The 121,896-nt window shown below is 38.7% G+C and overlaps 1 protein-coding gene and 1 long non-coding RNA gene across 6 annotated transcripts; one reads left to right on the top strand and one right to left on the bottom strand.

Moving 5' to 3' along the window:
- Window positions 1–4,809: 4,809 nt before the first annotated feature.
- On the bottom strand, window positions 4,810–56,365 carry HIF1A (hypoxia inducible factor 1 subunit alpha). Of its 4 annotated transcripts, none has more exons than XM_024231306.3 (15): window positions 55,889–56,365; window positions 31,216–31,406; window positions 30,145–30,290; window positions 29,976–30,060; window positions 24,965–25,077; window positions 24,116–24,318; window positions 20,508–20,614; window positions 18,753–18,900; window positions 15,925–16,145; window positions 14,668–14,954; window positions 12,409–12,531; window positions 11,848–12,281; window positions 8,217–8,325; window positions 7,235–7,361; window positions 4,810–6,134 (listed from the first exon to the last, which is right to left on the bottom strand). In XM_024231306.3, the coding sequence occupies exons 1-15, from the start codon at window positions 55,921–55,923 to the stop codon at window positions 5,983–5,985; spliced, it is 2,481 nt and encodes an 826-aa protein (XP_024087074.3). In that variant the 5' UTR covers window positions 55,924–56,365; the 3' UTR covers window positions 4,810–5,982.
- Window positions 31,406–43,663, top strand: LOC134760084 (uncharacterized). 2 transcript variants are annotated; one of them, XR_010136984.1, is made up of 2 exons: window positions 31,406–37,861; window positions 42,465–43,663. It is a non-coding gene; the product is annotated as an uncharacterized LOC134760084 (long non-coding RNA). The 2 variants fall into 2 exon arrangements; XR_010136983.1 differs by having other exon boundaries at window positions 40,722–43,663.
- Window positions 56,366–121,896: the final 65,531 nt, after the last annotated feature.

The raw sequence follows: 121,896 nt of genomic DNA, 5'->3' as shown, positions 1-121,896 counted from the left end.
GTTCTGTTCCCCACTTTGTTCCTTTGATCATAATTCTTCTCTAGTCTCTGACACACCTGAAATCCTCTCCACCTTGGATCATGTGTGAGTTGTCTTTGCGCATGCAGAGTGGAAGGTTTTAGGACAGATCAAAGATGAGTCAGATGGGAACCATGCTCTGAAGAAACTAAGAGTTTAGTACGAGGGATAAGACATGCAAAAATTATAAGGTTAAAAAAAAGAGAAGTGAGAAAGCTAAAGAGGAAGCGATAAGGAAATTCACAGGAGTGACAAATATTTGCAGTTGGGAAAACTCTAAGTAAGAGGCAAAGGCTGATGCAAAGTACCTCCCAGGCTGTATTGGCTCCTTTCTAATTTTCCGTATTTGTAGCTCACTTTCTTTAGGTTTTTGCTTTAATATTCTACCAGCAGATTAGGGAGTCAGGCAATAGTTTATGACTTCTGTCCAGCTTGTTTCTGTACCCCTATGAAAGATTTTGTCATAGCAGTTGTATGTAGAACTGTTTTTAAAAATCCATTTCAAAGAGCAAATAATATTATCCATATTTGGAAAGGATCTCTACATAAAATAGGGTTTTTAATGTTAATATTTCAAAGATCTTTAAAATTAGATTTTACATCACAGAATCCTAATCTACTTGTCTGGCTTTACACCGTGTTTCTCTACTTTGTAAAAAGCATGACCCTTTGTGATAAATATTACAGCCCCACCAGCTTGCTCTCTTCTATGGAAAATTGTCCATCTATAATGATTATGCATCCGCAGGACCAAAAGAATTATGGCACTCTCATTAAAGGGCACCTCCCTAATTAGACACAAACACACACACCTATGATGAGTGAGGCTACAGATCAGTTTTTATTAGTAAAAAAGTATCTCAAACACCTCAACTACTTTTGAAAAGTGTACCTTTGCTTTCTATGAAATTCTATTTGAGGAAACCACAAACAATGAATTTTCCTGAAGGAAACAAATGAAAATAAAATGTAAAATGTAGTGAGCTGTGGATATGCAGAGGCGAAGTTATTTATTCTAAACAATACCTGGCTTTGTACTTTACAATATATTGTGCAATCTGAACATACCAATTATTACAGAGATTAAGGCTCCAAGCTTTTTCCGTACTCTGTACACTCATCTCCCTTCTGTCCAACTAGATTATCTTCTCCCAAAGGATTCTCAATAGTTGGCATACAATAAAATCAAAAAAATAAAAAGGCCAAAAAACCACCCCCCACAAAACCACCAAAATAAAAACGGCACCAAGTGGGATAGCTAAAGTTTCGAGATCCTTAACTAGGCATATCTCAACGTGCTTTATTTAAAATAAACGAACTCTTTGAGTGCCTTAAGAGGAATATATTTAAATAAACATAGGACTCCTCTATTTTTGATTAGATTAGATGTCTAATTTTTTTAAAAAAAGTATTATATAACTAACCACTATCCAATCTGTTAGTACTCAACTTTTTCTATTCTACAAAGAAAAAGCTTCATACCCCAAAGCATTTGCTTGGGAATTTCGGGAGACAGCTCTTCTGCAATACATCAAGTCCCATTCGCCCACGCCCCCCCATCTAAAAAACAAAGTTTGGGGAAGCACTAGGCTTCCGATTTTGACAAGCCCCAGAAGACAAAGCCCAGGGCTCACCCCCCGCGCCTGGCGCCGCCCGTTCGCAGGCCAGGAGCGGCCAGGGCCTCCCGCATGCGCTCCCACACGTACGCGGAGCGGGCAGCAGCCACCCCACCGCGCACACGCAAGCCGCCTTGCGCGGCTGGAGCCCTGGAGCCCACGGCCGGGGCCGCGGGCGGGGTCCGGGACTGCGGTGCTGCGCCCGAGCACGTACTGAGGCGTGGCCTGCCGCGCGCCGGGCGGGGCTCGGGAAGTTTCTCGGGTTGGCTTGGGTTTCGCATCCTCATCATGTAGCGCCAGCCGCACCAGGTACAGAAGGGTGCTGGGTCCCTTCTGCATGCTTGGTATTCTCCCCGCGGGGCTCTGACCGCTGCCGCTCTCAGGCACCTGTCTTTCCTCTCCGTCCCAGAATGGAGCCAAGACAAGGGAATAAACGAAATTCAATAGTACACGGAGATCGGGTGTCTGGGCAGCGTCTTGGAAAAACTATCCACTACAGGTAAGAATAAAAATTATGTCCAAACCTCTGAAAGGTGTGAACACATCAAAACTCCAGAAGGCGTTCATAGGAAAGTTTATGGTAAAGTATAACTTTTATCCTACAGGGAGACTATTTAGTATCGAATTCCACTAATTTCACTATTTCTCTGTAAAATGATCTGGGACAACAGGTTCACCTCTATTTAAAGGAACGAAATATGAGCAAAGTGGTTAGTGGAAAACTTAAAAAAAAAAAAGTAAAAGTTTTTCTTTACATTTTTGTTGGTTCCGGCTAGCAACACGTTTGCAAAGGTTTTATTTAACCAAATCTTAATGTTGAAAAAAAGAAAAAAGAGGATTCTTTACTCTGCAACTTGTTTTAGGTATTGCTACGTAAAAATTTTGAACTTTTAGATTAAGTTTCTACAAAGCGAGTAATTTTAAGTTCATCTTTTCTGTACAGAGGTTTCTAGGAGGAAAATAAGATTTGGAATGATAATCGTGAGGTTATAAAAACTTAAACATATTATGCCATTAAGTCAAAACAGCTCTGGGAAAAAATACCATACATTGATACAGTCTTTTATAGTTTGTGCTTTCCCATTCACTACCTCGTTAATGTGAGTTAATGTCTCCATAACTGGAGATCTCGATCTCTAGTTCAAATTCAGAACCCACTAAATAGCACTTGAAAACACTTTTATTCATTTCTGTTTATGCCCTGCCACTCCTCTTAGGACATTCCCTCAATGTGTTATGTGATCTCATTACCTTCAAGTGACATTGGACCCTCATTTTCCACACCTCCATTGCCGCCTTCTGTTTGCTATTTAAACAAACAGTTAACAATGGAGAAAAGGGTATGTTCAACTGGATTGGCTAGCACTGCAGGGTGGTTAGCTCCATTGACTTTGGAGTCACTGATGGCCACCTCAAAAGCTGAGCCTTAGATCCCTTCAAGACTATATATTGTATAGATATACTCCTCCCTTATCTGGTACTGCTATGAATGAACCATATATAGCATTTAGATCTCAAATGAAGATTTACCCAAGCTCTAAAAGTAATAGATGGCAGATCAAAAATGTAAGCTTAAGTCTCCTGATTCTAAAGTCAAACTTAGAACAAACTTGGTTTGTTTTTAATGATACTGCATTAAAAAAATTAAAATAGCTTTATTTTTTCTCCTGTATTTTTATGGAATAGCTACATTTCTTTTATACTCAGAACATACATTCTCATTTTTCTGGGTTATAAGTATAAAATAAATACAGCTGTTTCATAAAATAAGGAGGGGAGAGGAATATTAAGGAGAGAACAACTATTCTAGAATTATAGTTGCCAGGGTTGGGTTATAAGCCTTGGACAAAACCATTATGAAGAAATTTGTGACGGTGCATAAAATTGGGAAGGGCTGGTTCTACTATTCCGTAGCTTAAAGCACTCCAAGTAGCTTGTTTTCTCAGTGACTTGAGCAGTGGGTAAATACTTGCTTCCTTCCAGCTGTACTGTCCTTTAACGTGGCTTTCCCTTCTCAATGCTTTCAGAAGTCATTTTCCTGAACTCCTGGTCATTACATAATCTGCTGATTTACAAATAGTTTTCAACTGATTTACAAATAGTTTTCAACTGAAGCTAATTTGCTACATAAGAATAATGTTTTGTTTTGTGACCTGTGAATACTAAGCAACCACTTTATTCTAAAATACCACTTCTAGTATACTACTATCTGTAACTAAATGTTGAAGCACTTTGGGTCACAGTGTTTGTGCTTAAGTATACCTGTGCCCCCCTCCCAAATTTTGCACTGAATCTTAGTATTGTTAACTTTTGTTCCAAAATTTTCATGTAATTGTAATCACTGTCCTCCATTGTAAGATAAAAACAGCTCCCTAAGAGATCTGTGGCTCAGTTCCTTTTGTTCAGTATATATACCTCAGGGTACAGGACCTAAGGCTCTGGCACTTCCTACATAATCTGTTTATAAAAATAATTTTCTGTACCTGTAGGTGCAGGGATTCATAGTGATTTTTCGGTTTAAAAAAATATCTTTCTACACTGTCTGATTTTTAAAAATGAGATTTTCAGTATAAAAGAAATACAGCTATTTTGTAAAAGAAAAATACAGGAGAAAAAGAATAAAGCTACTTTGTTTTAAAATGCAGTATCATTAAAACAAAAGCAAACCAAATTCGTTCTAAGTTTGACTTTAGAGTCAGGAAACTTAAGCTTACATTTTTGGTCTGCCATCTATTACTTTTAAAGCTTGGGCAAATTATTCATTTGAAGTCTAAATTTATTAATCTGTTAATGGGAATAGATTAGAAATCTTCAGAGAAACTCTAGCCTTTGTAACATTATGTGACTATAATGCTGAGAACTGCTTCACTCATCCCATGCATATTTTAAAAATACTAACATTTTGTGTTTGAGCATTTTAATAGGCTCAGAAACTTAAAAATCATGTTTCTTTTCTAACAACATACTCTTTTCAATGGGATATTATGGTTGTTATTATTTAACATGACATTTAGGGACTCAACATACATTAAGGTGATGGCAATAAGATAAATGTAGAAATAACCAGTACCACGTAATTTTTGTAAGTGCTTAAATTGTTGGTAAACAATTTTATGAGTTGGAGGTGTTGAAGCAAATATTATTAATATTTGAACATAAAAGCTGATCAAAGGGGCCTGGTCCACAGAAGATGTTTATTTGATGTAACAAAACAATACAGTTAGTGTTAGATCCAACCACAAAGAGCAAAAGGAATGAAAAATTTGTACAATGTACATAGAAAAAACAAGATATTTACTGTGACAACTATATATTCCTAAAATAATGCTTCTAAAATTACTCAATTATTGAAATCTACATGAAAAAAAAGGATGTTAATAGCGACAAAGTGCATAAAATCAAACATTGTATTTTGAGCAAATTAACATACTAGGCAATTTTGCTAAGAATGCATGATTTTTTTTTTCTTGTTTACAGTCTGCTCAAAATATCTTTATACCAACAGGGTAGGCAGAACATTTAGGTTTAATATCAGTTACACAATATTAGCATAAACTTCCACAACTACATAGGGTATTGTTTTCTTTTGAGCTGGCAAAGTGACTATAGAAACATCAGATGATTTCTCTGAATTGAGAATTTTATCCAAATAAATGCCACATACCTTCTAGATATATGCATATCTTTCTATATTATGTAAATAGCTTTACCCATTTAAATAATAAACCATACAGCATTTAAGAATCATTATTATATGATTAACAATGTCATGTTCCAGGTTTAACAATTTCATAGGCCAAAAAAAATTCTTCTTAAAAACTAGTTTTATAAACGCAGAATATATTCCATGAGTAACTGCTGGTATTTTTTAAGAAAATATATTGTGCAATTGTGGCTACCACGTACTGCTGGCAAAGCATTATTATTTATGTAAAATGTGAAAAAAAAGGTGTAAAAATTTTTCAACTGCTTATGATCATGATGAAAGGTTACTGCCTTCTTACAAAAATTATATTGGCATCTTCTTAAAAATAATTCGAAAAAGGGATAAACTCCCTAGCCAAAAATAAATAAATAAAAAGGTGCATTTTTTAAAATGATACTACTGCAATGCAATGGTTTAAATACTAAAAAACTGAGAAAATGAGCTGTCTGTGATCCAGCATTAAAGAACATACTAAAAAAGAGCATTAATGTAAATTAAGTAGAAAGGGGATCAAAATTGAACTAACCAAGTTTGTGCAGTATTGTAGCCAGGCTTCTAAAATTAGATGTAGAAAATATAAATAGACTGCTTTAGGTAATGAGCCACCAGTGTCCAAAAAAAGGAATGAAATTATGAAAAAGCTCAGTTAACTTGATCCAAAGCTCTGAGTAATTCTTCACCCTGCAGTAGGTTTCTGCTGCCTTGTATAGGAGCATTAACTTCACAATCATAACTGGTCAGCTGTGGTAATCCACTTTCATCCATTGATTGCCCCAGCAGTCTACATGCTAAATCTGAAAAACAAAAGAGATACCTAAGTATACATTCATCTAGTCAATGAATATTTATTAAACACTCAAAATGTGTTAGGTATCACAGAAAATAAAGCAAACTTCTGGAAGGGTTTTTAGTTTACCTGGCAAAACCACAACTATGTAAAAAGTAAGTATAATCCAGTGATACTGTTGCTGTATCAGAAATGTTTACAGGATACAATAAAGGCACAAAGAAATAACAATTTGGAAAAAGGCATAAATATGGTGGGCATCGAGGCTGATGCCTGTAATCCTAGCACAGGCAGGAGGATCACTTGAGGCCAGGAGTTTGAAAGCAGCCTGGGCAACATAGTGAGACCCCATCTCTACAAAAAGCAGCCGGGTGTGGTGAGGCATGTTTGTAGTGCGAGCTACTCAGGAGGCTGAGGTAGGATGACTGCTTGAGCTTGAGCACAGGAGTTTGAGACTGCAGTGAGCTATGATCATGCCACTGCACTCCAGGCCTGGGCAACAGAGCGAGACCCTGTCTCAAAAAAAGAAAAGAAGTAGTCATAAAAATTCACAAATTTCAGCTTTTATCAATATTGACAGCACATGGACATAGATAAATCAAAGAAAATTACTAAAAATGAAAAGCTCCACCTTGAAATGTTAATCTCTGTATTAAGACCATTACATGAAATACAACTTTACTTTTTTTTTTTTTTTTTGGGGCAGAGTCTCACCCTTGTCGCCCAGGCTGGAGTGCAGTGGTGCCATCTTGGCTCACTGCAACCTCTGCCTCCCGGGTTCAAGCAATTCTCATGCCTCAGCCTCCCAAGTAGCTGGGATTACAGGCGCCTGCCACCACGCCCAGCTGATTTTTGTATTTTTAGTAGAGACGGGGTTTCACCACGGTGGCCAGGCTGGTCTCCAACTCCTGACCTCAGATGATCCAGCTGCCTCGGGCCTCCCAAAGTGCTGGGATTACAGGTGTGAGCCAGCGCGCCCAGCCACAACTTTACTTTTTAATCTTGCTAAGGAACCAAAGTCATTCTCACTTAGATTAAAGCTCCTAAATAAAAATGTTTCATGTATTTTGTCTTTGTGATGTTCAAGGTCAAAAAGAATAAACTAACCAGAGGGTATTAAAATAATTGTCTTTTGCTCCATTCCATTCTGTTCACTAGATTTGCATCCTTTTACACGTTTCCAAGAAAGTGATGTAGTAGCTGCATGATCCTCTGGCTGCTGTAATAATGTTCCCTATAAACAGTAAAGTTATTTCAAGTTTAGTTTGTTGAATTTTTTTTTTAAACAACCAAAAACCTTTAAATCAGTGTAAATTTAATAACATTATAGGCAGTTTCTTAAATACTACCCTAAATTATTTTGAATTCTTTCTTATTTGTCATCCATTATGACCATTCTGTCTATAAATACTTTCCAGTTAATTTAGTTTGAAAATATCAGAATGTATTATACCACCATTGACTTACCCCAAAACATAGCAGTTCTTTTTAAAATTTGAGATGGATTCTCACTCTTCACCCAGGCTGGAGTGCAGTGGTCTGATCTCAGCTCATCGCAACCTCCACCTCCCGGGTTCAAGCTATTCTCCTGCCTCAGCCTCCAGAGTGGCTGGGATTATAGTCGTGCACCACCACGCCTGGCTAATTTTTGTATTTTTAGTAGAGACAGGGTTTCACCAAGTTGGCCAGGCTGGTCTCGAACTCCTGACCTCAAGTGATCCTCACCTTGGCCTCCCAAAGTGCTGGGATTACAGGCGTGAGGCACTGTGCCTGGCCAATAGCAGTTCTTTTAATAACGCAAAGTAACTTAAAGGGAAGAGAATGAGATTGGTGGTGATATTCAGGGCGGAGTAAGGGGAGAACTTCACTTTTTAACTCAAAATACACTGGAATTGTTTGGAATTTTTATACCAAGAATGTATTTATTAAACATTTGTATTTTTAAAAACCAGTGTATACAGAGTAAAAAAACCCAACGTATAACTTCTGAAAATATAACTTTACTATTTGGAAGAAACGTGGAAACACACACACACACACGAAATAGCACATTAGCTAGAAAAGCAAAACCTACTACTCTCATACTTACAATTCCTACTGCTTGAAAAAGTGAACCATCATGTTCCATTTTTCGCTTTCTCTGAGCATTCTGCAAAGCTAGTATCTTTGGATTTAGTTCTTCCTCAGGAACTGTAGTTCTGAAAAGAAAAAAATTCTACATGAAAATATAGCTGTTTTTTTTAAATATCCAGTGAGCTCTTTTAAAGAAAATACATAATTCCTTAGTTCTCCAATATTAAGGAATACAATATACATAAGATAACTTTCCTGATCACTAAAGTTTATCACCGTAAAAGTAAAAGCTTAATTTTTTTTTTTTTTTTTGGTGAAACAGGGTCTCACTCTGTCAGCCAGGCTGGAGTGCAAAGACACGATCTCTGCTTACTGCAACCAAGCCCTGCCTCCGGAATCAAGTGATCCTCCCACACCTCAGCCTCTCAAGTAGCTGGGATTATGGCTAATTTATATATATATATATATATTTGTAGAGACGGGATTTCACCATGTTCCTCAGGCTGGTCTCAAACTCCTGAGCGCAAGTGATCTGCCCACCTTGGCCTCCCAAAGTGCTGGGATTACAGGCGTGAGCACCTGGCCTTCAAAGCTTAATTTAACAGAAAATTTTCTACAGTATGCGTATCCCTATTTTATAAAATAGAGCTGAACACAATTAAATTGACACTATTGTAGAGTCAAAACAGTTAAATATTGTCCTTTTATTCCACCTAATATAACAATGCAGTGATATTGTTGGGACTATTGAAATACAAGATCAATCTCACATTTGTATAGCATTTTCAGTTTATAAAACATTTCAAGTTCATTAGTTCATTTGAACCTTACTTAAGTTCCCAAGATAGGTAAGGCAGGCATATCATACCCATTTTATAAATTAGAACCCCGAGGCCTATTGGGTAACTTTCTCAAAGTCCTACTGCTCACTAGTTGCGATATGGAAGTACACTCTAGGTCTCTAGATCCCTACCTCCCCTCCCCTGCTCTTCCCACTATGCTATTTTTCACTCAGTATTGATCTGGTTATCAAACATGAACTATGTATATCTAAAATTAATATTAAATTGTGAAGAACTGTTTTAATGAGTAAAGTACATCAGCTTTGTTATATTATTTTGACTTTTCAAGACACCCCACAAACCAAATGCATAATCATAATGGCTCCTTGCTGTTCCAGATAGTTGAGAATGCCAAATAGGTAAGTGATCTTATTTTGCAGTTTTCTTTGGTTTTTAAAAAATTTCTATAAAACTTCTATTATATAGACAGGGAAGTTTAAAAATTCTTATATAGATATATTGTCTTTATGAAATGTAACTCAGTCTATTATGTAAATATCATTGTAGTAGTAGTAGTACTTGGTAGTTACGTTTTTAATGGTTTATCTTAATTTTTGAAATTCCTTTCATAAAAATTTTCAGTGTACACTACATTGGAACTTATGTTTAAAAACAGTTGCTAGCTGGGCACAGTGGCTCACAACTGTCATCCCAGCACTTTGGGAGGCTGAGGCAGGCGGATCACCTGAGGTCGGGAGTTTGAGACCAGCCTGATCAACCTGGAGAAACACTGTCTCTACTAAAAATACAAAATTAGCTGGGCATGGTGGTGCATGCCTGTAATCCCAGCTACTCGGGAGGCTGAGGCATGAGATTTGCTTGAACCAGTGAGGCGGCAGTTGCGGTGAGCCGAGATCCGAGATGGCGCCATTGCACTCCAGCCTGGGCAACAAGAGCAAAACTCCGTCTCAAAAAAAAAAAAAAAAAAAATTGCTAAAGTGACCTGATGTGTTGTTACACTTTGGCTTTGAGAAGTACAAGAGAACAGTTGTTCAGAAAACTGGATATCCCATCCTCTGTAGCTGACAGTAAACTGTAACTTACAAGTGATTGTCATTTTCATTACTGTATTCATGCATCTGTCAGTCCAACAACCATTTTTTTTTGAAACCGAGTTTCACTCTTCTCGCCCAGGCTGGAGTGTGTAATGGCACAATCTCGGCTCACTGCAGCCTCCACCTCCAGGGTTCAAGCAATTCTCCTGCCTCAACCTCCCAAGTAGCTGGGATTACAGGCACGTGCCACCATGCCCAGCTAATTTTTGCATTTTTAGTAGACAGGGTTTCACCACGTTGGCCAGGCTGGTCTGGAACTCTTGGCCTCAGGTGATCCACCCGCTTCAGCCTCCCAAAGTGCTGAGATTACGGGCATGAGCCACTGCGCCCTGCCTCAACAACCATTTATTGAGGAAGTACTACACATTAGATCATGAGCTAAGTATTAGTATCACTAAAATGCCCAAGACACTATGATTGCCCTCATGGAGCTCAGAGTCAAAAGTGAGTTAGTGACACAGTAAATAAAGTAACATAAAGTACTTCTGAGTTCATCTAAAGCCCCAATGTCTTTTCCAAGCTTAGGGAAAAGACCTCTCCCAGCACTCTAGGTCAAGGTGGGAATGCTAGGCAGGGAAAAAAGCTATGTGTTCTGGCTACGACAGTGGTTCTTTCCTATTGCTACTGATATCTGGCTTAGTCTAGACATAGTAGAGAAGGAATCATTTCCCTCTTCCACATACTTATTAGATAAAACTTAATTTCTTCTAGCTATAGCCTCAAACTTAAACTATGTGAAATCCCCTTACGAATTATATACAGAAAGTATAACTTAAAAATTGGGTCATGTCCATGTTTGTTTGAACTAGCTCCATAGAAGTAATAATTCATGCTTAGATTCCTGGTGTACAGTTTGAAAACCTATGTGGCCTGCAATATATATATATATATAGCTAATGTTCTACAAATACGTAATGAAAAATAAAAGCAACTTTAATACAAGTTAACTATAAAAAAATTTTAAAAGAGGGGCCTGTAAATATCTATATTGAATGCTGAAGATGGAAGGCTCAATTTGGAATGTGCAATTGGAAATAACCCTTAAATTGGAAGGACTTTTCTTCAGATAAGCTTAAAAAACAGGTCTAAGAAATGGAAGCATCTAAGTAGCGAGGGTAGTTAACTAGTCTGATTTAAACAACTGTAAGAACTTTAAACAAGTTCTGTAAACACATTTACAGTACTGAGCTGGATTTTATTTTAAAGGTGTTGGAAGAACCTCCTACATTTAGATAGGTAATTTTAGAATTTATAATTATTTTAGGAAAAATAGGAGCGGGCGTGGTGGCTCACACCTGTAATCCCAGCTCTTTCGGAGGCCGAGGCAGGCGGATCACCTGAAGTCGGGAGTTTGAGACCAGCCTGACCAACGTGGAGAAACCCTGTCTCTATGAAAAATACCAAAAAATTAGCCGGGCGTGGTGGTGCATGCCTGTAATCCCAGCTACTCGGGAGGCTGAGGCAGGGGAATCTCATGCACCCAGGAGGCGGAGGTTGCCATGAGCTGAGATTGTGCCATGCCATTGCACTCCAGCCTGGGGGACAGAGCGAGACTCTGTCTCAAAAAAAACAAAGAAAGAAAAAGAAAAAATATATGAGGTTAATTTAGAAAGTTTTTTGAGTTCTCAAGAATTTGCCTTAGGGCATATATATCAGAAAGTTTGCTATAAGTTTAAAAATCATGTACTATCACATACATTTATCTCAAAAATAATAAAAGAACTATAACTTGAATGTTACACATAAATACCTTTGACTCAAAGCGACAGATAACACGTTAGGGCTTCTTGGATGAGATTTTTCTGTCTGTTCTATGACTCCTTTTCCTGCTCTGTTTGGTGAGGCTGTCCGACTTTGAGTATCTCTATATGGTGATGATGTGGCACTAGTAGTTTCTTTATGTATGTGGGTAGGAGATGGAGATGCAATCAGTATTTTAATGTCTTCCATACAGTCTTTTGTCACTGTTTTTAATTCATCAGTGGTGGCAGTGGTAGTGGTGGCATTAGCAGTAGGTTCTTGTATTTGAGTCTGCTGGAATACTGTAACTGTGCTTTGAGGACTTGCGCTTTCAGGGCTTGCGGAACTGCTTTCTAATGGTGACAACTGATCGAAGGAACGTAACTGGAAGTCATCATCCATTGGGATATAGGGAGCTAACATCTCCAAGTCTAAATCTGTGTCCTTTAAAACAGCAAATACATGAGTTTTTACAATGCCCACACCTTATAAATAAAAAACAAGTGAAACTCAAAGTCATTTCAGACTAAAAATTAATGAAATTTAATATAAAACAAATAAGTTAATATACCTGAGTAGAAAATGGGTTCTTTGCTTCTGTGTCTTCAGCAAAAAGTTTTTCTACCAATTCCAACTTGAATTCATTGACCATATCACTATCCACATAAAAACAATATTCACTGGGACTATTAGGCTGTAAAAAGAAATATGTTTACTATTTCCTGAAGAAGCCTCCATATACTTTGCTAGTTGTCAGAATTTTCAAACTAGATCTCAGAAAAACCAGAAAACACACAACCAAGTCCATCGTGTTTATCAAATTTTATTTAACTAGGTCGGGCTCAGTGGCTCACGCCTGTAATCCCAGCACTTTGGGAAGCCAAGGTGGGGGGATCATGAGGTCAAGAGATCAAGACCATCCTGGCCAACATGGTGAAACCTTGTCTCTACTAAAAATACAAAAATTAGCTAGGCATGGTGGCATACGCCTGTAATCCCAGCTACTCAGGAGGCTGAGGCAGGAGAATCACTTGAACCTGGGAGGCAGAGGTTGCAGTGAGCCAAGATTGTGCCACTGTACTCCAGCCTGGCGACAGAGTGAGACTCCATCTCAAAAACAAAACAAAACAAAACAAAACAAATTTAGTGAAAACAGTGACATTTTGAAGCTTATACTGGTAACTAATTTTGCCAATATACATATTTCTGACTATGTAATATAACATCATTTACAAAATTGAGATGAAAAGAAACACCTTATTCTAAAGAATAAAACCTATTTGGTAGTTCACATTCCACAATGGTACCTAATTGACCAATTAACTAGATGCTACATTCACTGGAATTTACCTTTGAACTGAGAAGGCACACTCCTGTGTTGACTGAGCTACCTAAAAATCTCACAGTTACTGTCGGGGGTGGGAGTAGAAACTTAAGTTATTTTACCTGCATATACCTGAACGAATGTACATTATTACTATTTTAAGAATTCTGGGCAAGAATTTTAACCAAAAACTATAGCTGTGTATTCTAAACAAGAAATTTTGCTTTCCTCCTTCTAACGTTTTTGTTAGATTTACTTTTGTTAGATAAAAACCGAGATGAATCAAACATTTTTTTTTTGTGCTGGGTAAATTAAGCAACCACAGCATAGGATATATATTCATTCAACACAAGGCTATGAGATATCAAATCTCCTACTCTTAGCTTGTCAGTTTTATTCAACAAATACCTAATGTAGAATTATTTACCACTTATTAAAGCTTATTTATGCCTCATTTATCAAGTTATAATGTTCAGATCTAAGTTGCCCTACTCCTGAGCATATTTTTAGATGCAGGAAGCCCTAAAATGGAATCATTCTAGATTTAGAAACAGAGCCCTGTGTGATATCTCTAAGTCTTGGCCAGCCTAGCCTTTAAAGATTATTTTTGTGTTTATAGGACAATTAATATCAAGACAGATCCAGAATAAAAAAGACCAGTTACTAAGTATTTATTTTATGTAACACTTGTTATTTTCATATTATACTTACCCAAAATTTCAAAATACTGATGGAAATTAGACTAAATTGGGCAAAGAATTTATAAGGTCCTTTCCCATTTAAACCCTGGTAAGTCTATTGCTACCAGACAGTTCTCCAACTCAAAGGGGTAATGGGCCAGGCATGGTAGCTCACGCCTGTAATCCTAGTACTTTGGGAGGCCAAGGCAGGAGGATCGCTTGAGCCCAGGAGTTTAAAACCAGCCTGAGCAACATAGTGAGAACCCCGACTCCACAAAAAAAAAAAAAAAAAGGTTAAAAAATTAGCCAGGCATGGTGGTGCAGGCCTGTAGTCCCAGCTACTTGGGAGGCTGAGGTGGGAGAATCATTTGAGCCTGGGAGGTTGAGGCTGTGATTGCACCACTGCACTCCAGCCTGGGTGATAGTGAGACTTTCTCAAAACAAAACAAAACACAATAAAACAAACTAAAAGGGGTAACAGGTATAGGCTGTAGCTACCTTGAGCACACTTAGTACTATTCTCTTTAAATGTCCAAATTCAAGATGTTTTTGTCCTACTGATATAAATAATAGAGAAACAATGTACGTTTCAACTTTTGGTTTATATTAAGCTAGTTTCTTCCCATGTTCCTATCTTTGAGCCTAAAACATGTGCTCAGGTCTAGGTTAGGCAGTAGCTCTTGCGATAATTTTAAAGTGCTAAAATTCAAACACACACACAAATGTAATTTGTGGTTCAAATGAGTGTTTGAATCAAACTTATAAATACATTCTTGAATGTTAAAATCTGAAAGTTGTCCCTTTCTGATTATATCATGACACCTACCTCAGGTGAACTTTGTCTAGTGCTTCCATCAGAAGGACTAGGTGGCTGATCCTGAATCTGGGGCATGGTAAAAGAAAGTTCCAGTGACTCTGGATTTGGTTCTAATTTTAATGCAACTTCTTGATTGAGTGCAGGGTCAGCACTACTTCGAAGTGGCTTTGGTGTTTCAGCGGTGGGTAATGGAGACATTGCCAAATTTATATTCTGTAATTTTTCGTTGGGTGAGGGGAGCATTACATCATTATATAATGGTACTTCCTCAAGTTGCTGGTCATCAGTTTCTGTGTCTGTGGGGAAAAAATATGAGTCAATCTAAAGTATAGAAGGATTTTTTTTTTTTAACCCAAGACATAGTCTTGCTCTGTTGCCCAGGCTGGAGTGCAATGGCGCAATGTCGGCTCACTGCAACCTCTGCCTCCCAGGTTCAAGCAATTCTCCTGCCTCAGCCTCCCAAGTAGCTGGGATTACAGGCGCACACCACCACGCCCAGCTAATTTTTGTATTTTTGGTAGAGACAGGGTTTCACCATGGTGGCCAGGCTGGTCTCGAACTCCTAACCTCAAGTGATCCACCCGCCTCGGCCTCCCAAAGTGCTGGGATTACAGGCGTGAGCCACTGCGCCCGGCCACAAGGATTTTCACTATAAAAAATTTATGTTCTTTTTCACAAAAGGTTTGTCTAATTCAAACAACAAAATGTCACCAAATTTTCCTTCATCAGAAAGTTTACATACAATAGTATAGTATAACCATAAGTCTGAGTTATCTTTACAATCCACTATTGATACCTCCTCTTAATCTCTATGGCATAAAAGACAAAAGGCAATACCAACCTTTTTATACATTAAAATGTTCTCTACTTTAAAACTGCAGTTTTCATCTTCAATGCTTGATGTTATAGTATGACTACTTTTTTATCCTTTAATGCAACAATGCCTACTTCCATATAACTCTGCTAAACTGCGGAGAAAATCTGACAGCAGGATACAGAAATAGAGTAGCCAGGAAAAATTTATGTGGGAAGAAGAAATACCTTAAGGACACTTTGAAGCACAATTTCCAACAGTATAAAAAAGCAAGAATGGTAAGAAATTACGGGGGCAAAAATATTTAAGCAAATACATTTAAGAAAACTATAAAAATATTATTAGCTTATAATGTCCAATGATTACCAACAAAAACCATAAAGTAATGTTTAGTTGAAATGGGGCTTGTAGCAACTGACACAATTTAGGGGATTAACAAAATAACTACTCACCATTGCTGCCAAAATCTAAAGATATGATTGTGTCTCCAGCGGCTGGGGCCAGCAAAGTTAAAGCATCAGGTTCCTTCTTAAGTTTGTCAAAGAGGCTACTTGTGTCTTCTGATTCAACTTTGGTGAATAGCTGAGTCATTTTCATATCTGAAGATTCAACCGGTTTAAGGACACATTCTGTTTGTTGAAGGGAGAAAATCAAGTCGTGCTGAATAATACCACTGTCAAAACAAGAGAAATTGGTAATTCACAAATGAGCACTTGATACAGTGAGGGGAAGGGGGACTGTGAAATGGTCTCTTAAAAAATTCTGCTTTATGGACAGGAACATTTTAAGATTTCTTGAGATGCATGATCACTCATGTGTACTATGTCACATTTAGGGTTTTAAAATGCTAATACAAAATAAAGACCCAATAAAATTCACAGTATGCAGCCATAAAAAAGAATGAAATCATGTCCTTTGCAGCAACATGGATGCATCCAGAGACCATTATCCTAAGTGAGATAACCCAGGAACAGAAAACCAAATGCTGCATGTTCTCACTTGTAAGTGGGAGCTAAACACTGGGTTACTTGTGGACATAAAGATGGCATCAATAGACACTGAGGACTACTAGGGGAGAGGCGCAAGGGTTGAACAACTGTTGGGTATTATGCTCACTACCTGGGTGACAGGATCAATTGTACCCCAAACCTCAGCATCACATGATATACCCATGTAACAAACCTATGCATGTATCCCCTGAATCAAAAATAAAAGTTGAAGTTAAAAAAAAAAATCCCCAGTACAAGATAATTTGACTAATTTCAGTTAAGAATTTCAGATATCTAGGCTGGGCGCGGTGGCTCATGCCTGTAATCCCAGCACTTTGGGAGGCTGAGGCGGGTGGATCGCTTGAGCCTGGGAGTTCAAGAGCCTGGCCAACATGGCAAAACCCTGTCTCTACTAAAAATACAAAAAATTAGCCCGGTGTGGTGGTGCACACCTGTAGTCCCAGCTACTTGGGAGGCTGAGGCACAAGAATCGCTTGAGCTCGGGAGGTGGAGTGAGCCAAGATCACGCCACTGCACTCCAGCCTGGGTGACAGAGTGAGACTCCGTCTCAAAAAAAAAAAAAAGAAAAAAAGAATTTCAGATATCCTTTGAGAAGAGTGGTGATGACAAGGCAATTTGTAGTCAAGTACATGAAGGACACCAACAAATCTTCAGAATTGTTGTGCTGACACACATTATGAAATTGGCACAAAAGAACTCTTTGGCATCAATATATGAGGCATGATCTAAGGATAGTCCTAAAGATACACAGATAAATGATCAAGATCTTTCTAAGAGAGGGGCCATATTTTCTTTGGTGGTAAGAACATAAGGTGATACCACCTACAGGATACGGCTGAAGAGGGATGATGAGCAATAGTTTATCTTCATGTTTGGCTTAAATGTAAATTACTCCTTTAATTAACATATTAAATGTTCACTATCTGAAATGAACTGAGAATGCAAAGATTAAAATAGCCAACCCTTGACCTTAAGAAATTTATAACCCATTGTGAAAGTAGATATGTAAACAATTAAAATACACTGTGATAACTGCTAAAATAGAGAAGGCTTGCTTCACTGAGAAGCTAACAAGCTGATACTTGGGATCAAGTGGCATTTGCTAGGCAGATTGGGGTGTGAGGAAGAGAAAGACATTCCAAGTGGAGGATTCTTACATAATGGTAAAGTCACAAAAGAACTCTGTGGCACTAATATTAAAACATTAAAGGATGGTGTCAGAAGTGGCAAAAATAAAAACTGGCCAAAGTCTTCCTAAGAGGGGTGACCCTAGATTTTAAAGGGAAGGCTAAATCTCTAATGCGTGAGTATGATGGTAAACAAGGAGGCTGTACACCTAGGCAAGTGTTTATTTTGGAAATGATAAAAAGATCGCTAAAATTCTAAGGAAAATAAGATGATGACATATCCACACTAGAAAGCTTAGCCTGGTAGTAATGGGCAAGATGGACTAGAATGTGGTAATAATGTGGACAGGTAGACTAGATGGGGCAGGAGTCTAGTAAAATAGATCAAATGAAAAATTAAATTTTGATGTACATAATATTCACAAGCCAAAGAGCTAAGTGAAGAGTTCATGAATATGCAAGAGCCATGTATTACATCATATAACTTATTAATCTCACAGAATTTCTTTTTTTTTTAAATTATACTTTAAGTTCTAGGGTACATGTGTACAACGTGCAGGTTTGTTACATATGTATACATGTGCCATGTTGGTGTGCTACATCCATTAACTCATCATTTACATTAGGTATATCTCCTAATGCTATCCCTCCCCCATCCCTAATCTCATAGAATTTCATTTAATTTTCATTATAACCTTCTGAAGGATTATCTACATAGATGAAATTCAGAAAAATGAAGACACTTCCCCAAGGTCAGGGAGCTAATGAGTGGTAGAGCTATGATACAAACCTAGGCCAGTATTCTTCCTACAAAAAGAACACAGCCGTCTTGAGATAGTATATGCCGATATCTGTATAACTAGACCAAACCAATCAATGGATCTGGTATTTTTTTCATGGTCATTTTAAAAATAGGAGTGAAGGTATGGGGATAGACAACTACTGACAGTATTTAGTGGCATCACTGTGGAATAGCTGGACTGGAAACCTAGGTCAGAGTATAGAAAATAATAATTTGATGGCGATGTAAAAGAATTAAAATTTAGTTAATATTTATTATCTTATCTTCCTATAAATGAACAGAGTATCCAAAAAGAATTACTATTTGTTCCCCAAAAATGTTTATTTCTCAAACCTACTTACCTCACAACATAATTCACACATACAATGCACTGTGGTTGAGAATTCTTGGTGTTATATATGACAGTTGCTTGAGTTTCAACCCAGACATATCCACCTCTTTTGGCAAGCATCCTGTACTGTCCTGTGGTAACTTGTCCTTTAGTAAACACTAGGGGGAGAAAAGAAAAAGAATCATGCAGAGAAAATATTTTAACTTTGAATTTTCAATTAAATGAACAGATGCTGAATGTTCATTGTTTTGGAAAACAAATGTTTATTTAGTGGAATCAGTTGTAACTGCTTACATTCTGACAGTGTGTCCCAGAATAGCTGAAAATATACCCATTTCCTTTTTCAAAGCCCCTAAATAAAACTCCTTTGCTGCCAATGAGCTAAGTGAAGAGTTCATGAATATACAATCTGCAGTAACTAAAATTCCTTTAATGACTTAGGTTGGTGTCATTAGAGAATAATCAATAGCCTTTTTCAAGAAAATGGTGCCGCAATAACTACCTTAAATTCTGACTACGGTTTCCAGAGAACCAAAGATGCTTTAAAAAGCTGTATGTAGCATATTTAAATATAAATTGATACCACACTGTAAGTCTTTTGGCAATTTAGGCAATTTAAATTAAATATTGATTTGGGAGAAAGTACTAAATAAATCCTAATGATGGTATTATTTTGAGGATTGGGGTGTCCTGACTGCAGACTTGGATTTACTCTTGAGTTCAAGGCTGATCAATCACACAAACTCAGTGATATTCAGGTGTCCTCAAGCACAGTGGGAAGTCATGCATAGGTACAGATTAAACAGATGAGATAGTCCAAAGTTTAACTTATCTTGGGGATCTTAACATTCATTTGAGTAAAATTCAGAATCAAATCTTATGTCAAAGGTACTTGTTTTGGGTGACTATAGTAAAAAATAATTTAATTGTACATTTTAAAGAAACTAAAAGAGGCTGGGTGCCAAGGCAGTTGGATACAGTTCGAGACCAGCCTGGCCAACATGGCGAAACCCCGTCTATACTAAAAATACAAGTTAGCCAGGCATGGTGGTACACGCCTATAATCCCAGCTACTTGGGAGGATGAGGCATGAGAATCTCTTGAACCCAGAAGGCGGGGGTTGCAGTGAGCTGAGATTGCTCCACTGCACTCCAGCCTGGGCGAGAGTGAGATCCTGTCTCAAAAGAAAAAAATAAATAAAATAAAATAAAATAAAAATAACCAAGAGTATAACTGGATTGTTTGTCACACAAGATAATGCTTGAGGTGACAGGTACTCCATTTATCCTTACGCATTGCATGCCTATATCAAAATATCTCATGTAACCCATAAATATAAACACCTAACTATGCACTTATAAGCATTTTTTAAAATGGTACTTATTACCAAATGTGATGTTCACCACCTTCACATTCATTGATTGCACAAATATTTTCTGAGTGCCTTTTACATACCAACCACTGTTCTGAGTATTTATGTGAATTCTGAAAATTATGCTATTCAATACTCTATAATATTTGGATTTTCAAAAGTCTTTGTGTTTAAAATGCCAGGAAGTTTTGTCTATGATTAAATGATTCTATTTTTACTGATATTTGTTGCAACACATACAAAACACAAAATGGTCAAGATCTCTACTGAATAGGCCTGTCAACATATTTAGTCTAGAACTTTTAACCAGAGAATTAGATGGGTAGCCAAACTGTACAGAGGTTGCAACAGTTAAGTAATTAGAATATCTCTGAGTTCTTCCATTGTACTTACTGTCATGATGAGTTTTGGTCAGATGATCAGAGTCCAAAGCATGATAATATTCATAAATTGAGCGGCCTAAAAGTTCTTCTGGCTCATATCCCATCAATTCGGTAATTCTGTTAGTAAAAAATACAAGATTTAAGAAAAAAAAGGGAGACACTGATAAAAATTTTCCTCCTCCTGAGTTAACTGATAGGCATTAATCTTATGGACAAGTGAATTTTCAAAAATAAAGAGCATCCTCCTTTGCTTAGAATAAATTTAAACCTCACCTTTGGCAACTACAGTTATTAAATCCAACACCACACATTTCTTTAAGTCCTCTAGGTTCGTCCTGTTATTTAACTCTTTTATCGTGTTCACCCAAACTTGTTACCTATTCTTTTTTTTTGAGACAGAGTTTCCCTCGTGTTGCTCAGGCTGGAGAGCACAATGAGGTGTGATCTCGGCTCACCGCAACCTCCACCTCCTGGGTTCAAGCGATTCCCCTGCCTCAGCCTCCCAAGTAGCTGGGATTACAGGCATGTGCCACCATGCCCAGCTAATTTTGTATTTTTAGTAGGGATGGGGTTTCTCCTTGTTGGTCAGGCTGGTCTTGAACTCCTGACCTCAGGTGATCCACCCGCCTCGGCCTCCCAAAGTACTGGGATTACAGGCATGAGCCAACGTGCCCAGCCTACTTGTTACCTATTCTTATTACATCTCATTATACATACTTTTGGTAACAAGGCAGGGTATTAATAAACAGATAAGAAATACTACTAAACTACATGGTAAAAGTTATAAAGGTAGTCACTGACACTTATTTTAAAATATAGATAAAATCTATAACATTTTTTCATAAAGCCAAATTCTTTATGTAGTAACTTTTAAGCCCCTAGGCAACACCTCACTTTAAGAGATCAATAGCCATTACACAATTCTAATATCATCAACCAAAGAGCATCTACACTAAATGGGAACTAAAGGAATTACGTTGGTTTTAGAAGATGCTCTTGTACTTAGTTTAGTTTTTGGCATTACATGAAATTATGGGAGTAATTTCAGATAAAACAATATTTCAAATGAAAATAGATTGGAAAACAATCCAATTACCCTATCTAGCTCTCTGGCAGAGAGTAGACCTTTATTTAAGACAGAGACTAGATCTTATTCTCTGTAAGCAGTATGAAATGGCAACAATGACATGAGAAAGAGAAAGCTATCTTCTTAGTACCATGCTGAACAGAAATACTCTCTTCTCAAGTCTTTCTAGGAGCAAAACATGAGTTAAGCTTTTAGATTCTCAGCCTTTAGATTTCAGAGGACTTTCCTACCGAGGTGCAAGCAAACCTTATATAACATGCTGTGTGTCAAAAAAAAAACCCCACCTAACTACAGGAAGGACATAGGCAAGATATCCTATAAAGGTATAAAAGTAACATTGCCTGTGTTCTCACACTTAAAGGCAAGACCTTCCATAGTTTATTACAAAATAAATACATAAATGAAAAGCTGATTTGCCAAAAACCAAACCAAACTCAACTCAAACCCTCAATTCTTTACAAAGGGACATCTCTAAACACAGCAACACCAGGTGGCAGCACTATAAAGGAAAACATGTTTTTAAACAAAATCAGTCATATTTCTTGAAATTATGCTTTAAAAATAATTTTAATTGGTCTTATATTTTTCTGTTTAAATAAAATCCCCATGGAATTAAAAACTTTTTCACTATTCAAATCTTAATATGCCTATGTGTGCCTGGCATTATTCTAGGCATGAAAATGCAAAGACAAAACTCAACACGTGGCTAATCTTCCAGTAGATGTACTGTACTACTTTGGAAATAATGTGACAAATGCAGTGATGAGAATCTATTCCATGGAATCCTATCATGCAAAGGAATGGTAGAATGAGGAACAGCCTCTTATAGGAGACTTATGACTAGAGACAAAGGAAAGGCAAAACCGCTTTCAGGAAAAAGGTATGGTATAAGCAAAAGATTTTTAAAAATGCTTAACATGGTGCAGGTAACAAAGATTCTATAATATGATTAGTGGAGACAGATATGAGATGATGCTGAGGAAGTAGGTAGGGGGATCAGATTAATGAAGGTATTGTTTATATTGTCATAGGAAGCTCTGATTTAATCTAATGTCAATCAGTGCTTCTCAATCTGAAGTATGTCTATCACTAGAAGATACCAAGAAGTCAAAAATATAAACTGTATATGCTTTCCTCTAAGAAGGTCAGTTTTACACATATTGGAGCAAGAAAAGTGAAGTTAATTTAACTTTAGAGAATTACATAGGTTATATTCTGTACCAAAAGGGTCGGGGTGTCCAGAAAATATGACCAAAAAGTGTTTTTTATGGACTAGGAAACCCATGATCTAAAGCAGTATACTACTCATTTATTTTGAGGCAGGAACTGTTCATCTTCATTTCTACTTTAGTGCCATGAACATAGTAGATGCTCAAATAAAGTGTTGAATAATTTTAAATGATTATTACTCAGTATAGTAAATAGCAGCTATTTGTGGAATATTTTGGAGTTTAGGAGCTTGATATGTTAGATTTTCTTAAAATTGAGCAAAATTTTTTCCATAGCTTGGTTCTCAGGGGTTATAGATGCGAGAAGTTCCTGGAAAGAGCTCTAAACCAGAAAATAACAGTCTGCTGGTCAAACTCAAAACTGTCTTGGTTGATATATGAGCTGGCTGTCTTTACTGTTACCTCCCGTCATGATCATTTTGCTAATTTTCTGCTATAACTAGAGGGGAATGTCACTCCCTTTCTCATTTTTGCTCCACTACCTTCCTTTCTCCCTGGCCTCCTCTCTACTTTGTTACCTTAAGTTTTCAAAAAAATAAAAAATGATTCCTCAAAATAGGATGGAAATCTCTGTTCCATCATATATTTACATGAATACTAGTAGTAAACACCTTAAAATAATTCTTAGCTTTTCTATATTCATTTTCTTAAAGTTGACACCAGTAGTGAAGCATTCACTATGTGCACTAGGCACTCAACAGACTCCTTTAATCCTTACAACATCCTTCTGAGGTATGTTTTTTTTTTTTTTCTTTTTTTGAGATGGAGTCTCACTCCGTCTCCCAGGCCGGAGTGCAGTGGTGCAATCTTGGTTCACTGCTACCTCCGCCTCCTGGATTCAAGCAGTTCTCCTACCTCAGCCTCCCAAGTAGCTGGGATTACGGATACGTGCCCCCATACCCAGCTGATTTTTGTATTTTTAGTAGAGATGGGGTTTTACCATGTTGGCCAGGCTGGTTTCAAACTCCTGACCTCAGGTGTTGGTGTGATCTCAGCTCACCACAACATCCACCTCCCAGGTTCAAGCGATTCTCCCGCCTCAGCCTCCTGAGTAGTGCCTGCCACCACGCCCCGCTAATTTTTGTATTTTTTAGTAGAGACGGGGTTTCACCACATTGGCCAGGCTGGTCTCGATCTCCTGACCTCAGATGATCCACCCTCTCCGCCTCAGCCTTCCAAAGTGCTGGGATTACAGGTGTGAGCCACCATGCATGGCCAACACTGAATCTTTGCTATGGTGAATATTCAATAATGCTGTAGACTAATTAAAAATTTCAAATTCACATTTTAGATCTAATTTACCTTTCATCACAATAAGAAAATTTCATATCCAGGCTGTGTCGACTGAGGAAAGTCTTGCTATCTAAAGGAATTTCAATATTTGATGGGTGAGGAATGGGTTCACAAATCAGCACCAAGCAGGTCATAGGTGGTTTCTTATACCCACACTGAGGTTGGTTACTGTTGGTATCATATACGTGAATATGGCCTGTGCAGTGCAATACCTGTGTATGAAGAAGAAAACAAAGCAGTTAAAAAAAAAATATTTACAATGCTAGGAAAAAAAAAAAGCAGAGATAAGTAGTTGAGTCTGACATGGCCAGTAAGCTTTGATAAAATTTACTGTCACCAGTGGATTAATCACGTTTTTGAAAATCAGTGAACATTTTTCCTATGATACCACCCATGACCTACTTCCTGCCCAGGGCGTATATATTACTCTTTAAAAAACTCCCCTCGTATAAAGTCTAGGCTGCTTTTTCATTCATCTCATCATCATGGCTGTTTGATAGTTATTTCTTGCACTGATGACTATGTTTCAACATTGAACAAAGATACAAAACCATGATTAATAGAAAATTAAGCCCTATCAGGATTCAAATATTGTGTGGCTGGCAAAGCCAACTGATTAAGTAAGCCTGGTACACCAGTGCCACAATTCACATAATTTAAGTTTGTGCCTCAAATTGGCAAATTACTACACGGTTCTGGATTTTGGGGATCACATGCAAATCAGTTGAAGATATAAATGTTACATAACCAAACACCATGGAACTGTAAACCTTCCCTCACAATTCTAAAGTTATCTTAATACTGCAGTATCTATATATAAATAAAGTGTATCATCAATCACAAATAATTTTCACTTACCTTCCATGTTGCAGACTTTATGTTCATAGTTCTTCCTCGGCTAGTTAGGGTACACTTCATTCTGAGAAAAAAGCTTCGCTGTGTGTTCTGTTCTTTACCCTTTTTCACAGGGCCTAATGAAAGCATGAAATAAAGTTTTAAAGCAACTAAATATACAAATTTGTTACAATAAAAGTAGCAAAGTGCCCATCACCTAGATCAACTGAATACCCCTTCAATTAAGTCTCAGCATGAACACAGTAATTCATTCCCCTTTTACTCACTCCAGCACACCCAAGAGATCTGACACACACACTACTCAGTAGCTGTGATTCCCTGAGTTGGCTGAAAGATAATCCGTACTTGGGATAACAGTTAATCATTCACGCCAGTAAGCTTAGTCAAACTACACAGAAATATAAAAATGGTATGAGTTTGCTCTTTAACTGTGCTATCGGTACACAAGAATCTCTAAAGAAAGAACTTCAGCAAACTCTTCGTATCCTTTCCTGAATGTGTTAGCTCAATTTCTAATAAGCACTCTATGTCTTTATAGAACCTTTTTAAAATAGCAACTTTCTTTTTAATAACAAGTAACATTTTTACATATCTTATTTTTTTCCCCTTAATTTATCTAGTAAAGCAGGCAGAAAATTATTTCTACTTTGTTACTATGAGAAAACAACAACAACAGATCAAATGACTTATCAAAAGTTACAGAAATAGGCAGGGCACGGTGGCTCATGCCTGTAATCCCAGCACTTTGGGAGGCTGAGGCAAGAGGATCACTTGAGGTCAGGAGTTCGAGACCAGCCTGGCCAACATGGTGAAACGCTGTCTCTACTAAAAATACAAAAATTAGCTGGGTGTGATAGTGGGTGCCTGTAATCCCAGCTACTTGGGAGACTGAGGCAGGGGAATCACTCGAACCCGGGAGGCAGAGGTTGCAGTGAGCTGAGACTGTGCCACTGCATTCCATCCTGGGCTATAGAGCGAGAATCCATCTCAAAAAAAAAAAGCTACAAAGTCAGAATTAAGTAAAGTCTATTCACTCCTATTTCAAACCTTCTGTAACTAAAAATGAGATTATATTTAGGTGACTAAGGAAAGAGCATCTTGCTGGGCGCAGTGGCTCATGCCTCATGCCTGTAATCCCAGCACTTGGGGAGGCTGAGGCAGGAAGATCACTTGAGGACAGAAGTTTGAGACCATGCTGGCCATGATGGCAAAACCCCATCTCTACTAAAAATATAAATATTAGCTAGGTGTGGTGGCACATGCCTATAATCCCAGCTACTTGGGAGGTTGAGACGTGAGAATCACTTGAACCCAGGAGGCAGAGGTTGCAGTGAACTGAGATTCTGCCACTGCACTCCAGCCTAGGTGACAAAGTGAGACACTGTCTCAAAAAAAAATTTAAAAAAAAATAAGGAACTAGCCTCTTGATTTCTTATCTTCATTGGTCAGTGTGCTTCAGAACACATATAAAAATATTTATTATTCAGAACCTGGACTAGATATTGCAGGCAATACAAAGATGAGTAAGACACGCCACCTTTCCTGAAGAAGTTAAAAATGTAGTAGATATAGTAAGGTCAACAAAAACACAATGTAGAGTTGGTACTTGAGACTTACAAAAATGCTTTAAAGAAGGATAGGGAGAGCTTAGAAGATAATTTCTAGTCAAGGGAAATCAAGAAGTCCGGCTTAGAAAAAGAAACATTAGAATGTCAGTAAGTAGAGATGGGTTAGAAGGGTACCTTGGAAGAGAATGAAAAGCACAGAGGTAGGAAAAATAGGACATGTTTGAAAAACAGCATATAGTAGTTTGTCCACAATGTAAAGTACACGTAGAAGAGTAGTAAGGCAAAGCTAGAAGGGAAGGTTAGGGCTGTACTATGGAGGGCTGTGGATGTCCACATGGAGTCCTGCCTAAATATTCAACAAGGGGCTTTAAAAAAGCACAATCAGTAACTTAAGGAAAATTAACTTAGCAGCAATATATATGTTAGAATTAGGTGACTGTAATGAGAGGGCTGAGCTAGTAGCAGTAGTATGAGGGAAAAGAATGGTGACAAAAGACAAATGAAGAGGTAGAATCTTAATAGACTTGAAAACTGATGGAAATAAGACAGGAGAGAAATCAAATCTGGAAACTGTAATGCTAGTATATTGAAAGAACACTGTTAAGTAGAAAAGAAATGAGAGTAAGTTTAAATGTAGGCATGGTTAGCTAGAAATGCTGGACTCTTGAGGAACAAGATGAATTCCAGCCTATACTCTATGAATAATGGAACTAGGAAAGATGGGCAGTCCTGGTGCTGATGCATGCCATTTGGGTTTACTTAGATAAGAAGTGAATTTGCCCTCCCTGTAAGGATTCAAGAGTATATTTTTAAAAGACGCCACGAGAGCAAAGGAGGGGGAAGGCGGGGGAGTGCGGGAGGGAGGGAGGGAGGGAGAGAGGGAGAGAGAGGGAGAGAGAGAGAATGTGTGTGTGTCGTGTGTGTGTAGGTGGTGATGGTTGTGGTAGTGGCAGTAAAGATCCACATGCAAAATCCTTTGGATATGTTCAGTCCTTCATAATCTAAGCTTGAATTATACTGACCTTTGAAAGGAACCCAAGGCCTTTGAATGGGGACCTGCAGATTAATTTAAAAATCAAGGTAACTGAAAAGTACTAGTGTTTTCCTAATGAGGAAAAAAAACCAAACAAAAAACAAACAAAAAAACAAACCATTAAAAAAACCTAAATTTTAAACTCTCTAAAAATAAGTCATATTTTGTATAATTTATAAATTCGAAAGCATTTTTCTAGAATTTATATGGAAAATAGGACTATTTGTATAAACACATCACTGGCTCTCAGTGTATCACTAAAATGTGATGCTTTGCAATAGTCCCTGATTTCTAAAAGAGAAAAATCTGCATTTTAGTTTCCCAATGGAACATCAATAATTCATTAACCACATTAGGAATGATTTCAAAATGTTTGTGTGCTTTAAAAAAGAACATTTGGTTCGAAACATACATTTAAACTATATTAAGACTATCTGATTTAGAATAATGCATTAACATCATTACCAAATCAGAACAAGACTTCCTAATATCCATCCATTTATAGTCTAGCCCCAGGGAAGCACTGAGCAGTCAATATAAACCTCAACTCTGCACATTAGAACTCATATATTAAACTCATTGACAACCCACTTAGGTCCTTGCTCACAGCGTATTTACTCCTCCTTTATACAGAATTCTAAAAAGTATGCATTTGTTTTCCAAATTAACAGTAAAAACACAACATGAAATTTAAAAACAGGAGTCAGGTCCTGCTGACAGTGTGAAACAAGACAGAATGTGAGAATTCAAGAATATGAAAAGCGCTCCAAAGGACTAATGAGCGTGGACTCTGAAGCCAGTCTACTAAAGTTCAGCCCAAGCTCTGCCATTTACTAACCAAATAATGTTGGGAAAGTTACTTAGTAACTCTGTGCCTCAGTTTCCTAGTAAAATAGAAATTGTCTAACAGTTAACTTCACAGGGTTGTTGTGAGGAATAAAGGAGTTAAAAGCACATAAAATAGGAAGAACAGTGTCCTGGCACACAGCATTCTCTCAATGGAGGTTAGCTATTATTATAATAAATGAGATGAAAAAGAAAACCTCAAAAATTATACAAAAAGTAAATTTGAGGTTGTATAATATAGAAGCAAACAAACGTATGCACTTAAATTGGAGAGCAACAAAGAACAGCAGAACATAAGAAATTTTCCTTGTGGTAACTTTCCATCATGAAGAAAAGTTCAATTATGATCAGTATACACTGCTTAAGAAGGCACAAATTTGGAAAGACTTTTTTGTTTTTGTAATTCAAGAGGTACTTTCCAAAAATCTTAGAACACATGATTTTTTAAATAATTATGATCAGTATACACTGTTTAACAAGACACAAATGTAGAGACTTTAATTTTTTAATTCAAGAGGTACTTTCCAAAAATCTCAGAACACTTGATTATTTTTAACAATTCATTCCGAAGAATTAGAGGTCTTACTGTCTATTTTTGTTAATATGTGGGCATCCACAACGTAATACTTTATAATCTAACTACATGGTCTCGAATTATTGAGAACATCCAAAGAAGTCAAATAAGCAGTTGTTCGTCTTAAAATTCTGGTGAACTTTTTTTATTGGGCCTTAGACTTAAACTGGCACCTCAACTTTAATGATTGTCTAAAGTCCTATTATCTGCCATTTGTATTATAATTTCTCCTTGCCTTAATGGTGTATTTTAATTTTTAACTCCACCAGGTGTGGTGGCTCATGCCTATAATCCTAGCACTTTGGGAGGCTGAGCCAGGAGGATCACTTGAGTCCAGGAGTTTAAGACCAGCCTGGGCAATACAGCAAGAACCCCCATCTCAATTTAAAAAGAAAAGGAAAAAAAAGGTAGCCTGGGCGTGGTGGCTCATGCCTGTAATCCCAACACTTTGGGAGGCCGAGGTGAGAGGATGGCTTAAGCCCAGTAGTTCAAGACCAGCCTGAGCCAGCACAGTGAGACTTTGTCTCTACAAATAATTTTTTAAAAATTAGCTGGGCATGGTAGCACACGTCTGTGGTCCCAGCTAACTTGGGAGACTGAGGTGTGAGGATCGCTTGAGTCCCAGTGGTCAAGGCTGCAGTGAGCTGATTGTGCCACTGCACTCCAGCATGGGCAACAGAGCGAGGCACCATCTTAAAAAAAAAAAAAAAAAAAAAAAAGGTTATTTATAACTCTCTTGGTCATGATTTTAATTTACTTTTCCATTTTATTTCTCACACACGCACAGTTATTTATGCAATTAGGTGGGCTTTCAAAATGAAATTCCTAAAAACTAAAATAATAGTTTTAAAGAAGAATAGACTTAACATTTTATTAAACATGAAATAACATTTTGCCTTGGGTAAGTACAATAGCAAAGTTTAATAATTAGCAATACTATCTGATTATGTAAAACCACCTGTGACATTAAATCAAACAACAGACTTTTCTTACCATTTCTGTGTGTAAGCATTTCTCTCATTTCCTCATGGTCACATGGATGAGTAAAATCAAACACACTGTGTCCAGTTAGTTCAAACTGTAAACACATTTTTAAAAATTAGGGCTATATCATAAAATCATAAAAACATATAGAAGGGCTCTTAATATGTGTGTATTTTACCTGAGTTAATCCCATGTATTTGTTCACATTATCAGAAATGTAAATCATGTCACCATCATCTGTGAGAACCATAACAAAACCATCCAAGGCTTTCAAATAAAAGCAATTCATCTGTGCTTTCATTTCATCTTCAATATCCAAATCACCTAAAAAGGGCACAAGAAGAGGAAAATAATTAGTTAAAAAGTTGTACTTAAATGATATAATATTTAGATGTTTTTATAAAGTTTTCTCACAGATACTTTAATATATACAGCCATTTCAACATAGAAAAGTGAAGGCCAGAAGCTAGAAAGACTATAATTAGATGTGCCAGCTGCTTTTCATGATTAAAGTAATGCAGCAAAGCAAACCATAGAAGAAAGAAGAGTAATGTTTTTTATTTATTTATTTATTATTTTTGAGACAGAGTCTCACTCTGTCGCCCAGGCTGGAGTGCAGTGGCTCAATCTCGGCTTACTGCAAGCTCCGCCCTCTGAGTTTAAGCAATTCTCCTGCCTCAGCCTCCCTAGTAGCTGAGATTACAGGCACCTACCAGCGTGCCCATCTAATTTTTTATATTTTTGGTATATATGGGGTTTCACCATCTTGGCCAGGCTGGTCTTGAACTCCTGACCTCATGATCCACCCGCCTCGGCCTCCCAAAGTTCTGGGATTACAGGCATGAGCCACGGCGCCCGGCCTGAGTCATGTTTTTTAAAGGAAGAAAGAAAGGTAAATGGAACAGGAGAAAAAGGGGAGGGAAAAATAGCCAGTATCTTATTCCTGACTAAAGCTTTAAAAGCAGGTAATAAAAAGGATGTTATATTAGAAAAGAATTGAGAGTATGTTTAAGAGAATAAAGCAAAACAAATTACAATGCATAAAGAATGATTATTTCAAAGAATAACTGATGAGAAAAAAATGAAGCTTGATAAAAATAGAATTACAGAAAAATTTTTAAACGTGTACATATCACAATATAAAGAGGTATACAAAATCAAAACATTGCGACCACCTTCTAAAAATAATTTCTAGTTACTTCTAACTTCTAATTTTCAGGCCTATTTATACCCTTGTAAAATAACTCACCAGCATCCAGAAGTTTCCTCACACGCAAATAGCTGATGGTAAGCCTCATCACAGAGGCCTTATCAAGATGCGAACTCACATTATGTGGAAGTGGCAACTGATGAGCAAGCTCATAAAAAACTTCAGATTCTTTACTTCGCCGAGATCTGGCTGCATCTCGAGACTTTTCTTTTCGACGTTCAGAACTTATCCTACTTAACAACAAAACAAAAACATGAGATGGAAAGTGTATACAAGTTAGTTTGCCTTAACTTGAATAAAACTTTACATTTCTGCTTATCACAGAAGGATTAGAAGATGCCATGTAATTAAGTTACATGGAGATTTGTCTACTAGATTAATGTACTTTTATAAAGGACAACTATACAAATTTTGGATTACTGCACACATAAGGAACTCTCACAAAAAGTCCAAAACCAAGCTTTAAACCTGTCAGAAGCAGGTGTTTCCTCCCCAGCATGTGTAATTGGAGAGAATGTTTTTAATTTAGGCAAAAACTTAAAGTAGCCTGTACATCTAAGGCTGTACTTCATAGAATTCAAAAGTAGTCTCAATACAGAGAAACCACGATTAAGGCTAGAGAAACTACCTAAAGTTGTACATAACTTGAAAACAGGAGTTGTTAGCAGGTAGAACGGTAATAGCTACAAACTGATTTCTACTTAAGTTTTTTTAGACTCCAATACTTTCTCACCCTTTTACCACATGAACAACACTGACGATAAGCTATAGGAACTGACATTAGCAGCTATAAGCCAGTGCAGGTTGCCTCCTCCCTTAGCAGCCCCTTATCTATTACTGGAACAACAGGTGCCAAATAAATGCAGGAATATGGAAGAAAAAAAGCTGTGGCACACACAATATCCAGAATTTAAAGGAATAGGTTAGCAAAGATAAAGGTGTCAATACAATGACATAGCTTCAGGGAACTCTTCCAAGAAGGAAGTCAGAAAGATTTTCATTGTCACACCAAGCAAAGCTGTCTTCCTTTGCTTAACTGCCTAGTGACATCTAATAGCTTGTTGAATAGCAAGTTTATTAAAGGTTACCATGTGCCAACATTACCCTGTACTAGGTGCCTAGTTCTCTCACAACCTGTAAATAGGTTAAATATTGTCCCTATTTTACAAATGAGGGAACTGGCGTTCAATAGGTTAAAAGTAGCCATTATGTAGCAAATAGGATTTGAACCCAGGTGTTTGAAAGTCTTTGCTCTTCCACAGTATTTCTCTTCTTAATGGGGAATGCTGCTTCTACTTTAAACACTCACATGATCTCCTATGCCCCTCAACTCACTCCTGTTAAATAGGTTCTTCACCAAATGTTAAAAACAGCTATTATGATTTAGTGAGCATTGGGCAGTATGCTAAATAAGGACTTTTAGCCAGCATTATTTTACTTAATCCTGCTTACATCCTATGAATGAAGTACCGAATTGTCTCCACCTCAAATCTCTCCTCCTTCCAAATGATCTGCAAAGTTGAAAGGTACAACCATAGAAGCAACATTTCTGGAGTAACAAGCACAGTTCTCAGCAAATGCTCTTGTTACAATATAACATGTTGTATTGTGACAATAGTGATACTAGTTTTAGCACTTACTCAAGTTTGTGTGCTTATAGGACTTTTATACTTTAATAAGGAATGTAAGCATGTTATTGAACTTTGATAGAAAAATTTCAACTCAAGCATCTAGATCAATTTAACTTGAGTACCTTGAAATTCAAGGTGAGCTATTAAAAACTATTATCTTCATCTGGTTAGATAGATGGTGGAGAAAAAAAGGAAGAAACTATTATCACTTAAAACTAGTTATATGAATCTATATGAACTATAACTAGTTACATGAACTAGGATTTTCTCAATGCTGTACAATAAAAAAAATTAGTCACTGAGGCTACATGAAAATGCAAATGCCAGCAGTCTGTAATTTTATTTTTCATTTCACTGCATTGTTCTCTGTAAATGTTTTCAATTTAAACTTAAAAATAAAATGTATGACTTGATCTGTGTAAGCAGAAGGGTAAAATAAAAAAAACAAGTATGATGATAATAACTCCAGCATACACTGGAGTTCCATACACCATTCCCAGGATGGGGGGTATCTAGCAGGTCCCTACTGGCCCTAACAGAAAATCCCTCACTTCCTCCCCAACCCCCTTAAGTTGTAGGTGACAGGCAGTGATAGCTGTGGGAAATAGATTTCTATTTGGTTCAAATAAATCCTCCAAAATAGAGTGATGGTCAATTATCTCTTGTTAAACCTGAATATTAGTTCAAATGCCACAATCAGTCCAGGCGTTCTTTGTTACCTAGGCTGGTCTTGAACTCCTAAGCTCAAGCAATTCTCCTGCCTCAGCCTCACAAAAGGCTCAAATTACAGGCTTGAGCCATTGTGCCTGGCCAAAGTGTTCAGAATTTTATAAGCAACTTACTATATTTTTTCTGAACCACTCAACTGATGTAAACTACCAATAAATGACTACCCAAATGAAACACTTGGTGAAAAAATTGAAAACCTTATAATATGTGCTATATATGCTTTTTTTTTTTTTTTTAAATGGAGTTCTGCTCTTGTCACCCAGGCTGGAGTGCAATGGCAAGATCTTGGTTCACTGCAACCTCCACTTCCCAGGTTCAAGCAATTCTCCTGCCTCAGCCTCCTGAGTAGCTGGGATTACAGGCATGTGGTACCATGCCAGGCTAATTTTTGTATTTTTAGTACAGACAGGTTTCACCATGTTGGCCAGGCTTGTCTCGAACTCCAGACCTCAAGTGATCCACCCGCCTCGGCCTCCCAAAGTGCTGGGACTACAGGCGCGAGTATATGCTTTTAAAGGGTATTCAATCAAGCTAACTATGGTGATGGAATGTCTCCAGTTCCTCTGTAATACATGTATTGTCCAGAACTTCAAAGATAGCAATGACTATCTAAGGAGTGGCAATAAGTATCTAAGACAAATCCATTAGAAATGTGAGGTTAGATAAAGCATCTATAGGACAGTATATTTAAAAGCTAGTGTAGACTGAAAATAAGACTGAATTTTGGAAGAAAACCAGCCTTCAAGAAAACAACTAATATAGAGTTGACAAACCTATATTAGATGAAGAAGGTGATAAAAATTATTATGTCCTTTATCACACAATGAGTCTAGACATAAACCAATCAAGGGATCTATAATAAAGATTTAATGGAGAAATTTTTATGATATTCTTCATATGTGACTATTGGAGGTCTTATAACATTTCTAAGTAAGCTTAAAGCTTAAAGCTAAAGCTTCTGAAGTTCTTGTGAGTTTCAGCATCTAAACTACCCGGCTTCTTGTCTAGTCACAGGAAGGCTAATTTTATCAGTTTTATACCACAGAATTACAGTACTGACCAAGAATTATTTATGTTAGACCAGGGGGTCTAGGTCCCACAGAGATGAATCCTGTACTATTTGTTTTACTGCTTACATTGCACAACAGAAGATGTGTAGATCAGAAAGAAGTAAGTACATTTTCCGCATGCAAATAAGGTCACTATATTTCTTCTAAATTTTATAAATTGCATCTGTTTTGTTTTTAAGTACAGGTTAAGTGAAGTTCTTCTGCTGATATGTTCTGCTACTGCATAAGGTACTATATTTCAGTTAAGAGTACAGTTAAAATAGTTTACCCATTTCTATGACTGTTCTAGAACTAAAGTTGGAGTATACTACTGGCAAAATAGCTCAATCTTTGTGGTACTGTAGTTTTTACATGCTTACTATTTTATTATTTAACATACAGTATGAGACACAAAAGTAACAATTATATCTTGAAATTATTTTGTATCTTGAAATATATTTAGAAAAATAATTTTGAGCCCGTCTTATTAAGCTTCTTGTGTACAAAGTTCATGAATAAGCAAGAGTTGTTTTATAGAGAATGTCTATTGTTCTTCAGATTAAGAACATAAAATATTTGGTGCTTTGTAGTAGGTCAGTAAAAATTAAAAAAATAAAAGGACACAAAATAATTGTAGGCATTTAAAGTCATCTTTTCGTATTGCACAAAAAGCCTGTTAGCATTCCTAATTGTAAAAATATGTGACTTCAAGAACTGAAGTTAAACCGTAACTATTTAAAATGTGAGCAGATTATCAGATTTATTTCTAATAAAGTTAATGTACCTCAATTATATTATTTGGTGAAATAACTCTCTCTGGCCTTGCAGGTACAAGTTGGTTTTTGCTGTTTTTGCACTTGTGTCAGTATTTCTACAGGACTGACATTCTGAAGTGAAATTTCATGAGATAAAAAATGTGTTACTGAAATTTTTAAAAATACATAATAGCTTTCCAAATGGTTCTGTGCCCATTTTTGTCTCTGCCAGTTCATGAATGTGTATATCAATTCCCCCACGCACTCTGCAATATTATATATTATGCATCTTTTTAATCTTATTAATTTCTGCTGAGCTGATAGGTGAGAATTATATCTCATCGTTTTAACTGCCCTGCACTTCTTAAAGTCTCAGGCCCAAGAAAAATGCAAAGAAAAGTTCATGTTCACTCTTCAGTTGGCATTTTTGTCTGCAGTTTTATTTTCATTTTATTTTAGAGACAGAGTCTTGCTCTGTCACCCAGGCTGGAGTACAGTGGCATGATCATAAGCTCACTGCAGCCTCGAAATCGTGGGCTCAAGCGATCCTCCCCCTCTCTACCTCAGCCTCCCAAGTAGCTACAGGCACACGCTACCATGCCCAACTAATTCTGTTAAATTTTTTGCAGAGACAGAATCTATGTTGCCTGGACTGGTCCTGAACTCCTGGGCTAAAGCGATCCTTCTGCCTTGGCCTCCCAAGTGCAAGGATTATAGGTGTGAGCCACCCAACCTGGCCTTTGCCAGTATTTTAAAATCTAAACACCTATGCATGGTGCTTACTAATAACACAGTGGTATTCTAAACATTTTTCACCTATTATTTAATCTTTATTATTATCACCATGTTACAGATAAGGACCCTGGCTAAATAGCTTACCCAACATTACTCCGTTAATAAATGGTAGAACCTGTATTTCACTCAAGCAGTCTGGTCTCCATGCGATTAACACTAGACTATGCTGTCTCTCAAAAACTCATCCTGATTACCAAGTCAAGTATTTGTAAGTCTAGGCTATTATTATAAAGTTCAAAATTTGCCTACTTCACATGCCAAAGACATAAAGAAGGAATTATAAGGGTTGGCTTCAGAATTTAGGACTTGACCTAAGCTATTCAGAGAGACTCAGAACCAGGCTGTTTCTTGGAGTTTGCTTATAAATCCAAAATCCTAACTGAAAGGCACCTACAATGGTGATAGATGCTCTCTGCTCTACTGTCCAGCAGTTCTTCAAAGCAAGGTAATCCCTTCCGGTAATGCCAATCATTATGGCAAAAGAGTCAAAAGATGGTAATTCAATCTATACTCCCAGTAGAATTTATTTGTACAGAGCAGCTATTTCAGTATCTAAGTTCAACATTGTTGGTGTTTTACTTGCTCAACATTTGTCTAGCAGTACAGAAACTTTGTTTTTTTTTTCCTGAGACGGCATTTCACCCTTGTTGCCCAGACTGGAGTGCAATGGCGCGATCTTGGCTCACTGCAACCTCTGCCTCCTGGGTTCAAGCAATTCTCTTGCCTCAGCTTCCTGAGTAGCTGGGATTACAGGCGTGTGCCACCACGCCCGGCTAATTTTTGTATTTTTAGTGGAGATGGGGTTTCTCCATGTGGCCAGGCTGGTCTGGAACTCCTGACCTCAGGTGATCTGCCCACCTTGGCCTCCCAGAGTGCTGGGATTATAGGCGCGGAGCCACTGCGCCTGGCCCTTCCTTGTTGTTTGTACTCATTTTTAAAGTTCTTCTAACTTGTATTAGGCCAAATTAATGAAGAAAGGCTGAAGTTTTTTAAATATTAAAAACATTTTAGATCTATACCTAAAGCTAACACACATACTATAATGATGCAGTCTCCTAAAATGAGGTGATTTTCTGAAACTAACTGGTTTTTAAGTGGGAAGGGTTTTGTCCTCCAGAATTTTGTATGATGGTGGCATAAACACTGGAAGGTAACTCTCAAGGTCTAATCCTCAAGGTTTTTAATTCCATCATTTCCCACAAGAAAACAAATGGAAAATCCACCAAGTTCTTGGTTTGTATTTTGCAGCATATTTGAAGGAATTTTAGGAACTGAAATACCACCAAACGAATAAACAAAAAGTATAACACAATCAGTACTTAGTAAAACAACATCTCACATTTCCATAAGAGAATTCAGTTACTGTTCTTTTTCCTTAAATGGCTTTGAGCATTGTGTTGCTGTTTGCATAAGACTGTTTACTAACCTGAGTGTTTTCACAGACTTGGGAAGCTTAGATTTTTGAACGTTCCAGCAAACATTCAATTTGGTGTCAGCTTGACACTAAGATATACTCCTTACACACAGCTCTACTCTATATTTCACAATGTGCTCAGTTAATCTACTTTGATTCTATTTTTATAAATCTAAATAATCTCCCTATTGTTTTGGAAAAAACTCTCCAACAGCTTTTTTTCCCCCTCTGCTCCCACACCACAGCAATCAACAACACAGAAGACAACTTCTGCAACCCTATCAGGAGAGGAGGGGTTCTCTCCACCACCAGGTGAGCAATCAGTTCTGCAGGGGACACCAACTGGCTGTCCTTCAATTCAATTCTAACACTATCTACCTGGAGACAGTGTCAGGCTGAGGGCTCAACACCAGTTGCAAGTCTGGCCTCAGGAACTTCTGACTGACAGGCTTCAAAAGTTGGGATTCTCACAAACCCATCTTTGCTGGAGCAGCTCACAGAACTCAGGGAAACATGTTTACCAGTTTATTATAGAGGATATTACTAAGGATACACATGTGTAGGGTGAGGTATGGGAGAAAGGATGCATCTATCAAGTACCATGCACTGTGCTAAGTACTAGAAATATAGTGAGAAGTAGAATAGTCTTTGAGCTTAAATGGCCTCCCACTCCTTAGTCTACTGAAATAGTCACCTAATGCTTTATTCCCAAATGCTTGTCTAGCTGCATCGTGAAGGACATTCAACATTTCAAATTCCTAGGCCTCACTGGGAATTTGAATCTGTAAATTCTGATTCAGTAGATCTAAGTCAGGATCCCAAAATCTGAGTTTTTAAAAACTCCCAAGATGCATATGTTACGTAAGTTTGGGAACCACTAGCTGATCATTATTGCTAACCACTGTTACTCTGCTTTAATTTCTTTCTGAAACCATCACCATAAAGATCCCTCCGAAGTAAAGAAATTTGGCATTATGGCCTGATTAAAATCCCATTAAATGTACACAGGACAAGGTCTAATTATTTAAAAGGAAGCCCTCCCTTACCTAGTTCCCTGTCCACCTCTTTATCCTCATTATTTTCCACATTCTTCAGCCACACTGCAGTTACTCAAAAGCACCACAGTATTTCCTTTCTGGCTTGCTTACTCTGCTCCTTCTGCCTGGGATACCATTCCCAATATGTGGCTTGGTAAATTTATAAGAGAACTTTTAAAGATTTAATTCAAACATCATTTTGTTTCTGTTTTGTTTTGTTTTTTTTCCTCTGGCTTCCAAAACTGGTCCTCTCTGGTAGAACTGATCACTCTAGTTATTTGGCTATACTAATCTTCCTTTACAATGCTTAAAGATTCTTGGGGGCAGGAAACTGTCACACATTCATCTTTGTCTTCTCAGTAGTGATGTGCGTAAGTTTGACTTTGACATATTTGGCCCAAATCTGCTATGATTTCTGGCACAGGAAAAGTTGACTGCCCTTTCAACATTATTTTTGGGAATCCCTGATTTGTGCTTTATTAGTGCTCCTAATCATAATTCACCAGCATATCAATGTTAGTACTATTAAATAAACATAATATTTGAATTTACTACAATTATCTGGATATGCACTTTCAAGTATAAGCAAGCATACTAGATATAAGTTACACTGAAAGTCTTATATTCTTTTGTCTCCCTGTTTCTTTGCACCCCTGTAATCTTTTTCTGTAACAGCAACTAGAATAATCCTTTTAACAAGAAATCAAGTCATATCACTCCTCTCTGCTTAAAATGGTTTTTGCCTCATTTGGAATAAAAGCCAAAGCCCTTCCAATAGTCCATATGGGCCTCCACAATGGCCTCATTACCTCTTGGATCTCATCTTCTACCACTTTGCCCCCTTTGCTCATTCCGTTCTAACCATACTAGCCTCCTTACTGTTCTTAAAACACTTCAAACACATTGCCTCCTAGGGCCTTTGCACTAGTTGTTCTCCTTGCCTGGACTACTGCTACCCTAAATACCCACAAGGCTTGCTTCTCCACCTTTTTCAAGTCTTTGTCGCAGTCTCACCCTCATTGAGATTCCTGATCACTGCCTCCATCTTGGTCCTCTTGCCCTGCCCTATTTTTATGAAAGCCTAAGTACATATCTTGCTTGATTATTTTATTTTCTATCCCACCAATCCACACCTTCACTGGAAAGTAAGTTCCATAGAGGCGGAGACTTTTGTCTATTTTGTTCAATGAACATCCCAAGCACCTAGAACAGTTTCTGACACATAAGAAGTATTCAATTATGTGCTGGCTGAATGTATGAATTAATAAGTTGAGATTCGATCACTAGTTGAAGTATAAATATATATTTTTGCAAGAATAAATGCTACAGTAACTGATTATGACAGCTAATTCTGTGTACAAAAACAACCATTTATTTATCTAGCCAAGTTCCTGGCACAGAAAAGCAGCTTAGTAAATGTTAACAAATGAATCGTGGAATAAATGTGAACACAGACAAACATAAGCACTAGCCACAAGGTAAACATCAGAGCCAGCAGTGTCATCTTCCTGAAGTAGAAAAAAACAGCTATCAATTAAAACAATCACCCACCAGTATAACAATGAAGAGTATCACCATAAACCAAGGCAAATAAGTGATCTTGCCAGGAAAGAGATTTAGAGGTGTAAAGAGACAGCTGAGAAACTAGAAAGCCAATTTGCTAAAAAGAGGTTCAGTGTTTAAGATTAGTTCCCTTATCGCTTTCATCTACACTCATGTCTTTTACTGTTTTGTCCTAAGCTAATGTGGTCAGGAAAATGTGTGAGTTATAGTTAATGTTCTTAACCAATTAAATTATTAGCCAGGTGTAATGGTGCACTCCTGTAGTTCCAGCTACTCAGGAGGCTGAGGCAAGAGGATTATTTGAGGCAGGAGGATTATTTGAGCCTAGGAGTTCAAGGCTGCAGTGAGCTGTGATTGTGCCACTGCACTCCAGACAGAGCAAGACACTGTCTCAAAAAAAAAAAAAAAAAAGGAATACTTAAACATCTTTATCATCTTTATGTTTTCTGAACCCAGGCAGAAACAGGAATTTACTAACTTTGGTTTCCACAGTCTTTTTCAAGAAAGTGCTGGCATGAAGTTTTCCTTAAGTTGCTACCTAATCCTATTGCCTTTTTTTTTTTCTGAGACAGAGTCTCGCACTGTTGCCCAAGGCTGAAGTGCAGTGGCGCGATCTCCGCTCACAGCAACCTCCACCTACCAGGTTCAAGCGATTTTCCTGAGTAGCTGGGATTACAGGCGCCTGCCACCACACCCGGCTAATTTTTTGTATTTTTACTAGAGATGGGGTTTCACTATGTTGGCCAGGCTGGTCTTGAATTCCTGACCTCGTGATCCGCCTGCCTTGGCCTCCCAAAGTGCTGGGATTACAGGCGTGAGCCACCGCGCCTGGCCAGCTTTGTTTTTTTAAGGAGGGTTACTTTTAGACAAGTATTTTATATGTATTATTGGGAGTATTATTAATAGGATCTGTTGGTTACATTTTCTATCTAGTAATTGTTGCAAAACCAGAATACTTAAAACATCACATGTAATTTTTAAAAACCCTATCTCTACTTAATGGAAAAAATTGCAAAAACTTGACATTTCAAATTAAATATAAATTACATTTTCAAGACAGCTAGCAATCTATTATTTTATCTGGGAAAATATCTTCTGAATTCTAATCAATAAACTTTAAAAATAAACCTTTAGGATACCCACATGTTAGAGAATGTTATTGATGTATTCAACAAATATTTCTTGATCACCTTCTATGAGTCTAACACTGTTCCCAGAACAGGACATGGTGCAATAAACAAAACAGACCAAGTCCCTACCTTCACAGAGGTTATCTTATGGAACAAATGTATTTTTACATTGCTTGTTGTTATCCAGCAATATTTTACCAGGGTCAATCCCTAACTGACAAAACACGTCACAGAAATTGTCTTTCCATTAAACCAGCTACCACAAAATTTCAGGATAAAAGCAAAGTCTACAAAAATTAATCTTTGCTTATACTAGATGCTACAATATAGTATTATATGAACAGAGCAGGCTATACAAAAAAAATTGAGTATGATTCCACTCCTGTGTGTAATGTATGTGTATAAATATAAACATATGTAGCTATACACACATATAACTCATAGATGCACAGATAAAACCAGAATAGTGATATACAGTGTTAGCAAAGTTTACAAATATTAACTAGTTTCAAGATATCAGGATCACAAATTTTTTGTAATTTATTTTAACAAAAGTTCACCATGAACTGACACTATCACTATACCTGCATTTGTCAAAAAACTCTGAAAGAAGTAGTAATCTAACTTGAACTATCATATTTCTTTCCTACTGTATATCCTAAAGAAAAGTATAGACTGAACAGGCAATATAATTCAGTATCTTCAGTTTCTCATGTTAACCTAATTTTCAAATTTTGAGAATTCTGTATAATTAATTTGAAATTCAAAAAAACAGATGAAATGGTTTGTTTCTAAAGAAAAATGTTCAGAATGCATATACTTATTTTATTTTTGAAAGCAACTAAATTTCTTGGTTTAGATCATTATTATCTGAATGGCACGACAACATCTCTCTTAAATATCCATAATTAAAGAAAAGATGGATTTATTCACCTTCCAAACCTCACCAAAATGCTTACTTTAAATGTGATTTTCTAATGCAGTAAAATAAACAGGGGGAAAAGAATCACTTTTAAATTGGAGGGTTCATTCTGAAAATGAAATCTATATCACATCTAAAATAGCCATAATGTGTAAATTTTTCATTTACATGTTAATTTATTAAGTAGCTAATACTTTTCCATGTGTTTACATTAATGTGTATTGAAATATTATTTGTAAGAAGAATGTGCTTTTTGTTTTTAGATTATTCCTGACTAGTGATATAAATAAAATCTTTCCTGGTCCAGAATTGGTGTTTAGCCTCTCAACAAATCTTTGAGCCCTGATTATATATAAGGTATTGTGCCGGGTGCAGTGGCTCACCCCTGTAATCCCAGCACTTTGGGAGGCTGAGGCAGGCAGATCACCTGAGGTCGGGAGTTCGAGACCAGCCTGACCAACATGGAGAAACCCCGTCTCTACTAAAAATACAAAATTAGCCAGGCATGGTGCCACATGCCTGTAACCCCAGCTACTCAGGAGGCTGAGGCAGGAGAATCAACTGAACCCGGTAGACGGAGGTTGTGGTGAGCTGAGATTACACCATTGCATTCCAGCCTGGGCAACAAGAGCGAAACTCCATTTCAAAACAAAAAAAGTATTGTGCTAGATAAATAAAACAACAAAAATGTGTATGTAAAGTTTTTACTCTAAGATGAAGGTTCTCAAATGTCAGTTTTCATCACAGTCCCCTGGAAGCATTCTCAAAACACAGAATGCTTGCCAAGTCAATCCTAAGCCAAAAGAACAAAGCTGGAGGCATCACACTACCTGACTTCAAACTATACTACAAGTCTACAGTAACCAAAACAGCATGGTACTGGTACCAAAACAGAGATAGAGACCAATGGAACAGAACGGAGCCCTCAGAAATAATGCCACATATCTACAAACATCTGATCTTTGACAAACCTGACAAAAACAAGAAATGGGGAAAGGATGCCCTATTTAATAAATGGTGCTGGGAAAACTGGCTAGCCATATGTAGAAAGCTGAAACTGGATCCCTTCCTTACACCTTATGCTAAAATTAATTCAAGATGGATTCAAGACTTAAATGTTAGACCTAAAACCATAAAAACCCTAGAAGAAAACCTAGGCAATACCATTCAGGACATAGGCATGGGCAAGGACTTCATGTCTGAAACACCAAAAGCAATGGTAACAAAAGCCAAAATTGACAAATAGGATCTAATTAAACTAAAGAGCTTCTGCACAGCAAAAGAAACTACCATCGGAGTGAACAGACAACCTACAGAATGGGAGAAAATTTTTGCAATCTACTTATCTGACAAAGGGCTAGTATCCAGAATCTATAATGAACTCAAACAAATTTACAAGAGAAAAACAACCCCATCAACAAGTGGGCAAAGGATATGAACAGACAGTTCTCAAAAGAAGACATTTATGCAGCCAAAAGACACATGAAAAAATGCTCATCATCACTGGCCATCAGAGAAATGCAAATCAAAACCACAATGAGATACCATCTCACACCAGTTAGAATGGCAATCATTAAAAAGTCAGGAAACAACAGGTGCTGGAGAGGATGTGGAGAAATAGGAACACTTTTACACTGTTAGTGGGACTGTAAAGTAGTTCAACCATTGTGGAAGTCAGTATGGCAATTCCTCAGGGATCTAGAACTAGAAATACCATTTGACCCAGGGATCCCATTACGGGGTATATACCCAAAGGATTATAAATCATGCTGCCATAAAGACACATGCACACGTATGTTTATTGTGGCACTATTCACAACAGCAAAGACTTGGAACCAACCCAAATGGCACATATACACCATGGAATACTATGCAGCCATAAAAAATGATGAGTTCATGTCCTTTGTAGGGACATGGATGAAGCTGGAAACCATCATTCTCAGCAAACTATTGCAAGGACAAAAAACCAAACACCGCGTGTTCTCACTCATAGGTAGGAATTGAACAATGAGAACACATGGACACAGGAAGGGGAACATCACACACTGGGACCTGTTGTGGGGTGGGGGGCGGGGGGAGGGATAGCATTAGGAGATATACCTAATGTTAAATGACGAGTTACTGGGTGCAGCACACCAACATGGCACATGTATACATATGTAACTAACCTGCACGTTGTGCACATGTACCCTAAAACTTAAAGTATAATAAAGAAAAAAAAAACACAGAATGCTGAGCCTTACTTCCAGAGTTTCTGATTTACGAAGTCTGAATGGCGCCTGAGAATGTGCATTTCTAACAAGTTAGTAATGCACTAAGTAGGTGTTACCAATGATGATAATCTGGGGACCACTCTGAGCCCCTCTGCTCTAAGAAGATAGTTACATGTTCTTCAAAAATGCCCAAAGAAATAAAAGAGCAACGCTCAAAACTAGTTTGTTACATACTTTTCTCTTTAAAAAACCTACCCAAATGCTTTACAAATACAGGAAATATATTCACCTCCTAAGACATTAATACTACCACATACTTAGAAATTAGTAATTATCAAATACACTCACTACACTGACTAGACTATTCAATGGTTGACCTGTGGTATATATCCACAATCATCAATAGAACTTTTTTTCCCCCAAATATAGAAGGCCAAATCCCAACCCTGGAAATTCAAATTAAAGGCTTGGCACGTCTGTTTAAAAAATAATATTAACATAATCCTGATGAGCACCCTTAGCTGTTTAAAGTCTATGTTTCATCTCTGAGCGCTTGTAAAATTTACAGATCCCTGAGTTCCATCCCGAAGTTACCAAATCAGAATCTCTGGGGAATGGGTCCCTGGGAATCCACAGAGCAACTAGACACTCAGGTGATTAAACCACAGAAGTTTGAGAAACATTAGCAGGTCTTAAAGCAAAAGCTTAACAGGTAGGCCAGCAAATTTTGAAAAACGAGAAGAATTTATTTTTAGCTATAACTGAATACACATCCTATAACATACCATGTTTGTCAGGCAAAACACTGAATATAGTGGGTTTCACAATACTATGTAATATGAGGTACAATTGCTAAGAATAAGAAGCTAGCAGTAAAACTCAATAAGCCAGCAAGAACAAGTGTGCGTTTAGTAAAACTGCCTTAAACACGTAAGTGCATGAGTAGAGTTCAAAGATGACCTAATGAAGAATGTGGCAACTGAATTTTTTTCCAGTTCTCTGAAACAATTTTTTAAAAGTCAGCTTTTAATACCTTCATGAATGCCACAAACATTCAAGAGTTAAGAATCACTGTTCATGGTTAAGAGCTGTGTTATCACTGACTTTCCCCAAATTACCTACTCTTATCACTCTTCTCTCTTTGCATTGCTTCCTTCTCAGCTTGTAAATCCTTTTCTTTCTGTTTCCCTTATTTATATGCTCTTAGATGGTAACAGATCTAAGACTAGAACCTAGAAGGTCAGTGACCCTAAACTTTGTGTGTATGTAGAAGAATGTGTCCTTGAAATAATTATTTGCTTAAATATAATAGAAGATGCATAAATAATAATAATAAAGTACTTACATAACAGGAAAAAACACATGTATTGAAATAAGGGTATACAATAGAAAGCATACCCTAAAGACTTCTTCTATTAAATATTTAGCTCTAAACCTTGACCATGATGAAGATTCTGGAAATGACAAAGGAGCAGCTCTCCTAAAGCAAGTCTCTGTTTTCCAACTATACTAATCCATCCTATCCAGTATTACCAAATAAATTTTTCCAAGTGACCTTCTGATCCTGTTTCTTTGTCTTTAAAAAGGGTTAGGTAACACTATTAGTGTGTGGCAGATCTCAGACTCCACCTGAGAATCTCCACCCTTTTCCCCATTTTAATATGAAGCCCCACTTTTAATATGGCCTATGCCTTTCCACAAATCAGATGCTCAATATATAATTTTTAAATTAAAAGATTCAAGAAATTTGGGACTATTTTTTAAGAATAGAAGGAAGAAACATGATAGCTACCCTCAGATATTTGAAAAGGATATCACACAAAAGGCGGATTTGGTAACTTATACAACTCCAGAGAGTAATAAATAGGAATTACAACATGGCAGTGCTTTGTTTAATAGAGTTAAAGCAGTGTTGAAGTTACACTCTAGAGAATTTTTAAAACCGTGTTTTCATTTTGGTGGCATTGTAAAAAAAAGAAAAGGCATATTTCTACATCATCTAAATGATCTCGCCATAGTTCTGTATACTTGCTTCAAGCCTTCTGTGTTTGAGACTGCATTTGTTTATGATCAAACTGTTACCAAATGACCACTAAAAGGAACAAGGTTACATTTTTTAATGCAGTATACATACTCGACTGAGGTCACTGGGTACATCTCAAAAATTCAGAGGATTATTTTGCTCCAAAAGAGGTCTGAACATTAATCCTGTGTTAAGAAACACAGGAATAAAAAAGAAAATGAGTAGATTGTCTTGTGAGAATGTTTTGTGTATGTCTATGAAAATTCTAAAAGCAGACTGGCCAATGCTCCTGTGGTGGTTGACATTAAATAACAAAACTTAAACCCAAAAGTCTGTACTTCGCAAGAACCTCAAACTTTAAAGTGCAATGAACTAAAAATTTAAAAATGGAATATGCTATGAATGAATGAATGAACATAAAAAATGGAATGTTCAACTGTGGCCTAAGCCATCAACGATTCAATGCTGTACTCAATAAATTAGCTGTACAATTACCTGTTGAATACATGAATGCACAATAGGACATAGTATAATAGTTAGGTGCCTGAGTCATGGTTAAGCGTTGAAGAAATTTTTTGAACCACTGAAATAAGTCAACTTAAATTATTCAAGAAAACATCCCTTCATCCATTCACAGTGAAGGCTTTGACTACTGGTTTGACACTATAACCATTTAAATATTTTAACTATGTTAGCTACAAAGGCAGGCAATATCCAACTTTCCCCTGCTAACAAGTTAAAAGACATTTAATGAGATTCTGGACACAAAGGACATAGAAATGTAGGCTTTCTTAATTTCCCCCTCCTTTAACGTCCCAAATAAATAGCTTTGAGAACATTTTTCTTCCTTTAGTATTACCACTATGGAAAATTATTTTAGAATAACATGTCTATACATAAACCAGTATTTAGTCTGCAAAGGCCAGATGTTCATGGAAAAAAAACAAAGTAAAGGAAAAGCATCAGTAACTATCCTGCCACTATTATTTACTCACTGGTGGTGAATAGGCTTTGTCAGATTATCACAAAGAAGGCTTGAGCGATTCTAAACAATGTTGAAAACAACTTAACAAATATTACAATATTATGAATATAGGGATAGTTTCTACTTAATTAAGCCCTAACTTTGTGCCAAGAGCTGTTCTGAGTGTTTCATATGAGTTGATGTATCATTTCATTCTCATAACAATCCTTTAAGGCAATTATTCTTATCATCCCAATGAAGCAATTTGTGTAAGATCACACAGTAGAGCTAAGAGATCTAGAAAAATGTGTGATCTTAACACATATTTAGTAGAGAAAAGGATCATCTTTTTCTTGAGATGAAAACCCTAACCCATAGAAGAAATACTCAACTTCCCAAAAGTCATGACAAGAACAGCTTGCAGAATGACTACACTTGGTAGAAAACTATAGAATATGAATTCAAATGACCTGCAACAAAAACTCATGGCCCATTAATTACAATGGTAGCACTGGTCAAGAGTTCTGTGTATAGTAAGATAATATTCTACAAGAAGACCATCAAATATGCTACAATAAGACATATTTGACTCATGTAATCAGGGAACTCCATTCACATGGCCAAGTAGGCCAAAACGGCATTCTTCTAGGAAACTGATATATAGACACTAGAAGAGAGGGGGAGTTTTTTTTACATTTTTTGGTTTTATATTACAAACTGTATGGATGCAGGTATGGGGATGCTAGCCGTCCTCTTCCACACCATACAGACAGCCTGTCAGTGGCAGAATAAGGCCAGCATGCAAATAGAGCAAAGGTATACAAGCCAAGTAATATCAAGACAAAAGTCAGGGATTATTACACTCTGAGATCATTTGAGACTCTAGTTTTGTCTCTTAAACCAAAACTAGATTGTGTTAGCCAATGACTACATTTTCCCCTCTTAAACTAGATTGAGTTGTATTTTGCTACTTGCAATAAGAAGAATCCTAATATACTTATCAAATTGCCAGTGTTTCAAATTTAAAACTTTAATGATGATAAAGTTCAAGAAAATGACACTCTAAAATATAACTAGGTCAAACTTTCTAGAAGATAAACAGGCAATTACATTGAAAGCTTTAAAATGGATACTTTTTGACCCTGTAATTCTACTTCTTTGAATTTATTATTAAGAAAGAACCATGGGGCCGGGCATGGTGGCTCACGCCTGTAACCTCAGCACTTTTCTCACTTTTTTGGGAATAGGTTTGATAAAAAGGCAATAATGGTAAAATAGACTATATCTGAAATCTAGAGAGTATTAAGAGCCATATATTAAGTACCCAACTTTAATATTATCTAAATTAACCATCACCACAATCCGACAAAATTCTGATACTCTTCCTCACTATTTAGATGGGAAAAAATGTAGATGTAAATTTTTTAAAAGCAGGTTAAAAACAGTACTCATTCCCTAATCCTACAGTTATTAACATACAGATGTAACACAGAGTTGAGAAATAGTAGACAATGGTCTCTACATAGTGAAAAAGCAGGTGATTTTTATTTCTTTGTGCACCTGTGTAGTTTTTAAATTTTTTCCTCCAAAATTTTTAAATTTCATTAAACATTAAAATAGTTTAGCCAAATCAAATGATTGTAAACACACTCAGGGAACTCCTATTTAAATGGTATTCTATTATAAAGCAAAGAGAACAATCAATGCTCTTCTATTATAAAGCAAAGAAAATAATCAAGCCCCAATCTTACTATAAAGTAATAGAATTTAAACATCTGTATCAAAAAAAGTCAAAGGAGACTCTTTAACTTTCTTCTTACCAATCAGTGAATCTCAGAGAGACAGGGAACTAAAGAATTAAAACATTCTTTTTAATTTTTTTTTTTTTTTGAGACAGCATCTCACACTGTCATCAGGCTGGAGTGCAGTGGCGCGATCTTGGCTCACTGCAACCTCTGCCTGCCAGGTTCAAGCGATTCTCCTGCCTCAGCCTCCCGAGTAGCTGGGATTACAGGCATGTGCCACCACATCCTGCTATTTTTTTTTTTTTTTGTATTTTTTTGTATTTTTAGTAGAGACGGGGTTTCTCCAAGTTGGTTGGGCTTGTCTTGAACTCCCGACCTCAGGTGATTCACCTGCCCCGGCCTCCCAAAGTGCTGGGATTACAGGCAGGAGCCACTGTGCCGGGCCGACGGTATTTCTAAAGAAACCTTTTAAAAACCTGCATTCTCTTTGTTTATCCAATTATTCACTCATTGTCTCATTTGTTAATTCAAATACTTATTAAGAGCTCACTGCGTACACCACATACCAGTATTCACACCACAGATTTCTTTTTTAATTTTTTTGAAATAGAGTCTTGCTCTGTCACCCAGGCTGGAGTGCAATGGGGCGATCTTGGCTCACTGCAACCTCCGCCTCCCGGGTTCAAGCAATTCTCCTGCCTCAGCCTCCTAAGTAGCTGGGATTACAGGTACCCGCCACCACGCCTGGCTAATTTTTGGTATTTTTAGTAGAGATGGGGTTTCACCATGTTGGCCAGGCTGGTCTCGAACTCCTGACCTCAGGTGATCCACCCGCCTCGGCATCCCAAAGTAGCCACTGCGCCCAGCCCACAAATTTCAAATTCAGTCTACTTGGGATTTGGTCCACTGAAACATATCCAGTTTTATAATGGAAAGGGGGAGGGTAGAAATCATTTTAAAGAAATTTGCTTAGCATCTGAATTTACAAGACTCTTAAGAACAGAAACATATCCCAACCCTCAAAAACTTCAATTTTCGCCTTTAAACCTTATATTTATTTTTAACCATAGTATTTTTCAGCTAGAAAAACAAATCCTCCCAAACTACTTGGAAAAAAAAAGGGGGAAACACAGGCGACCTGTCCTTAATGAGTGAAAATTGCAATATTAAATACTAGACACTTTTAAATTGATTTGCCTAAATATATCGTGGCTTTTCAAACAAGTGAAGAACTACATACAGTAAGCTATGTTCCATCACTACATTTTCCCATTTACAAGATAATACGTTTTCAAAATCATATGTTGAAATAATCTTTATGGTTAAAACTGTAACCGGTTAAGGTGAAATTTTAAGATAAAGAAACATAAATAAGTTGAGATCACCAGAACAGCTAAAAGCTAACATCTTGGGAACAGTTTTTAATAAAAATACATTATTTCAATTATTGTTTTAAATCTTAGAGAACAAATTTTCTAATTAAATTGGGCTTTATCAACAATAGAACAGGTGTACACTATTTTATCCAAAAAGTGTTTCTGTGAAAAAGTACTGGCATAACAAATCTAAGTCACTAGAAAAATTGAATTCTCATTTTAGAGGTACTTAATCTCCTTTCTGTTAAAGCTTCCACTGGCAAACTGTAGTTAGTTTTCAGCTGGTTAATTATCCACAAACAAGCCCTTAAAAACAATCACTTCAACATATTAGATGGCTACCGCTTCGCCACATTAGATGGCTGAGAGAGAGAAAGAGAAGAGAAGAGAGGGAAGGAAAGAAAGAAAACAAGTGTTTAGAAGGATGTGGAGAAATAGGAACCCTTGTGCACCGTTGGTGGGAATGTAAACTGGTGCAACTGCTATAGAAAACAATATGGTGGTTCCTTGAAAATTAAAAAGGGTTACCATATGATCCAGCATCCCTCTTCTGGATATGTATCCAAAAAAAGTGAAAGCTTCAAAGAGAGATTTGCAGACTCATGTTCACAGCAGCACAATAACCAAGATGTGGAAGCAACCCAAGTGTCCATTGCTGGATGAATGGCGAAACAAAATATGGTACATATAATGGAATATTGCTCAGACTCAAAAAGGAAGGAAATTCTGACACATGCTACAACATGGATGAACCTTGAGGACATTACACTAAGTGAAATAAGCCCATCACAAAAATATTAAAACCCTATAATTCTATTTATATGAGGCATCTAGAGTAGTTAAATTTGCAGAAACAGAAAGTAAAATGGTGGTTGCCAGAGGCTGAGGAGAGGGGGAAATTGGGAGTTGTTTAATGGGTATGATTTCAGCTTTGCAAGATGAAAAAGTTGTGGAAGTTAGTTGCACAATGTGAATATACTTAACACTACTGAACGGTACTTAGAAATGGTTAAGATGGTAAATTTTATGTTAATGTTTTTGAACTACGATTTTTAAAAACAATCAAAAGCTATAAGAAAAAGCCATGAGGTAATCACAATTTTTGTTTTTACGAAACAAAAATTTTTAATTTTGTTTTAAAAATTCGGGTTTTAGATACTAGATTTCTCTAAAGGGATCATGTCTGGCAAACAGATAAGGGTTTATAAATTTCTACTGCAGAAAACATGAACATTAATACTCAACGCATATACAAAACAGCTAATTCTTGATGTGTCAAGAGACCAAGAGATATAATTATTTTTAAAATTCCAAAGCCTATAGTTAATTTAAACATTCTGACCATATTTTTACCAAAAATACTGAGCAACAAGAAGCTTGGCTTGTCTTAGTTTCAAATTCTCTTTCTAACCTTCCAGAGTTAAGCAGAAAACACATACACACACTGGATAAAATCCACCCACTGGATAACTAGTCACAAAGTTTAAAAAATGAATTTCTTGATCGGAAACTCATCCAACATCACATTTAAATTTAGATTATTTTTCTCCTGGTTAAGAAACAGACTTATGTTAATCTTAGATAAAGGGATACATTATTTTAAGTATCTAAATTTAAAAAAATTATATATTGAGAAGGCACCTATGAACACACAATTTAACCCAAATCTTTAACATCCATGCACATCAATTTTTATTTCACCACCAAACATAATAAACTATTTTGAGTTCTTCAGAAAAAAAAAATCAGTCAAGAGACTAAATAATCCCCCTCAGCTTTCTATACACCACTCTCGACATACAAGAATAGAATGTAACCACAAAATCTAAACCCTGAGCCCAGACACCATTAGAGTCACAGACAATGGCGTTAAAAGTAAAGACAATGGAAGTTAACAGGTAGAAAAGTTGACATTCTCCAAACTGCACAAGGTGCTCTGCAGTGGACCGTAGGAATGAACTCCAATACTTTCTCAGTCTAAAATAACTTGATAGTTCAGTAAATACACACATGTGGAGGAGTGCATAGACTTCATACAAATTGAGCCACAAAACAGACCAGTAAGACAAGCTTGAAGTCTTGCCTTCAGATGGAACCCAATGGTCTTAACTCTGGAGAAACTCATAAGCAAAGGACAGTTTTTCTACCATGTAGCTGCTTTACTGAGAATATTTTATCAACTCATTATCTTTCACAAAGGTTAATTTTTATAAAATTGTCTAAACTTTGGCATCAAGACAAAAAATGTTTTAACTTACTGCCAGTACTAAGAAGGCAGTGTCTTGCACATATCTTGCTTAAATGAACAGTAAGACTAGAATACTGTGTATGTTTGACTCTAGAGTCCAGAGTAAACTCAGTATTCTATTTGGGGAGAAAACACAGGGGTGAGCAATTGTGAAGGAGGAGGCCTCTACTAGAGTAGAGAGTAGATCAGACGCTCAAGAAAAATAACTGATAGTAGGTGCCAATATAACCCAAGGATGTACTCTTTTGCCCATTTTAACAGGAAAAAAACGCTTTTCAAGCTCTGGATCCAATGTTAGTCTTTTCACTTTCAGGAGACAGAAAAGATGCATGAAGACACAGAAAAGAAACTAAAGGAAATAGCTGGAAGGACTAGCAAAAAAAGAGTTTTAAGAGTTGTGGAAGTTTAAACAAGAATTTTAACAGGTAACATCTATTTTCAAGTACACAGTGTCACCAAGACTCCTGCAATGGGCTAAGTGCTTCACAAGCATTATCTCATTTAACCTTTACAATAACTGCTCAGATGGCTGCTATTCTTATCATCACTTCAAAAGGAGGAAAGAGGCTCAGAGGCATTCATTAACTTGCTCAAGCTCACAAGTGAAGGGCTGGGACCCTTAACTCAGGGGTATCTGCCTCTAGATCCTATGCTCTTAACCACCATATGCTGCTTCCTCAACAAAAGGACAATCAAAATAGAATTATAAGGAGAAAAGTTTGCTAATAAATGAGAGAGCTTCTTGACTTTTAATGGCCAAAGTTAATGAAGGAAATTAAGGAATATCTATTCTCAGAAATTTTACTTTAATGATTCAGTAATTATTTGTTTTGGAAACGCTGAAGGAGTCTGGCCTGAAGCCTGAAACAGAATCATTACTCTCTTGACATTCCCTTAAAAATCTAAAAATCAAAATGCACGGGGTATTAAATAAGTTCAGCCCCTATAACTAGGAACCAACATGAAATGTCCTGTGTTAAATCTACAATATCATAACCATTTTCTATTCTGATTTCTTCCAATTCTTCAGGTTTTGAGTTTCCTAGACCTTCTTTTAAAAAGACAAATTTGTTTCCCAAACTCCGACATTGGGAGCTCATTTAAAATGAAAAAAAAATTGCATGAAGAAAATCTCCATCCCTCAACCTCTGTTATCTTTCAAAAAACTGTAAATTAGTTAGAAAAGGTCATCTATTATAAACAGCATCTAAAAGTGCTGAGTAACCACCACTTATTAAGTGTTTAACTTAATTTTTCAGTTATATCAAGAACTTCTATACTAAGAAATATGAATCCATCCAATCCAAGGTTGCCAAGTTTTCAAATGAGAAAATTTTGAAAGTAACAGATGGGCTGAGGAAAATCTAAGAGCTTATTTAGAATTGGGGCTGATGAACAGTAGCTAATTTATTAATTCATTCATTTCAAAACTGCTTCTGATATTCTGAACGGATGAATGGCAAATAAATGAGTTCTATACTGTATATAAAAAAAGTGATTGGTGCATAACTTAATGCATTGTATTAAGTATGATTCAATATATAATAAGGATAGAAAACTGGCACTACACAGAGGTAATCTGCCTTAGGTTTACAATATAGCAGCTTTATCATTTTATCAAAAGCACTGTAATCACCTCCGCAAAATAAACTGCAATTAATTCCTGGTAACTCTTGGAATTAATCTAGACCTGTTTACTCACTTTTTGAATTTTATAAGTGCCTTCTCTGCTGTATACAAACTAAGAATTTAATATTCTATTGAAGAAGAGCCAGGAGAAGGGATCTACAAAACAGCAAGAATATAAACAAGTTTATCTTCTGCTGATACTGATTAGGGAAATTAATCTCTCTGCCAGAAGAGTGGAAGGATTTAACAGCAAAGCCAGTCTACTAACCAAAACTCTTACTCTAAATCTTCAATTCCTTAAATGATTTCCTTAAAAGTTAAAATGCCAAAGTGGGCAAAATTGTGTGTGTTGGGGGATGGGGGAGTCCGCTCTTAATACCACTGGTCCAACTCACGATTCTTAATCTCTGATGTACCCCTTAGACTCAAACTTCAAGGTGATTTATAAAAAACTTGCATTAAGTTCTAACCGAGTGATTACTTACTTTGGATATATGTTGACGGTTTTCCTTTAATATACTTCAATTTCAGGAAAATGAGACAGAGTTCGAATTTTTGCAACATTTTAGTGCCGCATTTCATTCACTCATCATATACTTTTTTCAGTATCATTAAAACTGTCTGCCTACATTTAACCAGCCCCTACATTTTCATTATTTGAAGAATGAATGAGGCATATATTCATTTATAATATCTGCGTTCTCGTGACAGGTGATATGAACTCAAGTATCCAAATCTGAAGTTCTCTTTAAAATGTTGCCATTTCCCTAAATTCCCATTACTCTGACTCTCATTCTAGGCAAGTTTTTCAAGGCGATTAAAAGGAAACAAAACCTGCACGTGCAAACTAAAAAGTTCGCATCTTAAGGCCATCGCGGCAAATCCCTAATGCACAAAGGCAAAGACACCCGCGACGGCTGGGCAACTACAGGACAAGATCGCATCCGACCACGCGAGTCCCTCGGTCGGGAACTCAGGGCCCCAAGTCCACTGGAAAGCCAGGACCAGCGTGCAAGGTCCGCCCCAGGGCCGAGTTTTCAATGGAACCGGAGAGGATGGGGGCGGGAAGGAGCGGAAGCTCCGGGTGCAAACCGTGGCTACCGAGCTGCAGCTCATTTCTCTTCCCGGGGTTTTCAGGCTGGGTAAAGTCCCCTCCGGATGGGGCCACAGAGCAGGCTGGGTTTTTGAGGCGGGTAGGTGGGCGGCGCGAGGCCCCCACGGCCGGCGGGGAGGGCAAGCAGGGCTCAGACCCCGGCCCCTGAAAGCACTTTCGAGGCGTCTCCCACCCCCCACGACAAGATGGCGACGTGGACAGCGGGGGAGCCCGGCCGGCGAGGTTGGGGGAAGAGAGGGGAGGGGAGCAGCAGCAGAAACAAAAAGGCTGCCCCCCCCCAATCCCATTAACGCCGAGGCCTGCCCGGGAGCCAAGGGCGGGCAGGCGGGCGGGGTCGCGGGGGGAGAAGGCGGCCGGCCGAGGGAATGGGCTTACTTTTTCTTGTCGTTCGCGCCGCCGGCGCCCTCCATGGTGAATCGGTCCCCGCGATGCCTTCACGGCGGGCGGCCCCCAGGCTCGCTCCGGCCTAAGCGCTGGCTCCCTCCACACGCGGAGAGAGAAGGAAAGGCAAGTCCAGAGGTGGGTGTGCGAGGCGGGAAACCCCTCGTGAGACCAGAAGCAGGAGAAGCGGGCGACAATCGCCGGGGTCCGGACCCGGCTCCGAGCCTCTCCTCAGGTGGCTTGTCAGGGCCCAGCCCGACGCACTGGCCGAAGCGACGACGAGGGTGATCCTCTTGTCCCCTCAGACGAGGCAGCACTGTGCACTGAGGAGCTGAGGCAGCGTCAGGGGGCGGGCAAGGGCGGAGGCGCGCTCGGGCGCGCGGGGAGGGGAGAGGGGGCGGGAGCGCGCCCGCTCGCCTGCCCAGGCCGGCGCGCGCTCCCGCAGGCCCGCCTCACCTGAGGTGGAGGCGGGTTCCTCGAGAGCCAATGGCGAGCGACGCAGGCGGCAAGTCCCCACCCCAGCCCACGTCGCTCTCAGCCAATCAGAAGGCGGTCAGCTGAGGCACAGCTGGGACGCGCTGCGGCGCTCACGTGCTCGTCTGTGTTTAGCGGCGGAGGAAAGAGAAAGGAGCTGGGGTTGCGGCTCAGCACGAGTCTGGGGACTCTGCGCCTTCTCCTAAGGAAGGCGGTGCCCGGCTTTGGGAGGCGCTGCTGAGAAGGGATTTCGGTTGCCTGGTCCCAAACATGCATCATATTTTCCTACTCTTGGTGCAGTAATGTAATGCTCCCGCTCTCTTTCTCCTCGGCCGCAGTGCTGGGCATGATTGCCGCCCGACTCTGCTGAGCTCTCTGTTCAAAAAAGCAGACTTCGCCTCGTGGCAGCAAGCCCTTCCTTTGGTCTCGTTGCTTAGATGTGTTACAACGGGGCTTTTCCTTGCCAGGTTACCTAACCATGGGTCAATGTCACCCACCGCACTCTTTGCCACGGAACACAGGGGAACTCACCTTGTCTACTAAGTTTTTCTGTGGCGGAGTTTAATTACTGAATAAATGCAATTAAAAATAAAAATTAACTCCTGTTGCTGTAAACTTCAAGGGAAATAAAGTTGCAGGGAAATCTTAAAATCTGAAACTATGTTAAGCATTTACAAATAGGTATAAATGACTTTAATAAGCATATAAACTAATTTCAGGGAAAGAGTAGAAAAAATGGCCTTTGGCAACTTTGCAAGCTACTAAATAAAACGTAATCACTTTTGTCTTTGGAGGGATAAACTTCAAGCCTGTCAGTCTTCTAAAAGAAAAATATATTTTGAGCCCAACAAAGGAGCATTGCACATATATCTCCACTTGGCGCTAAATTATTTTACTTCTCACCTTTGCCTTATGAGTTTCTTGTTAAAACCTAGCTTTGGGTTGTAAATATAAATATCTGTAGTGGCTTTCAGTTGTATTAGCATGTAATAACAATGGTCTATATAGAAGCATCAAACTCTGACAAGACAACAACCAGTGTATACAGCACCTCTTTTTAACTGGTCAGTAGACCTACAAAGATACAATTAAACATTGACCTTAGCGGATGCGGTGGTTCCAGCTACTCAGAGGGGTGAGGCTGGAGGATCCCTTGAGCCTGGGTGTTCCAGCCTAGGGAACATAGCAAGACTCCATCTCTTTAAAAAATTTTTGATCTTCACGCTACTTTTGTTTTTTTCAGATCTACAACACTAAATGATACGTATTATGTCTTGAAAAGAACCATGGGAAATGCCTGAAGAGAAGAAAGAACTAAAAATACTCATAATTTCTTTTTTAATTGTGGAAAGAATAATTCTGTAAATTAAAAACCTGTTAGTTTAACATTCTGGAGATACTGTATTAAGAACACTGGCTCCAGAATCAAGCGTGAGCTTGTACACAGGCTTTGAAACTTAATGGCAAGTCGTTTAATCTCTCCATAACTCAGTTTACTTATTTATAAAATGGATATAAAAGTGTCTATACCACAGTATTATGGATGGTTAAATGAGATAATACATGTATACTTAGAACAATATCTGGTGCATAGTAAGCACTCAGTAAATGTTAGCTCTTAGTATTGTTGGTGGCATTATTATTATTATCATTATTATTATTTTGAGATGGAGTCTCGCTCTGGCCCACAGGCTGGAGCGCAGTGGTGCGATTTCGGCTCACTGCAACTCCTGCCTCAGCCTCCCAAGTAGCTGGGATTACAGGCACCCACCACCACACTCGGATAAATTTTCTATTTTTAGTAGAGACGAGGTTTCACCATGTTGGCCAGGCTGCTCTCAAACTCCTGACCTCAGGTGGTCCGCTCGCCTCGGGTTCCCAAAGTGCTGGGATTACAGGCATGAGCCACAGTGCCTGGCCTATCATCATTATTATTGCCCTCAAATTTATTCCTCTGTTAACAGTAATTACTCGGGCTTCTCCTACAGTTTAGCCATTTTTAACTATCCAAGAATACCAATTATGTTAATATAAATCCACATATATTCTCTATTTTCAACTTTGGAACTGCCCATCGTGTTCCCATCCTCATTTATGAGGGTAGCTGCAGAGATCTTCAATCATTTCCCTTTTCATTATACTTATAGCAATTCTCTCTGGGCAGTGATTATAGTATATAATGTTTGTGACATCAAAAGACAAGCATTTTGTAACAGTAAATCTAAGTCATTTAAAATTTTTTTGGATCATTTCAAAAGTTTAAAGCAGAATGATAATTTGATCAGCAAAAAAATTTTTGAATATTCATTAAATTTGCCCTAAAGTTAATTTTCCTTTTCAAAAATGTATAAAATATATTTTTATGTATATGTGTATACACAAATATAAATATGAAAATGGAAAGGAAAGTAGTATATGTGTATGTATATATGTGTATATACAAATATAAATATGAACATGGAAAGCAGTAATATTCTGCCAACTAATTTTCATATAGTTACAAAGGCACCAAATAGTATCCCCTAATTCAAACAATCCTATTAAATAACAGACACCAAAAAGGAAAATTTCACATAGGATAAAATTTTAAATCCCCCTCTCTACAACCACTTAACAAATGCATTTAGGTTATTACTATGTAAGTATATCTTAACAAACAGTCATTTAATCACTTTCTAACTTTGCAGAACTTTCTGAGTAGACTACAAGATTACTTGCAAATGACCCCATTGACCCTTAGCCCATATTTATTAGGAAATTGGGCAGTGAATCAGGAGGCTAGGTAAAACTTGAAATTTTGATTACTACTAAATAATACAGAGCATTGAGCCTTTTGAAGGTGAAATGCATCAGATGCACACAATTTATAGGGTATCAAACTATACAAGAAGACCTAGTATTCAGTAAGTGATTCCTGGCCTATTTATTACCCTTAGTTGTTTCTTTTTCTTTAAGCTATTCATAACAAGAACAATGGCAGCAAAAGGGTATTGTTTGGAAGGAAAGTGCTTACAAGATAACAGGCATTAAAAATCTTTGTTTTTTCCTTTCAAGAATCAAGACACAAAGTATCTGTAATTCCAACATTTTGGGAGGCTGAGGCAGGAGGATCACTTGAGGCCAAGAGTTTGAGACCAGCCTGGGCAACAAAGTGAAACTCCCATCTCTACAAAAAATTTTAAAAATTAGCTGGGCTTGGTGGTTAGTGCCCGTAGTCGTAGCTACTCTGAAGGCTAAAGCGGGAGGATCACTTTCTCCCAGGAGTTTGAGGCTGCAGAGGGGTATGATTGTGCCACTGCACTCCAGCCTTGACAGAGCAAGACCCTGTATCTTAAAAAAAAACACAAAAAACAAACAACAACAACAAAACCCACACACACAGACACACAAAATAAAATGTATATTTATCTGAGTTTAGGGGGAATATAAACAGACTGAAAATTTGATATTAGCACTTTTCAATTATGATAAATATTTTTAAGCTGAATTTACAAAGGAACACCAAGGGGCTTTCAGTTTTCTGTTCAACATGTAAAGAGCCTGGAAGTTGTCACTCTCATCCTCACAACAAGAAAAAAAAGCTAAGCAAACTGAAATCAGTAACTCTTCTTAGATCCACCAGAGAATTGAGGTCACAGGAAAAACTACTGCCCTAAAAACTAGAGAGACAGACAGATAGATACAGAGAATCACAGCTTTTCAGAGAATCACAGTTTACCAGGAGCAGAGCCCAGGCACAGAAGCCATAAGCTGAAGCTAGTTTCACAGCTGGAGCCAACATCATTAGGAACACTTACCTGTAATTGGGGAATTGCTGGAGGCTCAGTGCAGACTAGCTTGAGAGTTAAAAACTCCAAGGGAACTCAGTCTGAGAGGGGCCTCAATACTTACCTCAGTTTTACCTCTATGAATCCTGTCAGATTCTCACTGTAAAGATCTGAGAAAAATCTGCTTTGCTTTTGCCAGGGAGAAGGGGTAAGTAACCATCGTGAAATACTCTCAGGGCTCTCTGTTCTTCTTAACAAGACCTGGCCTCAAGGGAAACTCTCTATCAGAGCCTAACCAAATGAATCTACCAAAGGCTAACCAATCTGGAGGAAGGGAAATTACCAACTCTGGTCAGCTCTAGCCTTCCACATGGGAGAAGGGAAATACTCAACTGAAGCTCACTAAAAGACTTGAGTCCTAATCATAGGACTGCAGAAAGTCCTCCTCTCTGCCTCACCTTATCACCACATCAGAAGAGCTCCTGTGTAATAACGGGGCATTACAGCTAAAAGAACTCAAACCTCAGACCCTATTTTAAGAGTCTCTGGGGACATCCAAAGACAACATAGGAAGCAAAAACAAGGACATAGTAGGAAATTTTAGCCTCTGACACCACGAACAGTAACAAAGCCTACCTCTTTGCCAGATAAACATGAAACCTCACACTAAAGGCCCATCTACCTAAGTTCTTTTTACCTGATACAGCATGTCTGGCTTTCAACAACGACAACAATGACAAAAAAAATTACAAAATATGCTAAAAGGCAAAAAACACAGTCTGAAGAGACAAACCAAACATCAGAATCAGACTCATATATGGCAGAGATTTTTGAATTTCAGACCAAAAATTTTAAATAAATATGATTAATATGCCAAGGATTCTAAGCAAACAGTGGGCAACATGCAATAACACATGGATAATGTACTCAGAGATATGGAAGCTCTAAGAAAGAATAAAAAGGAAATGTTAGAAATAAAAAACAATAGAACAAATGAAAAATGCCTTTAATGGGCTCATCAATAGACTGGATACAGCCAAGGAAAGAATAAGTAAGCTTGAAGATATGTCAGTACAAACTTCTAAAACTGAAATGCAAAGCAAAACAAAAAAACAAAAAAAAAAGAAAAATATGGAACAGAATACCCACGTACTGTGGGTGCGAGACGATTACAAAAGTTATAACCTAACTGTAATGAAAGTACCAAAAGAGAAGAGAGAGGCAAGGAAAGAAGAAATAGTTAAATAATGACTGAGAATCTTCCAAAATTAATGACAAATACCAAACCACAGATTCAGGCATCTCAGAGAGCACTGACAGGGTAAACACAAAAAAATCTACACCTGGACTGGCCAGGGATGGGGACTCGTGCCTGTAATCCCAGCTCTTTTCAAGGCCAAAATGGAAGGATCACTTGAGCCCAGGAGTTGGAGAGTTAGAGACCAGCCTGGGCAACATAGGGATACTCTGTCTCTATAAAAAATAAAAAATTAGCCTGAGTGGGTGGCATGTGCCTGTAGTCCCAGTTACTTGGGTGGCTGAGGCAGGAGGATTGCTTGAGCCCAGGAGTTCAAGGCTGCAGTGAGCTGTGATGGCACTGCTGTGCTCCAGCCTGGGCAGCAGAGTGGGACCCTGTCATTTGTGTGTGTGAGTGTGACAGAGTCTCACTGTGTCGCCCGGGCTGGAGTGCAGTGGCACAATTTCAGCCCACTGCAACCTCCACCTCCCAGTTTCAAGGGCTTCTTCTGCCTCAGCCTCCCGAGTAGCTGGGATTACAGGCGGCTGCCACCATGCCCAGCCAATTTTTATATTTTTAGTAGAGACGGGTTTCACCATGTTGGCCAGGCTGGTCTCGAACTCCTGACCTCAGGTGATCCACCCACCTTGGCATCCCGAAGTGCTGGCATTACAGGCGTGAGCCACCGCACCCGGCCTAACCCTGTCTCTTAAAGAAACAAATAAACAAAATCTTCAAAATCTACACCTAGGTATAGTATTTTCAAAACTGTGGAAAATCAAAGACAAAGAGAAAATCTTGAAAGAAGGGGCTGGGGCAAGGGAGTATGGGAGTGGGAGAAAACACCTTACTTACAGAGGTGGAACAATAAGAGTTACATCAAACTTCTTTTCAAAAACCATGCAAGCAAGAAAAGTGTGAGATGAAATACTTAAAGTGTTAAAAGAAAAAACTCACCCATCTAAAATTCTGTACTCAGTGAAATTAACCTTCAAAAATATTGGAGTAAAAATTAAAGGAGTAAATTGTCCTTTCTTCAAAAGAAAGTCTGACTTTCTCAGACATATAAAATGGAGAAAATTTGTTGCCAGTTGAGCTGCCTTGCAGGAAATGTTAAAAAGAAGTTCCTCAGAAAGAAGAAAAATAATATAGATCAGAAAATTGAATCCACATAAAGAAAGGAAGAACGTTATAAAAGGAATAAAGGTAAAATAAAATATTTTATTTTTCTTAATTGATCTAACACATAATAGTTTGTTCAGAAAAAGAATAGTAAAAATGTATTCTGGATTATTTTATGGAAACGGGAAATGAATGACAGCAATGTTAAAAGGGATGGGACGGAGGAATTAAGAATACTGTTATAAGATACTTGTACTACCAGTGAGGCAGTATAATATTATTTGAAAATGGACTTGGATTAGTCATATATGTGGATTGCAAACTCTAGGACAACCAGTAAAATTTTTTTTTTCTAAAGTATAATTGATATGCTAAGAGAGGAGAAAGAATGGAATTATGTAGACTGCTCAATTAAAACCAAAGAAGACAGAAAATGAGTGGAAGACAACACAGAAACAAAGGACAAGAGCAAAAAAGAGAATTCCACAGAATTGACATAACAAAACCAAACAAAAAATCTCCTGAAACAAATAAGCTATTATAGCAAAGTTGCAGGATACAAGGTTAATGTACAAGAGTCTATCTCTTTCCTGTATACAGCAAGGAACAGTTGGAATTTGAGTTAAAAACACAATACCAGCCGGGCGTGGTGGCTCACGCCTGTAATCTCAGCACTTTGGGAGGCCGAGACGGGTGGATCACCTGACGTTAGGAGTTTGAAACCAGCCTGGCTAACGTGGTGAAACCCTGTGTCTACTAAAAAAAAAATACAAAAATCAGCCGGGTATGGTGGCGGGCACCTGTAATTCGAACTACTCGGGAGGCTGAGGCAGAAGAATTGCTTGAACGTGGGAGGTGGAAGTTTCACTGAGCCGCAATCGCATCACTGCACTCCAGCCTGGATGACAAGAGCAAGACTCTGTCTCAAAAAAAAAAAAAAAAAAAAAAAAAAATTACCATTTATATTAGCACCAAAATATTGAAATACTTAGGTATAAATCTAAGAAAATATGTATAAGATCTATATGAGGGAAACTACAAAACTCGAATGAAAGAAAACAAAGGAATCTAAATAAATGGAGAAATAGTTCATGTTCATGGAAAGGAAAATTCAATATTAACAGGTCAGTTCTTTTTCCAGTTGATCTATAGATTTAATACAATCCAAATCAAAACCCCAGCAACTTATTTTGTGGATATCAACAAGCTGATTCTAATGTTTACATGGAAAGGCAAAACCAAATAGCCAGTATGGTATTGAAGAAGAACAAATTCGGAGGACTGACACTACTACTACTTCAAGGCTATGATAGAAACCTACAGTAATCAAGACAGTGTAGTACTGGCAAAAGTATAGACAAATAGATCAGTGGAACAGAATTTAGAGCCCAGAAATAAGCCCACACAACAATAGCCACCAAAAATAGCCATTCGTTTTTAACAGACGAACAAAGGCAATTCAATAAAGAAAGAATAATTTTTTTTAGCAAATACTGCTGGAACAACTAGATATTCACATGCAAAAAAATTAAATCTAGACTCTGACCTTATTACGCCTATCACAAAAATTAACTCAAAATGGATTCTGGACCTAAATGGAAAATGGAAAACTATAAAGTTTCTGGAAAATGACATAGGAAAAATTCTAGGTTGACTTTAGGTTTGGCAATGAATTTTTAGATACACCACCAAAAGTATAATTCATGAAAGAAAAAATTGCTAAGTTGGATTTCATTACATTTAGAAAACCTTTTCTCTGCAAAAGACAGTGCTAAGAGAATGAAAAGACAAGCCACACATTGGGAGAAAATATTTGCAAAACACATGTCTGATAAAGGACTTGTATCCAAAATATACAAAAAAACTCTTAAAACGCAACAAAAGGAAAATAAATAACCAAGTTAAAAAGTGGGCATAAGATCTGAACAAACCTTACTAAAGATGTACAGATGACAAACAAGCAATATGTAAAGATGCTCTACATCATATGTCATTAGGGAATTGCAAATTTTAAATAACAATGAGATACCACCACTACACTCTTAAACTACTAAAATCCAAAACACGATAATACCATATGCTGGTGAGGATGTGGAGCAACTGGAACTCTCTTTTATTGCTGGTGAAATGCAAAATGGTACAGCCACTTTGAAAGACAGTTTGTTAGTGTATTACAGAGCTAAACATAGTCTTACCATACAATCCAGCAATTGCACTCCTGGTTATTTGCCTGCATGGGTTGAAAACTCATATGTTACCTAACAAATGTTATAGCAACTTTATTCATAATTGCCAAAAATTGTAGACAATCAAGAATTGCTAATAGGTGAATGGATAACAAATTGTGCTGCATCTTTACAATGAAATATTATTAAGCAATAAACAGAAATGAGCTATCAAGCCACCAAAAGACTTGGAGGAAATTTAGATGCTTATTGCTAAGTGAAAGAAGCCAATCCAAAAAGCCTATATATTGTATGATTCTAACTCTATGGCATTCTGGAAAAGGCAAAACTATGGAGCTAGTAAAAAGATTCAGTGGCTGCTAGAGATTAACAGGAAGAGGGGAGGGATGCATAGGTGGAACATAGAGGATTTTTTAGGACAGTGAAACTATTCTGTATGGTACTCAAATGGTAGATACGTGACATTATGCATTAGGCAAAACCCATAGAACTATATAACATTAAGGGAGAACCTTAATACAAACTATAGACTTTAGTTAATAATCATGTATCAATATTGGTTCATAAGTGGTAACAAGTGTCCCAAACTGATGCAAGCTGTCAATAATAGGGAAAACCATGAGTTTGGGGGTGGTGAGGAAAGGGAGAGTATATGGGAATTCTCTGTAACTTCTGTTCAATTTTTCTTTAAACCTAAAACTGCTCTAAGAAATAAAGTCTATTAATTAAAAGGAAAAAAACTGAATACTTTTTTTTTTTTTTTTGAGACGGAGTCTTGCTCTGTCACCAGGCTGGAGTGCAGTGGTGCGATCTCGGCTCACTGCAACCTCCACCTCCCAGGTTCAAGTGATTCTCCTGCCTCAGCCTCCCAAGTAGCTGGGACTACAGGTGCGTGCCACCATGCCCAGCCAATTTTTTTGTATTAGTAGAGATGAGGTTTCACCATGTTGGCCAGAATGGTCTCTATCTCTTGTTGGCCAGGATGGTCTCTATCTCTTGACCTGGTGATCCACCCGCCTCGGCCTCCCAAAATGCTGGGATTACAGGCGTGAGCCACTGAGCCACTGCACCTGGCCTGAATGCCTTTTTTAAAATTAATCCAAGGCCACTTTCAAAATGAATACCCCCCCTTTTTTTTTAACCAATGTCACGTTTTCCAGTCTTTCTGAATGAAGCAAAAGGGTTGATGTGTAAGAACAAACTGCAATAAAACATCCCATTCACTATATTCTGACTAGAAAGGAAAATGATATTTGGTATTTCTCCGACATCAAAGTCAATTGGAAGATTCTTAAAAGACACAGTTCCATAAGATATTCCATTTCTAGAAAAAGAAGACATAACAAAGAACAGAGTTGCATTTTTGAAAATTAATGGTAATAGTCTCCCCTGATTCAGACACTTACAGGATTTCAATATATTTCTTCATTCATAAAATTAATTTTAAATTGTTAAAATGATCAATTTCAATAGCTGAAGAGTAAATAGCATAGCTAGCTATAAGTTGGTATATTAATAAACAGAAAAGGATAGGCATGGTTGCTCCTGCCTGTAATCCCAGCACTTTGGGAGGTCAAGATGGGAGGATTGCTTGAGCCCAGGGGTTTGAAGCCAGTCTGGGCAACATAGTGCGAACCCATCTCTATAAAAAAATTTAAAAAATTAGCCAGGCATGGTAGTGTGTGCCTGTAGTCTCACCTATATGGGAGGTTGAGGCAGGAGGATTGCTTGATCCCAGGAGTTTGAGGCTGCAGTGAGCCATGCTGATGCCACTTCACTCCAGCCTGAGTGACAGAGGGAGACACTGCCTCAAAATAAATAAATAAAGTACCAGGAGAAGGATGTTTATTAAGAATCTGCTTTGCAGGGCTGGGCGTGGTGGCTCACGGCTGTAATCCCAGCACTTTGGGAGGCCGAGGCGGGTGGATCACGAGGTCAAGAGTTCAAGACGAGCCTGGCTAACATAGTGAAACCCCGTCTCTACTAAAAATACAAAAATTAGCTGGGCATGGTGGCGTGTGCCTGTAATCCCAGCTACTTGGGAGGCTGAGGCAGGAGAATCGCTTGAATCTGGGAGGCAGAGGTTGCAGTGAGCTGAGATTGCACCACTGCACTCTAGCCTGGGCGACAGAGTAAGACTCCATCCTGAAAAAAAAAAAAAAATCGGCTTTGCCTGCTTTCTATCTCCCATCCCAGACAATACAGTGTGTAAACTTACTTAGATTATATCATTTTATAGTTCATTAATTCAATATATTGTGTCCATTCTACTGTGAGTCACACATATATTTTGGTCTAATCTGCAGGTTTGTGTGCAACTGTAGAAAGAGTGTGAGTTCCTTATGGGCTGGAATACTTTTATCTTGGCAGTCCCATAATCTAGGATCGGTGCCCAGCACACAAGAACAATCATTTCTTGAGCACCTGCTACATTCCAAACACTGTAATAAGCATTTTAGATATGCTCTTTCCTTTAAGTGTCATGACAGCCCTATGAGGTAGGAATTCTAGTAATCACGTTATGCATCAGTAAGTTAATGGTCAAAGAGGTATGGTCAAATACAAAGTCAAAAAGCTAGGAAGCAGTTGAAATAGGATTATAGACCATGTCGCTCCTTTGTTCTACTCCAACTGTGATAATAGTGTGTAGGAAATGCTCACAGACAGCTATGGAATGTGGAGGTGGGGGGAATTACTGCAGGGGAAAAGACATTGTTCATCTTCCTGGAGTGTCAGTTATAGAATGAGAGAAAATTGAGTGATATAACTACATGTGTGATTTTTGGATATGTTTTACATTTAGTTAAAATTTTTTCAAATACAGCAAATGAGCAAATACCACAAAAGTTCTCCTGACTTCCTTTGCCTCTTCCTTCTCTCTAGAGGTCACTGCTGCTATCAATTATTTGTGTACCTGTCTAGAGGTATTCATTTAGTATACCGAAATATCTGTGTTTAGTGTCCTTTCCTTTATGTACAAATGATAGAATAGTTTATGCTTTGTCTATCTGCTGAATGTATTTCATATTACAATATTGTTGGAGATTATTTCCTACAAATTCACATACATCTAATATTTTAAATATTTTATATATTCTACATCTGTTTATTTTGTAAATATTTATTTAAATATTTTATATATCATACATATCATATTAATAAACATAAAAGGACAGGCATAATGGCTCATGCCTGTAATCCCAGCACTTTGGGAGCTCAAGGTGGGAGGATTGCTGAAAACAAATGTTTAATATTTTAAATATTATAAAATAAGCAGATGTATGATATGTAAAATATTTAAAATATCAAATATTTTAAATATAAATATTTGTATGATATAAAAATATTTTATAAAGTAAACAGATGTATAATAAAGTCAACAAAATCACAAGAATTTAAAAATTAATGTGGCATTAATATTTATAAACAAGTATCTTTTACATTTAATTGCAAATAAAATTAGATTTCTCTAGGCAGGTTAGCAAAGAGACATTTAATAGCTAGGAAGACAAACTTTTATAGAATGAGGACCTTAGATATTATAGTTTGCTTCAGGAAAACCCCACTGTATCAATTTCCTTATCTGTTTGTGAAAGCTATCAACCTTAAATGAGATGTAAATAGAGAAAATTACTTTCCACCTATATTCACTATTCCAACCAGTTAGAAGATTAGGGTTTTTCTTTCCTTTGTCCTTACTATCTATGGAGTGACTACAATGATTTTGCATCTCATACATCATTTTTCAGCAGCAAGGACACTAAATCTCTTTATCATAAATGACTAACAATTTCAAAATCCAGTTTAAACCAGCTTAGATGTATCTGGTTTTTATGAAAGCGAAGGGTGAAAAATAGCCAATGAATCTGAGAATTCTTCTACTATAGAATTCACCTGCTAGATTTTGACCAAGCTACCGTGACATGAATTAATATTATATAGTTATTTTTTTATTTGGGGCCAAAATTTAAATGTGTTCATATGTCTCTACAGGAGAAACATCTTCAAGTTCTATATACAGTCTGCTGAACTTCTGCCAAAACACTGCTGAACAATAACTCTTGTTAATTGGTGAATCTTCCAGAATTTTTGTGCATTTCCATCCTATTTTGTTTCAATGCTACGAAGAAAACTCTTTTTCTCGTGTAATAATAATACAGGCAGTCAGGTGATGGAGAGTAGGTGAGAGAATCTCAAAATAAATCTTAGGACACAAGTTTTTACTTCTATAAGCTATTGTGACACAGTCATTCTCCCAAAAACAACTGTGGTTTCTATCAGGAAGAAAAACACTATCAAAACATTGAAAATGCCAGTGAAAGTGGCATTTAAAAGTTATTTTTTCCCCTAACTGTTAATTTTCACTACAAGTTGTATCTTTTTTATTTGGGGATTTTTACTATTTTAAAATGAAAAACTGTAATGGAAGAATTACAGCAGAAAAGAAAGAAGGATCATACATAGCTTAATATTTATCCTAACTTGGTTTTCTTCCCATGTGCCCTAAGCCACTGGCAATTCATATTTTCCAAATTTTGGGTGGATAATGTTTTCCCTTTGATTTTTTTTGTGGGTAATGAAGGAACATTAGCTGTTTGGCTCTTATATTGGAAAACTTATAAAGTTTCCTTTGGTTAAGTGTGTCAGAACTTGTCTACGAAGAAGCAGAAGCAGTCACAAGAAGTTGATTAATTTTATACCTGGACTTGCAAAGACAGGTTAGCTACTCTCTGTGTGAGTGTAAATTACATGGCAGTATCAAGTAAGCCAGAGCTTCACAGGATTATCTTATTACAGGGATCATGATATTAAATAGGTACTATGTGCCAAATTTTGGGGTGGATCTTGGGAATTACAGACACCCTCTAACGTTACCTCGACCAACACTTTCTAGTCCTGACTATACCTCCACCCCTCACTTTTTGTCTGCTCTTCTAGGATCATAAGAGACAAAAGTAAGACCATCCAGTGGGTTGTATCTGTGTTTAGACAGACAAGCATCTGAATTCTTGAACTGACTGTCTCTACCACACCCCCCATGTGACCAGGCAAACAGAACATTTTCTGATTTTGCTGCACAGACATTCTCCAAGCCCTGTTCCAGATCCTCTTAGCAAGATCTATCGCAACTCGGTTCAGGAACAAGAGTTTGCCTCAAGGTCTTGTTGCTATTGATACTTCATTGATACTTGCTGCTGGAGCAAAGACAAATCCCAGTGCTTGGCTATCTGAGGACCTGTGGGAGGAAATAAGCTGAGAAAACTATGTCTTGGAATAACAGAAGTCCACCCTAAAACACTATTATACTATGTTGGTGTAGTGGTGGATACGTGAATGTATGCATATCTTAAATCAAGCTCACACAAAATGAGTTATTTTATTGTATGTAAATTATTCGTCCATAAAGTTTGTTAGAAATGATACTGTCATAAAGAGGCTCACCACCTGTTCACTGTATTGCTCTTCTAATTTCTGTTCCTTTCCTTCATGTGATCCTCACCAGACTACATTTCAACTGTCAATTGGTTGATCACCTGGATTTTATCTACACCTTAGCCTATGGTTGTTCATCTCGTCTCTGCCTATGGTCCATTGACTCCTGGATCCCAGCTCCATTTTTTAGTACTTTACACACCCTGCTTCCAGTACCCCAACCGGAAGAATATATATAGCAGTTAACTGTCAGCTGGCAAAAAGGAGGAAAATTGAGGAAGATAAAATAGCTGGATGAATTATCCCAGCTCCAGAACGCAGAGGAAAAATTAAATGGCCAGACCCAGATGTTAAAAATGTGTTCCTTGCTCTTCCCTGCCCTAGCAAGGGCTGTTCCATGTTTAGGGGATGAATGCCGCTGAGAGTATTAGCAAAAATACATGTGTCTGAGGAAGATAATTGAGACATACAGGTATTCCTCATAATGCATGTGGGCATCCATAGACGTATTCTTAAATGGCTTAAGGACTTGGAAACTACCTCTAGGAAACCTGAAACTTGAATGTTGGTCCACTAGGGAGAAGAAATGTTTAGAAATACACTATCAAGAACATTAGCTGTGTGTCCTATAAGCTTGGGAGAATAACTTACTTTTATTTTAATACATATGTTACTTTTATGGCCAGTATTTTGGTAAAATATATGCTCTATTATGGCTGTAATTTGTCTGTCTTATTAAGTGCTATATCTGCAGTACTTTCTGTGCATAACACAGCAAAGGAGCTCAATAAATATCATTTTGTTGCTGCCCTAAAAAGAGTTCCATGAGCACTGGTGTGTAGAAGCTCTGGAAATAAGGAATGGTGTGAATAAATAAATAGCTTACTTGGAAGCTCAGTGAAATGCATGTTGGATAATTGCTGTGTTAACTAATCCCAGAAAAGGGAGAATTAGTGTCCTTGAGGACACTCTTTTATGATGTGGTGAAGTGAATGCTATTTATGGATCAGGATCTTGAGTTCTTGACCTGTTGCACCATCCACAATTCCGATAACACTTCCTTCTTTATGCTTCACTTTTTTTCATCCTAAAATAAGGGATTTGAGCATATGATCTCCAATTGTCTTCTAGCTCTAACATTTTATGACAAAGCTCCTCTAAAATAATTTATTTTACACAGCCCTTAGAAAATTAAGACTGAGAGGCCGGGCATGGTGGCTTACGCCTGTAATCCCAGCACTTTGGGAGGCCGAGGCGGGTGGATCATGAGATCAGGAGATCAAGACCATCCTGACCAACACGGTGAAACCCCGTCTCTACTAAAAATACAAAAAAATTAGCCAGGCGTGGTGGCGGGCACCTGTAGTCCCAGCTGCTCGGGACGCTGAGGCAGGAGAGTGGCGTGAACCCAGAAGGCGGAGCTTGCAGTGATCCGAGATCATGCCACTGCACTCCAGCCTGGGTGACAGAGTGAGACTCTGTCTCAAAAAAAAAAAGAAAATTGAGACTGAGAAACGTAGAGTGGGTATCATAACTAAATAGGTGGACAATTAGAGTCAAAGACTAAATTTTTGTTAAGTATTACAAAAATAAGAATTCTTCACATTTGAATTGAACATTTAATATTTTCAAAGTGCATTTGCATCCATCTCCTTATTTGATTTTCAAAGCCACCATGCAAAACTGTTTAATACATTGCGCTAAGAAATAGGTTTATGGCAGGAGTTTACAAAGAAAATTAGTGATAAGACTAGGATTCAAATCTCCAGAATCCTGTTTTAGTTTTTTTCCTTTTAAATATATATTAAATTGCCTAGTAAAATATTTTACAAATATTTATTTTGAAAATGTAATAGGGCATTTCTGGGTTGGCCAAAACTAAGATTCCAATACAGCTATGGGGACAGAAATAGGCACCTTCCTTTCCATGTACATCTATTCCATTTGATTTGATTTACAAGGTTGCTGATAAGCCTTTTGGGAAAATAACTGGGATAGCATCAATAATTGGATCTCAGGCATACATAGGAACTTATAGATTATGAAGAATCCAATGAGGGCAAAATAGAATAAAAAAACAGCTGAATCTCACAGACAATATGCCCTATAGGGAAAAAGCCTGGTGTGAATTGGATTTAGCAACAAAAGCTAAGGGATTGAAGAGCAGTTCTGGGTTTTTTGTTGGTTTTAAACACGTTAGGTTCTAAGAAATGTTGCTGTGGGACCCTTTAACGTAGTTTAATACAGAAGGGAGAAAACTGTTTCCTCTCTCACCTAGCTACTCACTGCTGCTGTGCTATTACAACTTAGCAAGGGTTGAGAGCACTGGTAGCTGGAGGGGCTAGCAAGGATCTGTACCTGGTGTAAAACATGAACATAGCAGAGACCAGCAGCAGCGTGTAAGCAGAGCTCCAGCCGGCATTTAGCTGCACCAGAGCCCAAGCATGGCAGAGGCCAGCCACAGTTAAGAGAGTGAATGACCAGGACTACTTAATTAATGCATGCAAGACATTCCTCCGGGATTCTCAAAAATCTTTAGGGAATTGGAATTCCTGCCTAAACAGGTGGTGATTTCTACTAGCAAAATGTCATACAGGATTACAAGACAATGAGTACTGTTTTCCGGATTTTGGCTCCTCTTAAACCATGCTGTTGTAGCTTGCTTTGTGGTTAGAAGTTTATCTTAAACTGTCTGAATAATTCTTTTTTTTTTTTTTTGAGACAGGGTCTCACTCAGTCACCCAGGCTAGAGTGTGGTAGCGCAATCTTGGCTCACAGCAACCTCAGCCTTTTGGAATCAAGTGATCCTCTCACCTCAGCCTCCTGAGTAGCCTCAGGCCCACGCCACCACACCTGGCTAATTTTTGTTTTTTTTTTTTGGAGAGACGAGTTTTCACCATATTGCCCAGGCTGGTCTCCAACTCTTCAGTTCAGGTGAACACCCACCTTGGCCTCCCAAAGTGCTGGGATTACAGGCGTAAGCCACCATGCCCGGCCTGCCTGAATAATTTCTAAGCTTATTTTTAGTGAGTGATCTTGATTTCAACTAACTCCTGAATACCATGCAATTATTTTCTCATATTGTTTTAAAATATTTCCAGTGAAGGCTGCTAATATGCAAATTAAACTTTGTCTGAAGTTGAAATGATACTTCACTAAGTTTCTGAAAAATTCGACCAACAAATATAAGCTATTTTTTGTGTTTGTGGATTTCCTTCGCTAAATTTGTGTCTCATTCACTTTCTAAAAAAATGAACTATATCAAAAAAGTTTACAAATTTTGTTGACAGTTTTCTTCAGAAAAACATCTGACTTTTGTACATAGAGACCTTACATACTGTTTCTTAACAACACTTAATTTTCTGAAAAGGCAGAAAATGTGACTTACTATGTGACTATATTTTATTGATGGTTTTAATTATTACAGCGAGAGAGTGATAAAGAACTGGGCTAACATTTTTGCAACTAGTTGATCTGGATGAACAATGCAGTTTAATGCAAGAACATTAAGACATACTTCTTTCAGGTGAGCTATAAACCTTTGTGTCTTCCAGCCACGGAATTTGCTCCGTCAGAAGCACCGGACACCTGATTCTCCAATGGCACTTGTGTTGTATCTAACAAAAACTTTATAGTAGCAAAAATCGATGTTCTAGTATAGTCAGTTTCTACAGAACTTACAAACATCCATTCTTGCAATATACAATCATCATTGAGACAACAAACAATTGCCATTAGGAGGGTTTTATTGTCAGTAACTTTCATCAATTTGAATAGAAATTTTTTCTTGTTTTGAATGTGCCAATTAACTGCTTTTAAATGTTAACTAACAACTCATACATATGGCTTTGAATTGAATTATTGCTCAATGGCAGTTCTTTCAAAATACTGGATTTTGCTTCATCACTATTGAAATTGCCGTCTAGGCAAATGTATGAGCATGACCAGGTTTTGTAAGGATTTCTGCAACTTTTTAAGACCCAATCATTTCATTGTCATTTGTTCATGTGTTCTTAACTAAGGAAGTAGCAGTGTTACATTGCTCAAAATTCTGTTTGAAATTTTTGAAATATTCTGTAAGTTTACCTTCTTTATTAAGAACTATTACAATATAAGACACATAGACTGTCTTGAGTTTAATGGGCTTTCAATAAAATCATAGTCAGATATTCAGAAAGATATTCTCAATATTTCTTTTCAGCAGTTGACAAAATTAATGATGGGTTGAATGACTTTTGTAGAATTAAATAATAATGTATAAACTATTTTTACTTAATTCTCAAAGTCCAAGTCACACACAATAGCACTGAGGGTCAAACATAGACAGTACCCACAAGGTAGCCAATGGTGGCCAATAGACACACAGTCCACCTCTCACCACACAACCTCAAGACAGAGCAATCCATCAAAAGAAAGTCTGCCAATCACAGCCATCTATTCACCATAGTTTTGTAGCATTGATCTTTTTATACCTTTTGTGTATTTTCCATAAAGTCAATGTCAACATTGCTCATGTAATGCCTAAGAAAACCCAATAAGAGAAATGATATAAGGAATAAGATATTGTCAGGTAGGATCGAGCTCTGGAGAACCACAAACTATTATGATATTTAAGAGTTTTTTTCCACCCAAGAATCTATTTTTGCTCTTTTGTGGGCAATATTGTCACCACTCAAAATGTACGTATTAGAGGTACTTGTCATGGGGAAAAAAATGTCATTTGAAGTTCATGGCAAGTCCCGAAAGGACAATCACATTAGACCTCTGGGGGGTTCTGGTACAAAGCCACGCCTTCTGCTGCAAAGAACTACAAACCAGTTAAAAAGCAGCTCTGTGGGCTACTGGGCCGTGGTAGGGTTAGAGCATACGACCATGAGACATCAAGTAGCCACATACCTAGAGCTGCCCATTGTGAGCTGAACTCTTTCAGACTTTACCTAGGGACCTACTTTATAACAAAGGGGTGCAGCTGTGGCACAGGGCCATGGAGTCTGCTGGTTCTATCATATACTATATCCCCAGAAGCCATCCAGCCTGATAGGATGGTGGAACAGACTCTTACAAATGTATCTGAGCCTCCATCTTGGAGACGATACCCTGTGAGTTTGGTTGGTACCATATCCCAGGATGTGAGATAACCCATTATATGGTACTTCTGTATCCCTAATAGAATACAAGGGTTTGGGAACCAAGGAATGGTATAGGAATGTCTCTTTATATCATCACTTCCAGGAAGCCATTTGAGAAATCTGTACTTTCTATCCTTGCTTTGGGTTTTGTGGATCTGGAGGCCCTGTTACCAAAGCACATAATAAAAGTATTGCATTTCATGAGAACACATGGACACAGGGAGGGGCACAAGACATGCTGGGGCTTGTTGGGGTGAGGGGTAGTGGCAGGGGGAGGGAGAGCATCAGGATAAATAGCTAATGCATGTGGGGCTTAATACCTAGGTGATGGGTTGACAGGTGCATCAAACCACCATGCCATGTGTTTACCTATGTAACAAACTTGCACATGTATCCCAGAACTTAGTAAAACAAAAAAAAAAAAGTACTGCATTTTGAGCTCCAACTGTCACCTGGTCACTTTGGGCTCCATTTTACAAGAGACTAGCAAGCAAGAAAAGGAATCACTATCCTGGCAAAAGTAATTGTTCCTGATCATCAGAAGAAGGTAGGGCTACTGCTCCATAGTAGGGGCAGTAAAGAATGTGTTTGGCACTCGGGCAATCCATGGAGCCTCTCTTGGTTTTCCCATGCCCTTTTGTTACAAGTAAATGGATACCATCAACAGCCACCACTGGAGAAGGGTAATGGTAACTAGAGGCTCAGATTCTTCAGGAATGAAGGCTGGGGTTACCCCACCAGGCAAGCTGCCTAGACCAACAGAGGTATTGAATGAGGGTGGACAGTGCAGCAGGATAATGAGTATCAGTTATGACCCTAAGATATTTTATGGCAGCTTCAGAGGCTGGACACCATTACACTAACCTTTTTAAGTTGTCCAGAAAACATGGGGGTTTCCCAAACAAACTCCTGGAGAAGCTACTCCTAGATGGGGCAAACTTGTAAGAAACAAGTGGAATTGTGAGGTGTGGTAGCAGGCTTTGGTGAATTCTGTGGTGCTCCACAGAATCTCTTCAGGGTTGGCTCATCTAACCCCAGCTGCTGGGAATATTAACTGATAGCTTGCAGCTGTGTCTCTCTCTGCCCTTTGCCATAGAAAATGACCATGCCAAACTCTATCTCCACTGCGATGGGGTGACCTGCAACCAAAGCTTAGCTCATGTGCAGGTACAAACACATAGCTAGATTACCTCAATCTGAGACAACTCAGAAGGGCCATCTCCATTCCAGAGCTGCCTGCCGGATTAGCTAAAGTCTCAGTTGCAAATGCACTGGGGACTGGCTTCTCCCTCTGCCCAATATTGTCTTCCTTCCCTCTTTGCAAATATATCTCCTTAGAAATCTCTCCAATAAATCTTTGGCATGCAACTTTGGGTTTCAAGTATGTTTCCAGGAAAGCCAATTGCAGAAACTACACCAGAAAATAATAAAAAAATTCCCCGATAAACCAACCGTAGTAACCTGGTTACCAGCAGCTGCAACCAAGTGGTTAAAGTGGCAAACTTTTATGTTTATTACAGCATTATTTACAATAGCAAAGACTTGGAACCAACAGAAATGCCCATCAATGATAGACTGGATAAAGAAAATGTGACCTATATACTCCATGGAATACTGTGCAGCCATAAAAAAGAATGAGTTCGTGTCCTTTGCAGGGACATGGATGAAGCTGGAAACCATTATCCTCAGCAAACTAACACAAGAACAGAAAACCAAACACGCATGTTCTCACCCGTAAGTGGGAATTGAACAATGAGAACACATGAACACAGGGAGGGGAACATCACAGACTGGGGCCCATCGGAAGGTGGGGGGAAAGGAACGGGAGAGCATTAGGACAAATACCTAATGTATGCGGGGCTTAAAACCTAGATGACGCATTGATAAGTGCAGCAAACCACCATGGCACATGTATACCTATGTAACAAACCTACAAGTTCTGCACATATATCCCAGAACTTAAAGTAAAATAAAAATTTAAAAATGGCAAACTTTGCATATGACATTATTATTGTTAACTTCAGGTAAAATAAGTTGTTGTTGTTGTTATTGTTTTATTTGAGATGGAGTCTCACAATGTCACCCAGGCAGGAGTGCAGCGGTGTGATCTCTGCTCACTGCAACTTCCACCTTCCGGGTTCAAGCAATTCTCCTGCCTCAGCCTCCTGAGTAGTTGAGATTATAGAAGCACAACACCGCGCCCGGCTAATTTTTTTTTTGTCTTTTTAGTAGAGACGGCGGGGTTTCACTATGGTGGCCAGGCAGGTCTTGAACTCCTGACCTGGTGATCCGCCTGCCTCAGCCTCCCAAAGTGTTGGGATTACAGGCGTGAGCCCCCGCACCGGCCAATAAATGTTTACTGATTCAGTCATGTCTTTATAAGTCTCTTTTGTTTTTAAAAAATGTGGTTTGCCTGAACAAGCACAACAAATATTTATAGTACAGTAGCAGAGATTTGCAGAAAAGTGTTAAGTATTTATCACTAAGTAGAAAGTTGATGGAATTTTAGGGGAAAATAGGGTGAGGAGGTGGAGGTGAAAGGGCAGAAATTATCTGTTCTTTCTTCTGTTTATTTCATTTATTCTGTTTTAAAAATAAAAGCTTTGGTCGCTTATGGCTGAAAGTATTCCTTGTGTAAGTCCTGTTAAAAAAAAAAAAAAGAGAGAGAGGCTCTCCCTAGACTTATAGTAGTCTTAAAACAATGTCGTCATTAAACACTTTTGCTAATTTTTAGATTTAAGGCTTATAGGTTTATTATTCATTCTCATAGAATGAGCTTTTCAACTTTCTACCTCACAATTATTCGTACAATATAATTTATAGAAGAGACTGACCTAAACCCAATCTGACTTAAATTATATTGTGTGGTATTTTGGAGGGAGATTACTGAAAGTCACATCGATGCATTCTTAGCCCAGGGAAACTGTATGGCATCCTAAGTGGAAGCTGTGCTAATTCAGGAAATTCTTTGAATACTTCTTAAGGAAACATCCTCAAAAACACTGCTCTGAGACAAGAGTCTCCAGCACAATGCAAAGGTGCCCTAAAGGCCCCATCACACAGTAATCATAAGAATTGATAAGTGCTTTGGTTTGCAGATGAGAATTTTGAGGCATAGGAAGGTGTGACATAATAAAAAAATATATATTCGGTCTCTGCTCTTGTTCCTGGCACAGAGCTCCTGAAACCCTTGTAATTTCATGAGCCACTGGGGTGCTACATGCATCTTTTGTTCTAATATTTGGTCATTGACCCCAGTTCCTGACACAGAACTTCTAATCTCTTGGAATTCCTGGGTCATAGGAGCATCTTTTGCTCTAACAAGGTGGCACTTGGCAGGCTTCTGGGTGGGGTCTGGCCACCAGAAAGACCAAGCCATGATTTGAAACTTGGAACTTTCAGCCCCACCTTCCATCTTTTTGGAAGGAAACAGGGGCTGGAGATTGAGTTAATAATTAATCATGCTTATGGGATGAAGCCTCCATAAAAACTATGGGCCAGGTGCAGTGGCTTGTGCCTTTAATCCCAGCACTGTGGGAGGCTAAGGTGGGCAGATCGCTTAAGCCCAGGAGTTTGAGACCAGGTCTAGCTAAAAATAACAAAAATTAGCTAGGCGTGGTGGTGCATGCCTGTAGTCCTAGCTACTTGGAAGGCTGAGGTGGAAGGATCACTTGGTCCAGGAGGTTGAGGCTACAGTGAACGAAGATCACACCACTGCCCTCCAGCCTGGGTGACAGAGTAAGACCCTATCTCAAAAAAAAAAAAAAAAAAAAAAAAAAGAAAAGAAAAGAAGAACTGAACTATGGAGTTTGGAGAGCTTCTGGGTTGGTGAACACATCCATGTGATGATAGGGCGGCACACCCAAATTCCACAGGGACAGATGCTCCTGTGCTTGAGACCCTTCTGAACCTTGCCCTATTTGTCTTGTCATCTGGCTGTCCATTTGTGTGTGTGTGTGTGTGTGTGTGTGTGTGTATATATATATATATTTTTTTTTCTTTTGAGACAGAGTCTCACTCTGTCGCCCACGCTGGAGTGCAGTGGCGTGATCTCAGCTCACTGCAACCTCCGCCTCCCAGGTTCAAGCGATTCTTGTGCCCCAGCCTCCTGAGTAGCTGGTGTGGGATATGATGAGGTTTCTCTTCAAATAATCTGATCAATCTTTTATTCTTTAATTCATAGTACCCCCCCCCACTTTTTTTCTCCTTTTTTCCTTTGTTAGATGCCCAGGCATGCCACAGTACCAGGCGTTACCAGTACCAGCTCACATTCCTTTCCTTATTTGGAAAGAGGACTAACTTTCTAGCTCATTACAGACACCCCTTCCCTTTCCTCTCCACTTTCTTTTACGTGCCCACCTTAAAAAATCAAATGTTTAGCCAACCGGAATTAGTTTAGATTGTACGACCCGACCCCGGCCAATGGGGAAAGGGTACAGGGGCAGGACTGACTTGCGTCAGGAATAAAGGCTCTCGTGCCCCTTTGTTCAGGTGTGCTCTCATGGCAACTGGCCAAGGAGGCACCCCTCTGCGCAGAAGTAAAATTGTTTGGCTAAGAATCCTTTGTTCGAGTGTTTAATTTCCTTAGGATTTTGAGCGATATTTCTAACACTGGGGTTACAGGCATGCACCACTATGCCCGGCTAATTTTTGTATTTTTAATAGAGACGGAGTTTTGCCATGATGGCCAGGCTGGTCTCATGATGGTCACTCCTGGCCTCAAGTGATCTGCCGGCCTCAGCCTCCCAAAGTGCTGGGATTACAGGCCTGGCAACCGCACCCGGCCTCCATTTGTATATTTCAAAACATCCCTTGAAATCATAGGCAGTAGTAAGTAAACTGTTTTCCTGGGTTCTGCGAGCCACTACAGCCAATTATTGAACCTGAGGAGGAAGTCAAAGGAACCTCCAATTTTTAGCCAAGTTGGACAGAAGTTGTGGGCAATCTGGAGACCTCTACTTGTGATTGGCATCTGAAGTGGGGGGCAGTCTTATGAGACTGAGCACTTAACCTATGGGATCTGACACTATTTCCAGGTAAGTAGTGTCAGAATTGAGTTAAATTGAGTTAAATTCTCTGACACCAGCCGGTGTCAGAGAATTGGCTGGTGTGGGGAAAACCCCACACATTTTGGTCACAGAAGTGTTCTGTAAAAGTGTGAGTATAGAGATGAAAAACTGTTTTCATTTTCCCTTACATGTGGTGTCAGAAATAGAGTTTTAAGAGTATAGTAGAAGAAAACAGTTTGTTTTTTCCTATTATATAAAAGGATGTCTGTTTCTGGCGAAACGTTGTGAACTCTGTCAGCCAGAAGTTTCTATCAACTAGCACTTCCTCTCACACCTGTTTAAGCAGATTGTACTGTAATTATAATTGATATTTGTAAAAACAATCCACAGGCAATGAAAACATTAAAGAAAGATTAAATTATGCTGCATATAGTCTAGTGTAGTATTAATTACATTTTACCCTACAGTTCTCCAATCCCATGAAAATCGGTAAACTTGCACGGTATATATGGAAATTTTATTACCCGGGTGGTTCCGTCCTATTTTCTTGCTGTTTGGGTTGTCCCCTTCCCATTCCTATCAGCAACTGTCCTTTCCAACATTTCATATAGAAACTGGAGGCAGTTGGGCAAGAACTCACTTGACTTCCTGCATTCCTCTTGACAAATTTGCCTGCATCTGCTCCCATCCTTATCTCTTTCGCTCTAGGAAGAGATGTGTCTCCTGCTGCCAGCAGCTTATCTCTGCTCTCTGCTCTTGTCTCCCTTTCTTCAAGGACCCGGAACTATCATTGATCTCCTCTCTCACCTGTATTATCAAAACTCCACCCTGATTCTTTCCCCTTTAGAGTACAAACAGGCTCAGATGGCTCCCATCTTAAAGAGAGGCTTTCGATTGGACAGTCCCCTCTAGGTGTCATTTTTTTTTTTTTCTTTTTTGGAGACAGTCTCATCCTGTCCTCTAGGCTGGAGTGCAGTGGTGTGATCATGGCTCACTGCAGCCTCGAATTCCTGGGCTAAAGAGATCCTCTCACCTCAGCCTCCTGAATAGCTGGGGCTGGGATTACAGGTATGAGCTACCTCACCCAGTCTCTGTCACTTAATACTGCCTTCCCTTCACAACTAAATCTCAAAAGAACAGCCTACACTCATTGTCTCTACTTTTTCACTTCCCAATCACTGCTTAGTCCCATTATCTTCTATTCCCATCACTCCAGGAAACTGCCTTTATCTAGGTTTTATTTTTTCTTTCCTCCCGCTTTTTTTTTTTTTTTTTTTTTTTGAGATGGAGTCTTGCTCTGTCACCCAGGTTGGAGTGCAGTGGCATGATCTCAGCTCACTGCAACTTCCACCTCCCAGGTTCAAGTGATCCTCCTGCCTCAGCCTCCCGAATAGCTGGGACTACAGGTGTGTGCCACCACGCCTGGCTACTTTTCTGTGTTTTTAGTAGAGATGGGGTATTGCCATGTTGGCCAGACTTGTCTTGAATTCCTGACCTTAAGTGATCTGCCTGCCTTGGCCTCCCAAAGTGCTGGGAATACAGGTGTGAGCCACCACGCCTGTCCTAACTAGGTTTTAAATTGCTTAATTCACAACATGCTTCAGAGTTCTTATTTCACTTTCTGATCTGCAAAATTTGACAATTTCTTCCTCCTTGAAACACCTCCCTTGATTTCTAGGATACCATCCTTGGCTAGCTTTCTATATGCCTCTTGAATTGCTTCTTCTTCATTTTCTCCCTAGGCTTTTGCTACTTAGTATTTCATCATCAGCCTGTTCTCAACTTTTCTCTCTCAATGTTTTATTATAAAAAATTCAAGTTAGAGAACAGTTGGAAGACTTGTGTAGTGAACATCCATATACTTGCCCCTTTGTCACTTTACCTTATCACTCTCATTGTCACTCGTACCCCATGTATCTAGTTTAGAACATTTCTGGGTTCACACCTTTCTAGTTCAAATGGCTATTTCTACCTGGACTCTGGTCCAGCACTAGAGGCCTCTCAAACTCAACATGGTGAAATTGAAGTCATCATTCTAGAGTCACCCTTTATTTTTCCGTTTCCCTTATGAGTCTGTCACTAAGTCCTGTCAATTCCATTTCTTTAACACCTCTTCCCTCTGTCCAAGTTCAAGCCCTGATCATTTCTTGTCTCAACTGCTCTTCCTGCAGCCAGGCCTGCTCATCTCTAATTCACTCACCAGCAGCTGCCAGAGTGTTGTTTGTAGGTGTAAATGTGATCATTTCAATTCCTTGTTTCATCTTTCAGGAATTTCAGGTTAAGCTCCTAACCTTTAACACAGCCCTTCATGATGCCTAACAAGCTTCATCTTTCACCATCCTTTCTTTTGGACTTTAGGAACCAGCTATAGAAAGCTACTTAAAATTCTTGGAAAAATCTTCTGTGTTGATACCATGCTAACTCTTGTCACTGGTGTGTTTTCCCTTACCTTTTCACCTAATTTTTGTGCTTCTAACTTCCAACAACTTTTCCAAGCTGCTCTTCAAAATACAGTTTAGATACCACCTTCTCTGGGAAGACTTCTCTGGGAAGACTCTGGGAAGAAACTTTTGTTCCTACCATTCTATCACCCCTAAGTGTGGGTGAGATGTCCCTCATAGGGCACCTTCTCACAGCACTTTGTGCTTATTAGTTAATTAATTGATTCATGTAATACATATTTGAAGGGTTACAATGTGCTCGATTAGGTGATGGGAATACAACAGTAAATAAAATAGGGCTGCTGCTCCCAAACAATTTACACACTAGTTGGGGAGTTAGACCAGCAAAAGAAATAACTGTAATAAAGTGTAGCTAGCTCATGGAAAGAGTATCCACAAGGCACTCTGGGAACACTTTGAAGGGGCATAAGTAAGTCCAGGCTTGAAGAGCAAGGGACGGCTGCTTGGAGGAAGTCATGTAAGATATGAAGGAAGAATGGGAGGAAGCTAGGGGATGGGAATGGGTAAAGGAGGAAGTGGCTGGAAAACACAAACTGAGAGGGAGTGTGGCTCAGACCGCTGGTTAGTGACAGCCTGACTCATGCAGGGTAAGGTGTGTCCCAGTGTTTGGTCCAGTACCTGACACAGTGTAGGCATTCAGCAAACACTTATTGAATGAAAGAATGAGTCAATGAACAAGAAAATGAGGCTGAAGAAAGGGCGAGATTAGAAGGATCTCATATGAAAAGGAGTTTGGGCAAATCAAAACCACAATGAGATACCATCTCACACCAGTTAGAATGGCAATCATTAAAAAGTCAGGAAACAACAGGTGCTGGAGAGGATGTGGAGAAATAGGAACACTTTTACACTGTTGGTGGGACTGTAAACTAGTTCAACCCTTGTGGAAGTCAGTGTGGCGATTCCTCAGGGATCTAGAACTAGAAATTCCATTCGACCCAGCCATCCCATTACTGGGTATATACCCAAAGGACTATAAATCATGCTGCTATAAAGACACATGCACACGTATGTTTATTGTGGCATTATTCACAATAGCAAAGACTTGGAACCAACCCAAATGTCCAACAATGATAGACTGGATTAAGAAAATGTGGCACATATACACCATGGAATACTATGCAGCCATAAAAAATGATGAGTTCACGTCCTTTGTAGGGACATGGATGAAATTGGAAATCATCATTCTCAGTAAACTATCACAAGAACAAAAAACCAAACACCGCATATTCTCACTCATAGGTGGGAATTGAACAATGAGAACACATGGACACAGGAAGGGGAACATCACACTCTGGGGACTGTTGTGGGGTGGGGGGAGGGGGGAGGGATAGCATTGGGAGATATACCTAATGCTAGATGACGAGTTGGTGGGTGCAGCGCACCAGCATGGCACATGTATACATATGTAACTTACCTGCACATTGCGCACATGTACCATAAAACCTAAAGTATAATAATAATAATAATAATAATAATAATAATAAAAGAAAAAAAAAAAGAAAAGAAAAGGAGTTTGGATTTTATTTTGAGGACACTCTACTGGTACTCTACGAAAGAAAGACTTTAAGCAAGAGGTTGACATAATCAGATGTGTACTTTGTAAAGATTAGTCTGGGTAAGATGAATTGAAAGAGAGTGAGAAGCAAGTCTAACAGCAGGAGATCAGTTAGGAGGCTGGTGTGGTAATCGATGTCAGAGGTGACGGTGACCTGAAAGCAGGTTATGTGGTTGGGATGGAGATCAGTGGACTGGTCTGAGAGATTAAAGAGAAAGAGCTCAAAGGATTGATCATCAGAATGATGATGAGAAAGGCACTGAGGATGCTATATAAGTTTCTGACTTGGACAATTGTTAGCAGCACTCATTGGGATAGGAAACAAAGGCAGAGGTTTCTGGAGCTAGGGGTGGGCTGTGAGGGAGATGAAAAGTACAGTTTTAGGCTGGGTGTGGTGGTGCACGCCTGTAATCCCAGCTACTCGGGAGGCTGAGGTAGGAGGATCACCTGAGCCCAAGAGGTCAAGTCTGTAGTAAACCATGATCGCACCACTGCATTCCAGCCTGAGTGACAGAGTGAGACCCTATCTCAGAAAAAAAAATTAAGAAAAGTCCAGTTTTGAACATTTTGGGTGAGTTTGAGGCACATAGTAGTCTGGGACCTCTTCGCCCACAGATGCATTTTTCTTGCTCTTTCCTTCCTCTGTCATGCATGACTGGGAGCTGATTTGCTGGCTAGAACTCCTAAGCTCCCATGTCAGTGGCCTTCTGATGTGGCTTGGGCAATGGGAGGCACTGGTCAGGGATTAGAGGACAAGAGCAGGGGAAAAGTGAGATATTACTCCTCTTCTCTTTCCACCTCAGACAGGGTCTACAGTCGTGGATGCATCTTCTCTGCAGCCCCAGCTCCCTCCCGAACAGGCTTGCTCCAGCCTTCTCCAGCAATACCTAGCCTTGTGCTCTAGTGACACAGAGGCTTTCCTTTGTCCGTCCAGTCTAGGGGTGATAGTGGCTTCCTGCTGATGCCAGATTCAGTGATCCCTCAGAGTTTTCTGTTTGGCTTCTCAGTGCTCTGTCTTCCCTGTGCAGCATTACGCTTTCTCTTTTAAATATTCAGGGTGATTTCTGATTTTCTGAGGAACATCCAAGTGGAGGTATCCAGGAAGCTCCTGAGTATGTGAGACAAAGTTATAGGCTGAGCGTTATCAACACATAGATAGCTGGAGTTTCTACCATGGCACTTACTTCCCTGGAGGACAACTGCCTCCTTACCCAACTGTGTCCAGTACCAGTCTGAGAAATCCTTAAGTGGAGAAACAGTGTTTCATTTCTTATTTCTTTTTTTTTGAGATGGAGTCTCGCTCTGTTGCCCAGGCTGGAGTGTGGTTTTAATTTGCATTTTTTTTCTTTTCCTTCCTCTTTTTTTTTTGAGACGGAGTTTTGCTCCTGTCACCCAGGCTGGAGTGCAATGGTGTGATCTTGGCTCACCACAACCTCCACCTCCTGGGTTCAAGCGATTCTCCTGCCTCAGCCTCCCTAGTAGCTGGGACTACAGGCGCGTGCCACCATGCCCAGCTGATTTTTGTATTTTTAGTAGAGACAGGGTTTCACTATGTTAGCCAGGCCGTTCCTGACCTCCTGACCTCATGATCCGCCCTCCTTGGCCTCCCAAAATGCTGGGATTACAGGCGTGAGCCACTGTGCCCAGTCACAGCGTTTTATTTCTGTCCATTTGCCTAGAGTCCACTCAGCACCTGGCACAGAGTAGGTGCTTGATAGTGTTTATTCACTGAAGAAATCAATGTATAAACCCTAAGCATTATTTTTAGGTGATATTAATTGGTGGATGCATTTTTACAATAAAACTGAACTCAATCAACCAGGGGAGTGCCCAATCTGAATTAAAACAAATCCGAATCACTGGATATTTGCTAACATATGCAGTTTTACTACCTTCAGGATTGTTGTAATACAAATAAATGGACAGCAATAAGTTGCCCTCATTATTAATTCACTTATTGAGTAGATAAGAGTAATTAGAAATTATTGCAGTTGTGAATATAACTGTGTATATAAAGGGCACTGCTAAATAAACTGAAGATAGCAGGTTTATTTAAATAGGTTAAACATTCCTCTGACTCTCCTGTCTTGGATACACAATGAATTTCCCTAGAAATGATCTGCAGAGGTAACCTCTGGTGAGGGTCTATATTATTAAATGTGAGCGATGGCTAAATAAATCAGGTGGTACACACAGGGCATTAAGAAGTGTAGATGTTGGCCTTGGCCCAGAGGAGAATCATCAGGTCTGTTCCTGAGAGTTACAGATCTTGTATTTTGCTTCTGTCAGCAAGGTGAGGGGCCATGCTGGTTTCTAGGGGATCTGTATATGTTGGATGGTGCTGACTCTATGCGTGGGAGAGAATAAATGAAGCTAATGATAGCTTCAGCTTGTCTTTTGTCTTCTGGTGGTTGAGAACCCATGAGAAACATTTCCTCCTGTTCCCTACATCAAAAATGGAAATGGCATTGGGAAGGTGGAAAGAGTGAGTCCTTGATACCTTTATTTGAATAGCAGTGACAAACACTGTGTTTTAGAAACATTTTAACTTTGCAAAGAACAAACAAACAAACATGGATTTTTCACAAAACTAAAAAATACAGATAAGAAAAAAGGAAAACAACCAAATGAAATAACTGCAAATTCCACTATGTAGAGGCGATCTCCTTTGACAATTTGGAATAAATCCTTCTAAAACCATTCCCATGCAAATATGTATACTTAAAAGTATCTTCATATTAGACATATTGCTCTGTAACTCACTGTTTTCATGCAAAAAATATGTCATGAGGCTGGGCGCAGTGGCTCATGCCTGTAATCCCAGCACTTTGGGAGGCAAGGTGGGTGGATCACGAGGTCAAGAGATCGAGACCTTCTTGGCTAACCTGGTGAAACCCCGTTTCTACTAAAAATACAAAAATTAGCTAGGCGTGGTGGTGCGCACCTATAGTCCCAGCTACTCGGGATGCTGAGGCAGGAGAATCACTTGAACCCAGAAGGTGGATGTTGCAGTGATCTGAGATCGCGCCACTGCACTCCAGCCCGGTGACAGAGTGAGACTCCGTCTCAAAAAAAGAAAAAGAAAAAGAAAATTCATGAACAACCTTCCATGTCAATAAATGGTTGCACTGTTAATAGTTGTATGGTATTCCATTTAATAAACCCACCACAATTTATTTAATCAATCTCCCCTGAGAAACATTTGGATCAGCTCAAATTTTTCACTATTGGCATACATCTGATGCCAATTTTTTTTTTTTAGGTGACTCTTCAAGCACTTCTAAAAGATATTTTGGGGCAGACTGTGGGAAGAGTAGAGTAGGGATATGAGGGAGCCCAAGGGAGGGAAATGTTTTATGAATTGATATAGTTCTTGGTACATAAAGGACATCAGTTAACAGGAACGAGGTGGGGAAGGGATAATGTGTAGTGGGAGAAAGTCGGAGAGGGTGAAATGACAGACATGGAGAGAGAAAGAGGAACCCATAAAGACAAACAGACGGAGAGAGAGAGAATGTGACAAGAATAGATATAGAGAGATTCAAATAATCCTCAAGGATGCTCAAAATAATAAAAAACAGTTTTGTGATGATTGCCAGAAAGGCCAATAGCATTTACAGCATTCAAGTGATGATACGTCATTGAAAGAAAGAAAAGGGGATTTTTCTGTGAGACGAATTGCCCAAAACCTGAGGGGGAGTTTTGTCATCAAAATAGATAAGGAGTAATCTTTTAAAAACTCTGAAACAAAGAGCAAATAATTTAAAGAAATCTCAGCCAAGCAAGGCGGTTCATGCTTGTAATTCTAGCGCATTGAAAGTCTGAGGCGGGAGGATCGCTTGAAGCCAGGAGTTCAAGACCAGCCTGGGCAACATAGTAAGACTCTTCTCTAAAAAGCAAAAATAAAAAAAATTAACTGGATATAGTGGTGGGTGCCAAAAATAAAAAAATTAACTGGATATAGTGGTGGGTGCCTATATTCCCAGCTACTTGGGAGGCTGAGGCACGAGGATCACTTGAGTCCAGAAGTCTGAGGTTGCAGTGAGCCATGATCATACCACTGCACTCCAGCCTGGGTGACAGGCTGACAGAGTGGGACGCTGTCTCAGAAAAAAAAAAAAAAGAAAAGAAAAAATAAAGAAATCTCATTCTACTTTACTTACCACACACATACATGTTCATATCATGTGTTAAACATTGTCTTTCAAAAAATAGCTTAGGGCCAGATGTGTTGCCTCAGGCCTGTAATCCCAGTACTTTGGGAGACCAAGGTGGAAGAATTGCTTGAGGTTGAGAGTTGGAGACCAGCCTGGGCAACATACTGAGATTCTGTCTCTATTTCAAAACAAACAAACAGCTTAGAAGATCATTTTCTTTAACTCTTACCTCTGATACTTTTAATTATGTGTTCTCTTATGGTGATTGGCTGGGGTTAAAATATTCTGTAGCATTGCTTTGCATCATAGCCCCAGAGAAAATGAAAGGGGAAGGAGTTAGCTTCCCTTTTCCCCGCTGTTCTGCCTGCTTCCTGTTTTAGAAAAATTAAAATAAGGTGTGAACAGCCACTTTCTCTTGAACATATTCTTCCATATATACTGGGGTAGGGTGAGGTATGTATTTGTGGGGGCTGGAGGATGGCCTCTGTTACAAAATTTCCTATGGACATTCCTTATCTACGCTAGCGGGGAACAATGACAATTACTTGTACAATGAACATCACTTATACAGGACGCATATTACGGTACATTCTAATTTTTAAAAATATCAACTCACATAAAGAGGAGGCCAACCCTGACTTATCTCATGGGCAAGCTGTGTGGCACAAATGAAATTACTAATGTGAAGGTGTTCGGTCAACTCTAAAGGTCCTTACAAATTTGTGGGTTTTTTTTTTTTTTTCACACGGAGTTTTGCTCTTGTTGCCCAGGCTGGAGTGCAATGGCATGATCTCAGCTCACCGCAACCTCCACCTCCTGGGTTCAAGCGATTCTCCTGCCTCATCCTCCCGAGTAGCTGGGATTACAGACGCCCGCCACCACGCCCAGCTAATTTTGCATTTTCAATGGAGACGGGGTTTCTCCATGTTGGTCAGGCTGGTTTCGAATTCCCGACCTCAGGTGATCCGCCCACCTCAGCCTCCCAAAGTATTGGAATTACAGGCGTGAGCCACCACGGCTGGCCATGTTTGAGGTCTTTTTAATGATTAGAAATTTCTTATACTCTGGCATCTGTAGAATCCATTCAAAGCCAGAAATTTCTGCTTCTTTCCCACACCTGGTGGGAGAAATGGGGGAATAGGCCCACAAATCGCGTTGGCTTTTGCGGTCTCCCAGTATGCTCTTTTGCATGGACAGAAAAATGAGGGAAATGCTTTTACCTTCATCAAACCTATTGGAAACGGTTAAGTTTCCCTTCTTTTGACTAAAACAAAACTAAAAACCACAAGAAACCTACTCAAGATTGGCTCATATGAATCACATCCTGTGTGGAACCCTGTCCTGTGTCAATGACACTTAGACACAGAGCAAAGAAGGGAGAGGGTGGGTCACTGTTTCTAAATGCAGCTAAGGGCACTTTCATTAAAGCACTAAGGCTGCATGCTCAACAGGTTTAGCATGACTCAGCAAGGTGGGTCACTGAACACCATCCACCCAGGGGCAAATGAGCTTGTCCAATCACATGACCTACAAGATCAGGGGCTAGCAAACCAGACCTATGGTTTGCTGAATAGCCTGCACGAGTCAGTCCCGTTACATACAGAACAGTCAGAGGAGGAGGTCACCGCCAGGGCAGTGAAGACCACTGTGGATCCTCTTCTCGACACTGCTCTACCATGTTATCTTGTGTCTAGTTGTGTGTCTGCCAACCACTTCTACAGCGGGTGCTGAGGCAAACCTCCTCAAAAGTTCTGATTTGGATCTTCCACTTGGAGAAGACTTTGATTCTGTCCATATTCGTGGCTTTTCTTTCTTGCATTAGGGACTGATGCATTGCAGACACAAATGAGCCCAATGTATTTTAAGCGAGAAAAAGTTCCCACCCTCGCCACCAATTACACCCTATCTTGTCATTTCTTTTTGTTCTAGTACTACGTGTGACTTAGTACTTTCCGAGCATTCCTTTCTTTCTGAAAGCATAAGCACTAATATGTGTAATTTGCTTGCCTTGTCATTCTGAAATCTTTTAATGCATACAGTTCAGACATCCTGTTTGTTTAATATGAGCAATGCCAACTTTATTTACTGTAATAAATGTACTTCTTTATTCTTCTGGAAAAAAAGGGAAATTAATTGAAAAAGACACATTTAAGCTATTCCAGTGTGTAATACAGAGGCTGCTGCTAAAATATAATACAATGTCAGGGAATTCTACAATCTTGTTTGCTTTTTGGTTTCATTTTCATATTTTTCTTAAATATGGCATTGCTACAGTACAAAGTAGAAGAACATATTTTAGTGTCTGATTCACAGTCTCTTTACTAACTTTGGAACTTTAAAAGCTGGGTAACTCTGATAGTGAGAGGGTTCAAGAAAATTGATATATGTGGTGAAATGTACTTTTGTGGCCTAGCTTTGCGTTTCAGAGCTGTTATACAGTCAGATTTTTTAAAATGAATATCTGCAAACGTTCCAACAATTCTGGTATATGAAAATGTTGCTGGTTTTGCATAGGAACTTCATAACCTGCATGATATTACTCATGAGTATTTGTGGGTTTTGCTTTAGATATGGAAAGGATGCCTCTTGGCAAAAATATTTTTTCTTTTGCTTCTCAGAGGTTTTGTATTCAGCTCAAAAATCCCTAGTATCTGTTTCCTTAGGTTCATGGGCTCCTTTAAACTTTACATTTGTATTTCTATTTTTTTTCCCAGTTAACTTCATGGACGTTTTGGAATGTCCTTTGTGCAAATTCACTCCCCAATGTTGCAGAGAGATTTTGCTTCCCTTTACCCTCTTCCAGTTGATTTTCTTTTCTTTTCTTTTCTTTTTTTTTTTTTTTTTTTTTGAGACAGAGTCTCACTGTCATCCAGGCCGGAGTGCAGTGGGATGATCTCAGCTCACTGCAACCTCCGCCTCCTGGGTTCAAGCGATTCTTCTGCCTCAGCCTCCTGAGTAGCTGGGATTACAGGCATGCGCCACCACCATGCCCGGCTTATTTTTGGATTTTTAGTAGAGACGGGGTTTCACCATGTTGGCCAGGCTAGTGTCGAATGTCTGACCTCAAGTGATCCGCCTGCCTTGGCCTCTCAAAGTGCTGGGATTACAGGCATGAGCCACTGTGCCTGGCCATTGATTTTCTTTAAACAGTCTAACAACTTTTCCTGTGACATGTTTAGGCCTCTGAGTGTAATCCCTGTGGTAGATGGTACAGTGTCTGAAATTCTACATATACATTGACTTCTGACCTCTTTGAAAATGTGATTTGTAAGAAGGCCACATAGGCTTTCAAATGCAAGATGGTTTCAGACTCAACACGGTTTCCTTTGAGGTTGTTACTAGGAAATAATTTGAGCAACAAGTGTAGTCATCACCATATCCTGACATGCCAGCAGGAAGATAAATTACTGCCTGTAAGTTACAACATTTCACCTCCACCCATGGCAATTTTTATTATATTACCCATTTGTCCTCTCAGTAAATGATGTCTGTAAAAATAGTTGAAACAGTTGAAAGGAATTTAATTTAAAATATACTCACATGTATTCACCTAAGTACAAAGACACATAGCATTCAAAAATAAGTAAACTCAGCCTTTTCTCCCTTGAAATGTATCAAATACTAAAGCTTTTCATAGCATCTTGATCCTAAAAAGAACCGCAGAAAGCCATTTAATCCATTCTCAGACATCTGGACAGACTAGTCAGCATTATGCTAGTCTTCAACAAATGTGACCAAGGCTTCTTGTTACAGTTTTGCTTTATTTGTGGCAGAGTTTTTTTTTTTTTTCTCTCTCTCAGGTGAATATATTTGGTTCAGAGTATTGGGTCAACGACAGGTCCCACTTAAAGGAGTAGTAAAAAGAAAGATTTGTCAGGATACGTGGCAGCTCACACCTATAATCCCAGCATTTTGGGAGGGTAAGGCAGGAGGATCACTTGAGCCTAGGAGTTCAAAACCAGCTTGGGCAACATAATGAGACCTTGTCTCTAAAAAAAAAAAAAAAAAAAAAAAAATTAGCTAGGTATGGTGGCACGTGCCTGTAGTCCCGGTTACTCACAAGGCTGAGGTGGGAGAATCACTTGAGCCCAGGATACTGAGTCTGCAATGAGCCATGATTGTGCCACTGCTGCACTCCATCCTGGGTGACAGATCAAGGTCTTGTCTCAAAAAAAAAAAAAAAAAAAAAAGAAGATCTGCCAGGATAAACTTAATGGGAACAATTACAATATTTTAATTTGGAAATTGTTCTTAGATCACACAATATACAAGCAGACAATAACATGTAAGTTATTACGAAATGATATAAGCATGGTCCTATAAATACTTTCTAATGGTTTCATAAATTGGCTGTTGTTCTTTCTCCACCCTTCCAGAAGAGCTCAGAGCTGGAGATTTCACAATTCGCTTCTAACAACTATGCATTGATCCCATTTGCGATAACCTGACATTATATTCATATCACAATGATCCAGACAGTTGTGCATATTTTAGGAATGGAAAAGACAAGTCATTTATTATATAGCAATTTTTTTCCTTCTTTGGTCCAACAAGTTGGGCAGGCCTATGACTACATCTCAACTGTTGTGTGCTTCTTATTTCATATATTTTATTTTTGTCTGCCTGAATCATTTCATGGCTTTTCAATGTCCAAATGTAATTTAGCACTTTCCTATAATTATGCTTTTTCTAACAAGTGTATTTGTGCTTGCAGTTTTCTATAATTTAATTGCTTGGTCATTCAGAAAATCTTTTACATTTTTAATGCAGATATCCTATTTATGTAGGGCCAATTTATTAACTTTGGTAATATTTGTTGTTGATGCTATTTTGTCAAAACACTGCATTTTGGTTTGATTTTGTTTTGAGACAGAGTCTTGCTCTGTCCCCAAGCTAAAGTGCAGTGGTGTGATCTCGGCTTACTGCAACCTCTACCTTCCAGGTTCAAGTGATTCTCTTGCCTCAGCCTCCCGAGTAGATGGGATTATAGGCATGAGCCACCATGCCCAGCTAATTTTTGTATTTTTAGTGGAGATGGGGTTTTGCCATGTTGGCCAGGCTGGTCTCGAACATCTGGCCTCAAGAGATTCACCTGCCTCAGCCTCACAAAGTGCTGGGATTACGGTTCATGAGCCACCGTGCCAGGCCAAAACATTGCATTTTTATCCGAAAGGGAATCTAATGTATTCTTCTCATTTTAGAGTTGAAAAAACTGAGCCTAGAGAAACTAAGTGAGCTCTTCAAGGTTAATAGGTACTGGAGTAGTTGACAGAGTTGAGACTAGACCTGGATCCTCCAGGGCTTTTTCTTTTCTTTCTGTGGGAGAAGAATTTTTCATCACTTTATGTGTTTTGTCACAGGGCTTACAAAAATCTTACCAGTAATTTAAATGAGTAAACAACTTCTCTTCTGATTGTTAAGATTATATCAACAGTTTCCTTTTTTTTCTTTTGTGGTTCCATTTTATTTTATTTCTTTATTTTATTTTTTATTATACTTTAAGTTCTAGGGTACATGTGCACAACGTGCAGATTTGTTGCGTATGTATACATGTGCCATGTTGGTGTGCTGCACACATTAACTCGTCATTTACATTAGGTATATCTCCTAATGCTATCCCTCTCCCCTCCCCCCATCCCACAACAGTCCCCAGTGTGTGATGTTCCCCTTCCTGTGTCCAAGTGTTCTCATTGTTCAATTCCCACCTATGAGTGAGAACATGCGGTGTTTGGTTTTTTGTCCTTGCGATAGTTTGCTGAGAATGATGGTTTCCAGCTTCATCCATGTCCCTACAAAGGACATGAACTCATCCTTTTTTATGGCTGCATAGTATTCCATGGTGTATATGTGCCACATTTTCTTAAACTAGTCTATCATTGATGGACATTTGGGTTGGTTCCAAGTCTTTGCTATTGTGAATAGTGCCACAATAAACATACGTGTGCATGTGTCTTTATAGCAGCATGATTTATAATCCTTTGGGTATATACCCTGTAATGGGATGGCTGGGTCAAATGGTATTTCTAGTTCTAGATCCTTGAGGAATCACCACGCTGTCTTCCACAATGGTTGAACCAGTTTACAGTCCCACCAACAGTGTAAAAGTGTTCCTATTTCTCCACATCCTCTCCAGCACCTGTTGTTTCCTGACTTTTTAATGATTGCCATTCTAACTGGTGTGAGATGGTATCACATTGTGGTTTTGATTGGCATTTCTCTGATGGCCAGTGATGATGAGCATTTTTTCATGTGTCTGTTGGCTACATAAATGTCTTCTTTTGAGAAGTGTCTGTTCATATCCTTCGCCCACTTTTTGATGGGGTTGTTTGTTTTTTCTTGTAAATTTGTTTGAGTTCTTTATAGATTCTGGATATTAGCCCTTTGTCAGATGAGTAGATTGCAAAAATTTTCTCCCATTCTGTAGGTTGCCTGTTCACTCTGATGGTAGTTTCTTTTGCTGTATATCAACAGTTTTCTAATGATTGCAAACTTAGTACAAGGGAGGCTTTCTCCCATTTGAAAGTAGGGGCAGTATTTTCCAGACTCACTCTTCTAGAAGCCACTGAAAAAGCAGCAAAATATTTACATTTAGATGGATATGGTGTTGGGCCATCTAACTTGCTAGTAATCAGTCTGCGCCTGTACTTGCAATAGCTGTGTTCAGATTCGATTTTCTTTTTTCTGAGAACATCAACAATACAAAGCAACTTCCATCCATCTCCTTGCTTAAATCTCATTAGAACTTTGGGAGGCCAAGATGGGAGGATTGCTTGAGTTCAGGAGTTTGAGACCAGCCTGGGTAACATAGTGAGACTTTGTCTCTACAAAAAATAAAAGATTAGCTGGGTGGTGGCAGTTACCTGTAGGCCCAGCTACTCAGGAGGCTGAGGGAGGAGGCTGAGGTGGGAGGCTGAGGCAGAAGGATCGCTTGAGCCCAGGAATTTGAGGCTGCAGTGAGCCATGATCGTGCCACTGCACTCCAGCATAGGCAACAGTGAGACACTGTCTCAAAAAAAAAAAAAAAAATCCACAAATATCTCATTAGAAAGAATTTCAGAAAAAAGAAATCCAAATAACTCATATTGAAGAATTAAAATTGCATCTGCAAAGTAGGTATTATAGAACACACTCTTGTAAGCCATCACTGCCAAAATTAATGTTTTTGTTTGTGAAAGAAGTTCATTTAAGGAGGACCTCCATTTCAATTAGTATCATATCAAAAACAAACTGGCAGGCAAATTAAGAAACAACTGAGGGCTGGGCGTGGTGGCTCAGGCCTGTAATCCCAGCACTTTGGGAGGCTGAGGCAGGTGGATTACCTGAGGTCAGAAGTTCAAGACCAGCCTGGCCAATGTAGTGAAACCCCACCTCTGCAAAAAATACAAAAAATTAGCCAGGTGTGGTGGCAGTCACCTGTAATCCCAGCTACTCAGGAGGCTGAGGCAGGAGAATAGCTTGAACCCAGGAGGCGGAGGTTGCAGTGAGCTGAGGTCGCACCATTGCACTCCAGCCTGGGCGACAGAGCGATACTCTGTCAAAAAACAAAAAAAACCAAACAAACAAAAAAAGAGAAACAACTAGGGGAAAAACCAGTAAAACTACCTAGATGATATCAGTGGGAAATCATTGCCAGAATCTATGTGGTTAACAGGCAGGACATAGCTCTCTGACCAATCCTTGTACCAATGATGATACCTGTTATTTCTTCTAAACAGAATCTGAATTAAAGCTCTCAAAAAGCAGCCATTTTACTTGAGGGTGGGAGTATCACTGACTAGTGATCCAGATTAATTTATAGCTAGATTAACTAGGTTGTGATCATCTTAGAAAGCAGGAATAAGTCTCTAATAGGTTTGGATTCATCTTTAGGATGTTCAGGTATAGGTGGGATGGATTAGAACTGTGTTTCCCAAACTTAAGTCACTTGCCAATTACTTTTATGATTTTTGCCACTTCTGATCATGTACCACTTTTTGATATTTCTTATGTCATATTTTTAAGATGATTTAATTTGAAACTTAAATACATTTGTTTTAAAAAAGACTTTATCACTCCTGTAAACAGGAAACCAGCATCACTTGCTATAAACAGAGAGTAATTGTGTGCTGGGTGCGGTGGCTCATGTCTGTAATCCCAGCACTTTGGGAAACCAAGGTGGGAGGACTGCTTGAGCCCAGAAGTATGAGAACAGCCTGGGCAACATAGCAAGACCCCATCTCTACAAAAAATAAAAAATTAGCTGGATGTAGTGTGGTATGCCTACAGTCCCAGCTACTTGAGGGGCTGTGGGGGGAGGATCCCACCTTCTGAGTCCAGGAGTTAGAGGCTGCAGTGAGCTGTGATGGTGCCACTGCGCTCAGCCTGGGCAACAGAGTGAGACCCTATATCAAAAAAGAAAAGATACTAACTGTGAAAATAAAGAAAATAAAAACCAATGTTATTATATTTTAGTTAAATACCATCATCTCAGAAGGCTGTGATCCCAAAGTCTGCTATCTTTTTGTTGAAAAATAGAGTAGTGAACACCAGAAGTGTTAAGTGTGTGGTAACATCAAACTAAGACTTTTCTCCTGAGGCAATCAAAAGAACTGAAGAAAACTGGATGAGGAAAAATCTGTCTCCCTCCATGTCCTCTCCTGCTGTTCTCCGCTGCCTCATCCCGGGCTAGCTCCTGGGGCCTCCATGCTGTTCTGTTCCACCAATTCACTGACTTCACTCCTGTCTCATTACCTTCACACTTGTGGTTCCCTCCTACTGGATAGATAAGTTTTCCCCCAGATCCTTACAGAGTTCCATTGCTCACTGGTCTCTACTCAAAGGCTGTTTTTACTTTTCTTTTCTTTCTTTCTTTTTTTTTTTTTTGAGACGGAGTCTGGCTCTGTTGACCAGGCTGGAGTGCAGTGGTGTAATCTCAGCTTACTGCAATCTCTGCCTCCTGGGTTCAAGCGATTCTCCTGCCTCGGCCTCTGGTGTAGCTGGAATTACAGGTGCCTGCCACCATATCTGGCTAATTTTTGTATTTTTAGTAGAGACGCGGTTTCACCATGTTGGTCAGGCTAGTCTCGAACCCCTGACCTCAGGTGATCCACCCGCCTCAGCCTCCCAAAGTGCTGGGATTACAGGCGTGAGCCACTGTGCCCGGCCAAATGCTGCTTTTTCTGATAAGTGTTCTCTGACTGACCACAGTTAGTAAAATAGCTCCTCCATTCATTCATTCATTCATTTATTCATTCTGGGTGAACTTCCATTGCAGTCCATCTATTTGGCTTCCTTCCTTGTCTTACCCTGTTTTTTTCTGAATGGCAGGATTCTCTTTGTTATACAGCCAACCAAAAAATATAATTTATTCTTCTCTTGTTAGTTAAATAATATTGTTTGGTTTATAGGTAGGGTTAATTTTTATTTAAAAAACATATATGTGTAAAAATTACAGAAGAATATACAAAACGCTTTAACCATATAATCTTCGGGTAGTAGGAGTTGTGATTTTTATTTCCTTTGTTACACTTTTCTGAATTGACTGATTTTATTCCCAGTAAATTCAGTTTAAGATGACAAAATCTCTGTTTCTTGTAGTCATAAACTTGTACTAGTCATAAACATGTGCTAGCTCCATGTGAAAAAAATAGTGCTGTTCAATATAAATTCTCAGGATGTTATACTCAAGAGCCAGTAGGAATAAGGGCAAAGAAACAAGCGTTAAGGCGAGTAAATTACATGATGAGAGAAAACCTAGTCTACAAAGTTACCATCTAAATCTTTAACTCCAGGCAGCTATTTCATAAATGGTTTTCTTTGGTCATACAAGGTGACCATGGGTCATATAAGGTAATGTTAAAATCACAAGTCAGGGTTTCTGTCTGACTGCTGGTGGGTCAGATATCTTCCCCTCCCATGAAAGAAAAATCATTCTATCGTGTGAATAATCTTGTCATGTCTGTAGAAATGAGCACTTCCTCTTCCACCACCAAGCTCCCCACCCCAAATTCTGCTTGGGACATTATACTGCAGGCTAATGATCTAAACAAAATTAAGATTGGTTAAATTAATAATTCCATTGTTCCTAATTAAGAGTTTATTTTGCACTTAAGATATTGAACCATACGTAGCCCTGTGTATATTTTTAATGCAAGCAAATATTAGTGAAGCAAATTTGTCATTTTCATTTGTGTATTTTGGACAAAGGTTTGTTTATACTCAGTGAAATGATAATTTTTCTAGTAATTTCTCCTTTTCCCAGCAAAGAATGCTTAATCTCCTTTCTGAAAATCATTCGATTTGGGCAGCAAATCCTACGTTGAGATCTCAAGTTATATAACTGAACAGATGGTATTCGCATGGCTTTGACAGGTCAGGCTGCAATCACAGGACATCCTGAGGAAGCAGCTCGGAAGCCTTCCCGAGGAGAGTGGGAAGATCCCGTGAGCAAGCAGGCACATGTGGCTGTGGGATTGGGTGAAGAACTGCACTCTGACTCAGCTTCCCATCTTCACGGCCCAGGAGCAAATTCCTCAGGATCCTGAAAGAGGTACAAATAATCCTGCAGAAACTAGTGATACCTTTGATTGTATCAGAAAAATAAACAAATCTTTCTTGTGGGAGAAAACAAAGTCTCTCAGGGAATGTGATACAGGAAGAGTGATTTGGTTTGTGGTCATGGTTGAAGTGCCACAGGTAGATGGACAGTGAATTAGATGTGTTCTAATTGTACCTTGGGCTTGCAGCATGATGGGGCAAAAATGGGAAAAATATCCCTGTCTTCACAGAGTTTGCAGCTTATTGGGAGAGAAAAAATCACTCAGTCAATAAATACATGAACAAACACACACATGAGAGTGATAAGGGCCAAGGAGAAAAAAAAAATGCCGAGAAGGGGGATACAGAGATGTGTGTATAAAATTTTAGATAGAAATCCTCTTTTAAAAAAGATGTCATTTGAGTAAAGAAAGACCTGAAGGAAATGAGAGTGACAACCATGTATACACCAGGGAAAGAGAACTACAGTGAGCAGAAACAGCCAATGCAAACGCCCTGAGCCAGAGAAATGCCCGGAGTGTCCAGGGACCCATAAAAATCCCCATGCGGCTAACGCAGAGCACACCGGGGAAGCAGTGTGCAAGATGAGGTTTGAAAGCCAATGTGAGGTCAGATCATACAGAGTCTTGAAGTTCACAGCCTGGAATTGCCTTTTCTTCTAAGTGAGATGGAAAACAGGAGGGTCTGGAGCAGACAAATGACATAATTTGGATTACTGTTTACTGGGATCGCTCTTTGTAGGAAATAGATTGTGGGGCAGCAAGGGCAGAGGGAAGGGGCAGGGCAGTGAGGGGCAGGAAAGAAGCGTCTAGAAGGCTATTGAGATAATTCAGGCAAGAGAGGAAGGTGGATTGGACCAGGATGGTGGCAGTCTAAGAAGCAAAAAGTGGGTAAATTCTGGATATATTTTGAAGGTAGAATCAACAGGTCTGGTTAATGGATTAGATGCATTGTAGGAGAAAAAAAAGAGGAGTTTAGGGTTATTTCAAGGTTTGGGGGCTACACAACTGGAAGGACGGAGTAGATCTGAGAAGCTTAATAAGAAGGAGGAGAATGTGGGAAGGGCAGGTTTGGAGGATATCAGGACATCTGTTTGGAATATATTATGTTTGAGATGTTGAGTGGGCAATTGAATGCACAAGTCTGATGTGCCAAGGAGAGATTTGGGCTGAAAATGTAAATGAGAGAGTCATCAGTACAGACAGGGCATTTAAAGCCATGAGGCTCCATGAGTTCACCTAGTGATGGATACTGCATGCAGAAACCAAGAGAATATGCAGAGAGTGATATTCTGTATGGAATGCTGCTGGTAAGTACAATGAGGCAAGCTGACCATTGGGTTTAGCCATATGCAAGTCATCATTGATCTTTATAAGAACAGCTTTTTAGAATCTAGGGCAAAAGGTTTGCTGGACTGGGTTCAAGAGAGAATGCAGACATTGGACACAGCGAGCAAAGACACTCCATTCAAAAACATTTGCTTTACAGGGAAGAGGAGAGATAGTGGTAGTTGGATGGGAAGACGGGATCAAGAGAGGATTTTTAATTTTTTTAATTGAAGTACTATATATATGGTAAAGATGCTTACTGCTTGTGTATCACTCTACAATTTTCACAACCAAACACACCCAGGTAACTAGTACTCATTTCAAGAAAAATAATATTGCTAGTCCCCAGGAAGTCTCCTGCCTGCTCCCTCTCAATCACTGTCCCCACCCAAGAGTAACAACTATCTTGAACTGACTTCTAAAACCCAATTCATTTTCCTACTTTTGTACTTTGCATAAATGAAATCATACAGTTCATGCTCTTCTGCATCTGGTTTTTTTGCCTGTATGTTACATTTGTAATATTCATCTATATTGTTGCCTGTAATTACGGTTTGATCATTCTTATTGCTACATAATAATCTATTGTGTGAGCATACCAAGATTTATTGATCCCTTCTACTGTTGCCAGGCAAATGGGTATTTTCCAGTTTTACAAATAGTGCTACTATGAGCATTCTAGTACATGTTGTTTGGTGAGCATATGTACACATTTTACTGGGTATATTTCTGTGAGTGGAATTGCTGGGGCATAGAGAATGCATATATTCAGGTTTAGTTTTCCAAAATGGCTATATCGATTTATGCTCCCACTAGCACTGTAAGAGAGACTTCATCAGTAATAGAGGTGATATTATAATATCTTCATCTGTTACTCCTTTGTCTTATATCTTAATTTTTTGAGAATTAAGGGGATGAAGAGGGGTAGTGATTACTGGGCCCACTCAAAATCTTAAGGAAGAGACTGCTGCTCATAGGGTTGTTGTGAGGAGTGACCAACTGTAAAATACCTGGCATCATCCTGGCCCAGGATATGTATCCAGCATATGTTAGTTGTCGCTCTAATTTTGTAGTCACCCTCTCAGCCTTGTCTCCAGGCAGAGGTCAAGGTAAAGCAGTGATAACTGCAGTTTCCTTCTCCTCTAAATCACACTCATCCATCCCATTTGCTTTATAGCACTGGGAAAGGGTGAGCGCTCAGGATGCTTCACTGACCATATCGCAGGACCAAGAATAAATAACACAGAAGCTCACATACCCTCCCTCTTCATAACTTTCTCTGCATCCTTCCTGTTAGACCAGGCATTTCATCAGATTCCTGGAGGGGTTAAAGAACAGTCGTGTGTTCGATTTCATTGTAAATCATCTAATAAACCATCTATAGAAAAAGCATACACTAGAGATGGTTTATACCACCACTGAACTCAATAGCGGCAATCCTAAGGCGGGCTGGTTAAATTGTAGCTGGACGTAATTCCTTGCCGTTTGCTGCTATCTGGAGATGTTCATTGTTTATTTAACGAATAAATTTAATATACTTCTGCATTTAAAAAAATTTATTTCCTTATAGCTATGTCCATCCAAAAGGAGCATATGTGACTAAAATAATCATGATATCCAAGGAGATGAATTGATTTTTACAGGATTGTGTCTGATTATATCTTTTATCCCCACATCAAAAAATAATTAATGGAGTTGGTGAAAATCAATATCTTTCAGTGATGTAATCTAGGTAAAACCAAAATCTTCTCTATAGTACATTTACATATACAAAAAAGGATATATATACTTTATTTTTTAGAGCAGTTTGGACTTACAAAAAATTATAAAGATAGTAAAGAGAGTTCCTATGTACTCCATATCCAGTTTCTCCTATTATTAACAACTTATATTTGTATAGTACATTTGTTATCATTAGTGAGTCAACACCTGTATATTATTAACAAGTCTATACTTTATTCAGATTTCCTTGGTATTTATCTAATGTCCTTCTATTTCCTTGGTATTTATCTAATGTCCTTTTTATTTAATGTCCTTCTATTTCCTTGGTATTTATCTAATGTCCTTTTTTTTTTTGAGACAGAGTTTTGCTCTTGTCACCCAGGCTGGGGTACAATGGTGTGATCTCGGCTCCCTGCAACCTCTGCCTCCCAGATTCAAGCAATTCTCCTGCCTCAGCCTCGCGAGTAGCTGGGATTACAGGTGCCCGCCACCATGCCCAGCCAATTTTTTTATTTTTAGTAGAGACGGGGTTTCACCATGTTGGCCAGGCTGGTCTTGAACTTCTGACCTCAGGTGATCCACCTGCCTTGGCCTCCCAAGTGTCATGAGCCACTGCGCCTGGCCCCTCATGTCCTTCTTCTATTTCAGAATCTCATCCAGGATAACATATTACGTTAGTTGTTGTGTCTCCTCAGGCTCCTCTTGGCTGTGATGATTTTTCAGATTTATCTTGTTTTTGAGGAATACTCATCAAATATTTTGTAGACTGCTCCTTAATTGGTATTTATCTGATTTTTTTTTTGCATGATTAGACTGGATTATGGGTTTTTGGGTAGAAATTCACAAAGATAAAGAGCCTTTTTGTTGCATTGTATCAAGGGTACATTTCATCAACATGACTTCTTACTGTTGATATTGATCTTGATTGCTTGGCTCAGGTAATTTGTCATGTTCTTCACTGTAAAGTTAAACCATGTCTATGCTGCACCCTTTGGAAGGAAGTCACTACATACAGCCCACATCAAAGGAGTGGGGGGTTATGTTCTACCTCTTTGAGTGTAGAATATCTACAGAAGTTATTCGGAATTCTTCTGCATGGGAGATTTGTCATTTTTTCACGATTTATTTATCCAATTATTCATTTATAATAGTATGAACTCATAGTTATTTTATACTTTTGGTTATAGTCTAATACTGCATTATTTTGTGGTTCACATTATTTCAGGTTTGGCCATGAGGAGGTCTTGTTGAAGTTGGTTCCTGTATCCCTTTGAGATCCTCTTATCATTTTGTGTGTGTGTGTGTGTGTGTGTGTGTGTGTCTGTGTGTGTTAGATACTTACTTTCTGGCACTACAAGATGCTCCAGGGCCAACTTGTATATATGCTAACCCAATCTTACAATCAGCAATTTCTCCAAGGAGCTCTAGTTTCTTTTACTAGAGAACACTATTAAAACCAAAATCTGGGCACTAGAAGTTCTCCTTGCTACTGGGGTGTCATTGCTTTCTAGGCTCTTGTAGCTGACACAACAAGGAAATATGTATACTAAGCTCTGTATATATGTACAAATATCTATAAATATTTCTGTATGTAACCATAGGTATCTATGTTAAGCTAAACATGAGTGAGTTCATACTGATAGCACCAACTCTAATTCATTACCACATGGACCAGTCTAGCCTATTCCCATTGCTTATCTGTAAACTCCATGAGAAATCTGGCTCCCACCATCCACCAGGCATTTACTTAATTGCTAATTCTGGTATAAATGTAGAGCAGTATTAGAATTGTTAACTTGAAACCTTATGGGAAACAACTTTATTAAGTACAGTTTTATGTACATTTTCTTTTGCCTTTAGTCTTACAGACTCCTCTCATTTCCAAAATCACTTAGGTCAGCATCTTTTCCTCCCACCTCCTTCAGTGAAGTTGCTTTATAGATTTTTAATACAGTTAGATCATTTTGTCACTGCAGTCCATTCTAGGACCCTTGACCTTCTAAATGATCTTTAAAATGTGCATACACTAATGTTTACTCTTTGTTCTATAAAGTTCCATGGATTTTGATATATGCATTGTCATGTATCCATAATTGCAGTATTATGCGGACAGTTTTACCACTCTAAGAAATTCCTCCTGCTTAACCTATTTAATCCTTCCTCCCGTCTCCCTGAGCCCCTGGAAATCAATGCATTTTTTTTACTGTCTCCATAGTTTTGCCTTTTCCAGAATGTCATATAATTGTAAACATACAGTATGTAGCCTTTCAGATTGGGTTGTTTCACTTGGAACTGTGCATTTAAGATTCATTCATGTCTTTTTGTGATTCGACAGCTCATTTATTTTTATCATCAAATAATATTCCAGCAACTGACTGTACCACAGTTTATTTATCCATTCACCTATTGAAGGACATCTTAGTTGCTCCCAGTTTTTGGTCATTATGAATACAGCCGCTATAAATATTTGTTTGCAGGCTTTTATGTGGGTATAAATCTCAAATCAGTTGGGTAAACACCTAAAAGTTCAAATGCTGAATCATATGGTAAGACTGTGTTTAGCTTCTCTGGCCTACTTAGCTAGCATGTGCCACTCTTCAAAATCAGGTGGTGACTACCCCTACGATCATCAACAGCCAACACCATCAGTTATTTCACTATTTCTTCCACCCTCATTCCAATTTTCAGTCCATAAATACGTCTATTGAGTGACCCTCCTGTGTAAGGATAATCATTTTTTATATTCTTCAAAGTTCTTTCACAGGCATTATCACAATATCTCTAAAACAGCAGTACAGGAGCCAACCTGTTCCAGGCAGAATCCTGGCTCTGATCCTAACCTACAGCCTGACACAGGGAAAGTATCTAAATCTTTTCACCTGTAAAAGGGGATACTGCAGCACCTATCTAAATGTACCTGTTCATGCTGTGAAGATTTAATGAGCGTTTAGGGTAGCGCCACTTCTTGGACCATGTCACACTGCTGTTTGAAGGCTTGGCCATGATTAGAATGCGAATCTTTTGATTCCCTATTCCTATGCTTCTTCCCCTAGAAATGAGATTATTCCCCCAACCTCTTTTCCCTGCAACCTCGGCCAATATGGGATCCTCAGTGACATCAAAGCAATTGACCTAACAATCAATTTAGGAAAGGCTCTGGTAATTTTTGTGCACGTGCCTGGTAGGGAAGGGATCTGTTTATAGTCAAGTAGGATGATCCAATAACCATTGACAGAAATAGTCTTTTCTTATCTTTAATGAATAAAAAGAACAACAGACTTCATTTTAATATCTGGGCTCTTAGATCAATCAATGGGCTAAGTACTGAAATAGTTTAAAAATCCATGAATTGAACTGCATGAACATGAATCTGTGCATTCAATTCTATGGACATAAAATGAATCTGTTCAAAAACAAGTTTGGGCAGTTCACATCTGGTATGTAGTGTTTTCAGAGTAAGGTTTTAAGGTTTAAGAGGTTTTAAAACTCTGTATCCCAGCCAGAGAATGCTTATCTGCTTTATGCTAGTTTTTACCTGCAGAATTTTTGTCTCTGTGACATCATATATTTATTTGCTGCTATATTTTAGAATGCATTGCACAACAGTGGGAACTGATCTAAGAAGGTTAATCATATTCTGGCAGTTGCTGAGCAGGCTGGCAATTAATGAGAAAGTCTGAAGAAGAATGTTATTTCAGAATACACCACAGCCTACTCTATATGGTCAAGTTGACTTTTTATGATCATTTGGTTGCTTATATAGACAGTGAAAGTGCAAAAATCCTCAAGGACTGACAAGCAAAGATTAATATTGTGTTTACAAAATAAGCAAACACAAAATATCCACAATGCTTTCATACGCACACACACACACACGCACACACACGCACACACATATACACATACATGCGTGCACAAACACATTTTTGTTGCAACCTGTTCGTCTTGGGCTAGAGGTATGTGTGGGACGTGACTAGAACTATCAGTGAGGATCATCAGGATTTCAAATAACTTGCAATGATTGATATCAGTTATAAAAACACTGAATTATCCAACTGATCATGGGCATCAGAACTTTGAGGTCTTTACTGACCTACACTCTTATCAAGAAAAAAAAGGAAGAAGTGTGGTATTTATTTGTCCATTACTTCTCTTCATTCATTCATTCTGCAAATATTCAGCATTTACCATGTACGCGGCATTGAACTTGGCCCGAAGAACAGACAATGTAATGGTGTTTGGAGAACTGAAATAGTTATACTGCAAGTAATCTAATTGATTAAATGTTCTTATTTAAAGTCAAAGACTGAGGCAAATTAAAACAGCCAAACAATTTTGGCTAGTTTTACCTATGCACTCTCGTTATTTCCATACCCACCTCCCACTAAACTTCTTTTGTCATTCTTCCCTGTTTTCTAACCACTATTATAACTCCAACAGATATATTTTCATTTGCGTTTATATACAATTAAGTTGGTCAATGATCCTAGTCCATTCACTTCAACTACATAAGTACAACGTAAGTGAAATAAATGTGTCATTTAAAAATGAGGTCTGATCAGTACCATAAGACAGGGCAAAAAGGAAAATAAAGAAAATGAGGTCTGAGGTTAAAATATTTCATTTAAAAACATCAAAACTGAACCCAGAAATGATCACAATAGAAGCAGACAGACATTCCTCAGAACCTCTTTCTACTGTCTATTTCCTGAAATGGTTTTTCTCTAGTTTATTTCATTTTGTATCACAGATGACTATTTGGTTTAGTGTGTCTAATTCCTCTGCAATTAGATTTGCAGAACATATTATTTCATTTTAATAAAAAAGTTTTTGAACCACAGCCAAATTGCTGTAGGACAAGCAGATTTTGTTTTCTTACAATTTCATTAGTAAAAAAAAAACGAGGATACCAATATTGAAATGTCACAAATATGGAATTTTAAGTCAAACATCTGTGTTCCCTTAAAGAAGAATATCTTTTCTGAAGCTTGGGAGCCTCCATTAGTGAACAAATTAGTTAAACAGACATTTGCAATGAAAAAAAAAAAAATCCCATCAGTTTTGTTGAATTATTTTTGTTTTATTATATTATTAAAAGTAGAAGAAATGCATAAAATAATAGAAGAATAAGAAATAAAACAATTACTTGAGGCTGTACTAGGCAAATTATTCTGATGTGCTTCACTGAACACATGATGTAACCTGAGTCCCTGTCCCTGGCTTGACAGAGCATCTGTTTCTCACAGATGCCTGAAAAACACCCTGCTCCTCTAGATGCTGGGGCGCATTTCTGAGCATTGCATTACCTTTAGCAAAGAGTGCAAACACGTATTCTATTTGTAAGGGATGGAAGAATGTAGATGGTTGTGTTGTGCATACTGTCTACATCCTTCTATGTATATAAGCTCTTGTACCCTAAAGAAAAGTCACACTTAATTGATGGTCCATGGCTGTACAAACAACAAGAAATACCACATCTAGAACTGCAAAAAAACAAGTGGAAGAACCAATATCTCTTATTTAGGTATACTGTAGTAGTAAAAGAGCACATACCCAGTACAAAGGAAAGGGCATCTGCTTTTCTTAGTTCTGGGGATTGCTATGTTTAATAACTTCAGAGGAACACTGATGAGGTGGAAGGCACGTGCATGTCTCTTTGTTCCCCCTATTGCATACAGAGCCCTGGTACAGAGCACTCAGTTGATACTCATAAATATTTGTTGAATGAATGAAAAGAGAACAACTAGAACTGTGATGCATTTCTAAAACAGGACTAAAACAGGCCATGTGGTTAAAGTAAATGAAGATACTTAGCCAGAGACGAGGAGACTCAGGGAGCACAATAGTTCTCTTTGTATTTGAAATAAATTTTCACATAGAGGAAGAGCTAGACTCAATCTGAGTGACCTAGGGAACAAAATAAGCAACTGTATAAAGAGGAACATGAAATTAGAGCTGCCCCAAATGGAAGAGCAACCACTGGAATAACTCTTGTTAACCCTTCTAATTCTTACCTAGTTTCTACATCTTCCTGTCACCAACGTTGCTCATTCATTCACCCATTCATTCAAAAACACATATTTACATGGGTGAACACTTATCTCCAAACTCATCAAATTGTATACATTAAATATATACAGCTTTTTGTGTGACAATCATATCTCAATAAAGTAGTTTTAAAAACAGCCACCACCACCAAAAATCCCCCACAAAAATACATATTGAGAACCTTCATGCTTACAGGTACTCTATCAGGTTCTGGGAGAATAACTGTGAACCCAACAAACATGGCCTCTTTTCTCATTCAGTTTATAAGCTGGTGAAGGAAACAGACAAGGCAGTCAGACAAATCCTTTACAAATGATCATGCAACTTTGGTTTCAGTAAAGTCAGTTGCTTAAATCAAAGTTGCATGATCATTGTAAAGGATACCAAAAAGGGAAATCCCGAATCATGTGTAAGGGCTAGACAGGATGATCTCACTAGTCTTTCCAACTTTTGAGATTCCTAGGATACTATGCTCTCTCCCTGCATTCTCATCTCAGTAAGTTGTCCCATGATGATACGCAGAAGTCATTATGTTCACCCTCATCCTCCTCATCTCTACTTTCAAGTCACTACTGACTTCTGATCATTCTAATTCTAGTTCCCATGCTCATCACAAGGTTGTTCTCATGGTGGCTGGCTGACACCTCCTGAGTCCACATCTCCGGTCTAGTAGTGTGCAAATGATAAAGTGCAGCACTCCATGAGATCCTAATGCAGTTGGTTTGCTGATCATAGGTTGAGAAATAAGATTCTTCTGTGTGATGGGTTGAATGGTGGTCCCCACACAGATATATCCATGTCCAAATCCCTGGAAACTGTGAACGCTACCTTACTTGGAAAAAGTCTCTGCAGATGTAATTAAGGATCTTGAGGTGAGATCTTCCTGGATTCCCCAGTGGGCCTTAACTCCAGTCCCAAGTGTCCTTCTAAGAGACAGAAGAGGACACAACAAACACACAGAGGAGAAGGCAATATGAAGATGGAGTCAGAGAATGAATGGATGTGGCCACGAGCCAAGGAAGCCAAGGAAGCCAAGGACTGGCAACAGCCACCAGAGGCTTGAAAAGGCAAGGAAGGACTCTCCCCTGTAGCCTCCAGGAGGAGTGTGATGATACCTTGATTTCAGACTTCTGGTCTCTATAATGATGAGAAAATAATTTTTCTGTTGTTTTAAGCCTCTTAGTTTGTGGCAATTTGTTTAGAAGCCCTAAAATACTAACCCATTATGCCTCCCACCATCCAATACAAACAGTTCATCACAGGGCTATCAGGGGGATCTTGCTAAAGGTGAATCTGACCAATATATACTCCTGCTTTAAAGCCCTTGTCTCTCTGCAACCCGTAGGCAGCACTCCCTTTCCTTGCCATGATGCCATGAAAGACTGTTCACTTGTATGACACACTTCCCTCGGGGGACACAGGTGATGCTCAACTCATAGCATGATAAAGTCAATGCCTCTGTCCCTCCCACTCAAGAATTCATATGAGAATGGAACTGATGAAACTTTTACAGGGATAGATACTCTAATTTAATTTAAACAAAATAAAAACAGAAAAGAAACCATCTTCAGTCTGCTCCTGCTGTTAGGTTACTTGGAACACACCTCCATGGATCGTGCTCCGCTGTCTGCTGCCTGCCTTCCTCTCCAGCTGCCTCCCAGAGCACGTTTTGCTTCAGCAGTGCTGACTCGCATTCAGTGCCTAGGACACATAGCAGTCATTTGTGTGTCTTTGCCTTTGCACATCCTGTTCCCTTTGCTTGGAATGCCCTTCCCACAAGTAGCCACCTCACAAACTCCTATTCATCTCATAAAGCCAAATTCATATTCCATTTACTCCAGGAAGCCTTTTTGACCACTTACATTTTGATCATTCCCTTTCTTATGCAATGATCTTACTGTTTATAAAATATAAAGTTTTATTTTATTACACCATATTGTAATTCTTTATGTATCCATTTCTTTGAAAGCCAAGCCATATTAAACTCATTTTATTCAGCCTTAAAGAAAAGAAAAAAAGAAGATCCTGCCATTTGTCACAACATGGATGGGTGTGGAGGACATGCTGAGTGAAATATGCCAGACACAGAAAGAAAAATATTGCATGATCTCACGTATATGTGGATTATCTTTAAGAAGAGGTCTTATATACAGAAACAGCGAACTCACTGTTTTTTTTTTTACTAAATAGTGGTTACTATGGGCCAGCTGAGGGGAGGAAATGCAGTGATACAGGTCAAAGGATATAAAGTAGCAGATATAAACAAGTCTAGAAATCTAATGTATAACATGAGGACTATAGTTAATAAAACTTGCGTTAGGGGTCAGGTGCGGGGCTCACCCAGCACTTTGAGAGGCTGAGGTGGGCGGATACTTGAGGCCAGAAGATCGAGACCAGCCTGGCCAACATGGTGAAACCCAGTCTCCACTAAAAATACAAAAATTAGCTGGGCTGTAATCCCACCTACTTGAGAGGCTGAGGCACAAGAATCATTTGAACCCGGGAGATGAGGTTGCAGTGAGCTAAGATCACACTATTGCACTCCAGCCTGGGTGATGGGGTGAGACTCTGTCTCAGCAAACAAACAAAAAGCTTGTATTAGGGATTTTTGTTAAATAAGTGTATTTTGGCTGCTCTTGTCACACACACAACAAAAGTAACTCTGTGAGATGATAGATATGTTAATCTGCTTTATCACAGTAACTACTTTCCTGTCTATGTGTACCATAACATCATGTTATAAATCTCAAGTGTACACAAGAAAATTTATTTTTAAAAAGATGAATAAACTCATCTTGGTATACTGAGTGCTTAGCATATAGAAGAAACCCACCACCATTCTACTGAAATCATTCAGAATTTATGCTCTGGAATTGGTGAGCATGTTTGAGGATTGTGATACTTTTTTTTTGCAATAAAAATAACATGAATATTAATATTTAATGAAAATTTTCATGATTTTAGGAGAGAGGCTTGTGAGAGGTTTGTAGAGAAGGTGAAAAAAATGCATTCACTCCTTAGGGAACTCAATTATTAGGCAGCCACACTGGGTTTCATAGAATTGATTTGAGAACTGGAAACATAATGATCTCCTTCATCCAGTTCTGGTGATAAAATTGAAAGGGGATATTTTTATTCTCCACAAGGAGAAACACAAGTAGTTTTGAGAACAAGCCAGCATTTCGTCTTCACTTTCACCTGCAGATGTGTCCCGGACCCTGGTCCTTCCAAGTTGCCACCTGCTAATGCCTCTTCACACAGCTTTCTCAGCCTTGCCAGCATAGTCCCTTTTCTTCAGCAACAGAGAAGGGCATTGTGGCTCAGGGTTCCTTTGGGAATGGGTGTTTGGAATAAAAATAACGCCACAATATCATTTCCACAAGTGCTCTACATGACTTTAAAGAAATCCTCTTGGTAAAAGTGTTTCCATCCCTGTCCTGAAGCTGGGATTCTGCCTGAGCTATTTTCGGCCTTGTTTCCAGTTGCCGCTGGCCAGTGGCAGGATTTCACACTCGGCTGCCACATCTCATTACTACCCATCGCGCCCTTTTTCGGGAAAGCTTCTCCTCCCAGGCTGACACACGTGGGAGGCAGGCGGGAGAGATGCTGCCCCTCCTTGCTCCTGCTGGATGCTTATGGCCGTCTGGTGTATTTGCCTTTGGCGAGGCAGGGCCTGCGCCTCGTCTTCCTGAAAGACAGTCCCTTCTCTCCCTAGGCTGTGAGCACAGGAGGTGTAACCACTTTCTTGGGAAGCTGCAGTCAGAAATGTATCCAGATAAATCCAAATGTGGGAGACTTCTCTACCCTGCTCTCTGCCCTGGGAAGCTGAGCTGCGGGACAACATGGAGAGGTTTCCTTGCACACTAGCTTCTGGAGGGACTCAGCCAATGAGGAGCCCCAGGAGGACACTGAAGGGAGGGGACTGAGGTCAGGTTATATTCCCCCGACTTCCTCCCTGTGAAGCTGCCTCGGGAGGCTGCGGTCCTTGACTTCAGTCACTGCGCCTGTCAAGTTAGTATATATATCTCTGCACAGGACCCTTTCCTTCTGAGTTCCAGTAACCACAGTTGAGCCTTGAACAATGCAGGGGTTAGAAGCGCTGAGCCCCATGTGGTCAAAAATCCATGTATAACTTTTGACTCCCCCAGAACTTAACAATGAATAGTCCACTGTTGACCGGAAGCCTTACCAATAACATAAACAGTCGATTAACACATATTTTGTACGGATTACATATTGCAAGTAAGCCAGAGAAAAGAAAATGTTAAGAAAATCATAAGGAAGGGAAAATACATTTATAGTACTGAACTGTATTCATTGATATGTAAGTTTATGTTGCCTGTTTTCAAGATGGACATATGTCTGGAATGGTGAGGAACTGCAGCTGCAGACCTTCATGTACGGTGCATATCGAGCAATTAAACCGTTTTTTTTTTTCTTGTTGTTTTTTTGAGATGGCGTCTCGCTCTGTCGCCCAGGCTGGAGTGCAGTGGCGCGATCTCGGCTCACTGCAAGCTCCACCTCCCGGGTTCACGCCATTTTCCTGCCTCAGCCTCCCAAGTATCTGGGACTACAGGCGCCCGCCACCACGCCCGGCTAATTTTTTGTATTTTTAGTAGAGACGGGGTTTCACTGTGTTAGCCAAAATGGTCTCGAGCTCCTGACCTTGTGATCCGCCCCCCTTGGCCTCCCAAAGTGCTGGGATTACAGGCGTGAGCCACTGCGCCCGGCCTAAACTTTTTCTTGTAATGTCATGACTTTTCTTTGCCTCTTGGGAGAACTTCCAGCATCACTAGTGGCACTGCGTATGGGTCCCATGGTGTTATTCAAGGTTTACAGTATTGCACTAAACAGGATGAAAGATACAGGAGAACCACAAGATCACTTTTTACAACAATAAGAAATTTAGTAGAGAGATATACTGCTTACTTGGAGACGATTAGCAACACATGCGTTTTAAGTGGATACCTGTAACAGTTGAGCTCACCACAACGGCAACAGGAGATGGCTATAAAATGATGACAGTAGTACAGTATGTACTATAGTTAATTTGACGCAGTTAGCAGTTACGATTAATGCTGCATTTTTATGTTTGTTTACATTTCTCAACTGGGAATGGAGCCATGTGTGGTCTGTAAATGTGTACGTTTTGATAAATTTTAACTTTTTATAATAGACTTGTGTATGTTTTATGGTAGTAATGATGAAATAGGCTAGTATCTACAGTATCTACATATATTTTTTGTATTCATGACATACCTCACTTTTTCTTTATTTTTTCCCTATTTCTAGTCTAAGTGGTTTGTCTGTTTTTCAAATTGTTACAAATCTCTGAAATATTTGCATATAAATGGAACCACTCAGTTCAAACATCTTGTTCAAGGGTCAACTGTATTACTTCCCTTTATCCTTTCAGGCCAAGGTGTGGTAACGTCTCTGCAGTTACTAACTTGGGTTATTGCACTGCTCCCTGTAGCTCTATTGTATCTCACCCACATCTTTTAAACAGTACCATTGTAAATCTTATCCAAAGTTGAGTGTGCCAACTATTTGCTGTTGGAGCTTTTACTTTTAGATTCTAGACTGGAGAGACACTAAAAGTTTAACTAACAAGGATCTTATAGATTTTGATAGATCATTTGGTTTCAAGGAATCAACTCAGACTTTCATTGAAAAGAGGGTCGACTGAAAGGACACAGTGGATTAAAAACACAAATGAAGTCCAATAGGAATACATCAACCTCATTGAGAACTAGAAAGCCTATTTTTTGATTTCAGGCCTTGCAGTTTCTTGTCTGTATCAACTGCTCCATTTCCTCTACAGAGCATGTTCCCCAGTTTCTCTTGATTCTTCATATCTATACCTTATAACTTCAGCTGGTGTGTGATTTTGGCTTGCCAAGATACAGACTTCCTTCTTCACCTCTGACCTGGTAGTTGCCCTTACTAATTAAGTAGCTGTTACTGGAGCATAAAGCAAATTAATAAGCAAACTAAAAAGATTGTAGTTATCAATGAGGAGATAAAAACCAACTCAAATTCTTTTTGGAAGAGGCAGAGTACAAATGAGTGTTTGTAAATGTGGTGCACTGCTTGAGAGATGTACCTACCTATTTCTATAGAATAAAAAATCATGATGTATGTCTATTTATGTGCCCATATTTCTCAGAAGTGAGAATCAAGTCTTCCAGAGAGTTGAAGAGAACACTCTTGTTCTCAAACATGATACTTAGGGACAACCTGGGATGAGAGGCCCAAGTTTTTTGTACACAGCAGTTTAGTGGCTCTGCCTCCCTCAAGCTGGTCTGAGTATCTCTGGAACAGACTTGTTTAAACCTACAAATAGGGATAAAGAATCCACAGCAGCTTCAGTGGTGAGCTCAGCCACTCACGATGGTTGAGTTTACTAGACTTCAAGAGATGCTTTGAGTAGGCTATGAGAGGACATCTGACCCTTCCTTCTGGTATTCCCAAGCTCTAAATAGAACCTACTGACCAGGACTTTCTTGTCTCAGAGAAGTCTGGTCCATAAGAGTGAACTGGTGAAAACAGTAGAAGGCTAAACCTGGATTTATGTCAGCCAAAATGATATTTGTTGTTAAAAAGATCATTTACTTTAAAATATTTGTTTTATATGAGGAAACAGAGACCCAGGAAATTTAAGTGGCCTACTCCTGGTCACACAGAGAGTTGATGTATGCGATAACAACTGCTCTTCTTTAATTGATTGCCTATAATACTGAAAGTATTTTCAAATCTAGGATGACCAGGATAGAGGAATAGTTCAGTGTTCATAGAAAACCCTTGGGAGAGTGACTTCCATAGTAGGTTGATAAGAGGTGAGGGTAACCATATAACTTATTGTTCAAACTGAAACCACTGTCAGAGTGAAAAGGAGTGTTGTTAATAATGAGGCTAGAACATCAGGCATAGTGTGGAAGTGTCTCCCTAAATAACAGGCCATTGCCAAGAAGTGGTAAAGAGGAACCTCTAGGCTAATCTAAGAACTCAGGGAGGCCGGGGAAATAGGTGTCCATGTGACTAGGTCCTTGTCAGTGATATTTGCCAAGGTTCTGAGCCGCTGGCTACTGAAATATATAGAAGGTGGACTCCTCTAAAACATGAAGCCTTAGGCTGAGGTTCTTCATATAATTGGAGGTTTACTGTTCCCTTTGACGGGAAAGGGGAACCATTTATCTCTCAAATTATAGACCACTGGTCTGTTGGACAGCTCTGACTTCTCAAATTATAGGGTCAAGTTTTTCAGTCTAGTACCTTGTATGAGGAACAAAGAAGTTGTGGTGTGAATTCCATACTTGCTGTGTTCTCTTTTATTTCATAAAAAAATAGGTAAGAGAAATGAAAGTCCTCTTAGAGTGCATATCAATGTGCTCATCTGTCTTACTCCGTAAGCAAGGGACCAAACTATATAATCTGTTTCCAGATCACTGGCCATTAATGCTTCTTCTGTGTTTGTTATGGCACCACTGTCAAAGTTTTGTGTTAATTAAAACTCCAGCCCTAAATTGTAGGAAATAGGGTTGTGTTTAAGTTCTCTATCTCTTCTTTCCAACATATATTTAAATAACTTGTCCCTGTTATGCAAAAAATAGGATCCATGCCTTCCAGTAGAGCAAAAAGGAAGGCAAGTTTTTACTGAGGATTTGGTTTTTTGTTTTTTTTTTTTTTTTTTTAACAGAAGCAAATGAACCTACTGACTAATAATTTCCAGGAAGAGCATCATGGCTAAAGCATAGCAAAACTAAAATCTCTCAATTGATAGCTACTCTTCCTTAATAAATTGAAACATGAAACAACTCCATCAAGTAGATAATTTACTCATTCACTTGTTATTTCCTTCTATCAATGACCCTTAATTTCCTTGCATCTGGCCCTGAACTTGATATTAGGGCTTAGGTTAATTTATAATGTTCATTTTGGGTTTCTTCTTCTTCTTCTTCTTCCTCTTCTTCTCCTTCTCCGTCTTCTTCTTTCTTCTATCTTCTCCTTCTTCTTCCTCTTCCTCTTCTTCTTCTTCCTCTGTCATCCAAGCTGGAGTGCAGTGGTATGATCTCAGCTCACTGCATCCTCCTCCTGGGTTTAAGCCATCCTCCTACCTCAGCCTCCCGAGTAGCTAGGACTACAGGCACATGGCACCATGCCCAGCTAACTTTTTCATTTTTTGTAGAGATGGGGTTTCACCATGTTACCCAGGCCAGTCATGAACTTCTGGGTTCCAGTGATCCTCCCACCTTGGCCTCCCAAATTGCTGGAATTACAGGCATGAGCCACCATGCTTGGCCTAGATTTTTCTTCTAATCCATCCTTCCTAATCTAAAAAAGAATAGTATTGTAGAAAATTAGATATTTTCTGGAAGACTTAGTGAAGTTCTTTCATAATCAAGATAGTCAATTGTTAACACCTGTTCTTAATATTTTTTCATGTTGAAACCATGTTTTCCATGTTGGCACAGAACTCTACATTGTCAACCAGGTACTGATCTACATGTATGGATAGACTCAAAAGTTGTCTTTTGGAAAACTTTACCCTAACTACTAGGCACCCTCTAATTTATGCCAGCATTGAAGGGGAATGACTTGTTCTCTGGCCAACTCTGAAGGATAATTCTTCTTCCCTCATTCCCACTTTCTCAAGTGCCTGGCTAGATTTGCTTTCAGTCAAAAATGGTGTCTTTCTACTTTTCAGTGTCAGAAAATGCCCTTTGATATTTTCCAAGGCTTTCCTTTAGACATCTGATATGTGAAAGCCACAAACCAAGGGATGATACCTGGTTATTCTTCTGGGTTCCCTAAGTTTTCTCCCTGTGTTGAGTTGGAGCAGCTTCTCAGTCACAGTGTCAACATATACCTATATGCCCTTTGAGAAACTCTCAGAATTATATAAGCTGGAAGGCATTCCAGGTCTGCATTTTATTTAAATGCCTTATTTAATAATGCATGCTGTATACAGATGAAATTTAATGTTTAAATACAAAATCACATTTATGTACAATGTTATATCCTCTGTGCAATAAAAGGAGTCATATTTCTGTCATTTGCTTTTCTACTTAAGAAAAAGGCTTTACTCCCTCCTAATCCTCCCAAGTCTGACGTGAAGTCAGGCTGTTTCATATTTGACACCACTCGGAAAATATCAGGAAGGTGGAAATCATGGTGAAGGCATGGATTTAGCATTTTTGGTCTGTGATTTTTGGTAAGCAAATTGTAGTATGTCTGAGTCATTCTCTCAAATCTTTCTGAGTTTTGGGGGAATGGGGCTATTGTTGGGCCACTGTTTGGGACTTAACCCCTAAAAAATTCAAGTAGAGGATTCTATAAATCTGTCATCTGCTATTAACTCTGCTGTAAATAGAGGATCCGGTACAGTTTAAAAAAATAACATAATCAAGGTATGGAGTTTCTTGGAGATATAACACTTTTCTATTTCCTTTTCTGAGAAAACATAAGGGTTGTACTAAGAAATTAAATTAATATATTTTGAACCTTATTAATAGTAAATTATCCCATTTAGTACATGTTCATTACTTAAAAATTAAATATAGACCCTTTAAATAATTCAATATTTGAGTTAAGAGGGATCATAGATATAGAGGAAAGGAGAAGGACCATTTTGGTAGAGAGCCCATATTGCAAATAATTCGATATTAATACTAGTTAGATGGTTGAATTCTGTCAATGATTTACTTTATTTTCTAAATTAAAGCAGTATTAAGATTATACACATAGTAATGTCCCCTTGATTTGCATTCAGATGTGCTTTCTTGAATGGGAAAGAAAGAAGAGACATAACTGTGGAATTTTAGTGGCAATTTGTTAAACTTTTGAGCATACATGTATCTGTTTTGCTGAAACCACAGAATTGGATCATGAACAAATAAATTTCTTATGCAATCTCACATAATGTCCCCAATAAAATACTGAGTTATAATTTTATGCTTTCAGGCTTTATATAGGATCAACATAGGAAAAGTTACCTAGAATACCTTCATAATTTTACAAAATTGCAGTTGAAGACATTGTTTTCCATTTTCTAAGGATCCTGTAGTAATTCATCCTTGAAACCAGACTGAAAATTTTTCATTTTAGAAAAATTTAGAAAAATTATAGTTTAGAAAAACTAGCAAATTAGAAAAATTGTATTTGCTTGCTCTAATCAGGCAAGAAGTCTAATATCACTTAGTATATAGCCCAATATGTTTCTATTTTTGTCAAAGCCACTAAAAAACCTCAAATTAGATTCATTGCCTCGCTGTACCAATTAATTTAGTTCAAGTACTTGGTGATTTTAAATTTTCTTTTCTTTCTTTTTTTTTTTTTTGAGATGGAGTCTCATTCTGTGGCCCAGACTGGAGTGCACAGCCTCGGCTCACTGCAACTTCCACCTCCTGGGTTTAAGTGATTCTCCTACCTCAGCCTCCCTAGTAGCTGGGACTACAGGCACATGCCACCGTACCTGGCCAATTTTTGTATTTTTAGTAGAGACGGGGTTTCACCACGTTGGTGAGGCTGGTCTTAAACTCCTGACCTCAAGTGATCCGCCTGTCTCGGCCTCCCAAAGTGCTGGGATTACAGGCATGAGCCGCTGCGCCTGGCTTATTTGTCTTATTATAAAGAATTAATCATTTATTTGTAAACGGCATATAACCATATTAAAATAAAAAAGGTATAAACATGAAATAGATTAAAGTAGGCATTTATATGCATAAATTCTGTGTGGTTGCTTTTTAAACATTCTCATTATCCAGAGTCGTCTGTTTTTGTTTTGTTTCTGACAACACAGGCATTATTTATAAGGCTGAAATATAATTTCATTGATTTTGTAAATAGGGATGATTATAAATAGCAAGTTTGTGAGAAGTATACATACACTTTTTTGACACAAGAATTAGAGGTGATCATAAAATTAATTTTTAATACTTTGCCAAATTGGCCAATGGTCAGGAATAAATATTGGCTGCTTTGTTAATGTGTTTATTTTCAGGTCTTTAACAGCATGATCTGCCTGGCCATTGGTCTCAAAAATAATTATGGATGTAGGTTTTGTTCCACACTTTAGAGTTCCCCTTGGTAAATGAATACATTCTTTCCTTACCATGTCTTGTGGGGAAAATGAATATATTTACATGAAGCAAGTAGCATATTGCCTGGGGAGAGATGAGCCTTGGCTGAAAAGATGGAATTAGATTTATGTGACAGCAGCTGTTCTGCAATATGTGTAGCAATATCAACCAATTTTGATTCTTGAAATAAGTATGCTCACATTTCCTCCTAACTTCCAACCAAAGTTATGCTTAGGTAGGAACTATGGTTCATAAGGATACTCACTTCATCAATATTAAATGTAATAATTACAACTAAAATATATATGCTACTTCATGGTTTGTAACACAAATGGATAGGCAGGCAGCCAAAAATGTCAAATTCTGCATCCATTAGGATTATATTTGGCTATGTAGACAAGAATAAGAAAAGAAAACACACACACATACATACGCACACATACACACAGTGCAAATATAAAAACAAAACTCCCCTGGCTGAAACAGGTGGAAAAGCAGTTGTCTCTTATCTAAAAGATCTGAGACAGGCTGTCTCTGGTCCATGTGGTGGCTCCACAACATCTTGCTGCTCTGTCATCCTTAGTAGTATCAATTTATGGGTCCACAGTAGCTACCTGCACTCCAGCCTTCATGTCTATATTCCAGTTAAGAGAAAGGAGGAGCAAGAGAAGGGCCCACCTCCCACCGTTTTAAGGAAACCCCCTAGAAGTACCACCTAACAGTGCCACTTGTACATAATTGGTCAGAATTGAGTCACGTAATCACATCTAACTGCAAGGGAGTTCTGAGAGCTGTAGTCATTTAGCTGGGCACATTGCTACCTCAAATAAATGAGGGTTTCTGTTACTAGGGAGGAGAGAAAGAATAGATGTTGTGCCAGACACTGTTTTGTTCACTGGATGAAGAGTACCATGTAATGGTTAAGGGCATAGGTTTGGAGTCAGACTGCCTGGTTCCCAATTCTGGCTCCTCATGTATTGGTTTTGTTACCCTGAACAAGTCATCTCGTTTGGTGCCTCAGTTTGTAAAATGAAGATGACAATGGAAGCTACCTCACAGGGTTATTGATTCTAAAAACATAAATCCCTCAGCACAGTGCCCAACACATAGAAAATTATCGGTGATCTCTACTAATGTGCTTTTTATGTGTATTTTCCCATTGAATCTTCATAACAATTCTATGAAGTGCTCATTCTTACCCCCATTTTACAGATGAAGAGTCTGAAAGTCATAGAGGTTAAATATTTTTTCTATGGGCATTCACTCAGTAAATGGCAGTGACTAGATTGAGCCCAAGTCCTTTGACTGAAAATCCTTACTCTTTTCCCATACAGACGGCTTCATTATTAGATGTCTGTTATATGATATCTTAGCCTGAGCTTCCCAGAAAGTAGGACCCAAGGCAAAATGTAGGCACCTCTAGGTATCAAATGCAATGGATTCCTTAATCCCCAAGACTGTCTTATGAAAAGTCATATAAACTACTGCATCTCAGGACAATCAGTGTTAGGCGAGGAAGAGAAAAACTGTATTCACCAGCTCCTGTCCCCCACTGATGAAAATTTTGCCCCATGTGTGGGGGAGCGAGTGGGCCTCACAGCATCACATTTCAGCAGCAAGAAAAAAGCTCCAGGGTGAATGGTGAGGTGCATGTTTTATGGACACAAGGCAGGGCATTGTCAAGTTGTTCCTGTGTAAAACTGATTGAAGCGCATACAGAGTTGGTTCCATCAAAATAGCTGAAGTAGAAATAGTGTCCATGGGCCCTGAAAAGAGGTGAGACCAAGAGGATATTAACAATGCATAAGAAAAGTTTAACAAATATGGCAACTGATACTCCTTTCATAAATCTTTTATTGCCCTTAGCTTGCAGCAAGGTCAAACAGGATATTGCTTAGAGTAATTGTCTAGTTTATGTTTGCCCTTTCGGGTTTAATAGCAATTAAGTATAAACAACCGTAAAAGCACCATTGACTAAGGCACCATGTAGCTGGAGTTGCCAGATGAAACAGTGAGCACTCAGTTAAATTTGAACCTCAGAAAAACAATGTATAAGTAAGTCTCAAATATTTCATGGGCATCATGTTAAGTTTGACTTCGAGGTAAACCACCGATAATTCTTTTAGTACAAATATGTCCCAAATATTGCATAGGACACATTTATATTTAAAAAGATGTTCATTATTTATCTGAAATTCAAATTAAACTGGATGTCCTTTATTTTTTTCCCTCAATCTGGCAACTCTAATGTTAGCTCATGTGGTCATTTAGTATTCTGGCTAAGCACCCAGAACTGGCTCTACACGAAAGTAAGCAGACACACACTAAATGTGATCGAAGTGAGTAACAGACATTTTCTACTTAAAAAATATTCCCCAGTGGGTTTGCAGTTTTAGGAGCTGACATTTTATCACTTGAATCATTTATTTGTATTATGACATTTTATCTTCAGAGGTTTGAATTGAAATGCAAATAAAGTAACTCAGAAGGGCTCCTCACATCTTACCTACTACCAAGTTAGAATGGCTTAATTACTAACCTGTAGCTGTGCTGTCTGGAGCACGTGGACTTGGGTGCTGTGCTAGGGGATGAGGGGCTGGAGAATCATGCCTAGGTTTTGTGCTGCTTTACATTTCATTAGCTACAAGTCAGGTGGCCCCACAGAGGGAGGCAAAGCAGTACAGTCTTCTTGTGTCCAGGAGAGGAGAACTGGATATTTGTGAACACAATATAATGTCTTTTCATAGAGCCCT

Source organism: Pongo abelii, chromosome 15 (assembly GCF_028885655.2).
Source record: "Pongo abelii isolate AG06213 chromosome 15, NHGRI_mPonAbe1-v2.0_pri, whole genome shotgun sequence".
Lineage (NCBI taxonomy): Eukaryota > Metazoa > Chordata > Mammalia > Primates > Hominidae > Pongo > Pongo abelii.
The sequence above is the reverse complement of the archived record's forward strand: the minus strand, read 5'-3'. Positions and strand labels throughout refer to the sequence as shown.

Bases quoted from the DNA above. Each gene is read 5' to 3' on its own strand.
- HIF1A (XM_054529831.2), bottom strand. From the start codon at position 53,870: ATGAGCTCCCAATGTCGGAGTTTGGGAAACAAATTTGTCTTTTTAAAA. The intron at 30,291-31,215 runs GTGAGTTATTTT...TGCCCTTTTTAG, and splicing joins GAGGAAACTTCTGGATGCTG to GTGATTTGGATATTGAAGAT. The intron at 6,135-7,234 runs GTTAGTTTATTC...TTTGTTTTTCAG, and splicing joins AATTATTTTAATACCCTCTG to ATTTAGCATGTAGACTGCTG.